Source organism: Gossypium hirsutum, chromosome D05, assembly GCF_007990345.1.
Source record: "Gossypium hirsutum isolate 1008001.06 chromosome D05, Gossypium_hirsutum_v2.1, whole genome shotgun sequence".
Taxonomy (NCBI): Eukaryota; Viridiplantae; Streptophyta; class Magnoliopsida; order Malvales; family Malvaceae; genus Gossypium; species Gossypium hirsutum.
The window spans coordinates 5,717,032-5,859,102 of NC_053441.1; the positions used below are offsets into that span (position 1 = coordinate 5,717,032).

Genomic DNA, 142,071 nt, shown 5'->3' on the forward strand with positions numbered 1-142,071 from the left:
GTAGGGGAGAGTGAGTGGATGTGGTAGGAGGGAGGGAGCGATTCCTGAGGGAGTGAAGGAGTTGGAAAAGGGAGTGACGAGCTCTGGAGAGGGGAGAGGCTAGGGTTTGGGAGGGAGAAGGGACAGGGATTTTGAAAGAAGAGGAGGTGAAACAAACGCCATCATTGCGATGCATTGCGGATGGGGATATGAAGAAATGAGTTCCTCAATACTCAAATGCTATCTATGAGAATGAATACTGCACACCGTGCAACAATTTTGGGGGTTGAGAAATTTGAGGTGTTATTGTTTTAGTTATAGAAGGGAGGAAAGGAACGACATTAACATTAGTTGCCTAGTACTGGTATAACACAAACTCTCATTGTGGTTGGGATTGTGGTTGGGCTAGGGTTTTTATGAAGCAATCAATCTAAACAGGTTTCGAGTAAAATTAGGATGAGCAGCTCATTGGCCCTTCCATTTCTGAGCCCCTCAGCTCCCAAATTTTTTACTCTCTTTCCCTTTTGTCGAGATTGGGTTTGCAATTCCATTGTGTTTAAATCATATTTAAATAGAATAAACTACACCAATTCCATTAAACTATTATGAAATTTTCATTTTGGTTATTTAGTTTCAAATTTCAGAATTTTTTTTTGTTTAAGTTACTAAACTATTTAAAAAAATTTATTTAAGTTGTTACTAGGCTATTTTTCTAAAATCCGCTTAGCGAATTTCAAATGACGATTCGACAATTAATACAGTAGATTAAAACATATCGATGAGTAAAAAAATATAATTTAGATCCAAGTTGATAAGATGGTCGCTGTCGAATATCAAATAAGAAAGTTATTTGAGTTTGGTTAACTGATTCATGTTGGTAAAAGGTGTTTCATGAAAACGAAAATTTGATTGTTAAAAGAGAAAACGAAAGAGAGCTTTTAATTGGTTTAGACAATACAAATAGAAAACATCATGCTGTAGAGACTTTAATAGTTAAGTGACTTAAATGAAAACTTTTAAAAAATTTAATGATCATTTTATAATTATTTTAAAATTTAAGAACCAAAATATAAATTTATTAATGATTTAATAATTTAAGACCCACTAGTTTAAGATAATAAACTACAAATTTTTAAATAATTCAGTAATTTAAATAAAAAATTTAAATATATGTTTTTAAGATTTTCAGTTAGCAGTGATTGACCATCCACTAGCTAACGTGGAGTACACACTACTGGGTGTAAGGCCAAGCCCAACGGTTGACGACCAAAGTCATCCAACTTGAAAATGGCCGATTATCATTGATTAACAAAACCTTGATATAGTAGCGAGCTGACTAGATTTTTTTCCTTTTTAAAGTAGGTGATGAGAAGGTATAATATAAGAAAGGAAAAAGGAAGAGTAGCGCAGCTTAGAAAGATAAAGGGGTCAGTAAACTTTGGGTTTGCCCTAAAAGATGACATATCCCATTCTGGAGCAATTCAAATAATGTGGCCATGCTCAGGATTATGTATTTTTAACATTATAGATTAAGATTTGAACCCTAATATTTAATATCAGCATAAGATTTTCTTTACTACTCACTCCGTTAGATTGTTGGTGGTTTAAGAAGAAGAAACTTCTCAATTTGGGACCATCTAATTTCTCTTTTTCTTTTTGAGGAGCCCCTACTGGACCATGGGAATAATTTTTAAAATAATATATATATGAAATTTCCCGTCGGTTTAAGAAAATAAATTTGATTTTCATTATAAAAATTCGAAATCATCTGAATTTATATATATAAATAATATATATTTATATTTGTATTTACAGATATGCTCGTCTGTCCGTATCAAAAAAGTTAGAGTCTTACCAACACACGCGACACTTCCATTATAGGTTTCTAAATAAAAAGGATTTAATTTTAAAAATTTTAATAAAAATGTTAGATAATTTAGTAAAATGTTAGATATTTGGTAAATCCATATAAATATCGGTAAAGTCTTAGATATTTCGGTAAATCCAAAATGTTAATTGCTTTGGTAAAATTTTAGATATTTTGGTAAATCCATATAAAAATTGGTAAATCAATACAAATATTGGTAAAGTCTTAGATATTTTGGTAAATCCAAAGAAATATTGACCAATTCAAATCATTAAAAATAAGGGTAAAGTAACAAAAATTTTGGTAATTGTTAAGACTTGTATAGGGTTAGAAAATTTGGAAATATTGGTAAAATCTTGGAAAATTTGGTGAAGTCTCGTAAATATTTGTAAATCTATAGAAATTTTGACAAATTGTTAGATATATTGGTAAATCCTTAGAAATATTAGTAAATTGTCAAATATTTTGGTAAGTCCTTAAAAATTTTGGTAAATGGTAAATCATTAGATATATTGGTAAATTGTTAGAAATATTGGAAAATCGTTAGATATATTGGTAAATCATTAGATACTTGGTAAATTATTAGATATTTTGGTAAAGTCGTAGAAATTTTGGTAATTGTTAAGACTTTGTATAAGGTTTAGAAAATTTGGAAATATTTTTAAGTCTTAGAAATTTTGATAAAGTAACATAAATATTGGTAAATCCATAAAAATTTTGGTAAATTGTTAGATATTTTGATAAAACATTACGAATTTTGGTAAATCATTAGATGTTTTGGTAAACCTTATAAATTTTGGTAATTTGTTCGATATATCAGTAAATCATTAGAATTTTTAGTAAACCATTAGATATATAGGTAAATTGTTAGATATTTTGGTAAATCCTTAGAGATATTGGTAAATTGATGGAAATATTTAGAAATATTGTTAATTTGTTAGATATTTTGATAAAGTGATAGAAATTTTGGTAATTGATAATACTTGGTATGGTGTTTAGAAAATTTTAAAATATTAGTAAAGTCACATAAATATCGATAAGTAGAAAATTTGGTAAACCGTTACATATATTAGCAAGTTCTTAAAAATATTGGTAAATGGTTAGAAATATTAGTAAATGGTTAGATATTTTGGTAAAGTTATAGAACTTTTGGTGGTTGTTAAAACTTGGTACATGGTTTTGAAATTTTGAAAATATTGGTGAAATCTTATAAATTTTGGTAAAGTTTTATAAATATTGGTAAAATGATAGATGTTTTGGTAAACATATAGATATTTTGATAAATCCTTAGAAATTATATTAGTGAAACGATATTTAAGTAAATCTTTAGAAATTTCGGTAAATCGTTAAATATTTTAGGGAATTCTTAGAAATTTTGTTAAAGTCATATAAATTTTGGTAATTGTTAAAGCTTGATATGTGGTTTAAAAAATTTGGAAATATTGGTAAAATGTTAATAAATTTGGTAAAGTCTCATGAATATTGAAAAAATGATAAAAAATTTAATAAATTGTTAGATATTTTGGTAAATCCTTAGAAATGTTGATAAACTATTAGATATATTGGTAAAACGATATAAATTTTGGTAAATCGTTAGGTATATTGATAAATAATTAGATATATTGGTAAATCCTTAAATATTTTGATAAAACCACAGAACTTTTGATAATTGTTAAGATTTTATTTAGGGTTTAGAAACTTTTGAAATATTTGTAAAATCATAAAAAAAATGGTTAACTCATAAATGTTGGTAAAATAATAGAAATTTTAATAGCTCGTTAAATAATTTGAAAGATCCTTAGAATTTTTAGTAAATTGTTAAATATATTGGTAAAACAATAAAAATATTAGCAATTGTTAAGACTTGATATGAGGTTTAGAAAACTTTGATATATTGATAATATCTTATAAATATGGGTACATTGATATTTTTGTTAAATCATTATATAATTTATTAATTTATAGTATAAAATTTCGAAATGCACAAGTTGTTAGTTATTTGGACCGCATTATGAATGTTGTATAAAGAAAATACAAATCCTCATTTCTTTGAATTTGACCACACTTTACTAACTTTACATGAAAAATATTTATTAAATTATATCATGTAATCCATATCTAAAAAGAAAAAAAATTGAAATAACTAAGATAAAAAATAGTAATAGTTAACATCCGTAATTAGACAATCGATTTACTAACAAAAGTGCACCATTCATATATACCTATCATCATCCCTTACAGTTGTAAACAACAATTTAAATGCTGCTAAACCCAATATTTTCATTATCGTCTTGTGCATCTCCGTTTGGTCTATCTTAATAAATTTTAAAAACCAAAATCAATGGTTTTTTGTCATCAAGTCATCAACAATGCCCATTCCCTCGTAATAAAATTAATATTGTAGAGAAATATTGAAAGGAATTAAGAGAGTGTCAAACAAATGACATAAATCAAACTTTCTATATGTTTAAAAACATCATAGCTGAAAGTTAAATGAACATGTTTAAATTTAAGAAGCAATTTACTTATGTTCCGCACCTTTTAATTTATTTACTTGAAATGAAAAGCTTTTTGTCAATTAGCCGTGTACGTGTCAATTCAAGATAAAAAAAAAAGTTGATTAATGTTATAACTAAAATGCATATTCTTATACAATTTATTGTGTTTGTTAGCATGAGAATGTGAAACAAGCAGCTTATACTCGAAGGGATAATGAAAATTAGAACAAAATAAAACTAAATAAAATAAAATTAGATGATGAAACAAATACTAATCCCCCAAATTGATTAAAAAAATACATTCATTTGAAAACAATTTCTCAACAACCAATTGGTATAAAAGAATGCGCCAAATGAACAAATAAAAAACATTAAAACACCAATAAATATATATGTAAAAATATTTATTAAAAAACCATACAAAAACATGTGTAAAAATCTTAATAATTCTAATTACAAGATTAAGAGGAAAAAACGGATAGTTTTAATATTGTTGAAAAATGGTGGTGGCGGTGGGGCCCGTAATGATGAATGGTGAGCTGAGAGTGGATGGGTTGACAATGATGAACGTCGGGATAGGAAGCGTCAGTGATGATAAATGGCAATTAGGGAGGGGAAAAATTATTATTTTTCCGTGATGGGAGTAGATGGGTTAGAAATGCTGAATGGCGAGATGGGAGTGGATAAATCAACGACGATGAACGGCAAAATCAGAGAGGTCAATGATGACGAACGACGACAGGGGAGAGAGGAACGACACAGGAGAAGGGAGGGCTTTTTTATTTATTTCCACAACATGACTTTTTATTTTTTTGGTTACTGATTTCCGGGTAATACCGGTTTCTTCATTTTCTCCTATTTTATTTATTTATTCACTTTCTGGATTTCTTTTACATATAATCTAACCGCTCTCACTTTTGGGAGCTTAGGCTAAGTTAATATTAATTTTTCTTCTCGTAGCTTATGCTAGAATTTCTGCAATACGTTTTTTTTATATGAATGTATAAATTGACTACATAAAATAATAATTACTAATTATTATGAGCTTATAACAAGAAATATTATAAGGCAATATTCATGCATTTGGTTTATTATGATGCAGGTTTTGACTTTTGACATTACAATTAAAAAGGGTGAAATTTATTAAATAAATAGTAAGCTGTTAATACCAGAAACAAAAAGTACGTTTTATCAAAGCCAGCCTGACGCATACAAGTTTCGAAGTGTTCGTTGGCTAAAATTATACTAAAATATTCTTTTTAACAGTAATAACAAATCAAATTATAAATATTTTACGAGTAACTTTGTCCTATACGAAAATCAAAGCATGTCCGATTCCATCATTTAACTCCCTCCATTTTGTTAATTATTTTATGTTAGAAGATTTAGGGTAGGTTGGGATTCAAAGGATTTTATCTTTTATTGGTAAATTATGATTGAGAGAGTCGAGAAATCTTAAAATCTTCATTTTGAATATTTCTTTCTTATGTTGAGAGTAATTATTGGAGTATCTTTATTGATAAGTTTAATGTGTTGTTATGATTATTTTATGACACATTTTTAGATATTATTTAGAGAGATTTTTTAATTACAAAATATTTAAATGAATGATTTATGATAAATAAAATCGATGTTAAATTGCATTTACCTTTTTGCGCTTCTTCTAAGATAAAACAAAAAGAGAAGAAATTGATCATGGGTAACAAAATGGGGAACTGGAACAGAGGAAAGAAAGCATAAATTTTTTGTTATTATAAAAAAAATTATTATGGGTTCAAATAATTAGTATAGGAAAGAAAATGTTTTAATGTTTAAAAAATGGAAAGTTTTAATTTAATATCGGCCTTAATTTATTTTTATTTAATGATTTAAAAAAATTAATGAATTTTACACTGGTGTAGAAATATATGTATATATAGCATAAAGATAGCGGTGATCCGTGGGTTAGTTAAGCAAGGTGGTGGGAAATGGCATATAAGACGTTAAGTTCAAATATTCATTTTCCTCCATTATATAAATTTGACTAAAAAAGACGAACAGAAACCCTCCCTCGAAAAGCCAAACTCTGCCACTTTCTCTTCTTTCTCCTGCGACCGTCCATTCCATTCCATTCTCCCTTCCCCTTCACTTCTCATTGGGAACAAAATTCCAATTCCTTCTCAAACCTTAGCAAATATAATCTACTTTCCATTCTAAAACCCTAATCATTTCCCCCCTCTTTTTTTTTACATAAAAAGAACTTTCACTTTTCATTTATCTTTTTCCCCAATCAAAACAAATACTCACCCTTAACCACCCTGTGAAAAGAGGTCTCTCTGAATTTTTTTTTTGTATATACATGTGTGTGCTTGTGTGTGCGTTTATTTTTTTTCTTCTTATGTCAGAACTACGAGTTTTAGTTGTTTGGCCTGTTTAAACTTCTGGATTTTTTTTAAAGGTTATCTTCTTTGTTTATTGATTCATATTCCGAGTTGACAGAAATTAATATTTTTGAAGTAAAAGTAATTCGTTTCAGCTTGAATCGTGAAATTCTCTTCTGGAATTGATTTGTATTCACGAAAGTTTATCTGTGGACTTCATGTTATTTATATATGGTCGATAATTTAGAACTTTAATTTCTAAGTAACTTTTATCGTGTTTGATTTGTACAAAGCCTCGGCGGCTTTTTTTATGTGCTTTGTTTTTGCTCCTATTTTTTTACTTCCCCTTGATTGCGTAATTATCTAATAATACCATTCAATTGTTTATTTTTATTGCTATCTGATATTTACAGTTGTTTTAAAGTAATGATTGAACCCTGATTTTGTTGTCTCTTTTTTAGTTCAATTTTATGCAACATCGAGCAGAAAAGTTTTTGCTCCTATCTTTCACTAAAATTTGTTTTAAGCTTCACAAATTGACCGTGAAATTATGCATTGGAAACCGTTTTATTACTGAAGAAGTCTAAACTGCGATGTATACACATATTTATATTTATGTTTTGCTTACCATGTTTTCACAGGAGCCATGAATATTAATGTTGGAGACAATAAAATGGAACTGAATGGGAGGGATGATCTTAAGAGGCCTTTGCTGGAGCCCTCAGATAGTGTTTGCGTAACTATACCTGAACCTGTTGATAAGCTGGAAAAGAAGAGAACAGTGATGTTCAAAATAGGGAATATCAAGTGTGCATCTTGTGTGACTTCCATAGAATCTGTGCTTGGAGAGATCAACGGTGTTGAGAGTGTATCAGTGTCACCGATTCATGGCCACGTGGCAATTGAGTATGTTCCAAAGCTCGTCAATGTAAGTTTTAAGAAATTGATTGAATCTTTATCCTTATAATGTGGAGAATGATTTATGGTCACTACTCACAATAGACTACTTTGGCAACTTGGTTATTCTAACTACCCATACTGCCACCATGATGGCACCATGGTCAAGCGTATAAAATTTATTCAGTGCAAGTGTAGTGCTAAATCTTTGGTTCTTAAACCATGTTTCTCTTATACGCTTCAACACTTTGTGGAGATCTTAATCTGTGGGTTTATCTTCATGAATTTAATTTGTCTTTTGGTATTTCTTTGTGGTTTTCCTCATAATTAGTTTATATCTTTCTATTGTTGGTAACTCAAAAGAACTTGTTTGTATTTTATTTTAGCCAAAATTAATTAAAGAGACAATAGAGGATGCTGGTTTCCCTGTTAAGGAGTTTTCAGAGCAACAGATAGCAGTCTGCCGGCTCAGGATTAAGGGAATGGCATGTACAAGTTGTTCCGAATCCCTTGAACGTGCTCTAAAGTTCCTTGATGGAGTTAAAAAGGCAGTTGTTGGTCTAGCTCTTGAAGAAGCTAAGGTTCACTTTGATCCCAATATTACTGATTCTGATCGCATCATTGAAGCAATAGAAGATGCTGGCTTTGGAGCTGATCTCATTAGTTCTGGAAATGAAGCAAACAAAGTACATTTGAAACTTGAAGGAGTGTCATCAGTGGAGGATATGAATACTATTAAGTCCTACCTTGAGTCAGCCATAGGTGTAAATCACGTCGAGATGGACTTGGAGGAAAAAAGGGCCACTGTCAACTATGACCCAGACTTTACTGGTCCAAGATCCATTATTGAAGCTGTACAAGAAGTTGCTCATGGATCATACAAGGCAAGCTTGTATATACCTCCTAGACAAAGAGAAACTGAGCAGCACCATGAAATTAATAACAATAGGAATCAGTTCCTTTTAAGCTGCCTGTTCTCAGTTCCTCTGTTCATATTCTCCATGGTGCTTCCAATGCTTCCTCCTTTTGGTGATTGGTTAGAGTACAAGATCTACAACATGTTTACTGTCGGATTGCTTCTGAGATGGGTTCTTTGCACACCAGTACAGTTCATTGTTGGCCGAAGGTAATGAGTTGGTAGTCATTTTCCATGTAGAATATTAGCTACTTTTATTTTTTTGGGGTCAAAGATTCAGCATTTCCATTCCTCAGGAGAGGCATATACTAATTGTGACCAGTTCTTGCAGCGTAACCATTCTGTCTTTTGATGTCTCTATCAGGTTTTATAAAGGATCATACCACGCATTGAGACTGAAATCTGCTAATATGGATGTTTTAGTAGCCATGGGCACCAATGCTGCATACTTTTACTCTGTTTATGTAGCAATTAAGTCTCTGAGCTCTGACACATTTAAAGGACAAGATTTTTTTGAGACAAGTGCAATGCTGATATCCTTTATTCTCTTAGGAAAATATTTAGAGGTGTTGGCTAAAGGGAAAACATCAGATGCTTTAGCCAAGCTGACAGACCTTGCTCCTGATAGTGCATGTTTGCTGATATTAGATGATGATGGAAATGTTGTCTCAGAGGTGGCAATCAGCACCCAACTAATACAAAGGAACGACATAATCAAGATCATTCCTGGCGAGAAAGTTCCTGTTGATGGCATTGTCATTGATGGTCAAAGCTATGTGAATGAGAGTATGATCACAGGGGAGGCACAACCTATTGCTAAAAAGCCTGGTGACAAGGTACTCTTTTCCTGCCTTTTTTATTTTGTTTGTTAAGGTATGCCTGACTTTATTAAATGTTGAATTCTTTTAATTCAATTGCTATGAGCAGGTTATTGGTGGAACTATGAATGAGAATGGATGTTTACTGGTCAAGGCTACTCATGTTGGGTCAGAGACTGCGCTTTCCCAAATTGTTCAGCTTGTTGAAGCTGCTCAGCTCGCCAGTGCACCTATTCAGAAAATTGCTGACCGGATTTCTCGGTTTTTTGTTCCTGCAGTAACTTCCTTTTTCCTTGCCCAAAATTTTGTTTGTACCATTTTTATTGCTATTTCTTAAAACTGATGGGTATAATTTCTTTTTCTTGATTTTTCTTTAGTTGAAAGGCTTCTTTGCTTCTTGTTAACTTTTTGAAATATTTAAAAACTTTCAAACTATTATCATTAATTTGGAATGTATCAAATAGCTCTAATCATCCATACCTCAGGTTGTCAGCTGGAGGTTGGATTCCCTGAACTCTATAACATGATTCTTTCTGTTTTTGGTTTAGATCTTTTTCACTATAATTGTAGACAATGGACTTGTTTGTTGGCTGGTTTATTCATTTGAACCTTTAATTGATCTTCTAGGTTAAGCCAAAGTTCTAAACCATATATTGTGCAGAAGTAAAAAAAACAAAATCAAAGAGAGAGAGACTGATTTATGGATGATCTTATTTATGATAACTTATTTTGTGTATGACGCACAGCTGCACTCATACTGCTTGCAAAGAGGCCAACATGGCAAAATGAATATGGCTGGAAACATCACTGATAAACAAAGAACATCTTTTTCTTACTTTCAACACAATTTTGCTTTTTTTCCGTGGAAAACAGATTATTTTTTATTGAATGACTATTGATAACTAATATTTCCTACTGCTTTTAATAGTTTAGGCTTACAAGTTGTGCTGTGTATGTGGTTTTTGTTTTACTTTGCACTTTCTCTTAATCTATTTGCATTAATGAAGAGTGTAGAACTTGAGCATCATGCTGGGCTTTATGTAACTAATTATTCCTTTTGTTACATAATGCATCTCTATGCAAATTTCTAACAGAATGTATCATTTTTTTTGGTCCAATATCAGATTGTTCTCACTGCATTTATCACTTGGTTGGGATGGCTGATCCCTGGGGTTATTGGTATTTACCCTAAACATTGGATCCCGAAAGGCATGGATAAATTTGAACTTGCACTCCAGTTTGGTATTTCAGTGTTGGTGGTTGCTTGCCCATGTGCTCTAGGACTAGCAACCCCTACAGCTGTCATGGTTGCCACAGGGAAGGGTGCTTCACTTGGTGTGCTGATTAAGGGTGGAAATGCCCTTGAGAAGGCACACAAGGTATAACCATTTTGTGTTTAGAAAAACCTAGAACAGGTTAAGGTTGAATTTGGGTTGATAACTTAGTATGTATGAGTTTACAATCATAATTGAGCATTATTAGCAACTTTCTCTGTCCTGAAAAATTTGTCGATTGATAATTATACTCGGTTCTCGGTTCGGAATTGTGTGAACAAAAAACACAACTCATTGCCATTATCAGATTTGCCGACCTTTTAGTTATAGTTTTAAGTAGTAGTCATTTTTGGAAGTTATCTACTATGGATTCATTCTAAAATAATTGTTTTTGCCTAGGAAAATAGCAACTTTTATCTATCAAACTGCATATCAACTAACATTTTATAAAAATGTGGATTTCTTTAAAAAGGGCATCACCCTTTGATTTTATATTTCATGGTTGTTGCTTGTAGTGGAAGGTCACTTCTTCATTTCAGATAACCAGAATATCAGCTTCGATACACTTTTGTCAGTGTCATTTATAATTTTATAACAATATAACAGATGTCTTGTTCAGAAGTGTTGTTTATTGCCTTACCTTTATGAGTCCTTTAACAACAAAACAATGCATTGGCCAATATATACACACAGTAATACAAGGTGAACCTAGGTCTCGGAAGTTGGATAGATTTAATGTAACGAGTTCCCTTGCAGATGACTGTTGCAACCTGAACTACCTGCTCTCTTTATCCTGTAGGTGAAAGCAATTGTGTTTGATAAGACGGGGACATTGACAGTTGGGAAACCTGAGGTTGTAAATGTTATGCTCTTTTCAAGCGTGTCAATGGAAGACTTCTGCGATGTTGCTATTGCTGCTGAGGTACATGCCTAGCTTTTTGTACTCTCCTGATTCTATTTAGTGAAGTTGCTAGGGAACAAATATAGAAAAGCTTCGTGAGAAATTTGGATAGCTCTAATTGTACAACTAGATCTGAATTTTGTTACTTTTGGTTTTTGGGGAGTGTAAATATTAAACCAAAGCTTATTTTGAAAGAAGATGCAATTCTATATATTAGATTTACCCAAAGTTGATATCCTTTTTTCCTTTTTAGAGCTATGGCATCTTGAATGGTGCAAAATGCCATTGAATGACTTAAGCTAGTTAACCCAAACTTTTATCTGTTTATTGCAATCGATTCAAACATCTGTTTTCATCTAATTGATTCCTCGATGACCGTTAACCATTTTCCATCCAATCAGAAATGGCTTCAGTTTATTGCAATAAAATAGTAGGGGTTTGGATGGTTTTCTTAATTTTAATTTTAGGGGCTTTTTTTACATTTAAGCCTTAAAATTTCAGGCAAATAGTCAACATCCAATAGCCAAAGCTTTCCTGGAGCATGCTAGAAAATTGCGTCAGAAGATAGAATCTAACAGGCAATCCAATAATCAACATGTCACAGAGGCAAAGGACTTTGAGGTGCACCCTGGCACTGGGGTGAGCGGAAAAGTTGGTGACAAAATGGTCTTAGTTGGGAACAAGAGGCTTATGCAGACTTATAATGTCACAGTTGGTCCTGAGATTGAGGGCTACATTTCAGAACATGAGCAACAGGCTCGAACATGTGTCTTAGTTTCCATTGATGGAAAAATTGCTGGAGCTTTTGCAGTAACTGATCCAGTGAAGCCGGAAGCTAAGAATGTCATATTGTATCTTCATTCAATGGGGATCTCAAGCATCATGGTAACTGGTGATAACTGGGCTACTGCAACTGCCATAGCCAAAGAGGTTGGAATAGAGAAGGTAATTGCCGAGATGGATCCAATAGGAAAAGCTGATAGGATCAAAGATTTGCAGGTAAGCTTCTTTTCTTTTTCCTTTCACTTTCCTTGTCTTTCTTTATTTTATGGCTTTATTCTCAAAAACGCATTATGAAAGGCTATTCATAGGGTGAAAAAGTTGTGAAATTCTGGTCGTTAGAAAGTGACAATTAGATTTATTATATGCCTATGAATAATAATTTGCTGAGGCATGGTGGTATTCTAGTAAATTTTCAATAAATAAATTGGATGAACGGTAGGGGTGAGAACGAGAGCTTGATATTCAGTACATAACATCTGATCATTATTTACCTTAAATATGGAACGCAGATGAGAGGTTTGACGGTTGCTATGGTGGGAGATGGAATAAATGACTCACCTGCTTTGGTGGCGGCGGATGTAGGCATGGCAATTGGTGCTGGTACTGATGTAGCCATAGAAGCAGCTGACATAGTTCTTATCAAAAGCAACTTGGAAGATGTAGTTACCGCAATAGATCTGTCGAGAAAGACCATTTCCCGCATTTGGCTTAACTATGTGTGGGCCCTTGGTTACAACATTCTGGGCGTGCCAGTTGCTGCTGGAATCTTATATCCCTTCACAGGAGTTAGGTTACCACCTTGGCTAGCTGGTGCATGCATGGCCGCCTCCTCTCTTAGTGTTGTTTGTTCTTCTCTGTTGTTGCAGTCTTATAGGAAGTCTTGGGTATTTCAAGATACAAAAAGAGGACATAGCCATTGCTCCAAATCCACATGATGGGACATTCTCCGGTATTTCCATATTCAACTGCATATTATCAGTTATTAACATGGAAATGTAGAAGGTCCTTCAATTACATTTCTTGTATAACTAAAATTGTCAAGTCTTGTCAGTCTGGGATTATTGGATGGGTCATTTCCAATGAAGTGATTGGCATACATACATGAAAAATTATGGAAATATAAAGGTCTATATATTGGATGGGCACTGTAGCTTTCTAATGTTTCAATAGTCACAAATGCATGTGGCGTTTCAAGTTCTAAGCATTTCATCCAATTTCGAGAACCATTGTAGATTTGTCTCTTCATCGGTAACACTTGTAAGTGTTTTAGCAAGTTAAGAAGAATGAGCTAAGAAAAAGAAACACAATTAAATTTTTTAGTAGATATGAAATTAAGTAGACATGTCGATGATGGGTCCCATCATAAAGCCATTCCCCCCCCCCCTAAATTCATCTTCCAGTGCTTGTTAGTTTTTTCCATTGAAGTTCATAATTAAAATTATATATATTTTAACAAAAAAGAAAAAATGGTTAAAATATATTGTTATTTCTTGTATATTTACAATTTGAGATTTAGTTGTTATACTTAAAAAGTTAAGAGTTAAGTCTTCTAACTTATTTTTTTTTAAATTCCAGTCAAATTATACCAATTGTAGGTATTTTTCATCAAAATTTGTCAATTTAGCATGTTAATTAAGTTGTCCTCGTGATAGGGCGTATGATTTATGTAAATTAAACAAGTAAACAAATTTTAGCGGAAACTATAAACGAAATTGATGATTGAATTGGGAAAATAATAAGAGAAGATGGACTAAATCTTAAATTCTGTAAAAGTATAGGACTGATATCATATTTCAACTAAATAAAATGTGCATACAATCTACCGTTATTGATATTTCTTCCTCAAATGGAAGACAACAGCTTTTGATTCCTAGTAAAGAAGCAAACAAAACAGCAGCATGTAAAAGTTAGGCTACTGGTATTGCTTTACTGGGTTAGGGCGGGTTCATCATTTTTTGGCGTGGGGGTATCTGCTAACATTACCTAATCTGTAATCACCCATATTTCAATCTAACATACAGAATATCTTATAAAAATAACATAATACAACAATTATCTACACAAATTACCTATCCTATAAAAATAACTCATGCAATTCATTTATTTATAATATATTAGATTTATTATTTATAAATATATATATTATGAAATATAAACTTACTTATTATATAAATAATCAAAATTTGCTATTTCAGTTCTATAAAAAATGGTTATTTAAACTGAAGTAATGTGGTTTTTCTTTTTCTTTTTTTCAATAATTTAAATATGTAAAATTTAATTTTAATTTATTACATAAATTCATTTAATAAAAAAAATATAATCAAGATCAGAATTTATATTCTTTAAACTCATCCTTTTATTTTATTTGAAAAAAGGATACATATTTGATGATAAATTAGAAGATAATTTTCAGGTGTATGAGTATCAATCAAAATCGAGTAATAATTTCATGTTCCTTCCCCATGCAATGGGAACTATCCATTCATAATATATACAATATATTATTCCTTGGATAAGTTTTTTATTCCTTTTCATTCTTTTCTAGGTTTTTTTTCCCCTAGGGAAACTGCTAGGTTTTCTGTGCCAATTACATAATTTATATGTGAGGTGTGATTGCTTTGAGGGATAACTGTTTTTCTGGTTTTATGGGCATGCTTTCATTTCGGCTTACATTCTGCTATTGCTCTTGTATTTTTAACTCCTCTTTCTTCTTCTTATAAACCCCCATTTCTGCCCTCTTTTACTTGTCTCCCTCTTTAATTTCTTTTCTTTCTTTTGCCTTCTTTATATCTCTTTCATTTTTTCTTTTGCTCGTTTCGTTGCATATTTTTTTTACAGGTCAGTCAGTACTATTTAGTCTTAAATACATCTTTTTATTTTTTTTATTTTTATGATTTCTATTGTGTATGTCTTTCAAAGAAAATGCAATTTTCAATGAAAGCTGTATATGATAATAATTCGTATTATTTAGATTTAATATATTTGTATATTCTTGTTTTTTTTTTCTTTTGTGTGTGTATGTTTTGAATTACTTTTTATACTATGTTTATATTGTGTAATCGTGAATAATATTACTGGACGTGATATTTTGGCAATTGGTTTGATTTGAACTGAATCATTGCAGACATGTTCTTTTTGGCGCCTTTGGTTCACGGTAACAGCTGACCTTAAACCAATCATTAGAAAGATCTTTTCTTTCTATGTCCCAATGAATCATTTTACTATATTACTAACATGAAATCTCACAGATTAAACATTGATCTCATCAAAAAGATTAACTTGATTTTCCTCCCCTCAAATCATTTCCTTACTAAATGTTTCTTCTCAACATAACCTACATTGGCATTGTGTAAAATTAGTCTTTGATACTAAGAGGGATCTTTTTGGTTAGATAGTGCAACCATGGAAAATGAAGCTTATTCACAAGAAAAGCCTCTACCTTATGATCTGGGGGACAAGTTTTCATTTGTTTCAATTTCAACTAGTTTTTATTCTCTTTCACTGTGTCAACATGGAACTTAAATGGGTTCTTGTTTATAATCGTATAGGGCCATATATCGTTGTCATCTTTTCCAAGTTTTGTTCTTTACCAACTCATTTTATTCATAATATTTGGGTTCCTGATTAGGTTGTTTATTGGAGAAATGATGGCTGATAGGCACCAACATCCTTCTGTCATGCTAAAGATTGCTGGACAACTCCATCTTGGTTCCAGCCTTTCTCAAGATGTTCGATATCGGTATGGAGGATTCCAAAGGCCTGCTGTACATCAGAAGCGTTTTGCATCTGCAAGTTGCAATGCAACACTACAGCATCCCATGACTCAGCTGGCATGCCACCCAGTAAGTTATAATCTCTCATTGTTTGGATCGAGTTCATCACCTGTATGTGCCCAGGCTCCATCAGAGAAAGGTATTTCCGGTTTTGTTATCGATTTCCTCATGGGTGGAGTTTCTGCTGCTGTGTCCAAAACTGCTGCTGCTCCTATTGAACGTGTCAAGCTCTTAATCCAAAACCAGGATGAGATGATTAGAGCCGGTCGCCTCTCCGAACCTTACACTGGTATTGGTAATTGCTTTAAAAGAACAATAGCAGATGAAGGCATGATGTCTTTGTGGAGAGGAAATACAGCTAATGTGATCCGTTATTTCCCGACTCAGGTTCTTAACGTCTTCACAGAAACCCCCTTATCTTCATTACAATTTAGAATTTAGATCTGCCTGCTCACTTACATTCTCTGATTCTGCGTTTACAGGCCTTGAACTTTGCCTTCAAGGATTACTTTAAAAAACTGTTCAACTTTAAGAAGGACCGTGATGGCTACTGGAAGTGGTTTGCTGGGAACTTAGCATCTGGTGGTGCAGCTGGTGCCTCTTCCCTTCTCTTTGTCTATTCCCTGGATTATGCTCGGACTCGTCTGGCTAACGATGCCAAAGCCGCAAAGACAGGAGGGGAGAGGCAATTCAATGGCTTGGTTGATGTATACACCAAGACTCTCAAATCAGATGGTATTGCTGGCCTCTACAGAGGTTTCAACATTTCATGTGTTGGTATCATTGTGTACCGAGGCCTGTACTTCGGAATGTATGATTCTCTAAAGCCGGTTATCCTTGTTGGAAAGTTGCAGGTTAGTAGAATTTTTTTGTCTCTCTTTTGCATCAAGTAACATTCGTACTAAAGGATTACACTCACACCTGCATTATCTTATATTTTGGATAATATCAGGATAGCTTCTTTGCTAGCTTTGCTCTTGGTTGGGTTATTACAAATGGAGCAGGTCTTGCCTCCTATCCCATCGACACTGTCCGCAGAAGAATGATGATGACATCGGGTGAAGCCGTGAAGTACAAGAGCTCGATGGATGCGTTCTCTCAAATTCTTAAGAAGGAGGGCTTTAAGTCACTGTTTAAGGGAGCTGGTGCCAACATCCTGCGTGCGGTTGCTGGTGCGGGTGTGCTTGCAGGCTATGATAAGCTCCAAATGATTGTTTTCGGAAAGAAGTATGGTTCTGGTGGGGCATAATCATATGGCAACTACAGATGGGTCATCAAATTCATTTGCAATGTTATTTATTACATTCCAGATTTTGCCTTGCTTACCGCAAATATTATTTTTATTCTCTTTTTGAATAACTTAGTTTAGAGAGGTTGTCTCGTGTCCTAGAAGAACATTAGTCCTCTCATGGGAGGAATATTTTTACCCTGATTGCAACCGTACACTATACTACTTTTTGAAATTATGTATTGTCCTTTATATCTTAGGAAATTCCAAGGATATATACTTAATTATTACTTTGTTTTTCATCTTTTTCTTTTAATCATTACCGTATAAATAGTTATAATCACAATCAATCGTTACACATACATACATACATACATAATTTAATATGTAAACTAACAATCTGTATGCTCTCAAACTATAGTTGTTTTATACTTTCAAACTAATATTCATTTCAAGTTGAAAGATAAACTTATTATTGCAGTTTCTTTTTACATTATCTGTCTAAATTTGAAGGGCTAGCAGACAGATTCAAGTTACTACTCTCCTTATATAATGTTCTTTGGTGTCTAAACTTTCCCAGGCTTGAAGTCTTACTAGGAATTATTTTAACATTCATTGTTTAAAAAGTGTGATTAAAATTATTTGTTCCTTTGCAAAATCTTATAAGTTTTCAAAATATTTACTCTGGTAAACAGTAAATATTAATTTTATTGAAATTTAGATTTATTTAATTTTTTTAATAGTACAAAAACTAAAATGATAGAAATTAATTTTATCCGGTCACCTGCGAGGTATTTTCTCCATTTTTATACGGGTGCCACAAATGTCTTGAACTGTGATAAAAACATCGACGGCTGCATGCTGTTAGGGAAGAGGTAATTGGTTGACTCCATTACAAGTTGGGTCTAACTGGATTTGACTTTAGATGTTGTGTTTCATGCAGAGTTGTTGGATTATCTATTCTTAACCAATGATCATTCTAATAATATGATGGGAAAAAGTTCGACAATTTTTCGAGGATGAGCAATGAGTAATGATAATCATTCTTTTCACCGTTGTGCTTATTGGGTTCATCACGGAGCATGCATGCATTTGAAATAATTGGGGGGAAACAATAACCAAAAACTATAATGTGGTTTTATTTTTTCAAAATTTCCATCATAACAGTTGGACAACATGTTGGACTGGTGGCTATAAACCAAGGTTGTTGATGTTGTGTTCAAAGAAAGGGAGACAAAGCATCCTAGAAGAAGCATGGCTCAGAGTAGTAATCAAGCTGTGCCTACATGTTGTTAAACTGTATCTATATACAGTGAAGGCAGGTGCAATGTATATGTTCATCAATATTTATGTCTAAGTTGTTTTGCATCTAAATTTGTCTTTCCGCAGTTTCTACAAACCCTGCAAAAATAGGCTCTTACTCTCTCAGTAGTCTTTATTCTGGTGCATGTTGGTGCAATCTTGCTGTACATATTGTTAGGACTTATCAAAATTGCCTTGCTGTATGCTTACAGCAGCTAAATTGAGTATATATCCGTCTACCATCTTCTTTATCTTGTTCGGATACTGGACACATTTTTGGACCCTATATAGGAAATAATGCACTGCAGTCCATCAATGGAATAAAGTGATGTTGGAAATGATTGAAAAGCCAAATTTCATTCCCCTGCTGACGCATAAAGCTGTTTAACATGACTAGGCCACTGGAAATAACTCAAGAGTTGAGGGATGCTTACTTTTTTTGCTGCAAGAAAAATGATAGAATTGACACTAATTTCCATCTTCCTGTTTATGTTTCCTTAAGAAAACTTCAAGCCTAGGCTACTAGGACTCTTCATTTCTTTCTAAAAGTATCCTTATTTGACACTCAGACTGAATGTAGATAATGTAAATGGAAGGAGATAAAAGAAATTCTAGATAAAGTTAACATGTGATTGATGGGTTTGGTGTTAGACTTTAGAGATTCGGTTTACACAAAGTGTAGAGACAAAAGGAATGTAGGAATATAATGATTCGCAGTCCTTGCTTGCAAGCTAGGTTTGGTTTGGTTTTATTTTGTTTTGTTTTGTTCTGTTGGGTTTTTCCATTCACACATACACTCCACTCTCTGTCTGACTCATAATTCATTGTTTGCTTTCTCTGCTATCTCTCTCTCCCACATGCCTTACAGCTTTTGCTTTGTGTATCATGGAATGACAGTGATTAACATCACCCTATTGGTTTTAGTAGATTGTATATAGTCCAACCTGCGAAAAAAGTTATTATTAGCATTATTGGACCAACAAAATTATTGGGATGCAGGCAGACTGCACCACACAACTTTTTTTCTCCCTTCTCTGGGTCTGCCTGCTTTATCATATGAATGAAGAACCTATGTTCCATTTGTTTCAACAGAATGGGGAAAGTTAACCACTTGTGTACATATATTTCTGAAGATGAGTAATAAATTTCTTTTCATGGAATGAACCAGGTTAAAAGGTCACGTTAGTTCATCTAACACCATTTAGCACGATTTCTTAGTTAGGTAATCAAACTCAACTTCTCCTTTTGTTTCATGTTTATTCTAAACTACCCGAGTCTATAAATGGTAATGTCAAATATTTTATGTCGAGTAAAAGAAATTTTAAGAACAAAGGAGGCAAGCCCCCCTGTTTGTCTCCAAAGATAAAGGATGAAAAACTTGTTAATTATAATTAATTTAGAATTCACAAGTTTTCTACCTTTCTCCATTGGGATACCAAATAAAGTCTTAAAAAGTATGAAACCAGACATTTATGAGCCAAGTATTTAACGTTTAACCACGTTACTTTCCCTAGTGCAGAAAACAAAACACCCATATGTTTCAAACTGGATTTTAGGGTATACCTTAAGCTACCCAAACTATCTCAATTTCATATTTTTACTCTTTCTTTATTAGTACATTACTTTCATTAAAAAGTCTTTTTTTTTTCTCTCTCTCAACTTTTTAGTAAGAAATGTCTATAAATTAATTAAAGGACATAAAGATGGAAAAAGAAGATAGAACTATATATGGTGAAGTGTTGAGTAAATGATAAAAATCATCTGTAAAAAAGAAAAAGAGAATCCTTATCTTTTGCAGCACATGGTAGGGAAGCTGATAATAATAATAATTAAGTAATTAATTAATTAATCTCCACTCCCTGCATTGCATGTCCTAGGAATAATTTTGATTGCTGAAATCTTGATTCACAAGTTTGGTTTGAATTCTTTTGTTTTGCTTGCAATTGCCGGCCAACAACAATGTAGGTCCCCGCCATTGAGTCTTGATTCATTTTATTCCTTTTATGTTGTTTTTTTAAATAATTAAAAAACTGTCTTTGGCTCTATTATTTGGTTATATTTATGCAAACATATTATATCCTAACTCTTATATGGGTAAAACTGTGAATGCCAACCAAGTTTAGTCTTAGTTAGCATCGATTTTTAATGTTTCATTTTTATTTTCTATAACAATTTTCATTTATAATAATAATAACCATAAAATATAAAATATACTATTTACTCAATTAGTTTTCTACAACAACCTTTTGTCGTAAAATTAATTCTGTTGCTAATGGAAATAAAATAAAAATACTAATTAAGATGTTATTTAAATAAAATGTTTAAATTTTATATATAAACATACTGATAATATTTTATTAAATAAAATTATATATGTTAATTCTATTATCTATATATCTGACTGTTTAATATTATTGGTATATTATAACTTTTTATTTTAAAATTTTTTAAAAATCAAATATGATTGAAATTCCGTGTTTCAAATATTGTTATAAATGTATAACAATCATTTCTCTATAATATTTAAAATTTTGAGGGACAAATAATATTATTATAAAAAAAAAGTTGATTACGTGGAATTTTACTGCAAGTCATCTATTCTGGGGTACAATTACTTTTTTTTCTTCTTGAATTAACTAGGATTATCATCAAAAGCAAGCTGTTTAAAGAAAAGGATTAAAAGGCAAAACATGTGTTATGAAATCCGAGAATACAAAAAAGTGTTTGTGGGGTCTATTTTGTAAATTGCACTGTAATAAATATTGGGATTTGCTTCCACGTATTTATAACATTAGGTTTCGGTGTTAATAACAGCATTTTTGGTTTTGTTTCAACATGCCAATTGTGACGAACCATTAAGTCTGAATTTATTAGCAAAGAAGTGAGTTTTTTTAATTATCAATATAATTATGACTTAAAAAACATGTTAACTGCGATCGTGTATGCACGTTAGACTTTGGTTATTCCTTCAATTTGATTCCTTAATTATTTTTTATTCCATTAGTATAACAGACTTTCCTAACTAAACTTTGATAAAGGGTTTGAAAAAATTCAAAGGTTGATGGAAGAGCTGACTGGTGAACAAATCTGTTGCCAGTTGTGCCTACTCACCATCCCTAACGATAATTTTTGTTTTAGGAAAATGTTAACCAGTGATTAGAGAGTTGTTAAGATGATATTTAAAGGATTAGAAATGCCCGTAACTCAAATGTTTAATTTTTTGTATAAAAGGTGTTTAAAGTAAAAATGGAAGATGTCTGCTCCATAGAATCTACAAAAGCGAATTATTTATTTTTGAAACTTTTTAAACCAGCTTCAACTATATTTTCGTTTGGTTGACCTTCTCACCTTTTCCCAATTGATCAGCTGCAGCTGCGGTTGGTTTCTTAGCATTTTCAAGAGGTTTCCCTTCTGTTAGAGAGTGCCCATTCTCCTCTAGTTGACCAACTTTATCAAACAAATTACACTAAAATAAAATTATTATGCACGTATTCTCGGATCTCATATCAAGTAAAATAGTGAACTTTATGTATCAAGCAACACCATGACAAACTCTTGGCAAGTTATTTCCGTCAAGTGCGAATAGAACTTTAGGTCTATTAGTTATTCGATTATCCTAAAATATCGTATAATCGATTTAGAAAGTCACATTTCCAACACTGCAAGGAGATAAAATATGACTCTATCGTCAATAAACTAATGATGCGAGGCCTCTATTATCTCCATATATAAGCCCAAACGCAACAATTTAAAGAGCACTTAGTGCCTTCTTCCCCAATCAATACTATTCTAACCTTTTAACTCTCTTCATCCTCGTTGAGAACAGTGACTCTTTGCCTTAATTTAGGGTAAATCATCCTATATTCCTACTTGTTGATTCTACTGTTAACAAAAAGAAAAAAAAATTGAAATTTCATATTTTTAAATTAACAAATAAATATTATTTTTTTTAAAATCAACCACCTTAAAATAATCTCTAATTTTTAAGTATTTTGAACATTTGGTTTTATATCTCAATTAGAGTGTTGATGATTTCGAAGAGTGTAACTCTGGATATTTGATAAAGAAAAACTTTGGACATTTTTAGATATTTGATCCGCATTTTTCGATTAAAATATTGCATACTTATTAGTAGAAATTTAGAACACATGGTCCTATATTTATTATCAAAATTCGTTATAATTTTTTAGTGGATGCAAATATTAGAATCCATAATTCAAAACTGATTTATTTTTGGAGATAAAATCAATAATCTAAATCTAAATTCATTTTCTGTTTTACTCATTAAATTCGAATTAATTGAATATTTGTTGGATAATATTATTTAATTTAAATTTGAAGTCACATAAAAATTCTCAAAATTTAAAATGACAATATGAATTTATTTATTTTTTATATTTATGTGAATTTAATTTTCTTTATAGTAAATGTGGGTAATGTGAATTTAAATTTAAAGATTAGAAAAAGGGTAGAGGCGATATTAAAATAGTATATAGTCTCATCCGATACCGCCAGACATGTTATCATTTCCCATCTAAGGGTCTGTTTGATTGGCAGTAAAATATTTTCCGTAAAATGATTTCTGGAAAGTGTTTTACTTTTCTGTAAAATGATTTACTGGAAAATATTTTCCGGTGTTTGATTGAATCTGTGTAAAATATTTTCTGCTGTTTGACAAATTTCCTGAAATTATTTTTCGGAAAAGTTGTTTTTTACATATATTAATATATATTAATAAATTTTTATATTTTAAATTATTTTTACATATATTGCAATGATTTATTTATAATAATACTCAATTATTAAGCTACAATATTGATCGTTATAAATTGAAAACAACTAATATCAAATAAATTATTTGTAATTGTGTTAAAAAACAAAAAAACAAGGATTGAATAATTATAAATTAGCTTCGAAATCACAATGAATACTAGAAATTAATAATATTATCCAAATGCATGATTAGTAGTACACCACCTATACTGAATAGATATGTGCAATATACTGAGTACCAATACATTAAGAATTAATATAAATTGAAAGCAGTTGAACAAATTTATATATATCAACTGAAAGCAAATTATTAGAATACGAAATGGCAATGTTCACATATTCTAAAGCTTCTATCAAGCTTTGGATGTGAGCTAATGGTTTCTTCAGCTGCAAAAACCCCAATCCTCCTGAGCTGAAGTTCCAAGATTTTCCTAGCTATCATGCTCTGCAGACATATATTAGCATGGTTATGGAAGTAAAGAACAGACACAGTGTGGTAAACAAGAATAATATGTAATTACATGCATGTGTGCATACACCTCTCCTTGAGTATGTATCTGTCTCAGAGAGAAAGATCTATATTGCAACTTAAACAACAAAAGAAACATAGATACGAAAAGATAGTCCTCATACATCAAATTCTAAACTTAAAAGAGTCATTGATTTACAATAAGCAATTTCAGATGTCAGAAACATCCATCTAGTATATATAATAATAGGTGGAATTCATTCTAGCACTTAAAATATTTCTTATGACATATCTTGTATTACTCATAGGCGTAACAACCATAGCACTCCTTGAATAAAGGTAACTCTTGAGGTTAAAATAGGAGAGTTGAAATTGCCACAGCAGGTAAGCATTAAGCATAAATTTGCTGCTACCCGAAAAGAAAATATTTGCTACATGTTTACCACTATAGACAAAGCCAAAATGTGAAATATATCTCCACTATAGACAAAATGTCTGCTTCATGTTCTAAAAGCACTTATCATCATCTACAGACCTGTTTTGCCATACAACAATGTATATCAATATACAATTTGCAGGAATTAGTACAATATATGTACAATATATGTACAATATATGAGAAAAAATGATCGTTTAAAACGAGAAATAAGCAAACCAATCCATGATTTGCAAAAGTAAATACTAATCAGCAAAGAGCAGTTACGAACCAACTACTATTGGTGATATGATAGCCAATGCACCGGGCTTTATCATCTCCCTCAAAGATGCCGATGCTACAATAGCAACATAGCGACCATAATCTGGTTCCTCCTTGTAGTCCTGCAGCCAGAATAATTGAATTCAACGTCACTTTCATTACTTCAATTGAAAAAAATGCACAACTTTAAACAACAGTAGATAGATGAAGTTCCTACTCTTGTGTTCAATCCTACTTCATTTGTCGAACCTCAGCAATTGAACAAAATAAAAAATAAAATACTAACAAATATGCAGAAACCCCTAACAATCAAAACTGAAATTAGAAAATAACTGAAATAAAAACTCAATCAAAGAAAAAAAAAGATCAAGAAAGTAGAAAACAGAAAACCCTAGAGCTTCCAATCAAGAATGTGAGTAGAAATCTACCTTCGATGAATCGCGAGAAGAGGTGACGAACAAGGCTGTAATTTTTTAGCAAGCTAATTAGATTGTTTAAAATTAGGGACACGATTAAACATATTAGGGAAGAAGATCTAGAAAACCTAAGACCAAAATCTATTCATGCAGAAGCATTTTGCTTGACACCTTTGCAACAAATTAACAAGATCCTTCAATATAAAACATAGAGAAGGAAAAACAGCAGAGAAAAGGAGGAAAGGCACACCTAAGAAAAAATCACGATCAACAAAAATAATAGACAGAGAAAAGAAGAACAGAACCTGTTGATAACCCAAGAAGAAGAAGCACACCGATGAGGAGGAGAGGCTGACGTTGATGGACGAAGAGGAAATGAGGAGGAAATGAAATGAGAAGGAAATGAGAGGTTGAAGTTGTGTTTTTCGGAAAATGTCTTACGGAAAAAAAATCTGTAAGACATTTTACGCAAAGAAGGGGAGATTTTCCCGTGTTTTGAAGTTGCTTTTCCAGAAAATCAATTCCTTTGGTCAATCAAACACATTAAAAGAGGGAAAATATTTTCCAGAAAATGAAATACTGCAATCAAACAGACCCTAAGTTTAACGGAGTTTGCGTGTTGTTGAAACTACTGCAGAAAGGCGCCCTCCCTTAGAATTATAAATGAAGCCACATACTACTGTTATTAATGAAAAAAGAACAAAAAAAAGAGAGACATAAGACACAAAGAAGGGAAGGGGAGAGAGAGAGAGAGTGTGTTGTTTGCTAAGCGGAGCTTAAATAAAAGCGATGAATGTCGGCTGCCTAGTTCTTTAATCTCTCCTCCTTATTTCTCGAAGGATCTCTTCTTTTAAAGATTTATTTATTCCATTTCTATATATATCAGTCTATCTAATTCTATCCTTATCCCTCTCTGGATCCATTCAGTCCATTTCTAACTCTATCGCGAGGAGATCTCGCATTTCCTTAGCTGGAGATCCGATAATCATAGAATGGATAGTTCGCTTTAAGTTTAGCTCTCATTTTCTTGTTTGGTTGCCCAGAAAGTTCAGTTCAGCATCAAAGCAACCGGAAAAGTAAGCTTTCTCAGTAGAAGATTTAATCATTTATCAGCTCTGGCTAAGCTTAAACTGTAATTTCATTCTCTTTCTTCCTCATTTTCTTGCTTTTTTCTCGGTTACCAAACGGAAACTTGATCATTTTGTTTTAAACATGTGTCATGTACTTGAACATTTGCTAATACGTTCCCCGTTTTCTTGCAGTAACCGAATCTCATTGTTTCAGTTAACTTGTTTTTCTAGACTCTTTATTTATTTTGATAATTCCTTCTGGAGATTCTTAAATTTTCTATGTAATTTACTCTTTACTCTTGTTTATGATTATATTCTTATGTGATTCTTCCTTTAACACTAAAATACCGAAATGCACTAGCAATTTGGTGAAAATTTTAGGAGATCAGGTTTTTCTATTTAGATTACTTTATTATCATTGTCTGTTTCTATTACTAATTACAAATTTTAATTGTCTAAATTTATGTACGTAGATTTATTGGATTTTGGAGGATGAGTTGGGATCCACATATGGAGGTTCAATACATCAACAGTAACTACCCTTATAATAGTGCTGGCAGCTTTATCGAATATTTTGAAGGTCTTACTTATCAACATGTCAATTTTATTTTCGACGGTGCTTCTCATGTCCAGGTACCGTTCATTATCAATAATTTTGTGTTTGTTTTTCAAAACATAACAATTTTGTTTTTGGATGTACTCAAGTGATTCCTTTAATGCCTTTGTGTTTTCAAGAATAATCAGATGAAAAATAGGCCGACTTTTTGGATGAGTTGATTGTAATTGATCCATTGATTAGATTATTGCAAATGAATTGTTGCTATTGGTCACAGCCAAAAATTGAACTTCTGTCTGCAGGAGAGTGTGTATCCATCCATGACTTCAAGCTTTTACAAGTTTGGCCCATCTGATTCTGGCAGTATTTCATATTATGATCATCGTAATGATCATAGTTATGAGGTGAATAACCATGACCTGTGCATTGATGAATATAGAAGGGCATCAGAGAATTCCTTGTCAGGGAGTAATGAACAGACTGCAGCAATGAATGTGGAATGGGAAAGAAACGCACATGCAACTTCGCTTGAAAACTCGGTAGATTGTAAGTTTCTCAATTCTGTGATTAAGGGAATGTTTTTTTTGGGTACAAGTTTAAGGGTATGTAACATAATGCTAAAATGGTTTATAATGATGCCTATAAGGTAACATTTATGTTTTTGAATTATGCTGAGAATTTATGTGCATGGCAAGATTTAACTTGCTTTCCTTCTCAAGATTGCTTTTTTCTAATCAGTGTTGTGTAATGTGGTGAAATATTTTTTTCCCCAGGTTTTTGAGCTTCTATGGTGGATTGGTCATTAATTAATTATCAAATTGTTTGCAACTTCGTGCTTTTTCTAAATTTTATGAATGGATTAGATGCTGTGTTTTCTATCAATCTAGTCTTGGCTCCCAGAATATTACCCAGCACCTCTGTTTTGATGGATTTTAAACTTTAGATCTTACTTGATTGAAGAGAAATTAAGGATTCAGCGAGCTTCATGATTAAGTTGTGTTTATACCCCGTTTGGTCCCCAAATAAAAGGCCCAGTTTAGCAGCTACAAAATTTTCAAAGCTATCCTGAGAATCTTTTGTCTTGATGATAGTTTTTTGGCTTTTTTCCAAGATCGACTTACTAGACTTGTTTGTCTTTCTTCCTTTCTTTTTTATCATGAAGTAAAATGCAATCTCTTTATCTGTATAACTGTTTCTGGTCATAAAGTTACCACCAAAACTGGTAATACAATGATAACTGAGACTTTTTAATTGCAGTACGAGTAGACTGGTTTTCTGGTTTCTCCACCTCCTGCAAAATGATTCTTCGGGTTCCTTTTTTCTTATTTTTTTCCTACCTGGAGGATTTTTTCAGTTCAGCTTCTACGTTTGATTGTGCTTATTCCTTCTAGCTCTTCTTGGTGTGAACCACTTAAATGCCAATACCACCACTAGAACACCATCGCTGTTGAGATCAAATCACCTGCAGCACTGAGAAACCACCACTAAGAGTAGACCTAGCCCTCTGTGTATCATTGTCGTGTCAGTGTATTGTCAAATGTCATAGTTGTGATTCTAAAGCAATGTATATTCTGATATGTTAATAATTTGTATTCTATAGATTTTGACATGCTTACGAGTTTGTGTTATTTTTTTCATATTGAGTTCTATGTTGTGTTTTAGTTTGTTTTTCTCTGTCATGCAATCATATTGTGTCCATGGTTGCCATGTCTAACTAAGAACTAGGTCCACTGCCAGTCAAGTGGTTAAGGTTTCATGTATTCTCAAGCAAATTCCTTGCCTTCATTCCCAACCAAGAGATAATTACTTTGCCCCATATAGCAGCACTGATCTTGACTGGGGTCTGATGTAGAAAAATTGAGTTGATTGGCTTGAATTTCTCAAGCTTCATCCATTTGGAATTTTAGCTCGTTTGCTAAATATTGCACCTTTAATTTTGAGCTTTTGTTGCAAACCTTGTGCAAATACCTCTAACTCTAAATTTGGAATGGCATGGCCCTTTTGCTAGCCTAGCTAACTTGTCACATCAGTAGACACTACTACTTATGAGTATGCTTTCCCGCTGATATGTGCAGAGTTGTTTAAGAAAATTGATTGACTAGTATAAAAGTTGTGTGGCTTACCTGAACTATGAGAAGCCTTGTTAACTTACACTTTCTAATTACGTAAATGAATCACTAATTCTCACCATCATTTGGTTGGTGGCACCTTATTCTTATAACGATAGCTATCTATGTTTTTTTGAAAAAGTTTCCTGATCCCAATGCTTTCTTTCACTTTTAGGTCCACGGAGACAACATAATGCTCATGATTACCAGGTCTCTCTCTCTCGCTGTTATTTTCTTTGTTGAATAGATGCGTGCAACTCGTTTCCCGTAGTATGAATTTTCATACCTATATATCTTAGTAGATTATTTGCATTAGCATTTAATATTAGTGACTTCAATCATCTCAGTTATGAAGCTGTATGTATGTCTAAGTGTGTCTCTAAGCTTTTCCAAGAATTAATACCGAGTTCTAGAGACTTAAATCGTACTATTTTTTCAGTTTCGTGATTCACAAAAGTTAAATGTTGCAAAACGTTGTTAAAATATGCAGGTTATTTGGCAAGATTGTGTTGATCCTGACAACATGACATATGAGGTTAGAAGAAATTCTCTATTTTTTTATCTTTTTCTAGCTTAATTAGGTGCATTATTTCTTTACTTTTCTCAGTAGGCTTTCAATTAACTCTTCATTTGTTGCACTTTTGAGTTTGAGTAAAAGAGAAAAACACAATGCAGTGCGTTTGTAGATTAAACCTTGTTTTCAGGACCTATGTAAAAGTAGGAGGTTAGGTCTGAAAGAATTACGTCTTCAGGTTGGGAAATGAAATGTTGTATTTGGCTGCTATGTCATTGAGACAGCTGTAAAACAAAATGGATCCAGAGGTCATTCTCCTGTTTTAGTTGCTTGGGTTGGTGGTCTCAAGAAAGGTGACAAATGTTTTGGGGTTGAGAACATTGAGGCCTTAGGGAGAGGGGGAGGTTGCTAGCATATTTACAAAAATGTTTTTAAAAATAAGAGGAAATAGAGAATGAAGTTTGTGAGTGGCTGCCACCAGCTCCACATAAAAGGGAAGAAAAAAAAAAAGAGGAGAGAAAACAGGAAGGGCTGTTGTTGGCTCTTCCCTGCCAAGAATGAATAAGTGAGGTGCAGAAGCTTTTAGAGAGAGACAGAGATGGAGCATTTATTTAGAAAGTACCGGTGCTCTGCTCTTAGTAGAGTACTGGTAACCAACATTAGTGAAGGAAAAACTTAGCTAGTATATGTTTATTGTTATAGGTGAAAATTAGCCCCCAAAAAAGTACTAGAATCACTTAGCATACTTTTAGTTCAATGAATTCTGTGTGAAGTTGTAATACGGTTTGCTTACTCAATTTTAAAAAAATTTATTTCACGGACAATATTTTCCCTAGTTATCCCACTGTGCTTCTGAGTAAAGAGTTTTATTCTCCTGAAAGGGCATAATTCTGATATTTAGAATTCCAATATTCTGGCATTATTTCAAAGTGCAGTTAGAGTTACTGCAGTAATCATGCAAGTTATTTATCTTTTAGGAAGAGAGTAATGGTCCGGTGACAAGTTTTTATAGCCAAACCTTTCCTTCCTAGTTTCATGTTTAGCACCCCAACAGGTGGGTAGGCAGGGTGGACCAACCGTCCCGTGACTCATGTTGCTTGTTTATAGACAACTAAGGAAGCTGTCTGGATGATGGAACTGGCTTATGATTCAGTGGTCTTGCTAGGGCCCAAGCATTATTTGGTCAAAACCTAATACGGAACAACTAATTTGGTTTAGATTGGTTTGGTTTAGTTTGAAAAGTTCAAAACCAAACCACAATTTTGGTTTGAGACCAAACCAAACCACAATTTTGGTTTCACTGTTTTTTCCTATTATTTAAAACCAATCCAAACCAAAATCTCTATTTGAAATAATAAATATAATGATATTATGTAGTTTTTTATGTTCTATTTATATATCTTTTTTTGTTATTAATAATTTTATCTTATAACATATAAGCTCTCTTTAATTTAAGGTTTTCCTATATGCTGACACTCAAAACTCTTTTGACATTTTTTTAAACCAGTACCCTCCAAGCTTCACCATTGATTCATGCTTGTTCATGAGTAATTGAGTATATAAACTTTCTTTAATTTACGACTTTTTGGTTCAAGTCTAATTTTCGTTGTATATAAACATTATTTATATCTGCTTTATTTTATATACTGGTCCTGTTCCATGGTCATCCTCTTTATTCATTATAGGTTCCTTACAATCTCATTTAAGTATTTTGATTTGCTTGTTTGATTTTTGTTATAATTTAGATTGATTTGAAATCAAAATTTCGGAAACCAAAATATTTTGGTTTGATGTGATTATTCCTTAAAACCAATCCAAACCAGTCCATACTCATCCTTAGACTTAGCTGAAATCGTTGCTTAATTTTAATAGGTTAAAACACAATAATTTAGCATTTGTGAATTGTTTCTTTATTTATTTTTATTAATCATTCATGATTACATTTATCTCTTTAGGAATTACTTGAGTTAGGGGAGAGTGTTGGAACACAAAGTCGGGGTCTCACCCAAGAACTTATTTCATTGCTACCTGTTTCAAAATACAAGTGCAGCTTATTCTCAAGGAAGAAATCAAGGAAAGAGAGGTACTGCTTATGTTTCATCTTTGCCTCGTTAAAATGTGATTTGCTTTTATCAGCTGCTGCTTTTGGTCTTCCACAGATTTTAAATTGAAATACTCAACAACCCTAGTTCATCTTGGCATAAGTTCTACTGGTTTGCAAGGTTATGTTTGTATTTATCATAAATATGTATCCAGATTAAATTTATGTTTGGTTTCCACGTTCCATGCCCGAGACCTCAGCTTTTTTTTTCTTTGGTGTTATAACTGTTGTGGGTTCTTGTAAAAGGCTCATATTGAACCTATACCAATTAGGATACTAGTAGTGATGAGCAGACTTCAGTAGGGGGATTTGATGTTTGAGTGGCCTTTTCTTCAAGGCATCCTCAGATGCCATTGTATAGAAACGTAGTAACATAAGAATGTCTAGGTAGGTTAACAAACTAAATTGTAACCTACTGGCCTTTGGGATTTTATGTCTCAAGTAAAATCTTTCGACTTTCTTCTTCTTAGTGGAAAAATCTATTTACTTAATAGGATTTTGATAAACTGAAATCTGTAATATATTGAAATTGTGATGGGCACACAGATACACATGTAGATGAATGGTTGGGCATTTCCATGCAGTAATAATATTTTATCAAACCCTCTTAGGATAACCTAGTAAAAGTTTCTGGCAGGTCAGTCTAAACTTTAAAGGAAAGATTGTCTTTGCCTCTTGGATCGATTAGCAGTTCAATGATAGAGTAGGAACATCGATCATGTACATAAATGTTTTTATAATTTTCAAAATCAATGCCAGGATTTTTTTTATTTTTATAATGGCTTGGTCTAATTAGTTGTGTGAATAATATGCATGCCCCGCACATTCTCCATATACATTGAGATTTGCAGCTTGTTTTAATATGGATTACCACTCCCCTCCTTTGGTCTCTTCTCTTTCTGTCGGTCAATATGGTGAATCTTATCATTATTATTATTTGGACCAGATGTGTAATTTGCCAGATGGAATATAAAAGAGGTGAGAGACAGATTACCCTACCTTGCAAGCATGTCTACCATGCTGGGTGTGGCACCAGATGGCTTAGCATCAACAAGGTAACGTACTTTCCCCCCCTCCCCCCCCCCTTTTTTCATGATTGGAATCATAAAACATTTCCCTCCCCCCTCCACAAAAAGTAAAAAAATAAAAAAATCAAGCGTTAAGAACATGGATCTTTATTCCATTTATTTAGGCAGCATTTTAGGAAGCTGCTAATTGAAGCTTTATTTCTTCAGGCTTGCCCTATATGTTATACGGAGGTGTTTGGCAATGGATCAAAACATTAAGGGACAATGACGATGAACATAAAGAAAATATTCGTATGCTATCAATATTTTTGGGTTGGATTTGGGTATTTACCCCTAATACGAAGATGTTCTATTTCGACCTTTTACTTTGTTTAACAGAAGAATAGTTGATTGACTTTTGCAATAATTGAAAGGGAGTATGGATATGGTAGAAGATGGATGTGTTAACTAGAAAAAGCCGGGGTGTATAAAGTCTTCGATAATGTTTGTCGTATTCAAATTATTGTCCATTTCCTATGCATTTTCCTCATTATCGCACACTTTTGAGAATGTGATTAATCTCAAATAGCAAAGAAGTTTTAGGGTGCTCTCAGCGGCAGGGAGAATAACCCTTGCTGAATGACTACTGAAGTTCGAATTTCTTTCTTAACTTTGGGGCTTCTGGTGTGGGATATATGGGAGAAGGGAGAGTACAATTTGTTAGTAACGTTGGGCTACTTTTTTTTATTTTTCTTTTAAGGATATTAGTATATTATAATTATAAAATTAAAGCTTCAATAATCACTCTTATTGTTGATCAATTCCAACAATAAATTAATCACAGTAGTTAGGGAACGAGAATGTGATGCCTAAATTAGCAATTTCGTGGAATCCCACATCTCTCTTTTTTTTGGTTCGAAGGATAATACATGGAATCTCACTTCTGAAATTGTTAATTATTGGCATTCACATGAAAATTGACCCAACACATTTGAAAAGAAAAGAAAAACAAAAAAATCTTCATTATTAAAAAAAAAAAATCCCCACAAAAAGGAAAGGGCGACTGTTTTATTTGAACTGAAGATTCTTTTATTCTGTCCTTGTAAAAGTTAAATTGGTCGGCCCGTCTTTTGATCCGGCTTGTTTAGAATCATTGATTAAGTCCACAAGAAAGACGGACAATCAGTTTGTTTTAATTTTCAATCTCAATTTTAACTTAGATATATGAGATTCGAATAGGAGCATGTTTGATTTTGATGTATTTATATTAATAATTTTAATTTATTTATAACTTCTATTTCTATCAAACTTTTAGTGCAAAAAAGGTTCCAACAATATTTACAAATTTCGATTAAAGTCTTAACCAAAAGCAAATTAAATGGAAATATCATAATTTTGTGCAACCACAAAATAGAATATTAATATTTTGTAATAAGATACGTTAATGTGGGAATATTATGTACATCATCAGTGAATAACAATATGATATTTTATATTAAGTAAAATGTGGTCATGACCAGTTTGTCTTAGTTTGAAGTATTAACGGCGGTGGTCTCTAAGTCACAGTAAATTGCATCTATATGGTAGGAAACTCTTTGAGCACGATGATATAAACTTAATACGTATGAGAGAGTTGAAATGCGATCTAGAAGTGTGACGGCAGGATAGTAAGATGTCACCAGGGCGACTGAATATTTGGCTATGGCCGCAACATAGGCGTTAGCTCAATCCTAGAGACAAAACTTCGAGAAATTGTTGATGGGCTAGAAACGACTTGGGAGAAGGGAGTGCATTGGCTGCTAATTAAGAGTGATAGTAAAACAACAGTAGACCTAATACTTGGAGCCGAAGTGATGGGATTGCCGAGATTGGCATTGGAGATTCGCAACTGGATGATAAGGAATTGGCAAGATGTAATGTTGAGAGATAAGTGTTGAGTAACTAGTCTATTGCTATCCGTTGAGCATTATAGTTCAACTTCTTTTTGTAACTAATAGAAAATCTTTACTTAAATATAAGTAAGTATTAATAGTAATTTTTATATATTTTTTCAAAGAAATCTCAAATCTTAGATTCAAATAATTATAATTGATTATGTTTAAATAAAATTATTCTTTATATTTTTTATTTAATGGTAATATGTTATGACTAATAATGTATGATATTTGCACACTAATGATGCATTAAATATTATCCATATTATTAGTTTATGTATTCTTAAAGATAGTTTAAGGGTTTAGTTTGTGGGGATAATGGTATATAAAATTAGCAGCGACCCAAATATGCTAAAAACTCTGGGTGTTCATATTTTCTTCGGTAAAAGTATTGGGATTAAAAAAAATTAAATTAACCCTTATATATTTTGTAACATGTAAATTAATTTTTTATTAGATTTTTTTCTATTAAATAATGATATGAAATATTATTTTTTATAGGCAAATTATAAATATGGTTATCCGACTATACCTTTTGTTCTATTTTAGATATCCAATTATTATTATTTTTTTTTGTATTTAGTCACTAAATTTTTTAAAATTTAATGTTTTAGTCACAGTAAATATTTTAGTCACACTAGATTTACGTAAAATTTTCTATTTAATGTTATACATCATCATTTAACGGAAAAAATTGAACGAAAAATTAATTTACTCGTTTTAAATGTATAATAACTAATCTATTTATTTTCTCAATAGAAAAAAAAAACAGAAATACAATTCGCCAAGAGCTTGTTATCTATTTTATTCTCTGGTACGCAAGATTATATATATCAGGTATACATTAAGTAGCAATATTTAAGGTAGCAGCATATGGTTACCAATGTTTCTTTGCATCAAACGCATTTTCTCCATCAAAACTTTCAACCACCAAACCCAACTGGTTGATTGCATAAAAACTTTGATCATACGGAGTTTGAATTTTAGAGTAAAATAACATATCCAAAAATAACTTAAATAGAAAACAAAACAGAAATTCAATCCCCTCTAGCCTCTAAATGAATTATAAGATGAGAAATTTGCCATTAATTACACCTTAAATAAAATAAGGGGAAAGAATAAAAGAAGATCCGACAAGTAGCTTAGACTAATTCGTTGGTTAAAAGCATACAATACCTAAATCCTTCATCTTTGAAGCATTAAAAGCGAGCAGGTAAGATATGAAAGGGTCAAATAAATAAATTTTAGTTCTACTAATGATTTATATTTACCGGCGACAGCCTGCATGTTGAGTTTAAACCATATTATTATACATGTACTGCAAAGTCATCATGTTGAGACCTCTTCTTTCAGCTTGAACGCGTTGGAGTTTTATTAATGACAATAACCCATTTTTATATTTACATACTTCCAGGGAAACAGCCAATCGTGATGGCAATTTGGAGTTTTATTATATTAAGGTCAGATGTTAGTGTATTGGAAAAACATTTATATCCAGCTTGCTATCTTGCCTATATTAAATTCATCAATGAGTATATAAGGGGGCTTTCTCTTCTCCATGGATATATGCCTTTTAACAGTTGATTGAGTAATTAGCTTCCTATTGCCAGGGAAATGGGGACTTCAGCACACCCACCGCCCCACTGGCCTCCACTCCTCTTTGCTTTCACATTTTGCCTTGTAGCAACAATTGCGGTTGCTTATCAACCTTACGAATATTCCTCTCCACCAAAGCACCCTGCCTACAAACATTATTCTCCTTACTATTACAATTCACCACCTCCTTACTACTACAAGTCTCCACCTCCACCATCTCCCTCACCACCTCCTCCTTACTATTACAAATCACCACCACCCCCTTCACCTAGTCCCCCACCACCATACTACTACAAGTCACCACCTCCACCGTCTCCCTCACCACCTCCTCCTTACTATTACAAATCACCACCACCCCTTCACCTAGTCCCCCACCACCATACTACTACAACTCACCACCTCCACCATCTCCTTCACCACCTCCTCCTTACTATTACAAGTCTCCACCCCCACCCTCACCTAGTCCCCCACCACCATACTACTACAAGTCACCACCTCCACCGTCTCCCTCACCACCTCCTCCTTACTATTACAAATCACCACCACCACCTTCACCTAGTCCCCCACCACCATACTACTACAAGTCACCACCTCCACCGTCTCCCTCACCACCTCCTCCTTACTATTACAAATCACCACCACCCCCTTCACCTAGTTCCCCACCACCATACTACTACAAGTCACCACCTCCACCGTCTCCCTCACCACCTCCTCCTTACTATTACAAATCACCACCACCCCTTCACCTAGTCCCCCACCACCATACTACTACAACTCACCACCTCCACCATCTCCCTCACCACCTCCTCCTTACTACTACAAATCACCATCACCACCTTCACCTAGTCCTCCACCACCATACTACTACAAGTCACCACCTCCACCATCTCCCTCACCACCTCCTCCTTACTACTACAAATCACCACCCCCACCTTCACCTAGTCCTCCACCACCCTACTACTACAAGTCTCCACCTTCACCATCTCCTAGTCCCCCACCACCATACTACTACAAATCACCACCCCCACCATCTCCTAGCCCTCCACCACCATATTACAACAGGTCCCCACCTCCACCATCTCCTAGTCCACCATCTGTTGAATATTGGCAATATCCCACATTAGGAAAAGATAGAAATGGAGGGGGTTTGGTTTGTTATATATAGAACCCCTCCCCCTTTGGTTGTATCATCCCAAAATCTTCTCCTTTGTAATATTTCTAGAGGAAATATTAATTTGGTAGTGTCCGAGGACGTAAGCTAAATTGGCCGAACCTCGTTAAAACTCTGGTATTTTATTTCTTATTTGTTTGCTTTTATTTAATAGCTTTATGTTGGTTATATTTATTTAGTTATTATTGCTATAAATATCTAAGTGAGTTCTGTCTAGTTGTTGGGTTTTAAGCGGGACCATTGTGACCCCTCCAATTTAACTGGGAATTTTCTTAGTATAATTGTTGGCATAATAATTATCTAAATATTTCTGATAATATTGTTATTAATATTATCGTCGCTTCCGCAACAATTGGTATCCGAGCCAAGGTTTTGTAGTATGCTCTGTGTTTGCAGCTTAGTCTGATCTTACACATCAGAAACATTTCCGAAAGCTTGTGGGTATTCCGCATTTGGTGGCTATTAAATAGAAGCTATGGCAAAAATGACAGAAGAAAAACCATCCATATCAACAACTTCCACCTCGTACATCTTGTCGAGGGTTGGAACTGCAAATACGAGATTTGTAGTGGAAATTTTTGATGGAACAGGTCATTTTGGCATGTGGCAAAGTGAGCTTCTAGATGCCCTCTTTCAACAGGGTCTAGATATTGCCATTGAGGAAGAAAAACCAGAAGGGGTTGATGATAAAGAATGGAAGACCATCAACCGATTGGCATGTGGTACAATTCGATCATGTCTTTCCAGAGAGCAGAAGTATACAGTTAGTAAAGAGACTTCTGCAAGTAAATTGTGGAAAGCATTGGAGGAGAAATTCTTGAAGAAGAACAGTCAAAATAAGTTGCATATGAAGAAAAGACTGTTTCGTTTCAATTATGTTCCTGGTACCACGATGAACGAGCACATTACCAATTTTAATCAGCTGGTGGCTGATTTGTTGAATTTGGATGTGACTTTTGAAGACGAAGACTTGGCGTTAATGTTGTTGGGATCGCTTCCTGAGGAGTTTGAGTACCTTGAAACTACTCTACTTCATGGAAAATCGGAAGTAACTTTCAATGAAGTAACTGCTGCATTGTATAGCTATGAACTACGCCGAAAGGATAAGTTGAAAGGTTCAGGTGAAGCAGCAGTGGAAGCATTGGTAACAAGAGGTCGTCAGCAAAGTCAGTCTAAGGGGAAGAGTAGAAAGTCCAAAGGTCGAGCTGTTGCCAAAGATGAATGTTCCTTTTGCAAAGAAAAAGGACATTGGAAGAAAGATTGTCCAAAATTGAAGAAAAAAGGGAAGACTCCGCAAGATGCAAATGTTGCAGAATGCAATAGTGAAGCAGAGTCAGACTTTTCTCTTAGTATGACATCTTCAACATCACATGCAGATGAGTGGATCATGGATTCTGGTTGTTCCTATCATATGTGTCCCATTTGGGAATGGTTTTTTGAATTTCAAAAACTAGATGGAGGGGTTGTTTACATGGGTAATGATAACACATGTAAAATAGCCGGGATAGGTTCAATTAAACTGAGGAGTCATGATGGATCTACTAGAATTTTGCGGGATGTACGATATGTCCCAAAGTTGAAGAAGAATCTCATCTCTTTGGGGTCGTTAGAATCTAAAGGCCTAGTTGTGACAATACGAGATGGAGTTCTTAAAGCAACTTCAGGAGCATTGGTGATGTTGAAAGGCATAAGAAAGAACAATCTGTATTACTACCAAGGTAGTACAGTGGTCGGGACAACAGCAGCAGCAATTACGAGTACCAAGAAGGACGCTGAGGCAACACAGCTGTGGCATATGCGTTTGGGCCATGCTGGTGAAAAATCCTTGCAAACTCTAGCCAAGCAAGGATTATTGAAAGGTACAAAGACTTGCAAACTTGAATTTTGCGAGCATTGTGTTCTGGGAAAACAACGAAGGGTGAAATTTGGCACTGGGATTCACAATACTAAAGGTATTCTGGATTATGTGCATTCTGATGTATGGGGACCGTCCAAGACTCCATCACTTGGAGGAAGACGTTATTTTGTCACCTTTATTGATGATTTTTCCAGACGAGTTTGGGTGTTTCCTATGAAGAACAAAGATGAGGTGCTTGAAGTTTTCCTTAAGTGGAAAACTAAAGTTGAAAATCAGACAGGAAGGAAGATTAAGGTTCTCCGATCAGACAACGGTGGAGAATATAAAAGCGATCCTTTCCTGAAGATATGCCAAGATTGTGGCATAGTAAGGCACTTCACCGTAGGTGGAACACCGCAACAGAATGGGGTGGCAGAGCGTATGAATCGAACGCTTGTGGAGAAAGTTCGATGTATGTTATCTAATGCTGGATTAGATAGAAAGTTTTGGACTGAGGCTGTGACGTACGCTCAACATCTCATCAATCATTTGCCATCATCTGCTATAAATGGCAAGACTCCTTTGGAGAAATGGTATGGAAAACCTGCTACTGATTATGACACCTTGCGCATTTTTGGTTCTATTGCATATTATCATGTGAAAGAATCAAAGTTAGATCCAAGAGCAAAGAAGGCTCTATTCATGGGCTTCAATGCTGGTGTTAAGGGATATCGTTTGTGGTGTCTAGAGGCAAAGAAGACGATAATCAGTAGGGATGTTACCTTTCATGAATCTGCCATGTTGAATAAGGTAAATCCAGAAGGAGTGAGTAGTACTTCGCAGCAGGTGGAGTGTACTCCGCAGCAGGTGGAGTTTGAGCAGAGTGTGGTAATTCCAGCAAAAGGTACCACTAGTGATTCTTCATTGGCAGATGCAGAGTCAGATGAGGAAGAGGTTTCTACCCAAGAACCTCAACAGCAATCAGAGCCAATTGCAGTCAGAAGGCAGAGACGAGAAATTCAGAAACCTGCTCGTTTCACTGACATGGTAGCTTATGCACTTCCAGTTGTTGATAATATTCCATCCACTTACACCGAAGCCATTCAGAGTTTAGAGAATAATAGATGGTTAGGTGCAATGGAAGAGGAAATGCAATCTCTAGAGAAAACAAGATGTGGAAGCTGGCACAACTACCAAAAGGGAAGAAGGCGATTGGTTGCAAAATTGAAGACACTATTGAAGTTTGTGTTATGAGAAGATGTTCGAAGATGTGGAATATCGCCAAGGTGGAGATTTGTTGAATATTGGCAATATCCCACATTAGGAAAAGATAGAAATGGAGGGGGTTTGGTTTGTTATATATAGAACCCCTCCCCCTTTGGTTGTATCATCCCAAAATCTTCTCCTTTGTAATATTTCTAGAGGAAATATTAATTTGGTAGTGTCCGAGGACGTAAGCTAAATTGGCCGAACCTCGTTAAAACTCTGGTATTTTATTTCTTATTTGTTTGCTTTTATTTAATAGCTTTATGTTGGTTATATTTATTTAGTTATTATTGCTCGTTTCACTGACATGGTAGCTTATGCACTTCCAGTTGTTGATAATATTCCATCCACTTACACCGAAGCCATTCAGAGTTTAGAGAATTATAGATGGTTAGGTGCAATGGAAGAGGAAATGCAATCTCTAGAGAAAAACAAGATGTGGAAGCTGGCACAACTACCAAAAGGGAAGAAGGCGATTGGTTGCAAAATTGAAGACACTATTGAAGTTGAAGCTGGCACAACTACCAAAAGGGAAGAAGGCAGAGACGAGAAATTCAGAAACCTGCTCGTTTCACTGACATGGTAGCTTATGCACTTCCAGTTGTTGATAATATTCCATCCACTTACACCGAAGCCATTCAGAGTTTAGAGAATAATAGATGGTTAGGTGCAATGGAAGAGGAAATGCAATCTCTAGAGAAAAACAAGATGTGGAAGCTGGCACAACTACCAAAAGGGAAGAAGGCGATTGGTTGCAAAATTGAAGACACTATTGAAGTTTGTGTTATGAGAAGATGTTCGAAGATGTGGAATATCGCCAAGGTGGAGATTTGTTGAATATTGGCAATATCCCACATTAGGAAAAGATAGAAATGGAGGGGGTTTGGTTTGTTATATATAGAACCCCTCCCCCTTTGGTTGTATCATCCCAAAATCTTCTCCTTTGTAATATTTCTAGAGGAAATATTAATTTGGTAGTGTCCGAGGACGTAAGCTAAATTGGCCGAACCTCGTTAAAACTCTGGTATTTTATTTCTTATTTGTTTGCTTTTATTTAATAGCTTTATGTTGGTTATATTTATTTAGTTATTATTGCTATAAATATCTAAGTGAGTTCTGTCTAGTTGTTGGGTTTTAAGCGGGACCATTGTGACCCCTCCAATTTAACTGGGAATTTTCTTAGTATAATTGTTGGCATAATAATTATCTAAATATTTCTGATAATATTGTTATTAATATTATCGTCGCTTCCGCAACACCATCACCGTACTACTACAAGTCACCACCACCCTCTTCACCTAGTCCCCCACCACCATACTACTACAAGTCACCGCCTCCACCATCTCCTAGTCCCCCACCACCATAATATTACAAGTCACCACCACCTCCATACTACTACAAATCTCCTCCTCCACCGTCTCCATCACCCCCTCCTCCTTACTACTACAAATCACCACCACCTCCTTCTCCATCACCCCCGCCACCTTACTATTATAAGTCACCTCCTCCACCACCTCCTTATCACTACTAGTCACCTCTCCTTGAGTGAAATTTCCACCTCATTATTAACCTACATCACCACAGTTTCAAAGGGCCACTAAGCTAAGTTAATATTTAATCTCTTTACACGGGTTGAAGATTTGACAAGGAAGAAGAATAATTGTGGAATTTCTTTGATAAGCTTCTTGACATGTTTTTCAGTATTCTTCATTTATATATGTAAATTGTGTTTGCTTTTTTTTTTTTTTAGCAAAAAGGGTCCAGTACTTGTTAAGATCCTTGATGAGTTATTTAATACTAATGTGCCTTTGTACTATTTCGTACCACTTCATATTTTATTATTATTACTGCCAAAGATTAAACTTCCCCTTTCTTCAAAATTATAAGAGAAATAAATGAAAGTTACTTAAACTATATTATAAGTACTCAAAGCCTTGAGGCACTCAAGGTACTAAGTTATGCCAACACATAATTTTAAAACTTGTACATTTAACTCAGTTAAATAATGACAAAAATATTTATAAAATAAATTATATTTTTTATAAAAAAAAAAGAAAATATACGAGTTTTTATAGTTTTTAAAATATACAATTTATCATTCAACCGAAGTCTCATTTAATAGTTATATTATCTTTTTTTATAAATACATTTATTACGTAATTTTATTTTTCAGCTACATCGTACGTATATCGTAATCTAATTTCAATTAACCAATTTTACCAAAAAAAATCTTTTTAATTTCAATTATAACAATATATAATTTAAACCATTAACACAATGGTACCATACTAATAAAATGTTGAAATTAATGTGAATTTTGGAAACCAGAAAATGATACATATGAGCTTTGGGGTGTGCAAGAAGAGATGCTGGTAGCAAAAAAAACTTTTCATTTTCAGGTGATTCGTTTTTAATCTTATTAAATGTAATTAGACAAATAATGATTGTTATTCTTCTGAGTGCATTTTATAATTACTTAACCTAGAGACTAGGTTAATAAATAGGTTGATGGTTTAGTAAATTTGGCTCCCCTTTCTACATGGGACACTCTGATGTTTTTGCTTCTTTTCTTTCTTTTTTTTCCCCTTCATTTGTAATTAAAAAAAATTTATTCTAATGGATCAATGATATTTTCGCAAAATATTTTAAAATAGTGTAGTTTAATATTTTCTAAAATATATATTTAAATTTACTTGCTTAAAAAGTTTATAGTATCAATGAAGTTTTTCAAAAAAATATTTTATTTTAATATTTTAATCAATATTAAAATTTAAGATACTTGTTAAATTCAACTTGCAGCAAAGTTTTTAGAACTTTACTCCTTTTTTACAAAAATATATATGTTTCTTTAAAAAAATATTGCAGAATTTATATATATTTTTAAAGAAATCTTATGTAAACACTCTTTAGTTACTGGAATATATTTTCTTTCAATAAAGTTATCTTTAAATTCTAACTTAGGCTTTCTCTTAACATTTGTTGGTAGTTAGGAAAGAAAGATTTTCAATTTTAGAGTTTACTAAATTATTAATAAACTTATGTTTTGATCACTTAATTTCAAGAGTTATAAAATAATTATTTAACTATTTGAAAGTTTTCATTTAGTCATTGGGTTATTAAGTTTTTTCTAAAACAGTCCGGATAGTGAGTTTATCGATGAGTAAAAGAATATATCTTAGATCTAAGTTGATTTGACGGTTAGTATCAGTGATAAAAAATTTGCAACATTTAATATTGTTTCAAGAAAAAAAGTTAAACTATAGAACGAGAAATGAAATGAGAGCATTCGATTCGTGCAAATGATCTATAACAGAAAAATTATACGCAGCAATTTTAATAACCTAATATCTTAAATAAAAATTTTTAAATAATTCAGTAATAATTTTATGATTTTTTAAAAATAAATAATTAAAATATATATTTAGTAAAGAACCTTATTTTTAATTAGTTCAAAACTTATAGTGGAAGGGAATGAAATTCATCTGCTCCTCAAAATGCAAGAGGTGAGAGGAAGAAGTAAATTATTTGGGCGGCTAATTTAATTAATTAACATGAGTCATGGAGGGATCTAATCTAAGTGAATCTAGGTTTTTACTCTGGTTTTATTTATGAGGTGCCCAACTACGCGCGCCTGCTTCGTCTCAATCCGAAGCTTCAGCTCATCCAATCTTCTCCCAGCACTTGCAGGCCATGAACCCAACGATCTTCTCAACGAGGTGCGCCTGCTGTCCTCACGCGGACAACTCCACCAAGCTCTCTCACTCTTTTACAATTCATCACCACAACTTCACTCTCTACAAACATATGCCACTCTCTTCCACGAATGCGCCCGCCATGGATACCTTCAACAAGGCCTTCGTTTGCATCATTTCATGCTTGCCCATTTCCCCAGCTGCACCTCTGACCTATTTGTCACTAACCATCTGATCAATATGTACTCTAAATGTGGCTATTTGCAATATGCTCACCAACTGTTCGACGCAATGCCTAAAAGGAATGTCGTTTCTTGGACAGCTCTTGTTTCAGGGTATGCACAATGTGGTCGGGGTGTGGAGAGTTTTCGTCTCTTTTCAGATATGTTAGCTGAGCGTGACTGTCGGCCGAATGACTTTGCATTTACTAGCGTCCTTAGTTCGTGTGATTACTTGTGTGGTAAGCAATTGCATGCACTGGTATTGAAGATGGGATTGGGTGCTTCTGTTTACGTAACAAATTCTCTTATTACTATGTATAGCAAGGGTTATAAGGTAGAGGAGGCTTGGACATTGTTTAAGAGTCTGAGCTGTTGGAGTCAAGTTTCTTGGAATTCAATGATTGCTGGGTTTCAATTAGCAAAGCTTGGGATGCACGCTATTGGCGTTTTTGTCAAAATGCATCACGAGGGCATTGGCTTTAATCGTGCCACACTGCTCAGTGTCTTCTCTTCATTATGTGTAAGCAACGGTATTGATATAAATTTGGGTCTTAAATTTTGTTTTCAGGTATATTGCCTGTGTGTTAAAACTGGGTTCATTTCTGAAGTTGAAGTGGCAACCGCGTTTATGAAAGCTTATTCGGAGCTTGGAGGCGATGTTTCTGAATTTTATCATCTCTTCCTGGAGACAAGTTGTCAAGATATAATTTTTTGGACTAGCATGATAACTGCATTAGCAGAACCTGACCCAGCTAAAGCTTTCTTCCTTTATCGACAATTGCTGCAAGAGGGCTTGACACCAGACTTGTATACTTTTTCCATTGTACTAAAAGCTTGTGCAGGCTTTGTAACTGAGCAGCATGCCTTGGCAATTCATTCACAAGTGATTAAAGCTGGCTTTGAGGATGAAACGGTGCTAAGAAATGCCTTGATCCATGCTTACGCAAGATGTGGCTCCATTGCTTTCTCTAAGAAAGTGTTTGAAGAAATGGGATGTCGTGATTTGGTTTCCTGGAACTCAATGCTTAAGGCCTATGGTTTGCATGGAAAAGCTAAGGAAGCACTGCAACTCTTTCCACAAATGGACCTCAAACCTGATACCGCTACCTTTGTTGCTCTTCTTTCAGCTTGCAGCCATTCTGGGATGGTGGGAGAGGGGCTCAGAATCTTTGACTCCATGTTCAAGGATCACGGTATCATTCCACAGTTAGACCACTACGCTTGCATGGTAGATATTCTTGGACGAGCTGGACGCATCGTCGAGGCGGAGGAGCTTATACGTAGAATGCCTATGGAGCCTGACTCTGTAGTTTGGAGTGCACTACTTGGGTCATGTAGGAAGCATGGTGAAACCCAGTTGGCTAAAACTGCTGTATCCAAACTGAAACAGATGGAGCCTGAAAATTCATTAGGATATGTACAAATGTCAAATATATACTCATCAGGTGGCAGATTCAACGAAGCGGGAACAATTAGAAAAGAAATGGATGGATCAGGAGTTAGAAAAGAGCCCGGACTAAGTTGGATCGAGGTTGGAAATCAGGTGCATGAGTTTGCCTCGGGAGGCAGACATCATCCTCAAAGGGAAGCCATATGCACCAAGCTCCAAGGACTGATTGGACAGTTAAAGGAGATTGGATATGTACCGGAAATAAGATTGGCCTTGCATGATATAGAGGAGGAGCACAAACAAGAGCAATTGTTCCACCATAGTGAGAAGATGGCTTTGGTTTTTGCAGTAATGAATGAAGGGAAGTTGCATGGTGGTGGGAATGTGATAAGAATAATGAAGAACATCCGAATTTGTATTGACTGCCATAACTTCATGAAGTTGGCATCAGGTTTCCTTCAAAAAGAGATCATTGTTAGGGATTCAAATCGTTTCCACCATTTTAAAGATAACATCTGTTCTTGTAATGATTATTGGTGACAAGCTAGCACTACTAAATTAATACACCTGGGCTAGCAAAGAATGAATTACTTCTGTATTTTTTTAATAAAAAAAATCAAAATTTTGCAAATTCTTCTACAGTTTCACCAAGGCAATTTTTTATTTCATTCTGGTCATTGTGTTTTCTGTAGTTTCAATGCTTTTTTTTTCAAACGTGTAAAATTTTAATTTATATTTTTAACAAAAAGTATTCTAATAACAAACACTCAAAAGCAGTACTTTTTTTTTGTTATGTTTCTCCCATTTAATCATCTTTATGATCTACTTCGTGGCCTTAAAGCATGACTCAGAGAAGGATTGTCATATTCATCTTCCTTGCCCCTCAAATGACGGGAATACATGGAAGCTGTTGAGCATTCACTTTGATGATAGCAATGAACCAGCAACGAGTACCAGTGAAGTAGTGCTATGAGTATACATAGATTTATTTTTATGGTTTCTTTTTTCGGGGGAGGGGGGGGGAGAGACAGTAAATTGGAAATACAAATGAGATAAAAGTTAAACGGCAAACTCCCCTTAATTTGCCAATAATTTATTAATTCACTAATCCACGTGTCAAAAAAACAGTGATGAGGCACATAAAGGGCCATAGCAGAGGAATTTTATTCCCTATTTTCCAAATCCTGGTAAATTATGGAGCAGGCATTAACAATATCTTGATCATCTGACACTCCACGGTATACACATTTTATGCTGAAATAACCGCATTTCACATTACACAACGAGAATGGAAGAGAAATGCAGGGGATTGATGGATGGCTACAAATCGTTACCAACATTTTAAGGTTGCTTATAATATAGCCATGCATGGATAAAGAGGTACATGTATATATCTGAAGTACTAGTTGACGTGAAAAGTCTTTCTAGACCTCTTCAACCCCAAAATGACAAGCAGCAATCCAAAATAATCGTAATTGTAAGTATTCTCAAGGAGTTCCAGTTTGTAATTGTTCCATGGAGGGAACCTATACCAAAAATCAGTGAGTAAGCTTCTTCTGGCCACTGCCTTGTAGTGTGTAAATGTGTCAAAGGAGAATTTCCCATGGTATTTTCCTATCCCACTTTCACCAATGCCCCCAAATGGAAGGGTGTCAGCTGCGAACTACATTTCATTCAAGTCACCATTGTTATTATTTAATGCTTGGTTTGATAACTTGAAACTTACTGTAAATGGCTACTAAATACCTGAATGATTGCATCATTAAAAACCACACTTCCAGATGATGTTTCAGATACCAATCTCTCCTTCAACACCTCATTTTTGGTGAAAGCATATAGTGCTAATGGTTTAGGCCTTGAATTGATAAAATCAATACTGTCTTCAATCTTATCCAACTGCCCAGAAAAAAGCCCTGATTTTTCAAGACAAGAAAAAGGGACCGCTCCCTGCAAACGTGTTTTAAGAGTACATCAAAGTTTCTTACCGTGATTATTGGAAGCAATGGACCAAAGATCTCTTCTGTCATCATTGCTGATTCTAGTGGGGGATCCACTAATATTGTTGGCTCAATGAACCTGCATGGATTTCATATTAACACGGTCAGAAGCGAAAGAAACATGGGATTATCCATCATTCATGCTCATGCCCCTAGTGAAAGAACCATGAACTTGTATCTTAAACCAGATATATCAATAATTCAAGCTTTAGAAAAGAGAGTGAGCGAGTGAGTTACAAGCTGCCTTCATCCATTGAACCGCCATAGACAATACAGTCTTTAACCTTTTGATCAGTTAAAAGGTCTTTCAGTCTCAAGAAATGATGTTTGTTAATTATCCTCGAAATACTGTGTGATTCTCTAGGGTTATCTCCATACATTTTCTTGATCATGGCCTTCATCAGTTCCACCTGCAAAGACGGTTAATCTGTATGTTATTACTATTTACCATATAAGAGGTAAAAAGCATAGTATACATGATGAAAAAGAGAGATTCAAGTTGGACATACCACGGTAGATGAAAATGGCTTTTCCACTAATAGATAGTCAATTGATATACATGCTTGACCCGCACAAGATCCATATTTTGCCCCAATGATTCGATTTATAGCCACCTTGATGGAACAATACACATCTTAAATGAGCAAACTTGGAGATATATATATATTGTCAAAAGTTGCAACTATCAAGCAATTAAAAGTCCGAAGTAATTTTAGTAAAAGAAATACAACCTCCTTGTCCCAAGACCAGGAAAGGGAATCAAGAATAGCAGGGCATTTCCCACCCAGCTCTAGAGTAACTGGCGTTAGATTCTTTGCTGCTTCTGACACTATTATCCGTCCCACTTTTGTACTTCCTACCATTAATTTTACACTTTTAATATTCCAAAACAAAATAATAAGCTAAACTAAGGTAGAAGAATAACATTGTTTAATGGAAGTTCATAAACAAGATTCCCAGTTTTAAATTACATTTTCTATTAACATTTTGTTATCAAACTCGTTCCTATTATACCTGCAGTGTAGTGCCCCTTTTCTTTTGCTACCATTAATGTTGTTAACGAAAATTGAAATGGATCCTTAACAAATAATTATCCAAGTGAAGCGACTGATATACATTGATATATACCTGTGAAGAAAATCTTGTCCCATTTGTGTTGAAGCAGTTGTTGACCAACAGCAGGGCCACCCTCAATGACCTTGATAGCTTGAGTATCAAGGTAATTGGGGAGGGTATTAGCAAGAAGAGAAGAACTTGCAGCGGCCAACTCTGATGGTTTTATAACCACAGCATTTCCTGCAGCTATGGCTCCTATCAAAGGCTCCAAGGATAATCCTATTTTACATTACAATTTGGAGATTGTTAGGCTCTTCCAGAGTCCCATAACGAATATATAATATAATAACACAGAAATCTCATTTGGGTTTGAGCTTTTCAATATTCATGTGAAAAAGGAAATTATGAAAAGAAATACTAACCCATGGGAAAGTTCCAAGAAGAGATAACGAGGATAAGGCCAAGAGGCTCAGGAACCAATTCAGCATATGAAAGCAGTGCAATTGAAGGAAGTTTAGCCTGTGATTGCCACAACAGTATAAATTCAAAGTTAAAAAAAAACTACTTGTCAACTTGGTTAGTCATGGAATCAGCATTTAAATAATGTTTCAGAATCCAACTTCTACTTTCTAAATAAAAACAACAACAATTGCATTCTTGCAGACTTGCAGTTGTTGCTATAGTAGGTTCTATTTTATTGTTCATTTACTGTTGACGTACGGCTACTTTCAGTGTGTTGGCACTTGGTGTACGTTTCACCTACAGAGAGCAGTACACTGCTCAGGACAGCTTACACAACATGCAACTATCAAACACTGACACAATTTGACTAATTCCGCATGTTTTTTTTAATAATTAAGTAAAATGTTTTGATAACGTTAATTTTAAATGTGGCAATTAACTTGAAAATATTTAAAGCCATAATAACTTCTCGAAGAGTTAGCTTTTCATTAGACCAAAAACAAGAATATTTTGGCATCATTCCCATGGGTTTTGATTCCATAAGTGAAGCAGTGAAAATATATAATTTTCGTTTGCTGTTTTTTTTTTTAATTTACTCTTTAAATATATATATTTTAAAAATTCTTGTATAAGTTTTAGTAAAATATTTTTTTCTCAAAAAAATTGCCAATTATACTAAGAAAAAGGGAAAACAAAACTAGTAACACTTGTTGCTCTTAAAAGAACTACAGCATAATATAATTAATAATAATAATAATAGTCATGGAGGGAGTGTACCAAATTCTAGTTATTATGAAACCCTCTAAAAATTTGTGTCATCTGCAAATTGAATTATGATAAAAAGAAATTAAGTTTAATTCTTTTAATAATTTTAAAACTCAATATTTACAAAAAAAATGTAATTTTAAAACTAAATATGTACAAAAATTCATTTATGTGTACTTTATAAAATGTTTTTTTTTACTTTAATAAATCAATCATTTTGACTTTTATAAAATCTACAAAAATTTATGGGTAAACAATTAAAATAGTCACTTTTGTTTACCTCAGGTTATATTTTAGTCACTTATGTTTAAAATGTTATATTTTAGTCACTTACGTTAATGTGTTGTAACATTTTAGTTATTGAATCGTTAATTGCCGTTAACTGTGTAACAGCAAGTTGATTTGACACGTTAAATCATCATTTCAAATAAAAATTTTAGGTTTTAATTATACAATTGGTCCCCCATATTTTATCGTTTTGAGCAATTTAATTTTTTTCTTTATTTTTCTTTCTCTTCTGCTTCTTCCTCTGTTTTCCTCTCTTCTCCATCTATTTTAATGTAGTTTTTATATGATTTTCATTTGTTAAAACTAAAGGAGAAGAAGAAAAAGAAAATAAAAAAATAAATTGTTCAAAAAAATAAAAGTATAGGGACTAATTTTAACAAATAGAAAACATAGAAAAACTAAATTAAAAGAGACATAGAAGGAAGGAAAACAAAGGGAGAAGCAGAAGAGAATGGAAAATAAAGAAAAAAAATTAAAATACTCAAAACGAAGAAATATTGAGACCACTTGTATATTTAACTTAAAATTTTTGTTTGAAAAGATGATTTTAACGTGGCTCATCAGCTTACCATTACACCATTAACGGACGAATGACTAAAATGTTACAACACGTTAACGTAAGTGACTAAAACATAATATTTCAAAAATAAATAACTAAAATGCAAAGCAAAAGTGATTATTTTAATAGTTTACCAAAATTTATTTACGTATATTTTGGTACTCATGTAAGAATTAATGTGTCAAATAATTACTTGGGAAAAGAAAAGAGTTTACCTAATGCAAGAAATAATAAAATCATGGGTAAAGTTAATATAATTAAGGATGATGATTACCTCTTTGCTTGCCATCCATGTTTTCAAATCCTTCAATGCAAGATTCAGTGATTTCTTTATAAGTCCTACCTGCAAAACATTGGAATTTTCAACAAGTAAAAGGAGACAAAAATAATACTTCAACATTCTACCTACCCTACATCTAAGAAGAAAAAAGAAATTCGCCATACCTCATCACGAAATGCTTCAACATAATTCTTCCCTAAATCCAGGTTTAAAGCCCTGAAAATTTCCACCTCTTTTTCCTCAACAAAAGATAGCAAGCCTTTGAGCTGAGCCCTCCTCCATGTTACATGTTTGGTGTTTCCCTTCCTATAACACTCCCTCATATCCATAATCTCCTTCCCCAAATCTTTCTCCATGCTTTTTATCTTACGCTGCCTGCATACTTCATTTCTACTGACAACCTATAACTATATATACATGTGTTTGTATGCAGCTGTGGGCGTTGTGGCCTTGCCCATTTGAGTGGGGACTTTCTTAAAAAGCCAGCTGGCGTCTCTCAGTCATTTTAGCCTACTTAATTTTCTCACCCACTCACCATAATGATGTGGGCTTGCATTCGGTATACATTACTTCCCAACTCTCCTTCAACCATTTCAGTTTAAATTTTAATTTTTTTTTAATACAGATTTTTAAATCACAGATTGGACTGAACGTCAGTTCAAATACGGTTTGGTTGAAACTCTAACCATAAAAATCCCAAGCTACATTATTAATATATTTTGATCAAAATATTTTCTTTTTCAGTTTGTAGGTTTTTTAAGAGTGAAGACTTTGGAGTTAATGCTGTTCACTTTCTATTTTCCTTCTCCTTTAAAAGAGGTACAGCCCTTTCAATTTCATTCTTTTAAATGCTGCTGGTATGGGTTGGATTAATTATTTATTTCTTAATTAAATTATAATATAAAAATTTAAAAGTTATAATTTGAAATTTAATTTTTTTTTACTTTTATTTTCTTTCTAACTTACCAAAAAAGAAAGAAAGAAAAACAAAAATGTGACCTTCAGTCCTCTATAAATTTATTACCAGCGACTAGAAACCTTTGATCTTTCTTCTTCTTTTTTTTTAACAATAATAATGCACTTGAGAATTCTATATAAAACAAAACCTAGTCTATGATCAATTCTTTTTCACTCGTTCTCCAACCTACTCTTTTAGCTTTTAGAGGTTCGTTAAATTAGTCTAATTATGTATGATAACAAAGAAATTCTCCTATTTAATCCACTTTGTGTTTTCTTTCTATGGGAAGGACAGTTGTCAAATCACCCTGGTTGCTTCCATGAATTTTTATCAGCTTACAAAAAAAGAGAAGGGCAAAATATAAAATAGGTACCTGAACTTGTCCCCTTCTCCTAAATTGGTATCCGATTTTTTTGTAAACTAAATTTATGCTTTTTTATAACACTGTTAAGTTTAAGACATGTGACAGGATAGGATTGTAACACGTGACATTAATGACATCATGATGATGACATAATTTAAAAAATATATTAAAAATCAAAGAAAAGAACAAGGAAAGAAGGTTGACCAGCGGTGGCCCTCCATCATCAATCATCATTTTCTCCCTCCCTCAACCGAAACTAATCCTCCAATAACCAACCATCTCGGCACCACCATAGTAACACCCTCCATCACCTCACCACTAGGGCACCACCGTCATTGCCCCATTCATCACCTCTACTCGACATTTGAAATTTATGAAGAGTACAGAAACTTATGCTATATTAAAAGAAAATATGTATTTCTATAATTTTAGAACGTTGTTGTGAAGATCATTAAGATAGATTAAATTATTGGAGATGTGGAATCATGTTTGAAGAATTGGGGAGCAAACTGCAATTAGGTTGTTATAAATGAAATATTGAATTAACATTATAAACAGAAGCAACGCTAAATAAATAAAATCATAACAGTGGAGGGACCTATAAAAGTTATGGAAGGACTAATATATATTGAAAAAGACTCTCATTATTGGATTCACCGATCACCATACCCTGTTTATACAAATAAAATATTTTAATTTTTATTTACAACATGCATGACAACCACTCAAATGTCAGTAAATATATATTAAAAAAGTACAGTTACAATGTTTTGCAGCAGAGCAAGAATAGCAGACGATTAGAGGACATTGAGCCTTTGGTGTCCTCAATCGAAACGAAATCGGTTCATTGGACTACGTTGTACGGTCCAATAATAGTACAACGTGTGACAAATAAGTCACCTCAATAATATTACGTAAATATTAAGTAGGATACTTGAAATTTTCAAAAAATCATAAAATTAAAATTAAAATTGTAAAAGCTATATAAAAGCTGTTTCTTTTAATTCCAAAAAGATAAGATATTATTTTTGAATTTCTAAAATTTCTTTATAATTTCTAAAATATGTAAAATTGAAATATATATATATATAATATAATATAAACGTTAATTTTATTTTTTTGGAAAATTTTTATAAATTTTCATGTTATATTTAAAATATAAAAAAGTATAAAATTCAAAAAATAATCTGCATTCTTTACCATTTATATTTTTTTCTAAAAAACAATCATTTTTTGAACTTTCTAAAATTTTATAATTTTATATATTACTTTTATAATTTAAAATTTATTAAAATTACATAAAACTAAAAATAAATATCATAATATTAAAATTCTAATAAAATAAAATAAAAGTATATAGAATTAAAATTTGAAAAATATTTATAATATATAAAAATTATATAATCCCAAAAACAAATTATAAGTATTATTTTGACCTTTCTAAAAGGTTTTATAATTTTAATTTAGTTTAATTTTCCTAAAAAACTATTTTTGAATTATTTTATATTTTGAAATTTCAATTTGGTTTTTACTTCTTAAAAATCATTTCATTTAATAATGATGTCATAGTGTTAAAGTGGTATTTTTGTATTTTTATTAGACACTATTTTGCCACCCAACATTGAGTAAAGCAATTAACCAAAAAGGTGAACGTGTTTCATTAAGCACAATTTTAAATACCAAACTAGAACATAAAATGAAAAAAGAAAAGGAAAGAAGAAGAACTACTTTGGTTTATAAAAATAAAATTGTTTTGCCTAAAAATACAGATTGTACAATAATTTTAAAAGTTAGACATATTTTGGAATTCCAAATTCATAAGTTAGTGTTGATGTGACCTTATCCGGTTTGAAATAACGTGACAATAAGTTGTAAACATCAGACTGATTTAGACATTAGAGATATGATGGGGTAAATTAATTGTCTTTCTTTCTTTCCTTCCAACGAACACGACTGAAACCTAAATCCAAGTGCCTGTTTTTGGCTAACGCTTAACGTAACGTTACTGCGTTGTCATTCCCACAAAATTCAAATACAAGTCATGATAACTAAATTTTTTATTTTAAGAAAGGAACATTGTTATTCATAATACATTCAATGATTTTGTTTTATTCATGTTATTAAATTAGAATTATTTGATAGTTTTTTACGCACATTTAATTACCTAATTAATTAAAGATGCAAAATTAATTATTTTTTATTTTCTTATCTATAAATTTTAACATGAATATAAAGTGTAATTCAATATTTATAGAACTTTGTTTATTAAAAAAATGCTCTAATAACAAAAGTAATATTATAAATTGTTGACTGAGTTTTAGTTCAATTGGTATTAATATTATTGGACAAAGGTTTGAGCATGTTAAATCGTGTTTATCTTTTTATTTAAGAGTTGGTGAGATGAGTTATGCCTAATTGTGGACATTATCTCAGAAAAATAATTATTATCGCTTATTTTTTTAATAAAATTTATAACATTTATTTAAGACGAAGCATTTAAAATAAAAATAAAAACACGAAACTTATTTTTGTTTCGAGCTAATTAGATGCAGACTTTAAATCGAATTCATTGACTAACATATTTAAAAATATTTAATAATTTTAAAAGAAAAACAAGCACACATCTTAAATCAACCCATGTGAAGTGTGATTCAACCTATATAGTTATATCACTTACAATTAATATAAATATTATTATTTTTAACTTTTCTCCTAGCTGGGCAGATATGGACTCCAAATTAACTTGCCAGAAATTGTTAGTCAGTTATACTTTAGTTAAAAAAATTTAAGTAAATGATTTTGAAATATTTAAATAATTTTTTATATCCTAAGAAAATAAAGTTAGAGTTGAAAGCAAATTATTTAGGTAAATATAAGATAAATTGAGATATTAACAAAAAAAAAACACAAAAGTTTAATACATTAAAGAAACCCTCAAACTACTTAAACAAATCATTATTATGTCACTAGTTCCTACCCATTTATGTCACTGTTTTCTTCTTCTTCTTCTTCTTTTTAGTTTTTTTTATGGATTTACAATATAATAATTTTACAATAATGTAAATGTAAAATTCATAATCGAACCCACAAAAAATATAGGATTATTTTGTAGACAGATAATAAAATTTAAAAATTTTACAAATATAATTAACAAACTCACAAGTTTCAACCTTAAATGTAGCATAATACAAGCTGGAATTATTTTTGGACTTAAATAAAGTTTGTGAGCTGTTTTTTTTAATGAAAAATCAATATAAGAAAACTACTTAGAAAAACATCCAAGCCTTTTTGGAGGCATTTTAAAAAATTGAGTACCACCATTATTACCAACAGAAATTTTAACTAGACTATCAGCCTCTTTGTTATGGTCTCTGAAGACATGCTCAATCAACCAATACTCCAATTTAGCTAATAGTAAGTTGATTCTTTTAACCAAAGCAGAATTCGACACCTTTGGAGCACTCCTCTGAATAGCTTGTACCACCTCTTAATTGTCTGATAAGATAAACACTTTGTCAAAGCCCCTATCCATAACAATCATCAAGCCTTCCAAATTTCCCCACAATTCAGCATTTAAAATTGAACAAATGCCTGAAAACTGGTTAAACCCAAGAATCCATCTACTGTATGTGTCACAAAGAATTCCCCTAATCGTAGCTAAATCGGAATCCTCTTTTACTGCCCCATCAAAATTTAGTTGAATCAAATTCCCGAACATAGGTAGAACTGGTATTGGAACTTGCCAGTTGGAAACATTTACCTTAAGTGAAGAGGTATATTGTTTATGTAACACCTAACCCGAATCCATCGCCAAAACAGGGTTACGGAGCATTACCAAAGTTTACAAATCAAACAGACCGAAAATGTAAACATTTCATATCATATAGTGTTCATATCAATAATCAATCAAAATCATACATATTGTCCCTTATAAGAGCCCTCAGGGCCCAAAATACGCGTTAGAAATAAGTCGGGACTAGATTAGATACTCAAAGAATTTTTCGAAAAATATTAAAAATTTTCAAAGCTGTAGGGGACATATGGCTGTATGACTTACACGGCCAAGAGACACGCCCGTGTCTTAGACCGTGTGGACATTCAAATTAGGTACACACGGCCATGTACCAGCCCGTGCTCGTGTCTGTGTAAGTATACTGACTTGGGTCACACGGCCAAGCCATATGCCCGTGTGCTAAGTCCTGTGAGCATATTGACTTGCGCAAATTAAAAGATACAGGGGACACATGGCCGTGTGTGACACACGACTAAGGCACACGCCCATGTCTCTGCCCGTGTGGACAAAAATAGGTCATTTCCCAAGCCACATTTCTCACTCAATTTGACATCAACCTAACTCAATATTTTTGCACATCAACAAGCCATAACAAGGCATTCAAATCAAGCTAAAATCAAGTCTTAAGCATGTATTATCACAACATACAACCAATATGCCCTTAGGCACTTCAATTGACAACTTAAAAACATGTCAACCAAATATCCAAATTTACCTAGATAACCAAATACATATATGCATATCCAAACCATATTTTATTTTCTTTCATTCTACCATATCAAACACATATCAAATATGGTAAGGCCATATTGGATAGTGTGAAATAGCTCCAACCAGCTTCCAACCAGAACGAGCTTCCGAATTACTATAAAATATGGAAAACAACACAGAGTAAGCATTTAAGCTTAGTAAGTTTGTATAACATGAAATTTAACTTACCATATATCCTAAACATAGTATATCTCAACCAATTTGGCCAAAAGCCTAAACACATGATTACCAACATATTAGCCATGAAAATCACATATAAAATCCAACACACATGGTTGAATTCATCAAATAACCACAACTCATGTTTTCCATATAAATACCAATAATAGTTCATATCAAACTCATATAATCTCGTAACAGAATTGTGCCTATTGAACCATTTAGAATATCGTTGGATACACGGTAGTACACACAAGGTGTATTGAACTGTAATCCATTAATTCATATACGTGTATGCTCATACGAGCTGTAAACAATAAGCTCTTCCGAGTTGAATAACGGGAAGCTCATGCGAGCTAAATAATGGGAATCTCATGCGAGCTAAGTATGGGGAAGCTCATAAGAGCTGAAATCAGTGACCCTAATGACATGTTATTTGCATCCTACGGATTCCCAAGGTTCAAACGGGGCTCGAAAATTATCGAATATACAACCGGCATTTATTCATGGCAATTATACAATTCACAAACAAAAATTCAATTTAACACGTATAAATGTACAATTTAGTTACACGAACTTACCTCGACGAATTTACGTAGATACGAAGGTAACTAATTCGATATTTTTCCTTTGCCTCGATCTAACTCCGTACTAGGTCTAACCGGATCTATATGAATGAATTTAACTCAATTCAATATAATTCATATTCAATTTAGTCCAACACACTTTTTTGCAAAATTACTATTTCCCCTATACTTTTAATTTATTGTAATTTAGTCCCTAGGCTCAGAAAATGAAATTCATGCAATTTAATCCTTACTCAAGCCTAATTAATTTTTATACATATTAATAGTAGCCACATAATTCACAATTTCACAATTCTACCATAAATTTATCATCTTTTCACTTTAATCCCTAATTGATAATTTCATCAAAATTCTCTTTACAAAAGTTGTTTATCTAACAACAACCTTTCATTTTCTATCATAAAACTTCAAAATTCAAGTATACTCATCCATGGCAAAACCCTAATACTTTAACGATTTGCAAATTAATCCCTGAGCTAGCTAGATTAAGCTACTACAACCTCGAAAACATAGAAATCATCAAAAACGGGACAAAGATTCATACCTAAGTGAGCAAAATAAGCTTGCTAATATTTCAAGCTTCCATGGCTAGGTTTCTTCCTTTTTTCTTTTATTTTTGATGGAAGATGATAATAGTTTATTTTATTTTATTTTATTTAATATCACTTTAATCACTAATTTTTAAAATTACCCTTAATATTTCATTGAATTTCTAATGATGACTATTCATACTTATCCACTAAGCATTTTAATGGGTTAATTACTATATAAGGACCTTCAATTTAAAATTCTATAACTATTTAATACTTTTAGCTATTAGAACTCAACCTTTGCACTTAATGCAATTTAAACATTTTCATCAAATTAGGTATGTAAACAGTAAAATTTCTTAACGAAATTTTTATACGGTATTTCTATCATACTGCAGACCATATAATAATAAAATTATTTTTTCTGAATTCGGATTTATGGTCTAGAAACCACAGTTTCGATTTCACTGAAAACGGGCTGTTACAATTTAGCCTAATTGTAAGAAACTTTAATCGAATCTTTAATATTCCATGTAATTCCTTGGAAAAAAATAAGTTCCGGTTCTTCCAAATACGCCAAGCTACCATTCTAAAGAAACAATACCAATCTACTCTATCCAGTTGCAAATTAAGATTATTCTGAAGATTATTAGTAATCTACTAATGCAAATTACCTGAGAAGAAAGAATTAAGTTTGACTGCTGGTACAATCTGTGTCCATGTATCCTTAGCTGCAGGACAATCGCGAATGACATGTAGATATCTTCATATTCATTACCACAGAGACAAAAAGAACTATCTATCCCAATCTCCATTTTCATACGCTCTGAATTAGGAAGAAGATGTTGTTTGAGAATAAGCCAAATAAAATATCTAACCCTCTGAGGGCCTTGAAACTTTCAAGGGAAGTGCCAAATGCCATTATTAGGATTCCATGGCTTTTCCCTAATTTTCCAATATGCGCTTTTGATTTAAAACGATTCGTTTGAGGACCCGACCCAAATGATCCTATATGGTCTGACTTCTAGTTGAAGTGGAGGAATACCAATAATGTGCCTAACCACATCCTCCACCACCCATAAACGACATAAATCAATATTCTAAGAACAATCCTCCATAACCATTTCACTAAGAAACTTTTCCTTCTCTATATTCGAATAAAATGGGATATGATTTACCAAAGGACCATAATTCGAAATCTAAGGATCATGCCAACAATTGATCAATTTACCATCATAAACAGACCATATAAGATTCACTCTAACAAGTGGCAAGACTAAAGGCTTCTCCAAAGAAAATAGCATCACCCATGAGTTAAGGACCCAGGTAATCCATTAGGGACTTTATACTTCGACTTGAGAACTAAAACCTATAAAGCATTTGAGTTGGATACAACATTGAACCTAAGCTTCATCAAGAAAGACATTCTGATCTTCCAAGCACCTAAAACCAAGCTATAACACCCATATCTCATATTCGTCGCTGAATTAGGGTTACGGAGCATTACCATCCAAATCAGAACAATTAACTTCAAAACAGATTAATAATATCATTTAATAATAATAACCTAAAACTCATTGCAAGCCTAACAAACATATGCACTTGGGCCTAAAATCCAGCATCCAAGGCCCTAAAAATAGTTCAGAATCAATTCGAAACTAATTTAAAATAATTCAAAAAATTTAGTTTTTCATTAAATAAATGTTAGGAAAAAAGTAAAGTATTCGGCTTTTCATACCTAATAACCTAAAAGCCATGAAAGCAATAAACCCTAAGGTACCAAGCCTATAACACCCCTATACTTGGTTCGACCCAAGGAACCTGATATAGGAATATTACATTTGGTGAAAAAATGATTTTGGCTAAACACTAACAAATTTGAACATTAGAAATAAAAGTTTTCACTAAATTAATTCAATATTATCATTCTCAATGTTCAGGGACATTACAAGATTTTCTACTATGCCTGAAAATGTTTAAAAATATAATTTTTGCACAAAACAAGGGTAAAGTATTGATACTTTTCCTTCATTATCGATACTGTAACAGCCCAATTTTGACCCTAATTAGACAGAGTGGTTTCGGGACCATAAATCCGAGTCAAAAAAATATTTTTATAATGTTTTTAATGTCTATTGCAGTTTAAGTTATATGTGTGAAAATTTCGTGTGAAAATTTGATAGTTTGAAGGCTCAATTTGATAAAATGGACTTAATCGCGTAAAATAAAAGTTTAGAGGTTAAAATTTTAAAAGTACTCAAATGAGGTTGTCTTTTAAAATGGAAGGAGTTGAATAGTAATTAGTCCATAAACTAGTTAGTGGGTGGCATATTACATTACTAACCTTTGTATATATGTTTTATAAATTAATAATAATAAGGTTAATTTGGTCAATTAACAAATTAAGGTTTATAATTAAAATAAAGTCAAAATTTGTGTCATTCATCTTCTCCAAAGCCGAAACTAAGCTAAGAAGAACTCAACCATGGCCTTTAGGGTTTCGAAAATTGCTTGGTTTAATTGAGTTTTACCATTGATGAATGCTTGAGCTTTTGTTAGTTGTTGATGAAATATGAAAGATAGGTGAAAGATTAATATGTTTTGTATTTGAATTTTTGGTGAAATTGAATATTTAGAGTTAAATTGTGAAATTAAATTTTTGAGGGACTAAAATGTGAAATAGATGAAATGTGAGGACTTGTATGAACAATAAGTACAATCGGCCTTTGTATGGTGTGAACAAATTTTGTGTATATTGTGTTTTATCCAATAGGGACTAAATCGTAAAAAGTGTAAACGTTAGGGGTAGAATGGTAATTTATCCATTTATGTGTTTTTGGATTAAATTGAATGTAATTATATTTAAACTAGCTTATTTTGAATATAATTAGATCAAGAACCGAAGAAATCGGAGTTGGATCGGGAAAAAACTAAAGTTGTCGATTAATCGTTTGGTTTCGACTTTTCACCTTCCGATGTAAGTCTACTAGCTACTAAATGGAACTAAATTAGTATCATGTGTATGAATCTATATTGAATTATTGTTGATTTATAATCAAGTATACTTTGGTTGAATAGACTTGAAATATGGATAGTATTTGTGTGTAAGCAATATTCGGCTATAAGGATTTATGTTTATATAAGTTTTGAAATGAAGAATAGTACATAGATATATGTATATACATTGTTTAAATATTTCAATATATATATTTATATGTTTATGACTTATTTGGAAATAGTTTGTGATATGGGGATTATAAATGCAAAATAAGTTTCGAAAATAAGTATATGTACAATTATGTATAATTTTTAAGTTTGATTAAAGGTATGTATATTGTATATGCATAAGAAATTTCGAATGGGTGTTTCTATATGAATTGATGCATATATGTTTACATTCGAATAGGTATTTAATATAATTCAATGTTAAGTGTTAAGTATATATTTAAATATATACATATATGGATAGCATCAAACGTATACTTATATATATATGTTTAGTTAGGTTCGAATAAGTGTATTTAGGTATGTAAAGTTTTGTATTAAATTTAGTTAAGTACTAATGTATATGAATATATGTGTGCGCATACAATTTACAAATGCTTGAATTGAATTGAAGATAAGATTTTATAAACTCTCTTATGTTTGAATATGATCTTTTACAATTATGTGATTACTTCAAAGAATTACTTGAGGAGTATTTCGTATATGTGAAATTGAAATTTTCAGGTTTAAAACCTAGCAGGCTTAAGGCCGGTGAAATTATTCGGACTTTATGTCTAGCAGGCTTTGTGCTTGTGAAATAATTCGGACTTTAAGTCTAGCAGGCTAATTGCCGGTGAATTGAATCAGGTTTAAAAAAAAAAACCTAGCAGGCTAGTTGCCTATGAATATGTCTAAAATGTGTAAGTAGTACAGACTCAAGTATTTGAAGGAGTTTGCACTTTTATTTAACCTAAGTAATTGACAAATTTATGTATATACCTATGCACTTATTAAATGTAATTGAAAGGTACATGTTAATATATGTGTTTTTGGCATAAGAAATTGAAGAAATATACTTATGCGCATATGGGAACATAAATATGTTTGGTTATGTATTTGCAAGTAATTGTTAATCAATAAAGTATTCGGTTATTTATGTTTAAGTATGAGTTAGGTTAAAATCTATGATTAATATACAAATATGCGTGATGGGTTATGAAATGTGATTAATATATTCATATTTATATTTGAGTATATGTACAGGGTAAGTATACATATACCTTTAGTTATATGTTTATGATAAATACCTGTACCTATTCAATCTTTATATTTGTTAAGCATATGAATATATATATGCATTTCGTATATATATAATTATTAGTTTTTATGAGTCCAGTGATTTGTAATTTGACAAGTAAAGATGTGTTCTGTTATATTAGATTGATATTTAAATGTATATGTATAAATACATATGTATATTCGATTTTAATAGTTATTGAATATATACGTATATAAATAAGCATTTGGTTATACACAGTTGATGTGTATGTATGTTTGATTCTAAGTATTACATAATAGGATATGTGAAGGTTGCAATGTATATTTATGGAATCAGGAAATTATTTAATATTTATGTAATATTTAATTATTATATTTTTGGGTATGCTATAGACTTACTAAGCTATAACAGCTTACTTTATTTGTTTATGTCTTTCTGTTTTATAGTTTAAAAAAATCAAGCTTCAAGCTCGGGGACTGTCAGCAAGTTCATCACCCTATCTGTTGTTTCGGTATTTAAAATGTTTAAATTCTAACTATGGCATATACAGACTAGATAAATGAGTTGTGGGTCGTATTTTGTAATAGAGTAAGTGATTATAATATATATATGTATATATATATATGAAAATGGTTTATTTCCTTATGGATTTGCTAGTTTGTAATGTCTTTACTAGTTGGATTATAATGTCTTTGTTTATTAAAAATGGTTAGAAGAGAAGTTTAACATTTTACATATTTAATATTAGACTAAGTTTATTATATTTAAATAATATATATAATGTATATGTATTGATTTTGAGATGGTTGTGTTTTGTTCAGTAATGCCTCGTAACCCTAATTCGGCGACGGATACAGGTTAGGGGTGTTACAGATACCAATCTAAAAACCAATACCAAAAGTGAATTATGTTTTGGAATCTTTCAAAACCAAGCTCTAAGTATCGATTCTTTACCCTTAGGTATCGATATCACTTGGAAAATTTACTAAAAACCCCCTGCACTAATTTCAAGCCATTTCAAAGTATAAAATCAATTCAAAATAATCTCAAATCAACCTTATTTAACATATATTCAATTAATTATGCATGTATGCATTTAGATTTTTATAATTCAATGCAAATATCACCAAAGTTCTTCTTTAGACCCTAAAATAAGTAAAGTTTTAATAACTTATATTTTAGTCCTTACTACTTGAACACACTTGATTTTCCTAAGTACATGCCATTCTATTCCAAATTATTAAACATACCCTCTTGGCACTTGGAGATGCGATGAGATGGATGTCCGCTACCTCAACTACGACTCTTCAAAATCACTTTACCTACACGTTGAAAATAAACGCATTAAGTCAGTGAAGACTTAGTAAGTACCCATGATATTTAAATTCTATTAAATTTCTTAATTTCCAATATCTAATTTCTTTATTTATTTATCATATTACATCCCAATTACTTATTATCACATTCATTTGTAACCTTTTTACTTATTTCACAATTTAGTCCTTAAATCCTCAAATCAATCTATAAAACTTACTATTCTTTTAATACATGTATCATGTTTCATCATTTAGTGTAAATTTTCATAATTCCCTCACTATTCTTTCACAATTTTTTTTTTACATATTTAACTTACTAGCCATTGTCTTTCTTATACTTCCTCAAATACATTCAATTTATGTAATGACCCAAAATTCACAAGCACCGAAAAAGTACATTATCGGGCCTCCGTCTTAGTAAATTGAGTTCGAAAATAATTATTAGAAATATTTATTAGACTAGTTGTGTGTTTAATTAGGTATTAATTGGGTGAATTTAGTTTAATTAAGAGAAATTAAGAAAAAAAGACTAAATTGATCTAGGGGTAAAAGTTGAATTATAGATTAATAAAAAAAAAGGATTAAAATGGCAAGTAAGCCATTAATAAGAAATGGGACGGTAAAGTGATAAAAATCTTAGATTTTTATGCTTTATATATATTATTTTATTATATATTATATATTATATTATATTATATTGTATTGTGTTATATTATATAAGTAAAAAAAAAAGATGACAAATGTATGGTAAATATTGAAGACATGTGTAATAGTAATAATTACATGGGTACACTTGTAATAAAAATAAATATGTGTTTAATTAATAAGTAAAAGATTTTTTTAATATATTATTAGTTAAAATAAAAGATATAAAGTAAAAGAAAGAAAGAAACAAAGAAGAAAAGAAACAGAATAGCTAGAAAAGAAGCAGGGAAAGAGACGAAAGGGGAAGAAAAGGGGAAAGAAAAATAAAAGGGAAAACTAAGGATTTAAAGCTTCAAGTTAATTGGTAAGCTAAATTTAGCCCTTTCCTCTTCATTTTGATATTTTAAAAGCTTTAAAACAAAATTTTGTTGAAGTTAAGTGGAGGTTATGGAAGTTCATAGGTTTTTGAACATGATTCATTTTGAACAAGTTGTTAAATTAGGGGTTTAGTTGATAGAATTTTTAGTTAGAATAGATAAAAAGATTGATTTGTGAACTAAGTTGTAAGTTTTACATAATTGAGATTAAGTTATAAAAAGCCTTAAATTAGGGTTTATGTTGAATAAATGATGGAATTGAGGGTTTATTTGATAGAGTTTCTAGTTAGAGTTGATAAAAGGATTAAATTGTGAACTAAACTATAAGTTTTGAATTTTAGGGATTAAATTGAGGAAAATTCGAAATTAGTGAAAAATGCTGAAAAATTAGTAGATAAATTTGGATTTAGAAGGAATTTGAATAGAAATAGAGTGTGACTTAAGTTAGAAAAATAAGTAAGCTTAGTTAGAATTAAATTGGGAATAAGTAGGAATTGAATAAAAATTTTATTATTATTATTATTGTTAATATAATAATTATTATTTTAATGATTATAATTAAAAGTGAAAATAATTATTATTTTCGTAGCTAACAAGGAAAACGAGGCATCGGCATCTAAAGGAAAAGAAAAGATCGTTGAGGAGTAAACGCGTATTCCGGGTTTGTATTACTATAACTTAATCTATTTAATAAATGCTATATTGAAATTGTATTCATGAGACATTTAAAGGAAGGTAAGTATTAACATTTGAAATTAAGTAAGAATATGTGTATATTGAATTATATGTGAATTGAAATAATAGATGTTTTGTATTGATTGAATATTTGAAATTGTTGTGGAAATGAATTCGAAATAGGAAAAGTAAAATAATACCCTATTAACTTATCGGACTAGATTGGATACAAATGGCATGCCATAGGATTTGTGATGTGATGAGGAGATTTGTAGTTCGGCCGAGAAGATGACTATGTTATTAAATGCTTCGGTTTATCCGAAGAGGCATTAAATGCCTTATTGGTGTGTTTGGGAGGTTATGATATTCTGGTGTGTTATGGAGGATTTAAATTATTTCGGGTGTGTTTAGGTTGGATATTTTGGTGTGTTTGGGTGGAATCCGCGTATCTGTCAGAGTCCGAGCCTTGTTAATAGGGTAAATAATTGAAATGGAAATTTGAAAATGAGATTAGTTGATTTGACACTATTGAAAAATATGACAAAGAATGTATGATATAAATTATGAATTGATTTAGTATGTAAATATTTAAATATATAAATTTCAGATTTATGGAATGATATATGAATATTTATATTTAGTTTAAAGTGATTTTTTTTAAAGACTATGGTCAATATTTGAAATTTTATTATTATTAAATAGTTTAATTTATAGTAATACCACTGATTATAAAATACTCAGCGTACGGTTGTTTCCGTGCGCAGGTTGAAAAGGGGTTAGTGTCTCGGTTCAGCATCCAGGACAATCCCGACTCCGACATAAAGATTTTGGTGATGTTTTCTTCCTTTAAGAGAAAGTGGCATGTACATAGGATTTATAATAGTTATTTTGGCATGTTATATAGTTTTGTTGTAAAGTAAGATATTATGTGTTTTGATGATTATATTGGAAAAATGGTATAAGTTTTTTTTAGCATTGGTATCAAGTTGAAATGGCTTAGTTAGTTTTATGTGTTAATTAGAAATGATAATAGGATTTTATTTACTTAAGTTGTTATGTCTATATGTCAAGTAGGATTAAGTATATAAATGCCTTGGTTGAAATACTGAAATTGGGTTGGTTATGCTTGAAATTTTGCAGGGGGTTTAATGTAAAAATAAGTCGAAATGCTGCCGATTGGTTATGCTTGAAATTTTGCAGGGGGTTTAATGTAAAAATAAGTCGAAATGCTGCCGAAATTTTTTTTAAAAAAATGAATGAAATCAATTAGTACAAATTTATAACAATTTATGAAGTATTTTAATATGTTGGTTATTTATTTAGAATTATTTGTAAATTGTTTGATATGTCTGGTAATGCCTCGTAACCCTGTTCCGGCGACGGTTTGGGGTTAAGGGGTGTTATAATTTACTTATATATTCATTTTACTGATTCAATATTTCGAACATTAATCGGAGATAAACCTTTACCTTGTAACGAAAATTATTTATCTTTTTAGCAGAGGCCCAGTAAACTAAACAAAACACTTAGGATATACAGAACTGATACAGAGGTGCATTATTATGCACTATTGAACAGAGAGCACTAAAGCGCTATACAGAGAGCACTAATGTGCTAATAATCGGAGAGCATGCTAAGGTCCCTTAATGGCATGCCACTAATATCCTAATAGTTCTAATCTCATCTACTTGGGCAAATTATATCATGCACACATATCACTTTTACACTTTCGCATAATGCTTTTACATACTTTACAATTTAATCCTTGTAACAATAATCCATATACTTATATCTTCAATATCTTTAATACATGAAATATATTTCTAAATTCAATCTTCATCCATAACTCACTAATAATCCTTATCCATATCTTGGAATTTAGTCATTAGCACAAAATTTCGTGTTGCTATATATTTTACTTTTAATATCACATATAATTTAATTCAATACTTATTAATATTCCAAAATTTACTACAACATCAATTTTTCACATTTTAAGTGTTATACACTTAACTTTTCTATTTCTAATATAAATTTTTCCAAATTTATAATTTAACCCTTAATTTCCAAAACTTAGGAAATAATTGTAGTTTGGGTTACAAAATTTACATATTCTTTTATTTTTCATTATTTGATTTATTATCAATATTTCCTTGTAAACTTTTTATAACTTTCCAATTTAGTAACTTTTTTTAAAAAAAGTCTTTATTCAATATTAAACAATTTTTCTTTCACAACTCACTTAATTCACATAATTAATTTCATTATCTCATTTTCCACATCAAATTTCTATGTATTGCACTTGTATTATTTCTACCACATGTATTTCTCAAGTCTTTCAATTTAGTCCTTGTTTCCATAAAATTTCACATTTTCCCATGATTTCTGTAACACCCATAACCCGAATCCGTCACCGAAACAGGGTTACGGAGCATTACCAGAGTTTACGATTTAAATACGGTCATTTTTCAACTTTTCAAAATTTTTCTTAGAAGTAGGGGACACATGCCCCTCTCTTTGCTCGTGTGAATGGAAATAGGTCATTATTAAACAAAATACTTATACATGCCACTATATCCAAAATCCAATCATTCGAACATACCGATATAACCAATGGATAGTGTGATATATCTTCGACAAGCTTCCAACCCAATCGAGCTTCCGATAATCTATAGGGTAAATAAAAACAAATACGTAAGCAATAAATACTTAGTAAGCTCGTGTAGTCTTTAATCATACTAGTTCATTTAAAATATATAAAATCTATACATATCAAGGGTAATCCAATATTGATATCACAATACTCATGAAACTATATTCATCAACTCACAAGGTGATTAATTCCACAATATCACTTAAACATATTATCCCAAGCTTAGTAGGATTTTAAATAACTCTAATATTTCATAATTTCTTTTGTCAAATACAATATAATCAATAACATACTTCCTTCAGATCGATATCAATAATAATCTATAAATCTTTCAATTCAAACACATAAGTCTCTTACCATTTCTTACTGAATCAAAAAACAGCTTACAAATATGAGTGCATCGTTCTTTTTGTGCCATAATACAACTACGGTCTTACACATGCATTGCCATGGCCCTGCAATGATCTTACATTTGTAGTGCCATAACCCAGTTATGGTCTTATCCGTCAATTCATCATTTGCCACAGAACGATTGTACTCAATCTCTCGTTCAATCTAAACTGAGTATTAAATTGGATAATATATTTGGCTTTTAATAGTTAATATCATATACTATCACATTGAGCCATTATTTATCTCGTGAATATTTAGTTCATGTTTTCATTTCACATTTTCATATTCAATTTACATTTTCAAATTATATTCCACAATCACGTTTTTTCAATAGCTCAACTGTTTCATTTCGTTCGATTTAACTTTTCATTTAATTATCCTATTAACAGACTTGGGCTTTGGTGGATACGTGAATTCCAACCAAACACACCAGTACGGTACATTGTGCCTAAAACGGTACATAGTACCTGATCAGTAATTAGTAATGGTAGCAGTAACAGTAACAATAATAGTAATAGTATTCAACACACAAAGTGCTAAATCTGTAACAGCAACGGTAACAGTATTCGACACACAAAGTGTCAAATCAGTAACAGTAACAGTAGTCGGCACATAAGTGCCTGATCAGTAATCAGTAACGGTAGCAGTAACAGTAACAGTATTTAACACACAATGTGTTGAATCTGTAACAGTAACAATAATAGTATTTGACACACAAAGTGCCGAATCGGTACCAGTAACAGTAGTCGACACATAGTGCCTGCTCAATAATCAGTAACGGTAGCAATAAAAGTAACAGTAAAAATAACAGTATTCAACACACAAAGTGTTGAATCTGTAACAATAATGGTAACAGTATTCGACACACAAAGTGCCAAATCGGTAACAATAATAGTAGTCGGCACATAAGTGCCTAATCAGTAAGCCGGCAAAAACTCGTACTCTTCCATATCCTATGGCATGCCAATTATATCCGACTAGCCCGACTAGTTAATAGGCTATTTAATTCATTTTCAGTACAATTTCCATCTTAGTTCAGTATCAATTATAATTCTTTATTTCAATCAGTTTCTCAGTATTGCAGTAATTTATTACTTCAGTAAATTCACAGTTCAATACAGTACACATAACAATATTCAATAACTTCACAATTGAACTCAGTACTCAAAACAATATTCAGTATTCCATAATTCAGTTCAGTATCACTCTCAATTTCAATACCAAATCATAAATTTATCATTTTACTAAACACTTACCTTAAAATACTTACCACACATAATTAGTAAATTAAACACATAATAATAAAGTTTGAATAATAGTGATACAAACACATATACATATATATTATTCATCACCAACTAACATTCACTTTAATCAAAATTGTATAGAATATAGTTCATACGAACTTACCAGGTTGATTTGCAGAAATACTAAGATACAGGGGCATTTTGGTAATTTTCTATTTCCCTCGATTTTCTACCCGATCTTGATCTAGTTTAATATTTCATTCAATTTATTAACTTAAATAATAATAAAAAATCATTTCATGCAATTTGGTCATTTTTGACATTTTTACAAAATTACCCTAAAATTTTACTTTTATTCAATTTAGTCCCTGAACCTATAACATGTAAATTAGCTATTTTAAAATATACTCATATTAGCTGAATATTCACATATATTTCTCCTCCTCCTCCACTCCATTCAACATCCTTGATATATACATAATACCACTATTTACTTGTTTACTCATAACAAGTTGTTCATTTGAGTCATAGTCACTAAATTAATTATATCTTAAGTTACAGAACTCCGAATTTAGATACGCAAATTTTATCTAAAACTAGACTCACATATATTCTTACCATAAAATTTTATATTTTTTATTTATCCAATAAGTACATTTTTTTCTTTAAATTCATCCCTATTTTGCTGTCTAACAGTTTTGACCCTTCTTCACTAAAAATTAATTATCTCATCATACGAGATTCGGATGATGTTCCTATTTTTTTCTATTAAAAATATACTCATTAAGGATTTTAAGCATGTAAATTTCAATCCCTAATTACTTTTATCCAATTTTTTATGATTTTCCAAAGTCAGAATAGGAGAACCCAAATTCATTCTAACCCTGTCTCACAAAATTTATTATATCTCATGATTTACAATTCCATTACTTACATCGTTTATTCTACGAGAAACTAGACTCAATAAGATTTAACTCAATATTTTTTTCATCCTATAATTAAATTTCTACAATTTTTGGTGAATTTTCAAATTTAGACTACTGCTGCTATCTCAAAACTGTTTTAATGTAAAATGTTGATAGCTAAATTTATAACACCTTCCTTTCCTTTCTCTTCAATATTTTCCATCACTTCCTCTTATTTCCCTTTACTAACATAACAAGAATATAGAACCTTATATAATGAAACTCTACATTAACATTAATTTCCTACTTTTTCAATAATATCAAACTCAAAAGTATATTGAAATCTTGATGTTCTTACCTTGTGCTATTGATTTCAATCTTTAACTGGACTTTCTCTCTTCTCCAGCTTATATTTCTTGAATCTAACTTGATATTATAGCTCCCCATAGTCTTCTTATCAATTTTCTCTCTTGGTGGGTATGGAAATTTCTTTGATTTCTAAGTGAATATGGTAAATTTTTTGTGGGAGGACCAAATTGTAAAGAAAAGAAAGTTTCTTTCTTTCTTTTCTTCTTTTCTTTTCTCTTCATACGTTAAATGCATGGGAAGAAGATAATTCTTCATCTTCCTTTTCTTATATATATATACTAAATAAATTAATAATAAAATAATAAAATATCATTTAAAAATCAAATTAAAATATTAATAAACTAATATTTATTTAGTTAATTAATCTAAAATATCACCAACATCATCATTTCCTTCTAGATTTCTCTCTCCTTCTAATTGACCATTTTTCCTTTTATGATATTTTAAAATTCCATCCTTGAGTTATCACTCAATTTGGTAAAATTATGATTTAGTCCCTCATAATTCTTCACTTATTCAATTTGGTCCTAATTCATCCATTTTCCTTAGTTTTTAAATCATTTCACCCTTAAAATATTTGCACTATTGATCCTTCAACTTTTTCATATTTACACTTTAACTCCTCAAATTTTAAGTATTTACTCTTGGGCAACAAAACTGTTCTCACTTTTACGAATTAGTCCTTTCTTGCATTAATATGTCATAATATACTTCTCAATGTTGACATAAATCAAAAATTCCCTTTTTGTCACTTTATTTCTTTATTTTACTATATCAAGGATACTATCTTAATTTCTTATTATAGAAATTTTCGGGGTATTACAATTTCAATTATCTAATACTTTGTATATTTTTCACTAACACGTAACCCAACTATTACACTTTTATTATAATTTCCTACTTCACATGGTAAATTATTTCACACTATTTTTATTTTATTTACTTAATTACCACTTAGTTTACAAAGATCACATTTTAACCTTTAAATAACAATTACCTCTTTTCTATCAAAATCTCTTGTTTTTCTCTTCTCCTACCACTTGATTCACTTACTCAACTTCTCTCTTCATCAACATGTCAAAAACACAACATTTCCTCATGAGAAATATTTACTTTAACACCATTTTTATACTTTTCTATCACTACTAAACTTAAAAATAACATAAAACCTTAACAACCATACCTTATTCTCTTGAAACCAAACTTTAACTTGACTCTCTCTCTCCTCCAACTTCTATTTTCTTGAATCTAACTTGATATTCTAGCTCCCCATAGTCTCCTTATTATTTTTCTCTCTTGGTGACTATGGAAATTCTTTTAATTTCTAAGTGAAAATGGTGGATTTTTTGTGAAAGGACCAAATTGTAAAGAATTTTTTTCTTTCTTCTTCTTCTAACATTGAGAACATGGAAAGACGAAGAGAATTCTTCATCTTTCTTTCCTTATATACTAAGTAAAATAATAAGAAAATATAATTAAATGTTAAATCAAAATATTAATAAACTAATATTTATTTAATTAATCTAAAATATCACCAACATCGTCACTACTCTTCAAAATATCTTTCTTGCTAGATGACCATTTTGTCCCTCATGATCTTTCAAAATTCCTACATTGAATCATCGCTCATTTTAGTAAAATTATTATTTAACCCCTCATCATTTTTTCACTTATTCATTTTGGTCCTAATTCATCCATTTTCCTTAGTTTCTAGATCCTTTCACCCTTAAAATATTTGCACTATTGGTCCTTCAAAATTTTCATATTTACACTTTAACCCCTCAAATTTTAAGTATTTACTTTTGGACCATAAAACTTTTCTCACTTTTACGATTTAGTCATTTCTTGAATTAATACATCACAATATACTTCCTAACCAAATTTTGTTGACACAACTCAAAATTTACCTTTTTATCAATTTATTTTTTTTACTGTATCAAAGATAATATCTCACTTTCTTTCTGTAACAACTTTCAGAGTATTACAAAGCCAGCAATAAATGAGAAAATAATAATGATAATAGTAGAGTTCACAAGGTGGTGGTTTGTAGTAATGTGAAAGAGGCGGCTCATCAATTTCATTATCCAAACCAAGAAGTTGGAAAATTATTTTTCACATTTGATTTGAAATGACACATTTGATTTGAAATGACTAAAAGAAGCACCTCTCCTCTCTTCAAAGTGGATGTGTCCTTGCCTCTCCCTTTTCATCTTAACTATTTTTTTTTAAATACTGAAACAAAGCTTGAATTTATAAAATTAAAAACACATTAATTTATTGTGCAATTATATATAATTTTGATTTCATTTAATTCTCACAAAATATTAACATAATTATTGATATAACATTATTTTATATTTGTATTATATACAAAAATCATTATATTTATCTAATATAAAAATAATTTGATGTCCTTATTTTTCTTCAATTATATATTTAAACCATAAACCATAATCAATATCTCATGTGTACCATGGTACCAAAAATCAAAATTAATGTATCCTAATCTAGAAATTAGGTTGCCAACTTTCTGCTCCATCATTACTCCTCTGTGCCTTTGTTTCATAAATTCGTAAACAACAGGACCCAGCTTCCAGTGAATTGCTCTGTCACTAATGCCAAATAAGCCCACATGACCTGTCCTTGTCCGCCTCCAATAAAAACTCAAGCTGTGAGCTTTGTTACCTTATTTTTCTAAGTTAATCGCCTCTTTTGGTAGTAAATTTTTATTTTTTTCAAATTTGAACCCACCATTATCTACACTTCGTTTCCAAATTATGGCAACAAGGCTTGCTCCATAAATTACTTAATAGCAGTGATATACAACAATATGGGTGAAATAAGTTTAATTGACGGAGCTAATCCATAAAAAGAGCTCTCCATGAAGAAAATATGGACGAAACATAAACCCCCACCTACACCACAGTCCATTAATTTTTCCCAGCATCAGGAGGCCACATATGTAACCTCAAGTAGATGCAACCAAATTATCAACTAAAACTCTGCTCATTGCATGCTCTGCAGTTGCATGTTCCCTTTTATCTGAGACAGAAATTCAGGAACCAATCGAGCTTGGGAAGAGTTCAGTGTAGTCATTGACAACAGATACTTATGCAAGAGTTCCTGGTTTTGTCATGACCTTAACTGGTTTCCCAAGTTCTGATTTATCTTCCATTCTTGCAATCTCAAGAGCCTTGGCACAAACGGGAAATCCCCGATCATCCCAGGACTCCAATATCACACCAGAACCTAAGCAGGTTTGTCTCTCATAGAAGGCTGCAAACTGCCCAGCGGCAAGACCTTGATCATCCTCAGATAACTGGGCAACCGCAATATCGTCATTGCCATCTTCACCATGCTCCATTTTAAAATTGCAGTTATAAAAGCCAGGACCATGTCTGACCTGAAGAGTTCAGACTAGTTAAGCTAAAATTGAACCATTATACTAACAGTAAAAATATTTCCACAATTATGTTATTTCAAGACTGTCAATGAATAAAAGATTGTTTTACCTTGCATTGGAGCTGATCAATATGGTTAGGAGGTGACCCACTAAACCACTTCAAAGAGCCAACACGAAACACACGCCTTCTTTTGTCCAACGAGAAATAATTTCTTGACACAAATACAACATTATTTTTTACATCCTTCTGAACAACATACCTGAGGGAAACATAATAGATACGGTTGGAAACAAGATCAAAATTTAGGAAGAAATGGAATTTTCAAGTGCCTAAGATCTTAAAAATATTGGAAAGAAAATTACAACAACGTCTATCAACAAATAGTCAAAGAATAGTGATAAGTGAAGGTTTTTCTAGAATCCTATGCTCAACGTGAGCCCCATTACATAATACCATCTTATTTTCAGTTTCCTACTTTAAATCCATATTCGAGCAGACCTAACCCTGTTTCATGATCTTATCATATGATGGGATCTCAAGTTGATAAAGCTGAGGTTGCATATTTACTTAATAGAAGCGTCTCTGTTTCAGCCAACTTGTGTTGGGATGCCCAAACAATTCGGCAGAGGAATATATTGAGTATTGATGCTAGCAAATTGAACCAACCATCAACATATGCATCTTTAAGATGTATGCAATTAATGTTATATACAATTTATCATACAAGCTTGATTTAAAAGAATCCTTCCTTGAAACTCCAAAGTATAACAAAGGAGAAAGCAGTATTAAGCATGGGATGCTAAAGCTATTCTTCCACAAATTTGAAACAATAATTTTCATGACCCAGGATAATATGACAATGACTTACTGATAGGAAAGGTCAATAGTTATATAGCATACCAAGGTCCCCCAGGGAGACGTAGGCCTTGGCGTTGACCAATTGTGTAGAACCAAAACCCTCTATGTTTCCCAAGGAAATCTCCTGTCTCGGCTTCTAATATGATTCCTTCCATCTCCCCAATATGCCTTGCAACAAAATCACTGAACCTTATCTATAACAAACCACCATATCTAATCAGCAAAATATTTCATATATTACTAAGAACTGTTTGGCCAATTCCAGTTATGTGCATAAAAGACCACTAGAATATTTTCTAAATTTTCCTCAATTATCTCATGTAAAGTATTTGCTTCTTCATGAATCTGTTGAAGGGCTGCCCGAAATTTGGGAGGACTTGGGCAAAAATATTAAGCCCGAAAAAATGGGGTCAAACAAAAAAAAGTAGGCCAGTTTAAATTACAGCTCAAGCTCAAGCTTCAATATTCAAAGCCCAACCCAGCCTGGCCCATTTTGATATTTCTTTTATATATCATGCAATTTACATCAAATCAAATTAAATATACTATAACATAAATATTAAATAGTATGTTTAAGTTGTTTATGTTTAAAAAATTTATAAAAGAAAGAAATATATAAGGGTAGTAAATATATATAATTACTAAACATTAAATAACATAATTATATTTAAAAATAATAATAATATGGAAGGGCCTAAACAGGCTTGAGTTAGCCATTTACAAATATGGGCAGGCTGGGGCAACGTTTGAGGCCCATATTTCAAGTTGGGCCAAGTTTGGACAACTGTGTATGGTACTGATATCATGCATAGGCCTGGCCCGACCTGACCCATGAACACCTCTAAGCAGAACTTAGGGGGAAACATGTGTTAGCTTTCCTACAAAGTACCAAATTATTATCAAAAGGGTGTAAATAACTTCAATTATATATTTCAATGAAAGATATTAAAATGCATGCAAATGTGGTTTGAAACAGGTGCTAACATTATATACCTTCCCAAGAAAGCAAATTCCTTGTGAATCCTTCCTACCTTTGTTAGGCAAGTCAAATTTAGCAGCTAGTTGGCGAACTTCATCCTGTAGATAATATGGCCGTATACAGAAGAAAATCAGAACTAAAATGCAACACAAGAACCTTGCTTAAGCATAAGTAAGACCAGGAAAGTTAGGAAGCAAAAAGGAAACAACAAGAACACAGCAGGCGCCACCTTAAGTGAGAAACAGAGGGGAAAGTGAAAATAGCATCCCAGTTGACCAAATTGCGATCAATCTAGTGCAACTCACCTTTGAGAGACATCCAAGTGGGAAAATAAGTTGTTTGAGCTGGAACTGTGAGAGATGCGAAAGGAAGTATGTTTGATCCTTGACCTGCAAAGTTAACATTATAGATCTCAGAAAAAGCCTTTTGTAGTAACGGAACAAATCATTATACCAAATTTGTATTAACAGAATATTATATTGTTGTAATTAAAAAAACATGAATTTGCTTTGCATCTTTTACTGGTACAACAATATATATATGATTCATATGTACCAAAGGAACTAATATTCCAGTAAATCACTTCTCACATGAAAATTAAAAATGTAAAATATTTTCCTATCATGAATTTGAAGAATTGACTAATAGTTTCCATTAGGAAGTGCAAAGTTCTGATTATATCCAAAGCACGATATAGAACATTAAAACAAATGGTAGAAAACATGTTTACAATGTAATTTGTCCAGAAAATGTTTAAGCATGGTATGAAACTCAGGTTTTCTATATCAAAGCAAATTCAACTTATTATCTATCATATGGTTGCCAGATACATCCCCAATAAGCAAAGACGAAACATTTATACAAACCACTTGTTGAGCATCCAGTTTATATTAGTCTAACAAGCCACTATCAAGACAGCCATCAGAATTGAAAAGAACAATTGCATAAGTACCATGTCCTGTGATAGTTCTAAGATAGAAGCCTTATTGCTTTGATCAGCAGATGGGTGAACAACATTGGCATAGTGCCCAGAAGCAATATAGTCATAATCCATATTGTAGATAGCGTCCATGAATGCACCTGAAAGCCACTATTAACATAAATGCAAAATGAACATAGCATAGATATAACTGTCACTACTACCAATTTACCGAACCCAAAAAGGAGAACAAAACACATCCAAACACCTTCTACATTAATAAATCAAAATTTCAGATGGAGTCCATACCGAATTTTATTCTTGTATTGCAAAGAACATCTGGATTTGGAGTACGGCCACATCGATAATCCTCAATAATGTAGGAAACCTGAAAGAGAGGTAACTTTTATGATAAATTGGGGCAATCAATAATTACTAAATTAAGTATAAATTTATGATTATATTGTATTTTGATAATATATTTTTATATGTTCTGATATTTTAGTGGTTTTTCTTGGGGTTTTTTTTTTCTTTTGAAATTTTTGAAAATTTAAATTTAGGGTGTTATTGATAAGTAGACTTGTAGTCCATTTTATTATATTTTAGTAAAGACAAGTTGAAAATCCAACTCAAAAGGTTAAATACGTACCACATTGTTCCAATATTCATCAGTCAAATGCACAACTTGTAAAGAAACATCAACCTGAAAACCAACATGATACTAACATTCAGTTTAAGTATTCATGCTCCAATACCATGTTAGCAAAAAGCTTTTCCACAAAATTAGTGTAGACAGGCACCGGTCATGCAAGAGATTTAAATGACAGTAAAGCAGATGAAAGTGGAAGATATTTAACATATGAACAATGAGGTGAGAATAATACCAAAAAAATTTGCAAAATCATTTAGAATATAAATAAAACTCAACTAGAAAATCTACATGTCCAAAGATTTTTGAATAGTTACATTTTATCCAACTCAGCCGTTCCACCTTCAACCAAGATAGATTTTTTCAAAAATAGAAAAGAACAATGATAAGAACTATTCTTAAAAGAAAATAACCTGATCACAAACAGCCCTTGCATACTTCAAATCTTCTTCCCAGGGGCATTCTGTCCAGTAGTTCTCAAAGTCTTCCTACACAAAACCAAGCATCAGGTCGAGTCTTTTAGTTTCTAGTGGAGAGAAAAAAACCTTCAAAAAGGACCTCAACTTGCATCCATAAGCTTCCAATGCATTTTCCAAAACAAGCTACTAACATATCTTGACACTTAGCATGCTTTAAAGTTAAGTCCAAAAGTAAGCTACAGAAATTTTATCATGCCATTGTTGAACTTCTACTTATTTTTGTTGATTGATGATTCAAGAGACCAACACTCCTGTCAACTGTGAGGATTCATTCTTTTATTAAGTGATATCTGGTCAGTTCAATTATGAAGGATATCTTCTTTCTTTCTTTCTTTTTCCCCAAAAACTAAAAGGTCACTCTTTTCAACTGACAATATCATGCTATGATCTCTATCCGAAATTCAACAAATCAGGCAATGTGATGAAATTGCATATATGAATGTATAGATGCATACTCCATAAAGATCGTGTACCAATATTTCCACTATTTTGATTAAATTGTATCCACTACTTATATCAGTTAAAGATCATCATATAATCCAAATAAATAAGCTCATGTTACCATCAAACAGTAAGAACAAACTTTCAAAAACAAAATTTGAATCATAAGGCAATCCTCAGGCTACCTCCATAATGCCACATCCCATATGACAAAGTAAGTTGTAGACTCTATATACTAGGAAGTCCTGATTAAGTTTTCTATTAAACCTTCTTTTAATAGTTACATATGAAGTCGACAACCTTATACTCCTTTAATAACAATGCTCACAGAATTTTTTTTTTCTTTTTAAAAACAATCGTAATTTTGATAATAGAAAATCAATTAAGTACCGTTCCAAAGGACAACTTTTCACCTAGACCCAATATTGACAAACAAACATAAATAAATTTATCAGCTTGTTTATACACTTGTTTTTTTTCAATGCAGAACAAAGTCAGCCACCAACAGTCCAAATTATGATCACTAACAGCGCTAAACCCTAAACATAAAAATGAAGAAAAGTGTGAAAGGGGGTTACTTGGAACCAAATTTTGAGGTAGAAAGGAGTGCAGGAGTGACCAGCGGCATGAAGGAGACGAAGAGCGACACTGCTATCGACACCGCCGCTAAGCAGAACGGCCACTTTAAGGCGTTTATCAGGCATACAGCAGGAGAGATGGCGAGGGTCGAGTATAACGTTATTGAAAGTTGCAGCAGTGTTAAGTGGAGAAACAGGTTTAGGAGGAAGAGAATAAGATGTTGGGAGAGTTTGAGGAAGTGAAGCAGTGGAAGAAGACGAGGTCGGTTTTGGGAAGTGGTAGTGAAGGAAATGAGAGGAAGGAAGCGAGACTATTGGCGTTAGCCTGGGTTTCAGTCTCAGCAATTTGGGTGAAACGATGAATTTCGCCATGTTTGGGGGGGTAAGGAAAGAGGAAGATGGGGTTTTATGTTTTTTTCAAAATTTTGGAATGAAAGATTTAATTTTGGAAAATGAAAATATAAGATCTAAATTTCAAGTTCACAAAGAATAAAATCTCAAAATGGAGATGTAAAATTTTAATCACCAGGCGAGATAATGGTTTCCCCTGGCGCCAAAATGCACCACGTGTACATGATACAATAACAATAATTAACTTTTAGTTAAAAAATAAATACAGAGCAATAGGATTCAACGAAATTATCAAATGTTATGATATTAGCTATTAAAATTAATAATTTCAGAAAATAACTGGAGCAATTTGAGAATTTAAACAAAATTAATTTTAACTCATTCACAAATAATGAATGAAACTAATAACTTTCCACATAAAATAAATGTTGTAAGGGTTTTAGAGGTTCCTTAAATTACTCTAGCTATGTACGATAACAAAGAAACTCTCCCATTTAATCCACTATTCTGTTTTCTTTCTATAAGAACAACAGTTGTCAATTCACCTTAGTTCATTCCATGAATTTTTAGCGGCTTACAAAATATAAAATAGGTATCTCAACTTCTACACTTCTCCCAATTTGGTATATAAAGTTTTTCTTGTCCCAGATTGGTATTCAAATTTTTTTTCCATCGCAAATAAATTTAAGACATGTGGCAATATAGGATTGTGACATGCGACATAATGATATCATGATGATGTTATAATTTAAAATATATATTAAAATACAAAATAAAAATCTAAAAAATATATTAATAATGTCCTCTCTTTATATTCCTCCAATGGTCTTCGTTCTCCTTTTGTCTCCTGCTCCGGTTCCTATTCCTGTTCTCGTTCACAGTTTGCTTTTATTCCAGTTCAATGCGATTACAACAATAATAAAAACACTACACCGCATCTCGCTATTGACAATCAGAGTTCCAATCACCGTCCGAACTGATTCTTCAACGAGAACAAGGAGAAAAAGCTAATCACCCGTGGCCCTCTATCATCAATCATCATTTTCTCCCCCTCTCAACTGAAATTGAGCCTCCAATAATCAACCATCTCGGTACCATCATAGCAACACCCTCCATCACCTCACCACTCAAGCACCACCATCATTGCCCCACTCATTGTAACACTCATAACCCTTATCCGTCGCCGGAACAGGGTTACGAAGCATTACTGGACTATACGGAATAAAAACGAACATTTTATATCATTTAATAAATATATCATAAACCAATCATAAAATACTCATATTGTCCCTTATATGAGCCCTCAAGGCCTAATATATACCTTAGAAGTGAATCGGGACTAAACCGAATACTCTAGAAATTTTTCGAAAAATGTCAAAAATTTTCTTAGGAGTAGGGGACACTCACCCGTGTGGCCAGCTGTGTGGCTCACACGGCCAGAAGACATGCCCATGTCTTAGGCTGTGTGGGTATTCGATGTAAGGCATACGGCCGTGTCCCAGCCTATGTCCATACCCGTGTAACTCTCTGACTTGTGTTACACGGCCAAGCCACATGCCTGTGTGCTAGGCCGTGTGAAAAACCTGGGCATTCTGTTTTGAAATTTTAAGATGTAGGGGACACACGGCCAGATTACACGCCCATGTGCCAGGCCGTGTATCACACACAGCTGAGACACACGCCCGTGTCTCTACCCGTGTGGACGAAAACAAGCCATTTTAATGCCACTTTTCTCACCCATTTTGACATCAACCTATACACAACATTTCAATACTTCAATATATCTCAATCAAGCAATCAACACAAGCTAAAAACATGTTTTAAACATAACATAACATCACAAATACTTAATTAACTATTATACTTACTTGTTTAACCCATTTCATGGATTTATTAAATCTACTACTAATTACAAACTTACCAACATTTATCATTTACAACCACAATTCAACTATTTCATTGCCAAACCAACCCTATACATGCCATATAAACCAAAATTTACGTTGCAAAAACTACTGGATTAAACTAGATAGTGTGGCTTGATGTGTTGATTCGATTCCCTCGACCTCACAACAATCTACAAAGACATTAAACACAACGAGTAAGCTTAATGAAGGTTAGTAAGTTCGATGGTTTTTAAACATAAATCTTACCAAACATTGAAAATATTACAATCAAATCAAGTAAGTAAATCATTCGAAATTAGATTTCCTGCCAACCACAACTTTAATTTATGAATTCACATCAATACTATCAATAACTTTAAATATTCTTATATTAATCTCTTATGTCACTTCCATCCCTTACCAAATCAGAGTACAACTTACGGATGTGAGTACATCGTATTCAGAAGCCCGAAGGCTGCACTAAAGCACATAAGTGCTAATCAGGACCCCGTACGGGTTAAGCTGAGCTCATAGGAACTGAACGAAAACCCATTAGGGTTAAACAAAAACTCATATGAGTTGAGAGAAACTCATAAGAGCTAAATGAAAAGTAAACACGAAAGCTCGCAACAAATGCTAAACCTCGGTTTACTTAGACAATTTGCCGTCAATTCATCATTTACATTACTGTCGATTCATCCTTTACATTTTCCGTCAATTCCTCATTTACATTTTTCGTCAATTCATCCTTTACATTTCCGTCAATTCATCCTTTCCCAATAATGATAGTACTCAATCTTGCGTTTCATATCAGATTTAAGCATTCAATTTAATTTTTTTATTTTAACAATAATTTTATTTTCCACAAATGATATGAATAAATACATACTACCATTCATCAATTTAAATTAAGGTTTAACCATATGAACTTACCTGAGTTAAATGGTGGAATTTGTAGTAACTCAGGGACTATTCTGTTATTTTCCTTTTTTCACGTTTATCTACAGGCTCTTGATCTAAAATGTAAAATTATTCATTCATCATCAGCATACATTTCAGTTTCAGTCTACTTCACAATTTGTACCCATCAATTTTCAAAATTACACAATTACTCTAACTTTTTACAATTTTTGCAAATTAGTCCCTCACCAGTTAGCCTATCAAATGAGCTAATTTTTCCCAATTGACAATTTATCTAAATATTCTAAATTATCACACAGCCTTTGATAAACCAAATTTAATACCAAACCCTAATATTTAATCTTTTTCACAATTTGGTCCTAAAATAAATTTCTATTGAAATTACTTGATAAAATGATCATATAACAAAATTAAAATTCTAAATCCATGTTAATTCATCACAAACTTCCAGCACTCATCAATGGTAACTTTCAAAATTACCCATGAAATCAAAAGCTACTGAAATAGATAGTTGGACCTAATTGTAAAATCTTAAAAACATAAAAATTTCAAAAAAAAAGACAAGAATTAAGCTCACTTGAAATAAAAATATGAAAAACCAGCTTTAGAAGCTCACCTATGGCTGTTTTTGGCTGAATATTGATGAAGAAATGTCTAGGTTTTCAATTTAGTCTTTGTTTTAATTTTTTATCCTAATTCCCAAATGACCATTTTGCCCCTAAGTCATCAAATTTCAAGATTTTTCTCTGCACGTGCGTTTCAGCCTTCTAATAAATGTTTAATTTCCTCTTTGATCCTCCCTTATTCACCACTTAAGTTATTTAGTCACTATTTCTTTAATTAGTAAGTTTTGCACATTTTTCAATTTAGTTCTTTTTATTTAATTAACTATCAAAACGTTAAAATTTTCTAATGAAACTTTAATACTAACTTAATGACACTCTATAAATATTTATAAAAATATTTATGGCTCGATTTATAAAATCGAGGTCTTGATACCCCATTTTCAAAACCAATTTACCTAATAAATTCTTCTAAAACACCAATCACTAATTCAAAAGTCTTCCTAAAATCGCATTTAACTCATAAATACTAAATAATAAAATTTTCGAACTCACTCATTGGATTTAACGGTCTCAAACCACTATTTCCAACACCACTGAAAATTGGGCTATTACACTCTTCACCTCTACTCAACATCCCAAACCCAACCAAACTAAATAACCCAAAATCAATAACAAAAAAAAAGAAAAAGAAAAAAAGAGAAGCAAACATAGAAAGGAAAGTCAAAGGATTGTATTTTCTTTTTTTAGCACGATGGCCCTCAACGTTACATTTTTGAGCTAAATTGTTTGTTTTTCAACGAAAAATGTTGATTGAACCGTTAAAATTTATCAGTACTAATGTGACAATTTGACATGGACAAATTTTAAATGATGTAGCAAAAACAACATAGTTTTAAAACATAAAATAATTATATTTATGCCCTATATTTTAAATGAAAAAAAAGCATTTAAAATAACAAAAAAGGAAATAAGTTTTTAAAAGAAAATTGAACATCGACATTCTTTTGTCTCAATTGATGAATTTTGCTGCACATGGTCTCTCACCATGAAGCTGCCAATTTGGGGAAAGTTTATTCCAATTTTCGTTTCTGATAAAAAGGTATCGCAAGGATAATCAAAACTCTGTCAAAGAAAGTTAGTGGGATCAATACCATTTCGGTCCTTCAATATGAAATTTCCAAACCCTAGGAGTTGTGCAGGATTTTAATTCTGCTTTGGGTTCTAATTTTACTAAAACCTTATCGTGTCAAAATCCATTTTTGTGCATTTGATTCTTCGAGACTGGTGGTTTGGCTGCTTCATGGTGGGAGACCATGTGCAGCAAAACTCATGAATTGAAGCAAAAGAACGCGATCTTCATTTTTTTGTTATTTTTAATTATTTTTTTTCATTTCAAATTTAGGTTATAATTATTTTATGTTTCAAAACTACATCGTTTTTTCCATATCATTTAAAATTTGTTCATGTCAATTTGTCACATTTAAATTTTAACAGATCACTCAACATTTTTCATTTAAAAACAAACAATTTGATCCAAAACTTAAAGACCAAAATACCAAAAGTTGTAAATGTGAGGGTCACTTTTGACATGCCAAAAGTAAATTTTGCACATTTATTTATTTTTATACATTTCCTTGTATTTGCAAGGTAAAAGAAAACAAAAAAAAGGTTAGATTTTTATTCTCATAATCACTTATCTGGTCTTTTTAATTTTATAAAAAATATCATTTTAGTTTTTTATTTAGTTTTTGGTATTTTTTAGTCCTTAAATTTATATTTTTATCAAGTCAACCTTAAAATGGATGGAAAAATTAATGCTTATTAACTTTACTGACATGTCATCTATGTGGATGACAGATCAGTATTTAGTTAATTTTAAAAAAATTTAAAATTTAAAAATCATTTTTAAAAAGTATAAAAAAGGTATTTTTTTTAAATTTTTAAAATTTAATTAAATGCTAAAGTACTGTCTATATGACAAATTTACATTTACGTCACCTCAGCAAAATTAACAAATGTTAACTTTTCTAACTATTTTGAGTTGAAAAGAAAACTTAAAAATTACTAAAAGAAGAGAACAATTAAATGGAAAAGTAAAATGGCTTTTTTTTAATAAAATTGAAAGATGAAATAATTAATTATACTTTTTTAATATTTTAATAACTAAATCTTATAATATTCATTTTGATTGAAGGATCAAGAATATTCTCAAAAAAAAAAAAAGTTGAGTAAATATTAAGACATCTAGAACCTCTAACGACTCCCAAAACTGTCAACACTTCCACCTCTACCTCCCTCCTCATCTTATTTTTCTTTAGCAAAATGTTTTTTATTTAATATATCTTCCTCAGGTTTTGATGATTAATATTGTAAAGAAATAATGATTACGTCTACTCGAATCAAATGGCTCAAACCGCAACAGTATTTTTGGTGGGAGATCAATTGCTTGCACATCATTGTCATGGAATTGACTCTAATTTTAACTAAAGGAATTTGTCACCTCAAGTAGGGAACATGTTCTCCACGTGACTTGCCCAATCTAGCGTACGTATTTCGGTGGCGACCCTACCCTTGGCTCGTGGAATCCATGCACGCTCCTCCCTCTTTCGCTTCTCTCAATTTTTCGTCAGTTTCTATATAAATGGATAAGTCTCGCAATTTCCCTACAAAAAGTCAAATCTATAACCCAATGCAACTGAATCTTTCCATTATTCTAAGTGAAAACATTAAATTAAATAGTTGATAGGTATTGCTTCTCATTCCTTTAGTTATTCCCAATTTGCTCCTTTAAGTTAATTATTTAATCTTAATTTATAATTTATTAAGAATTGTAAACACGCGTAGACTCGTGTAACTTAAACATAAATAGAAGAAGTAATATATACTATTAAGTGCTAATGAAAGATGGTCATCAATTTTTTAAACAAATGAATGAACGTTGAGGGTAGTTTGTATATATACACATGTAACGATTATTTCAGTTCGTCAAGAAAGTTCCAAGAAATTATACCAATCCAAGATGTGTGCATTAGCTCCTTTTCCGACCCCAAACTGGCCCTTAGTTAATCCCATTGGCTACGAACACAACTATATGATGTATGAAGGCGGCAGTGAATGTTTAGAGTCATTCCTTCAATTTCCTCCACCACCACAAGAAGGAATTCCACTTGAATCTCTATCTCCTGCATCTAATTTCACCCAAACCAGTAATTCTGACCCCTGCATAGTTAAGAAACTCAACCACAATGCAAGCGAACGGGACCGGCGGAAGAAGGTTAACAATATGTATTCATCCCTCCGTTCATTGCTGCCGGTAGCTGATCAAACGGTACTAATTAATTTATGTTCAATATGGTACTTATGAGTTATTTGTTTCATCCTTCATAATATCAATATGCAAACTCATTTAATATATTTGTTGGTTCAGAAGAAGTTAAGCTTTCCAGCCACAGTTTCACATGCACTGAAATATATACCAGAGCTGCAACAGCAAGTGGAGAGATTGGTTCAGAAAAAAGAAGAGCTTTTGATAAGGATATCTGAGCAGGGTGGTGTTAAACCTAGTGAAGAAAACGAAGAAGAGCGAAAAAGAAACAACAGGAAGCAGGGAAGGTGTTTAAGTGGAGTTGGTGTTTCCATAAATAGGTTAAGTGATGGTGAAGTTGCAATCCAAATATCAATGCGGGAAGTTGACAAGAGAAATGGACTATTATCTGAGATGTTGCAGTACTTAGAGCAACAAGGATTCCTCCTATTAAATGTTTCTTCTTTCGAGTCATTTGGAGGTGTCGTCTTCTACAATATTCACCTTCAGGTACTAATATCTACAACTTGGATTATATTTATATATATATATGTTGACCAAATACACAGGCGTACAAGAGTTGTTACCATTTCTGCTTTGGATTGTGCAGATGGAATTGGAAACAAGTAGGAAAATGGGATCAGAGGAAGCTTTGAGTGAGAAGATTTTGGCACTGTGTTATAATAGGGAAGAGCTGGGACTCTAAAATCTAATAGTCTTGGTTTATAGGATCAATTTCAAAATGTAAAGAGTTACTTTAGTAATAATATAAAGGGCATGAATGATCGATGTTGTCCCTGAAATCCAATTTTCTCCGACTGGGTTTAATGCTTTCTGTAATTTTATGGGCATGAAATCCATTTTTCCACTTGATTAATTCGATGTCCACGGAAACTGATGGACTGCTAATATACATATATTATTCAGTGATTGATCCAATTTATTTATGTTTGTATTTGAAAATATTTAAAAATGGATCTATTATTCATGATATTTGATTTATTTACAGGTTAAACAAAGTTCAAAAATAAATATTAATTCAACAATTATGTAGTTAAACAATTTCAAACTTAGTTTACCGTATGTTTTAATAGATTTGTTTTTGTTTGGATATTAAAATTGAATGGAAATTATGGAAATAAATCTCCAATTTTATCTTTTTATGTAACCATAAATAATAATTAAATTATAAAAAAAACTACTCATAGTACATGGAAATATTTTGGTTTAAAACCTCGAATAAATGATTGTTAATCTCTAGAAAACAGAAACCTAATCATCTCTTTATCCCATATTTTTGTTTTATTAATGTCATGAGTAAATATTCCAGGTTCATTTTTGATAGTATTTTATGATAATATAGTCTTAAAAATAAAATCTTTAAAGTTTCTTTTGCTTTAACAAATTCCAAACATATTGTTAAAGATGGAATAAGCCAGAATCTTCCCTTTCTTTCTATTTTTCTGACAGTTTCTTTCACAAATCACAATAGATTTTTGGCAGACAAGTGAGCGGAAGTGGTGATAATAAGAGTCTGCTAGGTTTTCCTTAAAAGCGGTACCAATATACTACTTTTATTTTTTAGTGTTTTTCAATTGCTTTTCTTAGTTTTGCTTTCAACACGTTTTGAAAGAAATTGGTTTTGAGAACTGAATTTGGAAGAATTTTTTTTGGGACATCTAGCATTGTAATTAGCAGAAGTTTAACATTCACGCCTAGAATGTTATTATTTGTGCGTCATTGGTACTTTTTTGGTACCGACAATTTAGTAATTCATGACCATTAATGTATGCGAGAATTGATGATTTTGAATGCCATTTTTGTTTTAATCTTCTTTATTTTTATCAGATGTCTTTTCTTATTTGTACTTAACTGTGGTTGTTTAGTAGGTTGTGTTGTCATTTTAGTTTATTATTGATGTTTTGAATCAATGAAATTGCTATTCCTCAAAAAAAAAAAAAGAAAAAGATAGGAGGTGTTTGTAAATATTAAAATTCTAACACTAAACTTATTAAATAACAAATCAATTAGGGTAAAACTTTGAGTTTATAAGTGTTTACTAGTTTTTTGTTTTAAGAAAATAATAAAATATTGGCATATTATGTAGTAACGGTTGTGTAAAAAAAAATTAGTTTGATCTAAAATTGAAAATTTATAAAGTTATAAAGGTAAGGTGCGTTTCGTAGAAACTATATCTTACAAATAGTTTATTTCTTCTCCATTGTGCAAATAAATCAAGATGCATTAATCCCATGATACAATGTTTTTATCTAGGATTAAAACAATATGGCTGCACTTAAATTGATGAACTAAATTCTTTTCTCAATTTCTTCTGATCATTGTGTTGTCTATATATAGAGTATTAATAAAATGCCTCTATGTCTCTTTGAAAAGACACAAATTTTCCTTTAAAAAGGTTTATGAATAATTTTATCCATTAAAATATAAACACCTCTATTTAATTTGATGTCATATTTTTTATTTTTTTTTCGTATTATATATATTTTATATTAGATATAAAATGTAAAATATATATAGTTTGGAGAAGAAGAACAGGGTAATCCCTCCATACAATATATAAACTACCCATGCAATCTAGACCATTCTTCGGCCATAAGAAGGACAACAGCATTCATTCTAAAAATTCCCTCATCCAAGACTAATGGTTCCAAACTTGTGGTAAGAGCCCATTTATTAAACTCTGTGGCACCCCACATGAGTTGGGTGGGATATGGTAGGCCTTTATTGTTTTTTGAGTATGGATCATAATGTGGGCTTCTTTTGGGCTCGTTCCCCTTTAACCTTTTTTTTTTGTCTAAGCATCAATTATTATTATTATTTTACTATGATATAATGATAAATTTATCTCTCCTCAATCTTTCATGAAATATCAAATTTGACCTTTAACCTTTCAAAGAGAGTAGAATTGTTGTTTTTTTAACAAATATATTGACTAAAATATTAAATTTTTAAACATGGTAACTTGGCGATCCACTTCATGTTACTTTCTTGAATTTTTAAAAAAAATTTATTTTAATTTTAAATTATGTTATTTTAAAAATATTTTTTTATAATTTTAAAGTATTTGTTGACGTGATATAGAAGATAAATAGTGTCAATATGAAGTACACATAAATTTTCACGCCAACATTGTTAAAAAATAATGTTTTAGACAACATTTAAAAAAAAGTGATTTCACTCTTTTTAAAAGATTGAGGGTTAAATTTAGTTAAAAAAGAATAAAGATCAAATTGACAAAAAAATGTAAACATTGAGGGTTAAATTTATCATTATGTCTTATATTATTGTTAAACATATTTAATCACAAATCTGTACTATATATTCAACCTGACAACATTTCAATAGAGAAGTATCTTAATTTACAAAGTAAATTGTATTATTAAGTCTATTCTTATCATTTTATATCTTTTATACAGAAAATAAAAAACATATACATAATTCAAATTTAAATGGTTGTAACCATCGATGTGAATGAAGAGACATCAACATTAAAGCATAGTAATACCACCAAATTAACATATTAAGTTGTTTTATAAAGAAATAATAAATATGCATTAACATCTATCTCAAGGAATGGTGAAAAACTGATTTATTATTGTAAATATACGTTCCTGCTCTGTTTACCACCTCAAATCCTCAACGGCGTGATATTTTGTCTTTTGTTTTCTTAAATTTGAGAAATGGGGAGCTCTTCAAAAATAAAATTCAAGCGTCCATTTGATCATCCAAGACTCACTACTCAAAAAAGGCTGAGGAGTCAAATGGATGGAAGCTTACGAATTCCATTCGACATGTTTGACATGCAGAAGGAGGACCCGTACGCAGCATTAGCAACTTCAGTGCGTAGGGAGTTGGAAACCTTGCTTCCTTTACCTCATAAACGTTGCATCTTCCAAGTCCCCGACCGGCTTCGCCGGTTGAATGATAAGGCCTATACGCCTCGAGTAATTTCGATCGGTCCCCTTCACCATGGTCAGCAAATTTTCAAGCCAATGGAACAGTACAAAAGAAGGTTTCTAAGAGATTTTCTTGTACGAACCAGGGTTAGTGTTAAGGATTGTGTTATGACTTATGATTGTTACAGACAGAGAAGCCAAATTGCGTGATTGCTTTGCCCAAATTATTGAGCTCTCCAGTGATGACTTTGTGAAAATGGTCTTGTTTGATGCAATCTTCATTGTTGAACTCTTGTTTAGGTACAATTTTGGTGAACTTTGGAATGATCATATACTTGGCTGCCCTCGGATGATACACGATATTCAGCTAGATTTGTGCATGATTGAGGATCAGGTCCCCTTTTTCATTCTCGAAGATTTGTTTAATCTGGCCATGGAATCTGCGTTTTACTGTGACGAATTTTCCATAAAAAACATGGTCCTCAAATTTGGGATATGGGCATGGGGACCTTATGTCAGAGAGGAAAATTTGCAACAAGATTTCTCTCAAGTTGAACATGTTGTGGACTTGCTATGGCTTTGTTTTCAACCCACATCCTTTTCTTTCAAAACTGAAATAGAAAACTTCAAGATTCCCAGTGCAATGGAGCTCCAACAAGCAGGAGTCAAACTTCGACCAGGGTCGAGTAAAAACTTGTTCGACATAAGATTCGACAATGGGGTTTTGGAAATTCCGCAGTTGCTTGTAATGGACCGAACCAAAGTTATATTCAGAAATCTCATGGCGTACGAGCAACATTACTGTTCCAGAAACTATGTAACCGACTATGTGACAATGATCAGTTTCCTTGTCAAGTCTCCGAGGGATGCACAACTGCTTATTAAAAATGGAATCATTGAAAATTGTTTGAAGGATAGTGAAGAAGTTTCGACCCTTTTTAAGGGCCTTGTTGAAGAGGTTCGAATCAGTAGGAAAAACTTTGAGCTTGCTGGTGTGGTTGAAGATATGAAGGCATACTGTAAATCTCGATGGCATAGGTGGAATGCGACCTTGAAACAAGATTACTTCAACTCTCCGTGGCGCAGCCTGTCTATTATAGCAGCTACTCTTCTCCTACTACTAACTCTTGTACAAACCATTTGTGCGGTTATTCAAGTCATCTAGACTAGCTTATTTGTTATTCCCTTTCAATTCAGACGTTTTAAAGTACTCAAATTACACAAAATCAAAAAAATGAGAAGAGGTTACTTTCTGAAACTTAATTGCATCCAACAAATTTGAGTTTAATACAACATCTGCAATCCATGTGTCTATTTTCTGCCAAAGGAAAAAAGGTTAAATCACATTGAGCAATCACAGCTTCAATTCCTTCCATTAGAACCATCTGAAATGATGGGTAATGTTTATATACATGAGTGACTAGTCATTGGTACCATATTGACTTAATGATTCTACAGAAAGGATGCCTAATTCTAATAAAAGAGAAGAAAGAAAAGGAGAAAAGAAAATCAGATAGAATCGGGTCCCTCAGCCAATCTTCTCAGTGTTTGTATCATCAGAAGGCCAAACCACAGTCTCGATGAGGCGCTCCCGCATCAGTTCCAAGTTCTCATCCGAGATCTCTTTGTATATTTGAGCATGATCACATTTCTATACCAACAAAACAGACATTTGTTCAACTGTTTAATTTTCTGCATCCAATGTTATACTAGGAAAATTTTCATTACCTTAATCCATTTCCCATACAAATGAAGTCTTGTTATCATCACTCTTTCAGCAAGCTCTTGCCTCTCCTGTCATTGCCAAATATGAATACCCTTATTTCTTTCCTTTTTTCTTTTAAGAATACTTTGCGTCAAATTCAAAATTCTACATTAGGTTAGCTGGTTGATATTGTACATGGTATATAATTCAAGTTCTGATACTAAGAAGAATCAAGAAAATTTTCTTGACCTCCAAGTTTTGGTGAAACATAAAACATAAAGCAGAGAACACTATTTAAAATCACCTTGCCAAGGATGCGTAAGAAACGCTTGCCTTCACTGGGCTTATTTGCTGCTACAAACCTGCCAAAACCACAACAATTTAATTCCACAGCTTTCTATACGTCCACTTTCTGTTAATATTGTCCCCTACCTGATGATATACTTTTGGAAAATGATTCAATAAACAGACAAGTACGAGGTTTCGAGCCGGATTCGTTTCCAATTTAAAGGGCTTAGAATCATGTTCAAACCCCCATAAGATTATTCAAACTCCCCTGTTAGTAGTTCACAATATGGGGTACTTTTCTTAATTTCTCTTTATATATTTGGTATACCATGCCCTTGTGCTCATGTCCAAATGTGTACAATTACAGAACATAGGTGTTGAACACAAGTAGTAAAGAAAAATGAATAATCCGGATACTATAGGTTATTTCTTATAGTATAGATGGGGCAAAAACATAAAGCAACAGGGAAATCAGAAACAGAACAAACAAAAATATATTTGTATAAAACAGTGGCCACCAGATATGCTACTTACTGATAGAACCATGTATATTGTGGTGGATTCATCTCATAGAGCTGATTAAGAACAGTCCTCACTGCTTTGTATGTGAAATAGTTGAGCAATTGCTGCAAATAGAAAAAAAAAAATAGTCACCTATTTTAATACAACTTAAATTATCACAAGGGCTTACTTGGGTTTGTTGATTGCCTAAAAGATAGCTCCAAACATCTGCCTATTTAATACATCTTAATTACCGTTTTAACATCCGAAAAAGTATCTTCATATTGCCCTCCTAAATTGTCGACCACCACAAGCTTCCGGTCCTTACGCTGCTTCCTTAAATTCTTACTCATGATGCCTGGAATCACCTTGGAAGACAACCTCGAATCATGCCATGAATCTACAAAAGAACTGCTTAACTCCAAACACCCAGGCCTTGCCATCGCATGCTTTCTTTTCATTGAATGCCTCCTTTGCATCCCCAACTCCGCACCGGTTTTGAGGTTCATGTTGGTGGATGGCAATGCATCCAAGCACAAACATGGACCAGTTTGAGAGTCCATAACTGATGAACCCACCATTGATAAAGCCCCCACCATCTTTTTTTTCTTGCTGGCCTGAGCTTAAACGAACAACAGTTGACAACTTGGCTCAAAAAGTTTTTGCTCTCGTTTTTATTTGTATGAACTGGAAACCCAAGAGAACAAAGGATACCAACTAAACAGAATTAAAGAGTATGGTATGGTATAGTTGGTATCCAAGAAAATGGGGTTTGAAGATGGGAAGTCAAAGATTCATGTACAGGAAGAGATGAAAAAGGAAATAGTGGGGCAAAGGGTACGTGTGAAGAATGTGGCGTATTTGCAAGGGCAGGTGAAAGCTTAACCAAACGTAGATTTTGAGGTCCAAAATTGTCCAAGCCAATATGGTTGGGAAAAAAATAAAACCAAAAAGGCTTTTAAAGAGGCAAAATCAAAGATAGGTTGCATGGGTTTGATTATTCGTGAAGTCCAACAGGGAAGCACCACCTGGACGGTTGCCTAAATTTGGTGGCTCTCTTTGTTCTTTGCCATATGTTTGAATCTAATCTAGTTGCGGGGTGTCTGTCTAAACGTGTTAAATTCATCAAGCACAGTTTTCTTTCTTTTTTTTCAACTTAATGTTTCAAATTTAAACATTTCAATTACTTCAAAACCGCAAAAACAGTATTCAAATTTGACACCATAGCTTGTTAACCACTTTTAGTCACCTTATTTGTCTTATCTGGACTACTCTATTCAAATAGATCCACTTTCTTACAATTTTAATTTATTCTGTTCAATTTATTTAGATTTTATTTTATTTTTTTTATATTTTAAACATTAAACAAAATGTACATTTATTATTGTATTAACACGTCATGCAATTTTTTATTTTTAAGTCAAGGAAGTTTTGGCATTATTTGGTTAAAGTGGGGGGTTTTGGATCTACGTTTGGTACGGGTTCAAATCGTATTATCCCTATTCTCTACCCTTAATGTTGTCTAAAAAAAACTTTAAAAAACCTTTTTTAATTTTAAAAGGACTAAACTTATAATTTCACCATTTTAGGGTCTAAGTGTAGAATCTGAACTTGGAATAATAATTTTTTATTCAAATTCCGCTTATTTACACCTCTACTCTCTACTCTATTTGTAATTAGTTAATCCAATTTATTTAGTTATGTTAAATCAAGAAAGAATAACAATATATTCCACGAAAATCATTAACTCCAGTAACAGAGTGGAATAAATCATAAGGTTGGAACATTTCTGGACTTTAAAAATATTAAAATTTCTGCGAAACTAGTAATAAAATATATAGTAGAGTGTGAGTTGTATAAAAAATTGTATTCGAGTCCTCCATCTGCCAAAGGGAAGAAAAGGAGAATTTCTGAGAAGCAACGTGGAATTTAGGAAAGGATTGGGGTGGGAGCAGGGAAGGGTCAAATATTGGAATGGAGTAGCCAGCCGTATGAGGTGTTAGGCCTTCGGAGAGTTGAATGGATGAAGCCTTGGGAGATGGGCAAGGAAAAATCAAATTTCAGGATCCAATACAAATGAAATCGACAAGAGACTGATTTGAGGGTGGTGTTTTGGGAGCTCACGGTAATTGGGCTTGGAGTTTTTGCGGATAAGGCGGGGTTTGTTTATCTTCTATTATCTGGATTTTGGTTGATGGATTCTTATCAGAAATCTTTAATGGTAGTTGAGTCGAGAATGGTTTGATTTCCATTCATTACTGAAAATAAAAAACGTGTTACAAAGTATGGAATTGGGAATGATGATTATTACATACAAGAGTTCTTGTTGTAGCGGGGTAAAACTTTTTTTTTTCATTCAACCGTCCCTATTTAAATTAGTTAAAATGAATAAATTAATAATAACTTAAATATATTATAAATATTAAAAATTAATAAAAAATTTGTTTTAAATAGTGAATGAAGCTGATGTTTGACACTTAGATAATACGGGTTTAAAAAACCAAAGATAAATTAAAATATAATGAAAAATCTAAAAACTTTTTGTTAAAAAGGCTTATGGTTTATTCAGATATTTAACCAATTTACTTATTTTTTTAATAATTCAAAACGATTCTAAATATCTCTAGTTGTTCATATTGATTAAAGAGGATCAGCCAAAGAAAGCTGGAGATGTTGTATATATTTGAGAAATAAAATATTATTTAGCTTTCAAAAGAAATCAATTTTTTTGAAAGCAAAATTCATTAGTTCATTTCATGAATGAGATCATACAATTCGGGGAAAAAACAACAAAAATTCGTTGTAGGTAGTGAAAGATAAATTCCATCAACACAACAAAGGCTTCAACCTCAAAATCAATAGAATATTATGGCATATTGACAATTGCCTTTGTCACAACTCAAGTATGACATATCTAGAGTGATTACACGTGTCACATCCCGGGAGTGAGCAAGGCCTCATCAAGTCTAGAACGAGCCGAGCATGAAAAAAATCAAGTTACAAGGTTCTTGGAGTGCCTTGGAAGACTCTAGAAGTCTAAAGAAAGGATCAGGTCCATGTAGTGTAATACCCCGAAATTTTTTACAATAAGATATTATCTTTGATATAGTAAGGAAATAAAGTGACAAAAAGGAGAATTTTGAGTTATGACAACATTGAGAAGTATATTATGACATATTAATTAAAGAAAGGATTAAATTCTAAAAGTGAGAAAAAATTTTGTTATCCAAGAGTAAATACTCAAAAATTTAAGGGGTTAAAGTGTAAATATGAAAAAGTTGAAGGACCAATAGTGTAAATATTTTAAGGGTGGAATAATCTAGAAACTAAGGAAAATGGATGAATTGGGGCCAAATTGAATAGATGAAGAATTATGAGGGACTAAATCGTAATTTTACCAAATTAAGTGATGACTCAAGGATGAAATTTTAAAAGATCTAAAGGGCAAAATGGTAAATTAGAAGAAAGAGAAATCTAGAAAATAATGATGATGTTGGAGATATTTTGGATTAAATAAATAAATATTAGTTTATTAATATTTTAATTTAATTTTTAAATGACATTTTATCATTTTATTACTATTTTATTTAGTATATATATACGTGGAAGAAAAGATGAAGAATCATCTTCCTTTCCCATCCATTTCACGTTAAAAGAGAAGAGAAGAAAGAAAGTTTTACTTTCTTTACAATTTGGTCCTTCCACAAAAAAATTACCATTTTCACCTAGAAATCAAAAGACTTTCCATAGCTACCAAGAGAAAAAAAATGTTAAGGAGACTATGGGGAGCTAGAATATCAAGTTAGATTCGAGAAATCGAAGCTGGAGGAGAGAGAAAATCAAGTTAAAGATTGAAATCAATACAGCAAGGTAAGAATATCAAGGTTTCAATATATTTTTAAGTTTGATGTTATTGAAAAAGTATAAAATTGATGTTAATGTAGGGTTTTATTATATAAGGTTCTATGTTCTTGATATGTTAGTGAAGGGAAACAAAAGGAATTGATAGAAAATATTGTAGAGAAAGGAAAGGAAGGTGTTATAAATTTGATTATCAACATCTTGCACTAAAACAGTTTTGGACAGCAGCAGTAGGTTAAATTTGAAAAATCACCATAGATCATGGAAATTGAATTAGAGGATGAAAAAAAAGATTTAATTTAAGCTTATTGAGTCTAGTTTCTCATAGAAGAAATAGTGTAAGTAATGGAATTTTAAATCATGAGATATAATGAATTTTTTTAGATAAGGTCAGAATAAATTTGGGTTCCCCTGTTCTGACTTGGAAAAATCATTAAAAATTGTATAAAAATAATTATGGGTTATAATTTATATATTTAAAATCCTTAATGAGTCTATTTTCAATAAAAATAAACAGGGACATCATCCAAATTCTATAAAAAGAGATAATTAATTTTTAGTGAAGAGGGGTCGGAATTGTCGAACAGTGAAACAGGGGAAACTTTAAAGAATAAACTGTACTTATTGGCTAAATAAAAAATTCTGAAAATTTTATGGTAAGAAGATATGTGAGTCTAGTTTTAGGTAAAATTAATGGATATTAATTTGGAGCTTTGTAGCTCGAGATATAAATAAATTAGTGACTCAGACTCAGACAGACAACTTGAATTTACATACAGGAAAATAGTGATAGTATGGATAATGTTGTTTAAATCTATTATACACATTAAGGATGTGGAATGGAGAGGAGGAGGAGGAAAATTAGGAAATATATGAATGATTTGTGTATAATTGGTCATATGCTTGATTATAATTGATAAACGATGAAATATAAATGATGCTTATATTTGTGCATTATTGGTCATGGTCTAAGCTCATGTGTGAAGATAAAGTTTCATAGAATGTGTGTATGGTATATTCGGTATATGATTTAGCATGAAGTACTGTCATGAATGGTTTATGAATTAACACATGTTGGTAAGGGTGATACATGAATAAATGTTGTGTTGATCCATGCTTATAATGTTTATGCTATATGTGTATTTGGCTAACATATTTGGCGTACATGCTTAGGCTTTGGCCAAGTAGTGGTTGAAATGGTAACATATTTATTTGTGATCATGTAATCTCTAGTGAAATGGTTTATCATGTGGTTAGTTCCAAAAAGAGTTATGTTTAAATACACTAGCTTGCGACTATGGTTGAATGATATGTTTATATCTTGTGTGATGTGCATAGGAAACGAGTGTGGAAAGATAATGAAATAGTAAGTTCATATGGCTGAAATTTAATGATTACATGTTAATTTCATGAATTATATAATGTATGATGAGATATATTTGTTAATGAATTGAGAATAAAATAACAATATGAAAACTGAATAAATTATCAAATTGAGCGGAACGTCGGATTTGAGCACTTCCGATCAGTGACAAGTGATAAGTGGTAGTTTTAGCTACACTTATCTGATCAGTGACAAGTGATAAGTGGTAGCTTTAGCTACACTTATCTGATCAGTGATAAGTGATAAATGTGATCCGTGTAAGACCATGGTAGGACTATGGCTTCAAAAAGTGATAAGTGATCATACGCAAGACCATAGTTATACTATGGCAAAGTGGAAGTGAAGTACTCAATTTTCCGTAACCATTCCCTAATTTGATTAAGGATAGTAAGTGACAAATTGGCCCAAAAGAATTATAGTAAATGGATAAGTGGTAGTGAATTTATACCAGGATGATGAGTTGAATTGATGTTGTTATATAAGCTAAAGTGATATTTTCATTGCAAAAATTGAGAATTTCATAAATGTGTTAATGAATGGTATAATCAATAAACGTTGAGTTAAATGATAAATACGTATTAGTATTGAACTTAATGATTTGAATTGTGAACATGAAAAATTTGTGAATTGAATGAAATGAAAATGAAGCATTGAAGTATTAAGACTTGTGAATTGCATGAATATGTATCGGGTCTCGTAGGTCCTATTTATTATGAATATAATATTTTGAGGATATATTATGAAGAATTATAAAATCATGTTAATAATTTGAAAGTTTTAATTTAGATGAAGTTTTATAACACGGTTAAATACGTTTACAAGTGTATGTGTTCTGATAATGCCTCGTACTCTATTCTGGTGTCGAATACGGGCAAGGGGTGTTACATGTAGAATATTTTGGAAGTTCTAGAATACTCCAACATTATATAACATTTAATGAGTTAGGTGATAAGGGTTTAAAATTAGACCTTAACAGTCAATCAGGATTAATTGTAACTGTTAGATTGTTTGGGGCTTGCCTATATAAGGAGAGACTCCCCTCCCTCATTTGTATCCAAGCTAACTTATTTAAGTAATAGAGACACTTCCACATTCTCCCAACTCTCTCTTGCATTCTTCTCTTGTGCTATATAAGTTCCCTTGTTTACTTGCTTAGGTTAAATATGCCAAGCCTCTCTCGAGTGATTATCGAAGGCTGACCTAGTGATACGGAATTGGAGCGAAGGAAGCAGAAGAATGATCGAATTCAAGTTGTTCAACTCGAAAAAAAAGAGATTTGGATGTGACCTGAAAGGAAAAAACCAAATAAATTTAGAAAATAACAAAGGAAATAACAAAAATAATAAAATTAAAAAATAATAAAAGATAAATATTCAAAATAATAACTAAATAGAGAAAAGATAGATTAAAGTAAAGTGGAAGATCGAACGATAAACCGATGGATAAGATGGATAGAAAGATAAATGTCCAATTGAACCCTTTGAGATGTAAATCTCAACAAACTCAATTAATGGCTCTAATCAACCTTCCAAGAAATAATCATTGGCAAATTGAAAGGTGAAGAATGAATTCCCACGACTCATTGAAGAAAATTAAGAAGAAAATTATTCTAAAAATCACAAAAAAGAAATCTTACACAAAGAAACAAACTCCCAGAGTTAAAAACTTTATTAATGAAAACAACTTGTCTCCTTTTAAGTATATTAGAAGTGGTTGTAAACTAAACTTTTTTGTTGACATAAAACTCCTAAATAGCTTAAAATACTTAATAATAATTTAAAATTTAAAATTTAAAATAATAAAATAATAAAAGCTGATAAATACAATATTGAGCTCATATATAATAAAAATTAAGCTTAAAACCCGAACCCAATATGATTTAAACTTGAATTAAAAGCTCAAAACTCGTAATTCTCATCATAATCCCGTCCAAAAATTATGCTCGCACAGTCTTCACTAAAATGATCATAACTTGAGCTCCCAAACTCGAAATCGAGTGATTCAAAGTGCGTTTTGAAGTTAAGAGATAGATCTTCGAACGCCATGAGACATCTCAACCCAGAAATGCCTGGATCCCATCCAAAAAGTCATCACAAGTCTATTAATTTCTCAAACTTAAAAATTGGCAGCTTCAGTGAATGAAATTTAATAAATTTCACCCCATCCGTGCATGTATCACCTAGGCTTATGGGTGAGAAATCCAAGTCTAAGGCCGCACATGACTAAAGCTAAAGTCTTCGCACATGGCAAGTGGTATCAAAGTTTGCATTTCTAGCATCGCGGTGGTGAGTGACAATGGTTAATAAGATTAAGAAGACGGGCAAGCAATAGGACAACGTGGTTAAGAATCGAGATACTGTGAAGGGCTAGAAGGTTTTGTCGATGGACTTTGTGAATACTGTAGAGACCCGGATGGCTAAGGTCCAGTTTGTTGTGAGCGATGTCCTTATGAGGGTGGAGGACATCTAATATTCCCTTAAAAAGATTAAGTCTGAGATGATTGCGTCTCGAGACAGGTTAAATGAACAAGTCATGGAGGAGTTTAATGGGGCTATAAGAGAGGCCTTGGGTGAGCTTGTCCAGAAGAATGAAACCTTTGAGGTGTTGGTGGAGTTGATGCAAGGCAAGATCAAGAAGCTCAATAGTGAGCTTTCGAGCATCAAGGTAGCCAAGGATGATGGTGTGCTAATATGGTCAAATTATTGAGATGTGTCGAAGCCAAAGGAGTTTAAAGGCACAAGGGATGTCAAAGATGTGGACAACTTCCTTTGGAGTGTCGACCAGTACTTCCGTGTGACCAGAATTGAGAAAGATGCTCTTAAGGTAAGCCCTACTTCGATGTACTTAACTGACATTGCCTTGCTTTGGTGGCATCATAATAGTGACTATACATGGCATAGGGGCGAGAGTATTCATACTTGGGCGGCCTTCTGGAGGGAGTTTAGGCTACAATTCTACTCCAGGTATGCCAACGAAGAGGCCCGATCGAAGCTTAGGCGGCTTACCCAACGCTGGACAGTGCACGACTATGTGTGTGAGTTTGTTGAGTTGATGCTTCAAATATCAAATATGGGCGAGAGTGAGACCCTGTAATGACCCAAAATTCACGGGCATCGGAAAAGTATAATATCGGGCATCCGTCTTAGTAAATTGAGTTCGAAAATAGTTATTAGAAATATTTACGAGGCTAGTTGTGTGTTTAAATAGGTTTTGGATAGGTGAATTTAGTTTAATTATGAGTAATTAGCAAAAAGGATTAAATTGAATAAAGAGTGAAAGCATAATTATAGATTAAAAGAAATCATAAGGGACCAAATAGGTAATTAAGCCTATTTTATTACATGAGGCGGCAAATGTGCATAAAAATCTTAGATTTTTATGACAATTAATTATAAAATATTAAATATATTATTACTATTATTATTAAATAAATTAAAATAAAGACATGATAAAGTAATGCATGTGTAATTAAAGTATGTATATATTTGTAGTTTATAGATTTAATTTGCTTATTAATTAGTATAAGATATTTATTATTTATTATTAGTTATTAGTTATTATTAAATTAAAAGATATTTAATAATTAAATAATTAGTATAAGATTTTTGGGTAATAATGAATTATGATTTTGCCAAGTGTGTGGTAAAAATAAAATACAAGTGTATTACATTTATTTATTTACTTGAAAATTAAGTAAAAGATAATTGTTAATTTAAATAAGAATATTATGAGATTTTTATTTGATAAATTAGTTAGATTGAGACAAGTGTATGGTGATGAATTAATGCAAGAGTACTAATAAAATACATACATTTGTAATACTTATAATTAATTAATATAATATAAAGTAAATGAAATAAAAAGAAATAAAAACAAAGCAAAAGAAAGGAAAGAAACAGAATAGAAGAGACGAAACAGGGGAGAAACAAGAAAAAGAAGAAAAAGGGGAAAATAGGGTTTTTGAAGCTTGAAATTTAAATTGGTAAGTCAAATTAGCCCTTTTCTCTTAATTCTAATGTTTTAAAAGCTTTAAAATAAAGTTTTGATGGAATTAAGTTGATATTTTGTAAGTTCATAGGTTTTCAAGTATAGTTTATGTTGAACAAAAGAGATGAATTAGGGATTAAATTGAATGAATTTTAAGTTAGAATTGAAAAAGGGATTAAATTGTAAAAGAAACTATAAGTTTTATGTTTTAGGGACTAAATTTAGAGAAATTCGAAATTTGCAAAATATGCTGAAATTTTTATAGTTAAATTTTAGTTTGGATGAAATTTGAATAGAAATAGAGTGTGAATTGAATTAGGAAAGTAAGTGAATTTAGTTAGGATTAAATTGACAATTAGGAAGAAATTGAATAGAAATTCAATTATTTATTATAATTAGTGCTGTAATTAATATTACAAATTATTATTATTTTCGTAGCTAACAAAGAACCCGAGGCATCGGCGTCAAAAGGAAAGAAGAAAGTTATCGAGGACTAAAACATGAGAATAACGGTTTGTATTACTATAATTCAAGTTATTTATTATTAAATGCTAAATTTTAATTTATGTGTCTAGTAAATGAAATGTGAGGTAAGTATTAGTATTATTATTAGTATTATTATTAGTATTATTATTATTATTAAGATGAGTGGGAATTAATTTGAATAGTTGATATGAATTAATATTTGAATTGTTTGTTGATTGAAAGTGGGAAGTGAATTTAAATCGAATAGTGACCGATATTAAATTGAATGGAAATGTATTGAGTTGTGAAAATATGTGAATTGCGGATTAATTATTGATTGAAAGGTGGAAAAATGATTGAATTGAAAATGTGAGAAATTGTAATTGAATTGAGAATATATGTGATTTAAATACCCTATTAACTAGTCGGGTTGAGTCGGATATAGTTGGCATGCCATAGGATTGGAAGAGTTCAGGGATACTTCGACCTCGAGTCGATGAGACACTGGGTGTCACTATATTTCTTCAGATAGATTCGATGAGGTACTGGGTACCAACTTTCTTCGGCTCTGCCGATGAGACACTGGGTGTCAATTATTGCTTCGAACTATCCGATGAGGCACTGGGTGCCATACTGGTGTGTTTGGTTGGATTCGTGTATCCGCCAAAGTCCGAGTTTCGTTAATAGGGTAATTAATGAAATGATAAACCGAACGAGTTGATCGAACGAGCTACTAAAATGAAATGAAAAAGTTGAATTGTGAATTGAAATGTGAAATGAGATTGAGAAATGAACCTAAGGTTCATGAAATGTTTAAATTTAAATTGTGGATGTGTGATATTAGTTGATGATTTGTTATTATTGAAATGTGGAATTTGAATTTAAATTGTATATACGATTTATGCATTACATGTACATTATTGTTATAATTTGAATTATGGTAATACCACTGAGTATGAATTACTCAGCGTACGGTTGTTTCCGTGCGCAGGTCGATAGAAGTCAAAGATCCCGGTTCAGCATCCAGATTAATCCCGGCTTCGGCAAAACTTGGTGATGTATTTTTCCTTTGGTAAAGGTGGCATGTACATAGATTGTGTATAAAGGTTATTATGTTTTAATATATAATATGGTTAAAAATGTTAGTATTAAAAGTTTATAGATTTTAATGAAAGAAGTCTATCTATTTTATCTAATTAGTACATTGTTAAATTTTAAATTGATATTGTGTAGATTGAATTTGATTAGAAGTATTTAGAATAGAAAATGTGAATGTGGAATGAATTGGTTGAATTGGTGATATTTGGGAATTGTATGGTTTTAATTTGCAGGGGGTTTTATGTAAAAATAAGCAGAAATGCTGCCGAAATTTTTATAAAAAAAATGAAGTCATTTGGTAAACAAACTAATAAATTTTATGAATTATTTTAATATATTGGTTATTTATTTAAGAATTGTTGTAAATCGTTCGACACGTCCGGTAATGGAGTGTGTAACACCCCTAACCCATATCCATCACTAGAATAGGGTTATAGGGCATTACCGTAGTTTACAAATTAATTTATAAACATTTCATTATTTCATCAAGCATTCATATTTATAACCAATCAAAATCAAAACATTAATGAGCTAACGTTGACCAATTTAACTTATTCATGCCATTATAACCAAAATCAAATCATCCAAAATTATTGATAGAACCAATGGATAGTATGATATATCTCCGACAAGCTTCCAATCCAATCGAGCTTCCGATAATCATTTCAATGCATCTAATAATTATATATATTACCAATAATAATTCAATTCCAATAATAAAATGCATATTTATATAATATTCATCACCAAATAACATTCACTTTAATTAAAATTATACAAAATATAGTTCATACGAACTTACCAGGCTAAATTGCAGAAATACCAAAATTTAGGGACATTTTGGTAATTTTCTATTTTCCTCGATTTCCACCCAATCTTGATCTAATTTAATATTTCATTCAATTTATTAATTTAAATAATAAAACAATTCATTTCATGCAATTTGGTCACTTTTGACATTTTTACAAATTTACCCTTAAAATTTTACTTTTATTCAATTTAGTTCCTGAACCTAAAACATGCAAATTAGCCATTTTTAATGAAAACTCATGCTAGTTGAATAATCATATGTTTTCCTCCTCCTCCTCTCCATTCCACATCCTTAAATGTATATAACATGCTTATATGTAACATTATCTATAATTTCATTATTTACTTATTTGTTCATTCAAAGCTGTCCACTTGAGTCATAATCACGAAATTATTTATATCTTGAGCTACGTAACTCTAAATTGAGATCCGTTAATTTTATATAAAACTAGACTCACATATATTATTACTATAAAATTTTTAGAATTTTTGGTTTAACCAATAAGTACATTTTAATCTTTAAATACATTCATATTCTGTTGTTTGATAGTTTTGACCCTTCTTCACTAAAAATTAATTATCTCTTTGTACAGGATTCGGATAATGTTACCGTCTATTTCTATTGAAAATAGATTCATTCAATATTTTAAACATATAAATTTAAGCCCCTAATAATTTTATCCAATTTTTTTTATGATTTTCCAAAGTCAGAACAGGGGAACCCAAAATCATTCTGACCTTATCTCACAAAATTTATTATAACTCATGATTTACAATTCCATTGTTTACACCGTTTCTTTTATGAGAAACTAGACTCAATAAGATTTAATTTCGTATTTTTTCATCCTCTAATTCAATTTATACGATTTATGGTGATTTTTCAAATTTAACCTACCGCTGCTATTCAAAATTGTTTTAGTGCAAGATGTTGATAATCAAATTTATAACACCCTCCTTTCCGTTCTTTACAATATTTTCTATCAATTCCTCTTGTTTTCCTTCACTAAAATATCAAGAACATATAACTTTATATATTAAAACCCTACATTAACATCAATTTCATACTTTTTCAATAATATCAAGCTAAAAAATATATTGAAATCTTGATATTCTTATCTTGCTCTATTGATTTCAATCTTTAACTTGATTTTCTCTCTCCTCTAGCCTCTATTTCTTGAATCTAACTTGGTATTCTAGCTCCCCATGATATCCTTATCAATTTTCTCTCTTGGTGGCTATGGAAATTTCTTTGATTTCTAAGTGAAAATGGTGAATTTTTAGTGAGAGGACCAAATTGTAAAGAAAGCAAAACTTTCTTTCTTCTCTTTTCTTCTAACGTGAAATGCATGGGAAAGGAAGATGATTCTTCATCTTTTCTTCCACTTATATATATACTAAATAAAATAGTAATAAAATGATAAAATGTCATTTAAAAATTAAATTAAAATATTAATAAACTAATATTATTTATTTATTTAATCTAAAATATCTCCAACATCATCATTATTTTCTAGATTTCTCTTTCTTCTAATTTACCATTTTTCCCTTTAGATCTTTTAAAATTCCATCCTTGAGTCATCACTTAATTTGGTAAAATTACGATTTAGTCCCTCATAATTCTTCATCTATTCAATTTGGTCCCAATTCATCCATTTTCCTTAGTTTCTAGATTATTGCACCCTTAAAATATTTACACTATTGGTCCTTTAGCTTTTTCATATTTACACTTTAACCCCTTAAATTTTGAGTATTTACTCTTGGGTAACAAATTTTTTCTCACTTTTACAATTTAATCCTTTCTTTAATTAATATGTCATAATATACTTCCCAATGTTGTCATAACTCAAAATTCTCCTTTTTGTCACTTTATTTCCTTACTATATCAAAGATAATATCTTACTGTAAAAATTTTCGGGGTATTACATTTCTCTCTTCCTTAAAATAAATTTCGTCCTCGAAATTTCCTTGTTTTACTATATCAAGAATACCTACTCTCTTACTGTAATAATTTTCGGGGTCACATATCAATTTAGACTTTTTAAATAAATAAAGTGCTCAAACGTCGAAATTTTCAAACGAAATTTTTACGAAATCATTTCGTGAAATTGTAGACCATAAAAATAAAATTTTCCTCGTCGAATTTGTGGTCCCGAAACTACTGTTCTGACTAGACCCAAAAAATCGGGCTGTTATAGAGTCCCTAGTCAAGTATCCCAAGGAATGAATGAAGTCCCCCAAGAGTCGTGGTAGAGAAAAAGGTGGGGGAGTCGATAACGACCATTCGTTGGATGAGGAGACAAGGCGTGCAAAACCCTAGCGAGATAAGGTGAGACCTGAGGCAACCGTGAAAGAGGTGGACGAGAGAAAGCCACTCAGTTGCTTCTTATGTGAAGGTCCTCATAAGGTGCGAGATTGTCCCACCAAAGCCAAGTTATCCGCGACCTATAAATTGTTAAGGTGACTATAAATAAAATTTTAATAAATAAATACAAAATTATTAATTTTAAAAAATAATATGGGCAAACCTAAAATGGGCTTGGGCTAGCCATTTACAAATGAGGACGGGCTTGAATAAAAATTTATGCTCATATTTCGGGTCGGGCCAGGTTTGGGTAAGTATAGAGTGTGTTAATATCATTCATAAGCTCGATTTAGGCTTGATCCGAACTCGATCTGACCCAACCCATGAACACTTCTATTGTAAAGCATGGTTATAACAATTTATTAATAATTAATTATTTTATTTTACGTAAAAAAAACTTGTGATTTTTATTAAAAATCATGTTGGTACCCCTCATTTTTTAAATTAAATATGGTCGCCTCTATTAGTAAAACCAAACTGGCACAAAAATAATTTGAAAAAAAAATTACTTTTTTTTTTCCCTTCTTTGGTACTCATTGGGGCAGCGGTCACACCCTGCCCAAAGTTTCTCCAAATCAAATATTAACACCCCAACCTTCACAGCTCTCTGAAAAATCTGTCTTCTATCTATTTATCTTTTCTCTCTAGGATTTTGATTACATCTTCGTTTAACTTAGCTTCTTTCTTTTAATTAGATTTTCAATCCTTTCCTTTCCTACAAAACGTTAACAACAAACAGGTTTTTCTTTGGGCGGTTTCATGCTAATTTGATTGGCTTTTCTTTTGTTCTTTTTTACACATTCAATGGCACCCAGCAGCAGAAGAGGCAAAACAACAAGAAACGCAAGCAAGCCCAGAAGAAGTAAATACAGGAAGAAGCTCGTAAAGCCGAGCATCAATATTCAAACGTCCACATCAGCAACGTTGGACGATTCGGCTTCCAAGATTGATGATGGATTTGCATTGGATCATAATATTGAAGGAGATGATGATGTCTCTACCACAAGTCCATGCTCTACACCAAAGGCTCAAAGGTATCGAATACCGGAAATCCATACATGCCCTCCAGCACCAAAGAAGCGAAGATCAGTTCCCTCAAATTGCTCCTTACAAAGAACTCCTCCTATTGCTTTCTTTGCTTCTCCAGATTTAGAGCTCTTCTTCTTCTTTGCATTTAGAGATATTTCAGTCTGATGATAAGTGCTTTCCATAAATAAATATAAATATAATTCAAGAGTTTTGTTATAGTGTGAGAAGTTACTGTTTTGAGTGAAGAAGAAGAAGAAGAAGAAGGTGGTAGCCATTGCCTAGTATTTTTGGTGCTAATTAATTAATTTTAATAAGTTGAGTTTCAAATTTGTAGGGTACAGTAATCACAAATTTAGCTTTAATTCCTACTTTCTTTTTCAAAAGCGATATTGATGACTTTTGAAATTTAGGATTGCAATCTGAAGTTTGAAAGTGTGATTTTTGTTTGTTAAATGAGAAAGTGAAAGAATATATACTTCTTCCTGTCTTGTGTGCTTTCTTTTCTTATTATTGTTCATGATATTAACTTACAGATCAATAGAGCAAGTTTGTTATGAGTAAACTAATATCTGGGAAGCAAATAATATTTGGGTAACCAATACTTGAAGATATATTCCTAAAAAATATATTAATATCCGGTGATTAATGGGTTAAATTGTGATGACTGGCACTGGCTGAGCCTGAGAGATATACTGTTTAAAAGAATATTCCCTTGAGATCATGACTTGAAGAACATAAAATGGATGAAGTCGGCTGCTCAACATCCCAAAATAAAGCTTTTCTTTTTCTGTTCCTGAGGAGAATCCTATGAAGAGATTCTTGCGCCTTTCACTGCAAAATCCCAACATTTTTTTTCCCTTCAGTTTCATGCCATTTAAATAATTGGAGTTTTATTAATAAAGAAAATCCCACTCCCAACTTAACTTCACTTTTTTTGATTTAATTACTTTAAAATTTTTGTTTTCTATTCCAACCTTAGTTGACTTTCATATTTAATCTTGTATCTGCATTTTTTTCTCAAATCCTGAGAGTTTGAATGGTGATCTAAACTCTTTCAATCAACTCAGTGACATGAAATACGAAAATGCTAAAATCGGTATGTTTATTTAGTTACTAGAATTTGAAAATTAAATAAACAAATTACACAATTAATTCATTTTGCACTAAAACTAAAAAGTTTATTATATTAACACCATCATTACATATTTTTATTATTTGACAAAAATATATACTAAAATTGAGTGACTAATATCAAAATTGAATGGTGAATTAAAATGATATAGTATGAAACAATAGTGACCATATTACATACTTTTTCTTTTCGATGTCCAAAATAAAAATTCATGAAAATTGGGTCATCAACGGTATACTTTATTAAAAAAATCAATTAAAATTTTAATTTGTTAATTAATGAAAATATGAAAATTTAATATATCATATGGAATTTTCTTTTCCTGGCTTTATAATTAAAATTTCATATCTAACTTCTGTTTTTTTCCCTTTGCTTACAAAAAACCCCGAAAAGTTTTTAAAATTTTGCTTTAAGTTTTAAGTTTCAAATAATTAATTATTGATAATTTATTAAATAAAAACATATAATTAATGAATGCATAATTTCCATAATCTTTTTTTTTTTGAATTTACGTGATATATTGTTATAGTATATATATTTTTTTTATTTAATTAATTTATTCACAAAGATCAGATATTAATGTTAACATATATATATTGTTAGAATGAGTTTACGACTACATGATTTAATGATATAAACTTATTTGTATAAAAAAAATAAAATTATGACCTATTGAGTTTTAGTGTGGTTAATATTGGTGTTGTTGTTAGGGCAAGAGAACGTTTGTTAAAGTATGTACAAGCGTATTTATTGTTCTATTTAAAGGTTAGAGAAAAATTATAAAATAAAAATAAGAATAAAATTATGAAACAAAATAGTTTATTTAAGGAGTAATTTAACTTTTGAAATAAAAAAAATCATTTACTAGTTTTATTTAAAATTTCCATCATGTGCAATTATTTAACCACTTTTTTTTGCTTTTTTTTTTAATTTCATTCACCTTTGTGGGCAATGCCATGGTATAAATATATATTTTTTCATTTATCTATCATTTTAGTTAAAATCATTGGTACATAAATATAATTTTTTTTAGAAGCTTTAATATATATACTAATATTAAACTTTTTATTGAATTAGTGTTATGAAGTAATACTACATTAGTTTAAGGAAATTACTTAAATTATGGCCACAACAATAAAATAATAGAGAGGATATTTAAGATTTAATGTTTTCTTTTTGAACAATTTTATTATAGATTTTGATTATCTTTTTTTTTACACAATGCCTCAGATCATAGATGGGAGGATGATGCGCTTCAACGCACTCGAACCCACATCCTCCTACATTGACAATAATATCCATACTAATCTAGCTAAAACTCAATCGACTTTAAGACTTAATGTTTAATAAATAAGAAATTGCAAAAACATAACCCACTAATTTAAAAACTAATTTTATACTTTTATATTAATCTTATTTTATTTTAAAATATAATTATTTTTAATTAAACGTTTACTTTAACCCTTCAATAATAAAATATGAAATACTACAATTAATGTTCTATCATACTTAATTAAGTTAAGCCCCCTTTCTTTTGTTGCAATTTATAAATAAATACATACACAATTTGTAGGAAGAAAATATACATGTACACTACATAAAAAATTTGAACTAAGTTTAATGTTACGAGTCAAGTGACATTAATTTAATTAGTGAAAGAACAATAATACTAAGAATACTAAATGTAATACCCCACATTCGACCTAATCATCAGATCCGAATGTATAATGTCACATTATGTTGTGGAAACAATTGAAGCTAACTTACTTCTTTTATCATATCATTTAAAGCATAATATTATTCATATTAAAACAATCATTCATTTTAATCACATTCTTACTTTCATACCGTATAATATTTTAATTCATCGACTTACAGGGTGATACTAAGTCAATTTAAGAGTTGAGACTCGAATCCAAACTCAATTATCAAGTTTCAATGTTGTGTCTCGAGACAGGAAACTTCTTGTCTCGAGATAAGTTTCCATTTATTTTAGGTATTTTTGTTTCAAAATTAAACTGTCTCAAGACTGGGTCTTAAGACCAACCTCCCTTTTTTTTTTTTTAGCTTCGATGTTTGAATGTCTCGAGGCTTGGAGCAAGACAACTAGTTTAGTTTTGAAGTTTATTTGTCTACAATTAGTTATCTAACAAGGCATAAATTGAAATCGAATTATGAAAGCACAAATTGGTTTTTTATCCGTCGCTTGCTCTCTCCTTGGCCCTCGACGTTCTGACAAGTGATAACCCGTTTCTTTTAATTATCATTATATTTTTAAAATGAAAAATAATTTTTTCCATTCATATGGCTATTACAAATTCTAATATATATATGATGATGATGAAGAAAAGGGATATAGATGGTTGCTTTCAACTTTCAATCATGGGATGAGATCTCTTTCCCTTTTTTAATTGTTTATAAAGTGTAATGTCGTAGTTCATTGCTTGTTGGTTATAAATCTTATGACCACACATATGGGGTCATGAATCTGTCGTGGCTTGTAATATGTTTCTCCATAATTTTACGCAGATGAAAAAGTACTAACATACAATGTCAGAAAAAGCATATAGGTCCGATAAAATGTAATAAAAAAAATACATAATAAAAATGGTTTTTATATATTAAAATTATATTAATATATAATTATAATGCTAAAAGTAATCATTAAATATGTTTGCGTTGATACAAGTCACCAATAAAGAGGAGAGGTTGGTAGAGAGGAGTGTCAGTTCATTTGTGATAGGCAAAGAACTCGTGTATGGAGAAGAAATTATTAGGGATGTTATATAGGATTTTTAGGAGAGGAGTTGATCCTTGGTCCCTCATACACTCGGGTTTATATAGAGGCCACCTCTTGTCCTGTAGTGCCATGTGCCTGACAGTACAATGTCTTGATGGTTGTTTTCATTGGTCGGATGGCAAGGTTGCTCTAGGTCAATTATCGCCATGGAGCGTGCTATGTAGTCTTACTATGACATGCTCATCTTTGGGATTGTACACAATTGTTATGTCTCGATGGTCCCTAGAAGGAGTGCGTAAATTTAGAATTTAATCTTCGAATTTTTATTTCTAAGAATCTAGTCCTTCTATTTTTTAAAATTTTAAAATTCAGTTCCAAGTGTTAACATTATTAAATTTAGTTTAGTTACAACGCTACTTTTTTAGTTACATTACTATTAAGTGGATATTTGCTATTTTAAAATACCACACAAAAAAAATTTAATCAAAAGATAATAATATTAACAATTGGACTTAAATTTTGAAATCTAAAATAGAAAAAGTTAAATTGCTGAAAATTTATAACATATTTTAATAAAAAAATCTAAAATAAATCCATGAAGACTTTTTGCGCTAGTTTGTTTGAAAATAAAAAATGTAGAGACAAAATAAAATGGTACATTGTGTGGGTATAATGAGAGGAAAAGTGTGGAAGAGGACCTCGGAATGAGGGATATTAATGATATAAAATGAACAGTTGATCCAATTAATTTAGGTGCATATGGATGGGTGGATGTCACTTCTCCTTTTTCATTCCAGTCATGAAATCGTTTAGCATCAGCTTTGCCTACTTTTGTAGAATCCGAGGTTGCCCCACAAATTAGTACCCTAATTAAAAGTAGGTTTATTAGTAATATTTTAAATTTTTTACTTATTTTTATTTAATTGATTATCTGTTTAAAAATGTTAAAAAGGTTATTAGTTGAGTAATACTTTTTTACCCATTTCTTTCTATTTATTCTCTATTTTTTAAAGTTGATGATTACATAGAAATTTCATTACAGTAACTTTAATTACGTTAAACTTTTTTTTTACTGTTACACATTTTCATGCGTTTTATATTTTTTAATTTTCAAAATTTTCTCTCTAGTAATTGTGTTTATTGATTATATAAACAGGGGTAAAACTGACATTTTCACTTATAATTTACTTTTGATTTATTTGTACTGTGTTGTGGTTGGCATTATTAAATGAAAATGTTGCTACAAGTTATTTATTACTTATTATGTCTTAATTTTTTTTATTCCATTTGTTATGATTGTTTAATTGGCGTTTGTTGGTTTTAATTAGATTTATTTATTTATTTATTCATTCCTTTTAAAAAAAATCTTTTTTATTGTTTTTTATTTACATATCAATCACTAAACTTTCAATAAAAGCATGAAAATATTATGTTAATATGTTATAACAATATCTTTTTTTATCAATTTTTTTCAAAGAAAAAAGTATTTAGTTTGTGGTACAATTGGTATTTAAATTACAATATTTCTTTAATTTAATTATCACTTATTTTATCTTAAAATTTTATTACAATTTGTTATGATTGTTTAATTCACATATTTTATTTTTTTAATAAATTTTTTCAAAAAATTATAGTTGTTTCAGTTTTTTTTATTTCCATAATAGTTACTAAATATATTTGTATAATTTTTTAAAAAATTATTAAATGGGGATAATTTTTTTATAATATTTTTAGAAAATTTAAGTAACTATAAATTTTATAAATTTATTATTACATGTTTAATTTGATTAAATTTATTTGGAATAATACTATACATTATAATTAATTGAACTATTTAAAAATTACTAAAATTTAAAAAATTTAAATTATTATAAGATGCTTTGTTTGAAGTATCTCATATAAAATGTAAAATACAGAAAGTCAATCTTATATTTTGTGCTTATTGATTTTGATCGTATTTATACGGATGTATTAAATATAATTGTAAAATGTTATTGTTAGTACTTTAAAAAAGAAAAAAAAAACTTTATAAGAATATCATGATATTATATTAAAAAAAATTAAGATATTAAAATTCTTAGAATGCTAAAATAGTTATTTTATTTTAAACATAATTAAATCAATTTATTTTAATTTTATTCATGGCGCAGAATAATTCCTAATTAATTAATACTAATGATTGTATTGTTGGAATTAATCAATTAGATATTAACTGGAATATTAGTGTGAAAAAAAAGAATTGAATCGACTTTTTAAGTAAATCTATCATCTCCCTATCTTCCTCTGAGTTGTCTCTAATAGTACCCATCAATAGAGTAAGGAATTCAAAGGCGAAAACTCATGCCAAGTCAATTTCCTACAAATGCTCATTTTTAGTATAATGCGAATCGATCTCATTGTGTGAATCATCCTAATTTAGCATCTCTCCGCCACCAATATATATATCTTAATTATTATAATAATATTGAAATAATCCAATATCATATTGTTAACATAATATTAGGTCTAAATCAATGAGCAATAGGAAAAAACATATGTATGTGGATCTTGAAAATTTCAGCTGCATTCGTACATAATATGATTCATAAATTATTTATTTATTTTGGGTTTGTTCGAGGGGTGTACTTAATAGGGAATCCTAGGTGTTGCTAAAAAGAGAACATGTGAAAAGGTTAAAAATGAAACAAGTGCTGAGTTGAGGCCATTAGAATCTGAAGGGGGCGTGGTGGTGGCCTGAGCTTTAGCTAGATAATTATGATCCTGTTGGGCTTAAAGATGATTTACTAACTGCTCAAAAAGTTTTTAACTTATTACCATTGCTCTTCATTTTATTACTTTTTCTTTGTTTTTGCATGGACATGATTGATGGAGAAACGGAAGACAAGAAAAGAAAAAAGCAATTCAACAAGAAGGATGAAAAGCCATATTATTAATGTTTCTTTTTAACAAAAGAGGTCACAATTTGGTAATAAAAAATTGATATTAAAATTTCAATATTTTAGATATTGTTTTTTTTTTAAATTATTACATGAATCAATTAAGTTCAATTTATATACGTCTTTTATCTTTTGCTTTTGCATTTTTTAACATTAAATTACTTTTGGTGTATATATAAATAAGAAACACGTGGGGTTCAGCAAAATCAACTGGATTTTTTTTTATAAAAAAAGCTGGTTAAGAATTATTGAATTAAGAGTGAACTAATGATGACACAAATTACTTATTAGGATATGTAATATGTATATAAGATGATAAACCCTTTTGGTTATAAGAGAAATTGCATTTGATATTTCCTTTTCCAAAATACATGCATGTGATGTGAAGGATATTCTTTTGGGAAATAAATAAATTATAGAGTCGATCGAATACCCTGAAAAGGCTTAAACTTTAAAGGCAGTATATACGTATCCCAAGACTTTGAAGGTAACGGCTAATCTCTCAGCATCTTCTTTTTCAATGTGCTTTAGCTAGTACTACTAAAGGATCAACAATGGAAAAAGCTACCCCTGCATGCATGCATGCATGTCATTTGTCAAGCACCAGATTGCTTTCCACTAATGTTAATTTATTACTTGATCACCCCTCACTTATGCTGCGGGCTGAATATCTACAAGCTTTACAATATTCAAATTCGATAAAAGGTATCTAAGAGTTGATAGTTGTTTAAGTATGGTCAACTATGTAGTATCCCAAATCTGTGAAAAATCAAATATAAACAAATATTCAAATCCGAATTACCAGCTTTGGATCATTGTATTGTTATAACAAACGAAAGGAAAAGTTAAGTTGGAAGCCAAATTCATTGTCAGAGGAAAAGATTGATTCTTCTGGAAAAATATGTCGCAGCTTTTATCTAACTTTGCTTTGGCCATTGTGTTGTATTGTATCCAAAGCAAAGCAAAGCAAAGCAAGTCGCCCATAATCTGTCAAAATATTTTAGAAAAGCAAATGCTTTGGCTTTTTAGACTGCAGCAGGAGTTCCAGTACTACTGCACTTCTATGATTTCTTAAAGTGAAACTCTCCATGTAACCTTTACATTCAAGTGGACATTTTTTTTTAATTATTCATTTTCCATTGATTTATTCATTTAGTTTATAGAAAAGATCACTAACTCTTAATTGATAATGATTGAGGGGAGAATAATCTCGCAGTTGTATATGCTAAGGTTACCTTTTTCTCACGAGGTGTTTCTTTTTTCTTTTTTGGAACATTACAGATTTGAACAAGGAAAGTCATTGTCAAGACTTAAACATTGAATTGGAATGTAAGTACAAAGCTCTCAATCACTTGCTCCTTTGAGGTATCATTTTTTGAAAGGATAAAATTTTGAGAATGGATTTACTTTCGAAATAGATAATACCTAATTGCAAGTGCGTTTTAATAATCTTTGTGCAAACAATGATGCCTTTTGTTTAAGGGCAAAATTGATGCCAATAAGCGAATAATACCTCATTTCAAGTGCAGTTTGGCAATCTTCATATAAATAATAACGCCAAATGTCCAAGGACAAAACAGTGAAGACAATCTTCACATTCGGAGCAAACAATGCCTTATCGTGTTAGGAGTATAAAGAAGGCCTTAGCCATATGTTAGTTTGTTATACTCAAATTGTTATGCAATTGCTGAATTGTTAGCAGCAGTTAACTCATACAACATTTATATAAATAATTGTAATTGTACAGATTAAAAAATAATCAATTCAATTCCTTAGTTCAATTTCTGAATTACATTTTCGTATTACTAGATATTTTATAGCATGGTATCAGTCGCCTAATCTTTGGAGACCTGCCATATTGTGCTCTCATGGCTACCACCGCTTCCATCGATTCAACCACTGCTCCTCCATGCTGCTCGATGTTCACCAACACTTAGTTGGTTCAGTCTTTTCCTCGCCACGACACTGTGAAGCTCAATAATAACAATTTCGTGCAGTGGCGATAGCACATTCATTTAATTACAGACGGTTATAATTTGACTGGGTTTCTAGACGGCACATTACCTGCTTCGCTGAGGTTCGTGCAGTCATCGGACGGTTCTTTGATGGAAAATCCGGAAGCCTCGTCTTATGTTCAACAGGATAAGTTGCTTACCTCTTGGCTTTCTTCTACTATTGGCTCATCTATTTTGTCTAGTTTCACAGATGCGAAGATGGCGAATGACGTCTGGACCACCGCTACTCGCCTTTTTGTCGCCGTTTCTGGCACGAAGCTCTCCCAAATCCGTCATGATCTTCACTCAATAAAGAAAGGCGCGATGTTGATCAAGGAGTACATCACGAAGATCCAGAACACATGCGCCTTGATAGATGCGGTCGGATCTCAGATTTCTAAACAGAGAAGGTCGAAATTGTGCTTGTCGAGCTACCGTCGGAGTTTGACACAGTGCTCACTCTTGCGTTCTTCTTATCCGAACCTCTACCATTGCAACGCTTGGTTGATGTCTTGTTGGAGTTTGAGAGTAGGCAGATCTGTGTGGTTCAAGAGGCATCATTACATGCACACTTGGTGGAGGCCACCCCGTCACCAATGGTGGTTGATTTCACGCGCGACGGTCGTCCGCCTGCTAGTCGTGAGAGAGGCTTTAGATCTTGAGTTTAGTGCCAAATATATGGCCGGTTTAGACACTTGACTCAATGGTGTTACTACCGTTTCAACTGTGATTATGGTGGTCTGGCGTTGGGGGCGAGAGCTTCGTCTTCGTCTGGTTTTGTTGACCATGGTTTAGGTGCGCCGGAGGTGTATGGCTCTGGTACACCATATGCTGCTATGTCTGCTCCGATGACGATTCTCGGTGCTGGTCTTCTGTTGATAGCGCATCAGTCGAACTTTCCCAATGGATGGTGGTGTGGTTCTTTCTTTACTGCGGCTCACTCTTTTTTGTAAACTAGGGTTCCTTAACCTTTTGCGCCTTACGAAGATGGAGCTTGTTATGCACTTGGGATTTCTGTTGGGCCTGGCGCTAGACCATATGAAACTTCAGCTGGCCATGGCGCTAGACCGTATAGGCCATCAGGGTGGCTTTGTCCTTCTTTTGGTCCTTATCATCAGGTTGGACCAAATTCAGTAGGCCATCAATTTGGCCCAACTTCAGTAGGCCCTGGGAGCTATTTCAATAATGTTGGACCGTCCAATAGGTTCGCCCCACATCAGTCAGTTTTGAACTGTTTTCAATTTGCGGGGACTATTGGTCATGGTCCAGATATTTTACTTGTCGGTGGTGATGAGTCTAGGCCGGATTATGGGTCATGCATTCCATGAAGGACAAAACCACGTGCTCGTATTTTTCCTGCTTCGGTGCCGCCGTGTGTTGGGTTGCCCAATGTTCCCGACTTTTACACGTCTAATGTCTCGAATTCCAATGGATCCAATGTTAATGCAACTAATTTTGGGTCTAATTTTGATGATGATTCCTATATTCTTATACCTGTAGGGATGTCATCTTGGTATCCAGATTCAGGGGCTACGCATCACGTCTGTCGAGAGGCCTCTACTTTGAATGAATCAACATCGTACTCAGGTATATCTCCTCTTCTCATGGGTAATAGGACTCTCACCAAAATTTTGAGTATTGGTAATTCTATTTTGCCCACGAAGAACAAATTATCACTTGTCTAATGTTCTATGTGTGCCGACTATACGGAAGAATCTTCTGTATATTTCCTAGTTTGCTACTAAAAATAATATATTTTTTGAATTTCATCCGTCTTACTGTGTTATTAAGAACATCAAGACTCAGGAAATTTTACTACGGGGCCACATTCGTAATGGTCTCTACCAATTCTCCCCGATTACTTCTGTTTACACTGCAATGGCTTCTCCTGCCTCAGATACTGAGCTTTTGTGATAGCCCGAAATAGGGCCTAATTGGAATAGTGGTTTCGTAACCACAAATACGAAGTGAAATATTTTAATTTTATAAATTTTTATTAGTTACTGATTGATTGAAATATTGTGTGAAAATATGGATAGGAAATTTTAATGATTTAGTGCCTAATTGAATTTTTAGGACTAAATTGAGAAAAATGCAAAGTGTGTCTAATTAGTGATTAAATGACTTAATTGAATTATTGCATGAAATTGGAAGTATTTATGTGGCAATTAGACCATAAATTAGTGATATGGACACAAAAGGGTAATTCTAGAAAAATATCTAAGTAATGGGTCAAGGGCATTTTTGTCAAAAGTGAATAAAAGACAAAATAAAGTGAAAATAAGTGTCCATCTTCTTCAAAATCAGACGTTTGCTGCCAAAAAATTTCATGTCACCATAGCTAGGGTTCTTGAACTTCCTAAGCTCAATTGTAAGTGATTTCTTGCTTATTGAAGCTTGAATTTCATGTTTCTACTATTTAATTTAAATGAAATTAAAGTTTAAAAATTGACCCATTCATGATATAATTGTAAATTGATTAGTGATGTTAGATAATTAATGTTTGAAGTGTTAATTACAAGTTTTACTAGATGAATTTTGATGAAAATGTTGAAAAAGGGCTAAATTGTGAAAGATGGTAAAGTGTGCATAAAGTTGTGATTTTGTGAAATTGAGGGCTGTTATGAGCATGAAATATGATTTAGTGAAGTTTGAAATTTAAAAATTTAGTGAATTTTATTTTTACAAGCTTTGAGACAAAAGTGGAATTTTTGAAAAGTTATGGGGGAAAATGTAAATTTGCCAAAATATTGTGTATGAATTGTATTTGAATGGAATATTCATAAAATGTATTAAATTGTGTTAATATAGATCAAGAAAGAAGAAATAGTGGAAGTGATCGGGGAAAAGAGAAAGTTATCGACTAAATTACAAAATAGTCGTTTTGCATCCGAGGTAAGTTATGTGTAAATAATAGTAATATATTTTATAAATTGTGAATTTTATTTGATATGTGAATCAATATTGAATGTGGAAGGAAAATTGTTCATGAATTATTCAAGTGATAAAGTGTTTAAAATAGAGTGTTAAGTGTAAATTCCCGGTTGAACTTCGGAATAGAAGTGGATAGAAGTGACATGTCACTAGAGACCAGTGTTACAGTGTTACAGTGAGTCCCGGGTGCTGGGTGATCTAGCATGTGTTGCAGACACCTGACAGCTTGTGTGAGCAGACCAGTGGACATTTCTAGTGTTATTGATCAGTGGTAGCTTCGGCTACGTTTCAGTGGTAGCTTCGGCTACATAACAGTGGTAGCTTCGGCTACATTTCAGTGGTAGCTTCGGCTACATTTCAGTGTGGCACTATTGTGCTAAATCTCTACGTATCTGTGTATATTCCGAGTGTTCAACGGGATTAATAATGAGTTAAAATGAATATGAAATGAAGTGTGTATGCAGGTACAAATGAAAGAATGAGCATATGTGATAAATGTCAAGTGTGAAAATGTATATGCAAGTGAATTGGTAAGATTGTGCATGTGTAAGTGATTGAAATTGCTAAGAAATGTTTTGATTAGTTATATATTAAAAGTGTTAATTATTAAATGAGTACCTGTTGTTTACATGTAACTTACTAAGCTATTTGTAGCTTACACATTTTCTCATTTCCTTTGTTTTATAGTGATTTGAACTTGATCAAATTGGGGATCGTCAGAGCTCATATCACACTATCATAATCATCTCGGTATTATGTGATTAGCTATTGAAATGGTTAGTAAAGATTATGTTTTGGTATTATGTATGTGTAAATGGTAGCTAATACAAAGAAGCAGTTTCTTTGACAGCAGCAGTGACGTGAATGTGAAAAATCACCATAAATAGTAGAAATGTAATTTGAGAGTGAATTATATATGGAATTAAAACCTATCAAGTCTATTTTTATATGAAAGAAACGGTGTAGTCAAAGGAATTCTGTATTTTGAGATATTTGAATTTTAGTGAGACAGGGTCAGAATGGTTTTTGAAGTCCCCTGTTCTGACTTTGGAAAATCGTTATAAATTGTACAGAAATAATTATGGGTCATAATTTATATGTATAGATTTATTAGTGAGTCTATTTTCAAAAGAAACAAACGATAACCTTATATGAATTCTGTGCAATGAGATAATTTATTTTTAGTGCCAAGAGGTCAGACCTGTCGAGCTGTGAAACAGGGGATACTTTAATGAATAAACTGTACTAATTGGATAAGTAAAAAATTCTAAAAATTTTATGGTTAGTAGGAATATGAGTCTAGTTTCAGGGAAAATTTACGAATTTAAATTTCGAGTCTCGTAACTCAAGTTATAATTAAATTAGTGACAGTCACGCAGGTGGACAGTTTTGTTGTGAACAGTGAATTTAATTTTAAAAGCAAATTTTTATGCTCCGAATTGGTAAGTTAAATTGGATGACATCTCGCATTCGATTCCGGTGACGGTCTCGGGTAAGGAGTGTTACAGCTTCTATCTTCTCCTAACAACTGTAATACTTTTACTTTGTGGCACCGAAGACTTGGTCACCCATCTTCTCCTGTGGTTAAGTCTATTTTAGATAAATGTCAGATTGTATTAAATAACTCTAGTCTTACCAATGTTTGTATTGCCTGCCAGAAAGGGAAATTTCATAAGTTTCCATTCTCTCACTCTACTACTGAATATAATAAACCGTTTGTTTTGGTTGTCTCCGATTTATGGGGACTTGCATCTGTTGATTCTGGTTATCACTGATATTATGTGTCATTTATTAACATGTGCACTCGCTATACTTGGCTCTATATTGTTCAGCGTAAGTCTCAAGTTGTGGATTGCTTTATTCAATTTCAACGATTGGTTAAAAATTAATTTGGGCGAGATATTAAACAGTTTCAGAGTGATTGGGGCGAAGAGTTTCGTGCGTTCAAATCTATCTTGGCAAAACATAGAATCATTCATCGGCTTTTCTGTCCGCATACATCTGAACAGAATGGTGTGACAAAACGTAAACATCGACACATTGTTGATATGGGACTTACCTTGTTAGCTCAGGCAAATCTTCCTATGAGTTTTTGGGGCTATGCATTTTGTTGTGCAGTTCATCTTATTAATCGCCTTCCCACCTCTGTTCTGAAGTGACAGTCTCCTTTTTTAGTTCTTCATGGCAAAGATCCCATGTATAATCATTTACGAGTATTTAAATGTTGTTGCTTTCTATATTTGTGGTCTTTTCAGACTCATAAGCTGAATTTTCGGTATCAATCATGTACCTTTTTGGGGTATAGCTCTCAACATAAGGAGTATCAATGTCTTACTCCAGATGGAATGGTTATTTTATTTCGCCACATTGTGTTTGATGAAAATTGTTTCTTGTTTCCTAAGTCTGTTGCTGACTTCTCCTCTTCAAGTTTATGTGTCTCTACTTATGTACCTATTATTGATAGTCGATCCCCTGAATCTTCACAACTTGAGTCAGCCTCGCCACCTGTTTTGGCTTTGTCTTCAACCCCGTCTATTTCAGTTCCCTCTCCAGTTGACTCAGGATCTTTACCTCCGAGCACCGCTCTTTAGCCATCCTCTATCTTTTCTAATCCTCCACCTGTTCCTTCTTGCTTGAGTAACACACATTCCATGATTACTCATTCGAAAGTTGGAATTTTCAAACCAAAAGCATTCTCTATTAAAGCTTCTACTTATGAATCCCACACAATTGATGAGGCGTTTGCCAGTAAGGATTAGCGTCAGGCCGCTTAAGCTAAATATGATGCTCTTCTTCACAATTCTACTTGGGAGCTCATTTCCTTACCACCTGGTAGGAAGATTATTGGCTGTAAGTGGCTATTTAAGGTTAAAAAAATCTTGATGGGACTGTTACTCGTCGTAAGGCCCAATTAGTAGCAAAAGGCTGTTCTTAGGTTCCCAGATGTGATTTCAAGGAGACATTTAGCCCTGTGGTCAAACCTGCTACTATCCGAATCATATTATTTGTTGCTGTCTCTAAAGGTTGGCAACTTCATCAAGTTAATGTTAATAATGTTTTTTTTAAATGGAGATTTCACTAATGAGGTGTTTATGCAGCAGTTCTAGGATATGTTCAATATGGTCCCCATGGTGAGCACTTTGTGTCTCGTCTGACTGAAGATTTATATGTTCTACGTCAAGCTCAACGTGCCTGGTTCGATAAACTGAAATGCTTCCTTTTCTCTGCTGGGTTTGTCTTATCTAAATATGATGTCTCTTTATTTGTTCGTGTTACATCTGTCTCCACTTTGTATGTCTTGGTTTATGTGGATGATATTATTATTGGAAGTCTGTCAGATAACATTGATGGTTTTGTTCAACAATTATATAGTGAATTTTCGCTTAAAGACATGGGTGATCTCCATTACTTTCTCGGAATTGAAGTTACATGGTCCTCCACTAGATGTCTCTATTTATGTCAACGCAAGTACATTCTAGAAATCCTTGACAAAGTGGCTTAGTTAATGTAAAAATTGTTCACACACCTATGATTAGTTCTTCGGTGTTATCAAAGGATGAAGGAGATTGTCTAAGTAATCCCACTGAATATAGGAGTCTTACCGGTGCTTTACAATATATAGTCTTAACTCGACTTGATATTGCCTACACCGTGAATCGAGTTTGTCAATTCATGCATGCTCCAACTACTATGCATCTGGTTGCATTAAAACAAATTTTACGTTATTTACATGGCACTATTGATTTTGGGCTAGTTTTTCGTCCCTCTAATACACTGTCATTGGTGGGATATGCCAATGTCAACGAGGGGTTAGATTTTGATGATCGTCGGTAACGACAGGGTATTGTGTGTATTTTGGACATATACCAGTCTCGTAGTCATCCAAAAAACAACAAGTAGTGTCTCGATCTACGGCTGAGGCTAAGTACTGGAGTTTGGCTGTCGCTACCAGTGATGTTACTTGGTGAATCTCGTTGTTACAAGAACTACATTTGTGTTCTGTTGATCTACCCACTATTTGGTGTGACAATTTGAGTGCCGTCGCTGTTGCAGCTAATCCTGTTCTTCACTCTAAATTCAAACATGTTGAGCTTGATCTCTTCTTTTTTCGTCAAAAAGTTGCAAATGGATCACCTGTTGTTGGCGAAGTTTCGGCTTGTGATCAGGTGGCTGACATATTCACCAAACCCCTATCTGTTTCGTGCTTTGTGCGTTTTCGCAATTATCTTCAAATTTTACTTGTGGAGAAGTTGGGAGAATGTTAGGAGTATAAGGAAGGCATTAGCCATTTGTTAGCCTATTAGTCTGTTATACTCAAATTGTTATGCAGTTGCTGAATTGTTAGCAGCAATTAACTCATACAACACTTATATAAATAATTGTAATTGTACATAGTAAAAAATAATCAATTCAATTCCTCAGTTCAATTTCTGAATTACTTTTCAGTATTACTAGATATTTTAGCATATCGCAAGTGTAGTCCAATAATCCTTTCCACTATGGATCCATTCATCCCTTGGGGGCAGAGGGGAAGTTTCGTCAATCAGAATCTGTTGACCTATTTAGCCGTCAAGGGGGAGACGGAATGAGTTGGGGAAATGTTTTCACATCAATTAACTAAATATTAGAATATGGGGGTACATATAGTAAATGCCACCTTTCCCTAACAATGCACATTTTATTAAAAGGCAAAATTGTGAGAACAATTTTCATCTCATGGGTGCTGCAAAAGTCCTCGTACAAACAAGAATTGAGATTTAGTGACCAACTCTCATTCTTTAAAACTAGACTCATTGTTTGTAAAAATCCATTTTGAGCTTAATATTTTTATTTTAATCTTTTCAAATAATGAACTAACCTTCAAATTAGGGAAATAATACTACCTTAAGATAAGTTTATTCTCTCTGGTATTTCCTATTTAGAACATGGTTGAAGTTTGTGATTGTTTCTCTTAACAATATCATCTCTAAAGTTATATTTAAGAATATAATATACTTTATCATTGCACCTAACGTTTGATTGAATATTTAATAACTCTGGATATCGTAATCTAACTCGGATGAGAATTCATTAGTAATATTTGGATAGCAAAGAAAGTCAAAAATAAGAAGAATTAAGCACACTACACCCCATTTGTAATACTATTAATATTCAATACTAAAACTTTTTATTTTATTCATGCAACGCAGGAGCAAAGTCTGAACAAAAAATCGAATAAATCTAACTATTCATGTAAATTAAATAAATTGAATCAACCTAGGGAGAAAAACCGAATAAACCGAAGCAAAAATTTAGTATATTGAACAAAATAAACTAATTAAATTGAACATGAAAACTGATTAAATCGAAAAAATTTGGCTTTTTTGGTTGAGTTCACTTTAGTTTAGAATTTTTTTGCACACCCTTGTTGGAAGGGGCCCCGACCCCCTAAAAATAAAAAATTTCATTTTTACCCTTTAATTTTTAAAAGATTTTAATTTAGTGAAAGGTAAAATTATATTTTGGCCCCTTCAAAATGATAAATTTTTAATTTAATCCTTTAAAAATTATAAATATATAAATTATTAAAATTGTGAAATTACATTTTAGTTCTCACGAGAATATACAATTTAATTCCAGTTTCCAAGAAAAATATTTGAGCTTTAGTCATGTTTTATGGCGGAAAACTATGAAATTTTCTTAATTGCACCTGCGCGCAATACTTAAGACATGTAGAAAACAAAGTATTTAACATGAGTTTCTTTATTGCATATTCTCTTGTTTGTTTCTTTTATGTCCATCTTCTTCTGATCAAGAGAAAAGAAATACTTTCTCTTCTTTTCCTTCATCTGAAATTCCTTCATTTTTCTTTTCCTTTCGTAAGACATCCTTTGATAAAAGAATTAACTCTTCTTCACACCTCTCGATTAGAGTATCTTCAACATTATCTTTCAGATACTGAAGGAAACGAGGGCCGAACTTTTAGTGATCAACAATTTTTTTTATTAGAAAAAAAAAAACATTGGGCCACAGATACCCTTTGTTGAACAGATTCTTGCGGGATAATAAAGTAGAAATTTGTCTGTAAATTGAAAAAGTCGAAAGATATCATAAAAGAAATGACAAAGAAGAAAACAGAAAAACATGCAAAGAGGATAAACACTCTCAATATGTTCTCCTTAATTTTTACTTATTAGGAAATTTTGCCATTGTCTTCTGCAGCTACGTAATTTCTGATCTTTATGATTGCCTGTTCTTCGGGTCTTATTTATAGGTTAACCTAGTTTATTAATATTTTAAATATTATACTCTCATATTTAAGTTCCATTTTAGAAAAATAAAAAAAGGCATGACTTACCTATGCCTCTTTTTTTCTTTTCTTTAACCATGCTCTGTATTTTGTGGAATACAAATAGAATGTTGGATGTATAAATCTGCTATACAGTGTATGTAGTACCCTAGTACAGCATCTTTAGTTATCAAAGGAATAAAGTAGAAAATAATCTTTAACAATGCCTTTTTTTTTCTCTCTCTCTCTCTCTAACATTAAATAATATCCATTCCTTTGCAAATATTGTTTTCCTTTAATCTTTAAGGAGCAAAGTTTATGAATGTTCTCTTTAGTATTTACTCCTACTGTGTATATTCTCTTCTTCTTTTTTTATATCCTCTACCCTATCTGAATAAGGAAAATTAAAGGAACTACTTTCTCTTCTTTTCCTTGTTCCTCCATTTTTTTTTCTTTTCTGATATTCTGGCCTTTGGAATGCATTCAAAGATGGAAAAGCATCGATTCTATTGCCTCCCATGTATATTAGGTGGATATCTTTCTAATAATGTTCACAGTTTCTTTAATTAAGATCATAAATTTTATACATGTTCCCTTTGGTCCACCATTGCCCTTTGTTGAATGTTCTTTAATAAGAGATAAAGCAGTATATATATATTAATTGCTCAAGTATTGACATATTTTATTTTCGAAAACAGTGATGAAACATACTATTAACTTTTGGAGGTATAATTAAAATTTTTAAAAATTCTAATGGTTTAATGAGAATTTCCCCAAAAAGTTCAAGAGTTCGATTTTTTTTTTAATTTTAATAACATTAATAAAAAAATTCAAAAATTTTAAGAGATTAAATAAAACTTATCACAAAAATATCACCAAATTGTTTTAACAGTAAGAAAGGAAAAAGAAATTAAATATTAAATATATTGATGCATCATTTTCATGAAAAAGATTTAGTATGAAAAGGTAGAAGAATTAATTAAAGGAACTCATGTGGGTATATCCAGAAATATCCCACCATGGAATTTATTTTGTTTGATCAAAAGCTTGGTTCATTTCTTACATGATATTCTGGATTATGTCAAGCATTGCATATTCTCGTCATTCACCAACACTACTTTCTTTTTTTCTTTAGTTTTTTTCTATTTTTTATTTTACCTTTGTTTTGTCACGTCTGCAACTAGGAAGGAGAGAATTGTTGGGATTAGTTGATGAAGAGGAATCATTTCCAACTCATATGAATATATATATATATCTTTATCAATCTAAGAGAAAGAAGAAATGAATGCTCTCTTTTTATATCAGAAATTTATGTTGCTGCCCTGTGGTCCACTTATATCACCCTTTATTCTCCTTGTTGGACTTTCTATTTGTTGATATTTATTATATATTTTGTGTAGAATTTCTCAAATGCTTGCATCCTCTCGGTAAATAACATGCTCCTCGCCACATTTCTTGCTCTAAAACCCTCCCATAAAAAAAAAATCCCAAAGACTTGAATTTCAATCTCCTGCTTGCTATTCTCTCAATTAAAAGTTTTTATTTATTTCTTGATATATAAATTGTTTTGAATTTTAATTTAATTAATCAGTATTCCTTAAGCTTTTATCCTCAAGTGCTAGCTATTTTCACTTGATCGTTAATGTCGATTAGGGTCTCTGTGTATGAGGCCTCTGTTTATTTTGCTTTCTAATTTTTAACTTTGAGTTTTTGATTGCTTTCTTGGATTGTATCTTTCAAGTTCTAATTTCAGTAAAGTAATTGACTTTTCATAAAAAAAATTAATCACTTCTTTTTTTTATGGCCTGGATCACAAGTACAAGCAATGGCGAATCTAGAGGGGTTGGCAGTAGCCTCTCCCTTTTATTTTTTAAAAAATTTAAATTAGTAAAGTTAAAATTACACTTTGACTTCTTTTAAAAATGATAAAATTTTAATTCAATCTTTTAAAAATTGTTAGTAAAAATTAAAATTTAATTCCGTCACTCTAAAAAAATTTTCTGACTTCACCCGTAAGAGGGTGGGTCTTATAAATATATATGACAATGGTTGGTGAGAGTGTTAGAATTATTTGATAAAAAACTATAATTGCTCTGGACGTAGTAGAGGAAGGCTCAAACCCAATAAATCCATATCCAGTCCTTCAGTTATGGTCCTACTGGACTGGTTAATTTCCAACATCTGTCACTAGCTTGGAAATGAAACAACAACAATGACCCATTAAGTTGTAGAAAGCCCAACAAACTTCGCACCTAAACCCCCAATTTCTTTAATCTTTCCGTTTGCTCAACCCATTTAATTTTTGCTAAACCTTGGTTTTCTTTTACAAAACAGGTTGTAATGATAAAATATAGTACTTCACCGGTTGTATAAATTTAATTTGTTACAAGGTTTAAATATTTGGAAGAAATTTTACAAATTAAAAAATAATTATATAAAAAAATTCAATATGAATATTGTTATATTTGTAAAAATTTATAAATAGTTTTAATAAAACAAATTTTAAAAATATTTGTTATAATTAAATAAAAATAAATTTTAAAACTTAAGTTTTTATCTTTTAATAGGACCATGTATATTAAATCAAATAAAATTAAAATGAAGTTAGAAAAAGGAATTTGATCTATTAAAATTCCCTATTGAAATTGCACAGGAATTTTTAAATTCTCTAAAATATTTACCTAAACAATTTTATTTTTAGAAAACTCAAATTCCTCTTATGACTTTCTCATCGAAACAGATCGTTTAAGTTTTTAATTAAAATGGATAAATTATATCATCAGTCATTAAATTATGAGTAAATTTTTGTTTTAATTATTAAATTATTTAAAAGTTTTCGTTTAAGTCGTTGACTTATTAAAATTAGTGCTATATGATTTTCTCTTTTCACACTTCTTGCACCAATCGAAAGCTCTCTTTTCCCTTCTCTTCTCCAGATCAGTGTTTTTTTTTATAAAACAACTTTGGACATTACAAATTTGTAAATTAAAATTCAAATAACTTTTTTCTCCAATTTTTGACACTAACTATCAGGTCAACTTGGATCTAAAGTATGTTCTTTTACTTGTCAATAAGTATCGATCTATCATACTGATAATTAAATCGTCGATTGGAGCTCGCTGACAAAACTTTAAAAAAAACTTAATAATCTAACAACTTAATTAAAAAAATTTTAATATTTCAACAAGTTATAAAATTTTTTGAATAATCCATTAACTAAATTGTGCATTTTTTTATCAAGCGGTGAAAACAAAAAGTTACCTATAATTTGATCAGCAATTTTAGCTAAAAATTATTATTAGAAAAAGCTAAGCGAATTGAATTGAAAGACCAAAATAACCCTTAGAAACTTTTATCCTCAAAAATCATACCGGTGGCAATGCTTTCATCACCAAACATAAAAAGAAAATGGTTACTCCCCATTATTTGTTGCTTCACAGCAAGCATCCATCACCATTTCCTCCGCTCACCCTTTCCAAAGCCAAATATTACCTTATCTCTCAATTGACTGAACTTAACAATCAACATGGAGGGAATCTCAACGTTAATTTTAATCCCAAGAAAAAAGTAAACTCACCATCGTCTGTTCATGCAGTGGAGAAAGATAGAGAGCAGTATGAAGTAGACCCAGAGAAGGCCAAAGAAGCCCTCCAAAAGCTTGACCAGCAGCTGCAAACTCTCTCTAATAAACCAGTCAGCACTCCTAAGATCAGAGGTAACTAATATTTCCCTCTCTTTTTATCTTTATAATCTTCAACACTCTGTTGTCCTATTGCTTCTATTTTGGCAAAATTAAGGAGATTTCTGTTTGTTCCCCCCTTAAATTTTTAATTAAAATCATGGATGCAGTTTGGGCTTTAGAGTAAATATTCTTTTACCAAATGTTTCTGTCCTGGAACAAGTCATTTCTCCCAAAGAAATCAAGAGAATAGTTTGATTAGTAGAGTTCAGCAGGAAATAAGTGGTGGCATCCACTTGAGTTTTGTTCAATTTATTCATTCAACCTCTCTTAGCGATGATATAATAAGAAGGCATCTAGCTGCATCTGGTCTCTTCAGTTAAAAAGGCATCCGCCTGGGTTTAGTCCAATTTATTTGACTGAACAGTAGCTGTACTTATCTATCCGAGCCTGCCAAAGCATATATACAAAGGCATTCCATGTAGCCCTCTATTCTTATTGCAAATGGCCAATTTAATTTCTTTAAACTGTCTTGATCCTACCCATATTCTAGTAGGATTTGTCAGCAAGAAAAATCTCATTTAAAATGATTGCACTATTAGGACATAAACCCGTTTCTTCTTGTTAAATAGCGCACTTCGGGTGAGTGACACAGGTAGAATCAAGTTATTCTAAATTTAACATATACATGAAGGTTCATACATTTATACCCATGTTCGAATTTACTAGCTTGTTAACCAAGGCTGTTGAGGAAGTGTAGTGACATGTTTCCTTTTAACTGATTTGCAGCTTCAGATGTAAAGCTTACAAGGGACGAAATGGTAGAAGATAGCCCAGAAATTTCAGGGTCTTTCCTAACATCTTTAACTACTGCTCTTCTTATTTTCACAATCTTCTACAATGTGTTGTTTTATTTTGTGATAAAGCCATCCATAGATGGACCAGACTCACCTCCTCCCCAACCTACCACCAGCTTCACTGAGCCAAGAGTTTTGCAGTAGTTCTCCACTCCTTCCACCATTAACACCACCACTTCTGTCTAAGTTAATGTTGGTTAGAGTTTTAAGAGCAATTTTTCTTATACATGTAATTGGAACATGAAGCATGTTTTCGCCCATATCTCTTGAAACACAGAAATGCAAAGCAAAAGAAATATGTGAAACTTTGAATCCTCCAAGTTTCCTTTATATTTCAAACGTACATCGTGAGATGCATGAAAGGAAAACTAAAATGCCATTGTACGAACCTTTATTATTATTGTTTAAAAATTACAAGTAAACTGAAAATTACTCAATTGGTTATTATTAAATTCATCTCTACTTCATGTGGTGACAAATGACTTGAGATGCTTAATTCCTTGCTTCAAAGGATACTTTTTTTCATATCCTTAGATTAAAAAAAAAACCATATTTTTCTTTTAATAAAGTACTGTGACTCAATGTCATGTCGTAAAAAAATAATCAATATAAAAAAATAAATCTTAAATAGTTACGATAGAGATTAGTCCTTTTCACTGTAACAACACGTGGTAATAATTTTTTTATTAATTGCATGAAGCTTATTATAAGAGAAACCATGAATGGGATCGGCCTAGAACTAGAAGGTGAGGCCCATTGCAGTGGCAATGGCTACGAGGTTCCTTCCTTCCTTGTTAAATATAGCAAACGCAAAGACAGCAATTGAAAACGCAACTGTCAGTGACAAAGGAAGAATTAACGATCTGCAATTCCCACCCACAAAACAGACAACAATTCCCCCTTCCCCAAAAATAAACAATAAAAATTATGAGCACCGGCGAAGGAAAAACCGTCTGCGTAACTGGAGCCTCAGGTTACATCGCTTCATGCCTTGTTAAGCACCTTCTCCTTCGTGGTTACACTGTCAAAGCCTCTGTTCGTGACCCAAGTCTGTTCTTTTTCTTTTCATGATCTCGCATCTTCATCCTTTGTTCATCTTCTTTCTCGGATTTCACTCGCTTTGTTTCATTTCATTTTGTTTTATTTCTGATTTTTTTCATGTTAATTCTAGTATGCTTGTGATTTGCACTCGTGCATGCAAAACAAGAAACTGCCATATCTCTGACATTGTAACATTCTTATGTGCTCTGATTGAATATTTTAATGAGGATAAGATTTTTTTGTTATGTTAGTTCTCTTTTTTTTTTGGCAACCCACCCTTTTCCAATATTCTCTCCTACCAACCATGCATAGTAAAAGAAATTATATACGAGCATCTGCTGTTTATAGGGACACAACTTCTTGTTTCTATCATATTGTATTGTTTGTTTAGATGCATAATCTTTTGCATTAACTCTTTGTTGTTCTTATAAGTGTTACCTTGACGTTTCCTAAATTATTTCAATCATAGTAATTAGTTATTATTCATGAATAGGTGATCCAAGAAAGACACAACACTTACTTGCACTTGAGGGTGCTGAGGAAAGGCTCAAGTTGTTTAAAGCAAACTTATTGGAAGAAGGTTCCTTTGATTCTGGTGTTGAAGGTTGTGATGGTGTTTTTCACACAGCATCTCCCTTTTATCATGATGTCACTGACCCACAGGTTGATGTTGAATTCTTTACCTATATGATCAACCCTTTAGTTTCCACTGTATGCAATATATTATTTTCTAATACAACAGGATGAAAGTTGCCTATTTTGTCAAGCATTGTTTCATTGATAAAATCTAATTACTTTCTTAAGGCTCTCTGTTTTTGGTAAATGAACTCCATTGTAGCAGTTGCCTTCTTTGTTTTTTGAAAATTTCATTTCCTCCTTTCAAAAAAAAAATCACTTCCTTTCTTTTTGGATCATTTAAAATGTTCTTGCATGGTTTTGATTTCTTTTTGGATCATTTAAAATGTTCTTGCATGGTTTTGATGATGACAACAAGTCATCAGTTTTGATCGCAGAGTCTATTATTGAAGAGGTTTTTGTAGGTTAAGTAGCAAAATAATTTCTGTTGGAAGAGCATTTCACAATTAAATTTCTTATAACATTATCCATTAGTGGCCAGGATCTTAATCATATGAAAACTAAGTGGTGCTTTGTTTTCAAAAATAATGGGGAAGAATTTGAACCATTTGGCTTTTGCATTACTTACAAGTAAAGAAGTAGGCTGATATTTACTCTGTGACTTGCAGTATGCTATTGGAGGGAAACATTCCCCATAATTTAAAGGTTTAAGAGGATTTGCTATGAGACTTATGACATACACACTAGATGATCATGGTGGTCAGTGATGAGTGGTGACCTCTTTCAAGTTTTTAAGTTTGTATATAGTATTTTAAGAGTATAGTAACTTATTTTTGAGAGCACTAGTCCACCCAACCTTTTTTTTTCTTGGCTGTGCTATAACTTCTCTCTCATTGGTTAGTAAATTTTTAGCTCTTCATTGCCCTTCTCAGGCAGAATTACTTGATCCTGCTGTGAAGGGAACACTGAATGTTCTGAACTCATGTGCTAATACACCTGCTGTCAAACGAGTTGTCTTGACGTCTTCTATAGCTGCAGTCACATACAATGGGAAACCTCGAACTCCAGATGTTGTGGTTGATGAAAGTTGGTTTACCGATCCTGAGTACTGTAAGAATTTGAAGGTGAGTATATATACTATACGTCTGGTAGTATATTGAGATTTGTGTTGTGTTTTATATGGAACTTCAACCTATTACACTGAAATTACTAAGGAAAAATTAAAATTAAAAATAAGAAAAAGAAAAGGATTTATATTGGAAACACATTGCAAGCTAAGTAATAGGCTACTTCTATCTTAGGATCTAAAATTTGACTTGTAGATTGGCTGAATAACTGGTGTAAACTGTGAGTCTTTTTTAATTGTAACAAGCTAATCCGTGACTATCTTGTCCTTTTAGTATGTTGAGGATACTGATCACACTTTTCAGAACAAATTCTGCATGGTTGCATGAACTGGCTAGTTGTTGGCTTGTTGCTGAAATCATTACTCTGCATTCAATTTCCTTGTTTGCACACTACACGATTTGTCATGCTACAACCTAATATTTTAATATATATCGCTCAAGGTTTTTTCTTTTTCAATTTTATAAGAGGATATTATTGCTGAATGTCATCTTTTAAGTTAATCAATGTTTATCTAATATTTTTCTTTGTTCAGCTCTGGTATGTAGTCTCAAAAACCATTGCTGAAGATTCTGCCTGGAAATTTGCAAAAGAGAAGGGTCTTGACATGGTTGTCGTAAACCCAGCGATGGTGATCGGTCCTCTTTTACAGCCAACACTTAACACAAGTGCTGCAGCAGTTTTAAGCTTAATTAAAGGTAATTTTTGCCACTCTACTATTTACCTTCACAGCTTTTTGCATTACATTTAATTTGGTGATATATATTCTTAATGGTTGAGAATTTTATTTTTTTTAAATACCATCATTCTTCAAGGGCCTTTACACTTACACTTAACCTTGTACGTCTCTTATAGGTATTAGTAATACCTTCCAATATATAAATGTCTATCGATTTCTATTAACTCGATTAAAAGGCCTTGTAATTAATTCTTCAAGCGTAAAATTTGTGTATAAGTACTGCTTAATAAAAAATGGCAAGATCTTACATCCCGTAAGTCCGGTTATTATAACCATGTTAGGTTATAATTCTTTAAGAAAATTGTAGCTTGTTGACATAACAGCGGCTCTTGCATTGCATGCCTTCTAAGAAGAAAGTAGGAACAGATGGTGAGAAGAGGGGAAGTCCGTGGTTTGCAAAGTGGATAAGCAATGCAGTAGTTTTAGGAATTTCTTTCGTCAAACTTGGTTATTAATCTCATGTTGATCCTGTGTTGTTTGGGCAGGAGCACAAACATTTCCAAATGCAACATTCGGTTGGGTTAATGTAAAAGACGTTGCAAATGCACACATCCAGGCATTTGAGATTCCATCAGCTAGTGGAAGGTACTGTTTAGTGGAGAGAGTTGCACATTGCTCGGAAGTTGTGAAGATGTTAAGTGAGCTCTATCCTTCTTTCCAGCTTCCAGAAAAGTGAGTTCTTTGACTCACCACCATGTGCTTCTCTAGTCTATCTATATACAGCACTTCCCTTGGTTTTCAAGCCAAAAGTTTTTATTCTAAACTCTTTTTCCAGTATTTTAAATTATAATCAAATCTTCCACTCTATGAAGAATATATATTATAGGTTATCATTAAATTCTCAATGGATTGGGATTATATTATAATACTGAAGCAGAGTGCGGTTTTGATAAAATAATGGCAGATGTGCAGATGACAAGCCTTATGTGCCTACATATCAGGTGTCAAAGGAAAAAGCAAAAACATTGGGTATAGAGTTCACTCCTTTGGATGTGAGTCTCAAGGAAACAGTAGAAAGCTTGAAGGAAAAGGGATTTGTCAGTTTTGAGTCTTAGGCCTGCATCCCCTCCCTCCGTAACAAATAAATTGGTGAATAAATTTTCATTTGTTTATAATTTCTTCTCACTTTTCTTGAGAATGGGATATATATAATTTATTGGCCCTCTTGCAGTTGGCTTCTGGTTATAATTGTTTCAGACATTGGATTAGGAAAAACTGATGATGAATTTAATAGTGAAAACTGTGTTTGACTTAATTTCTAATTTTAATATCAGCTGCTGTAATTATTTTATGAAGTAATCACTCTCGAATGGCCTCTTTGTCCAATTAGCAAGCAGGTACCTTTCCAAAGGATAGTAAGGTTCATGACGATGAGAAAAACCTATTCATGATCTAGAATAAATTTTTGGTAATTTAGGTAGATTCAGTTCATATTATTATTAAATTGTGAAAATTAAGATCATCAGTCATTTACAATACCATATCGAGCTTGGTAAATAAATCACCATATAAAAATTTACAAGTGATATGAAATGCTATTTTGATAAATTTTGCATGTAAAATACCTCTATTTATTTCATAACAGCCATGAACACGTACTCCTTTAACTACAATTTTCGTTATGGTCAGCTGTGTAGGAGGACTAATACAATGTTCCTCTAAACAATATAAGATCATAAAAACTTTACAGCCATTTCTTTTTTTGAAATTTGCTTTTCCCTTTCCTACGATAACTCTGAAACATATATGACAGCAATATATATACAATATAATATAATATAAGTTAAGATTCCAACTAGAAATGCGGAACTTAAATTTGGATTATGTCCTGTAATTCCCGAGGGCCATCGAACGACTGTGTTTTTCTCAGGTTCCAATGGAGGCCGTCTTGGATGCTGGATAAGAAATCACTTGTAGAATCAACTTGACATGCTGTAGGAACAGGACATGGTGCCATACTGCACAAAAGAGCATCCCCAGCAGCTAACTGTTTTCTGTCCTTACCATCAAATGATGCCCAAGCTGGACTTCTGCTATTAAATGGCACCACTATTCGCAATGTGACATGCTCAGGCAATATCAGGGGTCGAAACGATAATGAATGCGGACATATGGGTGTGAACAAGATACCGGGGACCTGCAATTTTAGGATGGTACATCAGCAACACGTATTTTTAGTTATATGATCATGATTATATTCTGAAAATAAACATAGAAACTAATGGCATTAAAAAAGTATAATGAGACAAAGATCTAGGACAAAATCCAGAGTGCTACGTAACCAAATGTGCATTAAGAAGATCTAAGCAGAAAAAAAGAACATTATGTATCATTTGTCAAAGAAAATGAATAAACCGAGATCAAGATTCCAATGTTAAGTAGCAACAGATTTCTTTTATCCTCTCAATGACACTATCCTGTCTTAAACCATTCGTTACACCCTTACAAACCTCAATTTGTTGCTTCATCTCGGTGAAAATATATGGAATTCTTCAAATTAACATGATGGATAATGAGATTTACAGCACGTCTGAACCCTATCTTATACTTCACATGCATCATCCATGATATGAAACAGACCACATCATGGTCTTATTTTACATAGGATAATTCCATTACACTCCCTCCCTACCTAAAATTTATTGGGCAGGGGAATACCAATGAGATCATGAAAAAGAAGTTATTTTACAGCTGATGTTTACTTTTTCTTACCACCATTGTTATTAGTGGAATTTGGCAACCTGTAAAGAATACTTAGATTCTATGGAAATGAATATCTAACTACCAAGAAAATTCATCACATTGTCCTTACGTATCTACTGTATAAATAGACAAAACAGAACAGCAAAGTACTGGAAACACTTATCTTTTGTTTAAATATAATATTATCTTTAGTCAAACCAATCTCAAGCAAGAAGCAAGGAATACTTCCAAATTTTTAGTCATCAAAATTCCGACATGTTATTATTTCCATAAAGCATGATATTTTCAAATTTAACGGTAATTATGATGATTATCAGAATGTACCTGTGGGTGGACCATTGATCCTCCAGCTGCCAGAGAATATGCAGTGCTACCAGATGTCGTTGACAAAATTAAACCATCTCCTTGCACGCATGTGACAAAGGAATTGTCACAATAGCATTCCAGATTTGTGAGGTATGATGATATTCCACGGTCTATTGTAACCTCATTCAGAACAAGAATAGGTTCTTCTGTTTCGTACTCATTTTTAGCTGCATCTCTAATAACACGACAAAGCAAGCGGTGTCGTAAGGTTATACTGACAGGTCCCCTCAGGACAGAATCAAGGCATTCCTTAAAATGTTCACTATCTACAGCAAAGTCAAAGAATTTTCCTTTTGTTCTGATATACGAGTTAACAAGTATTCTCAACTACAAAAAAAAAAAAAAAATTGTTCAAATTAACCACTTTTAATAATCATTTAATTAATCTTTCATTAAAGAAGTACTTCATGAAGTGGAAGGATACGAAACGGAGTCATAAAGCCCAAAGACCCTAAAGAAAATGGAACAATTGGAGGAACAGGTCCTTTGAACATTGATGCTGCCTGTAAAGAACAATTAGGTGATGATTGCTAAGCATGAAAAAATCCAAAATAAATAAGAAAAAAAACCAACATAACTAGTTCAGAAGAAACTCAAATGGAACCAGATTTACTTGTACAGGTGAGTTCTGCTCCAATGATTATAGTCATGTTAAAGAAACCGAGTCCATATAAAATCTGATGGTACAGAGCTTTGAGAAACTATCCAGGGAAGGACTCAGAATTGATGTTCAGTGTGGCAAATTTTTAATTTCACAAAAACAACAAAAAACAAACTAAATAAATATCTAATAATTTCATAAAAACGAAAACAAAAATCATTTTAGAAAATTTATTAACTTCCACTTTTACTAATGGATTTGGGCTTTTAACTATGTCTTCCCCATGTTTTTGTAGGTTCCAAGGGGCATTCACTGCAAGATGGCATACTGCAGGCTTCAAAATCCAGATATAGTGGACAAACATTTTAACGAAATTTAAAATCCTTCATAAAGATATAGTAGAATAAAACTAAATGTAAATGCCATTTCTTCCAACATTACACCAATCGAAGTGATAATTTTATATTCTCAAAGGTTGGTCATTTCATTTAAAAATATGGGTTCAGTCAAACTTAAATAACTTACCCATAAAACAGTTCCATCACCACCAAGGGTTATGACAAGATCAACTTTTGTGTGTAGGAGCAAAATTTCCTGGTCTAAAGAGCAACAAAATAAATGGTTAAATAAGAAATCAGAATATAATCTAGAAGTAAAAAATAGTTACATGACAAGTACATCAAGCCAATTGACTGCAGAGAATGTATAGAACCATCAGCTACAAATACCAACAAGCACTAAATTAGAAAAAAGAAAAAAAGAAAAAGAATCTTGGTTTCTTTATTAAATTGAAAGGTAGGTTTCTCAAAAGCTAGCAATTGTAAACTTATACCTAATCCTAGAAAAGGTTGCTTGCAAAGATTCAAAGATGCTAGTGGATAGGACTTCTTGGCAAAAGGAAGCAAAGGAGAAGACATAGGTGCCTTGAGCAAAGACAGAACCTTCATAAATAAGTATGTTCATATTTTCTGTCCCTTATATTTAATCTCAAATTCATTTGTTCAAAATTTTTATTTTTATATATAATTATTAAATTGTTATTTTCCCACTCAAATTTATCCAATTCTATGTTAAGAAAGAATCTGGAATGAATCCAATTTTCCCCATCTTTGATTCCTTATCTATATTTGAGGTTTGCAAACACAAGTAGAGAATCGATGTCTTGGCTGTCTAACAACATGAACCTGGAAACATGTATTTTAAAATTTATATAAAAGCAAATAAAAAGAACCACCAAGCAGTAGAGAGTTGAACATCAACACTTAAAAGCTTCTAGACAGGCAGCATCAGAGATATAATAAGCCGAGATATTTAATTCATTGTGAAATGGGTATTAGTATAACCATAACTACTTCCATAAGCAGAATAAATGACTAACTACTTACCATCTTTCCATGTTTGAACATAGTTGAAGTCAGACGATTCTGTCAGAAGTTCAGCTCTCACACGTGGTTCAACATAAATGTTTAACTTTTTCTTTTCTTTCAACCATCTGGATGAAAGGTTTAGAGTGAGATTAAAAAAATATGCAATAGAAGAAAATTTCTTTTGCCCTTTTAAGGAATATTTACATGCAACATTGTAAAGACAATATACAATATAAAGTCAAAGAAGTTAATGCAAGTCCAGAGAACTAGAAATGCCAAAAAATTACAAAAAGTTGAACACCCTCAGAATAATTAATCAGAACAATGCCCTGATTTTGGAAACTTTATCTTAAACATCAGCCGACCTAAACACCACCTTGCAGCCAATCAGGGTAGTCAAGGGGCAGTGCCATCTAGCATAAGTACCAAACAACCAGGGGCGAAGCCAGGGGTGTTACAGGGGCCATAGCCCAGTTTACCTTTAGAAATTTAATTATATTACCTTTTTGTGGTGAAAATACATTATTCAAATCCCCATCCCCCACTCAAATGAAATTTTAACTTGGTCCTCTTACAAGAGTTTCTTTTTATTGGCTAATGAAAAAAGGACAAAAGTATAGCATAAGTGACAAGTTTTGTAATTTATTAATACTTTTAGACTTAATAATTGCAGTTAAATTAAGAATTTACCTTTTTTTTAATTAGTCAAATAATTTCTTTCTGTACTAATAAATACTGTTCAAAAAATTTTCAATGTTAATTGTGTATGGAACTTCTTGTTAATTTTTCATCATCATCTTTTAGTTTTTTTTTTTTTCAATAAATCTTCATAATTTCTTCTTGAATTTTTAAAAGAACTTTGTAATTTTATCAAGGTCTTTATGTACACACAAAGTAGATTGAAATTTGTTTATCTTTTACTAGTTAAAGAAGTATATAGTATAATTTTGTTTCATTTTGAGTATAATATATATTTTTACACTTACTGTTTTAATTCAACCCTCAAAACAGAAATCCTAGCTTTGCCCTGCATGCGACCTTAAAGAAAAATGGTTCACAATAAAGCTATATCTAATTAAGGAGGTTTGTTCATAAGTTCTTGTTGGATATGGAAGTGAGAGTCTGAATAAATTTATTTCTTGAATAAAGATGATAGAAATTTAAGCAAGTATCCTATAACTTACAACAAATATTTCAAAGAAACTAAAACTGTTTTAGCTTTAAAAGTAGTAAATCCCTCTAAGACCACATCAACATTCAACAATGGCTCCTAAATCACAAGATACAGCATCACATAAATAAGAAAGAAAGGTCCCAGCGATAAACCATAGGACATGGATGAATCATACAGATGAGGCATGGAGAAGAGGAATGAAGTAGTGCATTAAAAGGCGCTTATATTATGACCAAAAAGCAGGAGAAAGTTCTTTGTTTTTTTTTCCCTGGGATAATTAGCCTTAAAGTAAGTGAAACACATTAAAATATGCATTATTTTGTAAGTCTCGAAGAGTTTTGCAGAGATTGGCAAAGGGAAAAAGACTTAAGCGATTTGCATGAAACTTGCACTCAGAATTTCACAATGTAAAGGTAATTATCATTCTCAATATCCGCACCTGACCATTTGTGCACAAAGAATTCGAACAGAAACTGAATTTGGTTTTGTCAAAATAAGCACAGTCTGCGGGTCAGATTCCCACTTCAGAGAAATCTGGAAAGAAAAAGGGTTTACTAGATGACAGATAGGAGGCACATAATAAACAAACAATATCCAAACTAAATTTTAAGGGAAGATACTAAGGGGAAAAAAAGGGAAAATATTAGTCCATGATAGAAAGTGTGTTGCTTATAAATTTGCAGCAAAAAAAGCTCCCTAACTGGATAGATGAAGGCATACCTGTTTACTGCTGCGTTCTGCTGTCGTAATGTTCCCTTTTTCAAAAGAGACAATGTCATGTTTGTGCTGATCACCATTCTCACCCTTGCACCACCATGAAAGTTTAAATGATGCCTGTCGCACCAAACATAGTTTTGAATTATGCGGTCTGAGCATTTATGCTAAAAATGATTTCACATTGGTGAATTGGATAACCTCTCCTCCTTAGACTTGAAATTATGTATTTGCTTACCCATGGGAAAAAATATGAAAAAGCTGAATCCTAAAATATACAAAACATTAAAGGAAAGCCTAGATAATGTTGTTGTCCAAACCAAACAAATAACATAACAAACATCCAGAAAGAGGAAAGATTTAAGAAAAAGATAAAAAAAAGGACAGATGCCAAGTGAACAAGGAAATAGAAAAGGTATACTAAGCTAGAAGGTTATTGGTTCAAAATAGAAGGATAATAACAAACCAGACCTTTCTCATCATCTTACTTCGATCTACATTGGAACTTGAGTCTGATCCTCTGTCACGAAGAACCTCATGGGAGCAAATCCCATGCTTCATACAGCATTCATCAAAAATCTTGTCCAGTTCATTCTGCTGCATCAATTGTTTGTCTGAGTTCTTTACTCTCCCGCAATCAATATTACCATTTTGCTCGGCAATTTGAGCTACCATAAAAGAGTAAAATGCATTAACATGAGACTTCAAAGCAATATAGAGAGGTCAATACACACAAAAGCGTCAGTGTAATAGAGATCATTACTGTGAAGTACAGGAACATAAAATTTAGAGGTCTTCAAAGGAAGTAAAATAAAAAGCATAAAAAAGAAACTTGGGAAACAAAGAAAGCAGCTTTAAAATTTTGCCCACCATCATAATTCGTCCTCAATATTTGAGCTAGAGACACTCAGAAGCAGACTCTTAACATCTCAATAGCAGTAGTGTACAAACAAGATCCTTTATCAAGGATTATATGGAAGACAAATTCCCCTCCCCCATATTTGAACTCTTTTGAGAAGTCCAACATTTGTCCCTCCTGCCTAAACTGCTAGAAGATTTCTGATAAAAGAAACCAACTTTATTTAAGAAGAACCACCTAAAGAAACTGATCATTGGCATATTTGGACATTGCCTTTTTATTCAAAAGAAGATGTCCAAATATTTAGAAGAAAGAAAAATTATTCACTAAAAAACAGAAAGGAAAACTAAAGGAAACAATGTCCAAATACTTGGAAAATGATTAAAAAAAAGAGGGTGTTCTCCTGTGAGAATTTTGGGCAATGCCCTAATTTCATCATTCTGAATATTGAGGGCATTGCCTTCGTTTCATTTAACATATCTGCTACATCAGCAATACATACATATAACAACAGGGAGAACTCCCTTTTTTTATCATTTTTCCCTGAGTCAGTCTATAAATAATCATCCTCATCCACTGTTATGTTTCCATAACATCATTTCTAAGGACATTAGAAACAGAGAACTTCATGCAATAGAAAACCTTCTAGAGCTCACAAGTCCATCTAAGTGTGTTCAAGTAACTAGGGCAGCCAGCT

General features: G+C 32.0%; 16 protein-coding genes and 1 long non-coding RNA gene across 26 annotated transcripts in view; 11 read left to right on the plus strand and 6 right to left on the minus strand.

Moving 5' to 3' along the window:
• LOC107906722 (outer envelope protein 80, chloroplastic) overlaps positions 1-522 on the minus strand; it is a 6,706-nt gene extending 6,184 nt beyond the window's left edge. The window contains exon 1 of one of the 2 annotated variants that reach the window (XR_001686750.2): positions 1-507. This exon is cut by the window's left edge and continues 401 nt beyond it. Coding sequence is in view for 1 of the 2 variants with exons in the window: in XM_016833807.2 (XP_016689296.1) it covers positions 1-175 (175 nt within the window). In the remaining variant the exon portion in view is untranslated. The other variant, XM_016833807.2, reaches the window with a different exon arrangement.
• A 5,768-nt stretch (positions 523-6,290) lies between these two features.
• LOC121217620 (copper-transporting ATPase HMA4) lies at positions 6,291-13,438 on the plus strand. 2 transcript variants are annotated; one of them, XM_041093323.1, is made up of 9 exons: positions 6,291-6,781; positions 7,346-7,632; positions 7,988-8,727; positions 8,882-9,353; positions 9,445-9,612; positions 10,460-10,714; positions 11,409-11,531; positions 12,012-12,509; positions 12,803-13,438. In XM_041093323.1, the coding sequence occupies exons 2-9, from the start codon at positions 7,351-7,353 to the stop codon at positions 13,226-13,228; spliced, it is 2,964 nt and encodes a 987-aa protein (XP_040949257.1). In that variant the 5' UTR covers positions 6,291-6,781; positions 7,346-7,350; the 3' UTR covers positions 13,229-13,438. The 2 variants fall into 2 exon arrangements, with proteins under 2 accessions (XP_040949257.1, XP_040949258.1); XM_041093324.1 differs by having other exon boundaries at positions 6,291-6,653.
• A 1,370-nt stretch (positions 13,439-14,808) lies between these two features.
• LOC107959311 (ADP,ATP carrier protein 1, mitochondrial) lies at positions 14,809-17,596 on the plus strand. Its single transcript, XM_016895335.2, has 4 exons — positions 14,809-15,131; positions 15,922-16,453; positions 16,549-16,920; positions 17,019-17,596. Exons 2-4 carry the CDS (start codon positions 15,938-15,940, stop codon positions 17,313-17,315), a joined length of 1,185 nt encoding a protein of 394 aa, XP_016750824.2. The 5' UTR covers positions 14,809-15,131; positions 15,922-15,937; the 3' UTR covers positions 17,316-17,596.
• A 5,906-nt stretch (positions 17,597-23,502) lies between these two features.
• Positions 23,503-25,606, minus strand: LOC107913088 (uncharacterized). 4 transcript variants are annotated; one of them, XM_041093325.1, is made up of 5 exons: positions 25,257-25,606; positions 24,964-24,998; positions 24,546-24,657; positions 24,282-24,373; positions 23,503-23,814 (listed from the first exon to the last, which is right to left on the minus strand). In XM_041093325.1, exons 1-4 carry the CDS (start codon positions 25,412-25,414, stop codon positions 24,346-24,348), a joined length of 333 nt encoding a protein of 110 aa, XP_040949259.1. In that variant the 5' UTR covers positions 25,415-25,606; the 3' UTR covers positions 23,503-23,814; positions 24,282-24,345. The 4 variants fall into 4 exon arrangements, 2 of the variants coding, with proteins under 2 accessions (XP_040949259.1, XP_040949260.1); XR_005913777.1 differs by lacking the exon at positions 24,964-24,998 and having other exon boundaries at positions 25,257-25,590; XM_041093326.1 differs by lacking the exon at positions 24,282-24,373 and having other exon boundaries at positions 25,257-25,581.
• A 24-nt stretch (positions 25,607-25,630) lies between these two features.
• Positions 25,631-32,844, plus strand: LOC107959309 (E3 ubiquitin-protein ligase BIG BROTHER). Of its 2 annotated transcripts, none has more exons than XM_016895334.2 (8): positions 25,631-26,083; positions 26,495-26,654; positions 26,880-27,123; positions 28,861-28,895; positions 29,176-29,220; positions 31,155-31,282; positions 32,247-32,355; positions 32,536-32,844. In XM_016895334.2, the coding sequence occupies exons 2-8, from the start codon at positions 26,514-26,516 to the stop codon at positions 32,584-32,586; spliced, it is 753 nt and encodes a 250-aa protein (XP_016750823.2). In that variant the 5' UTR covers positions 25,631-26,083; positions 26,495-26,513; the 3' UTR covers positions 32,587-32,844. The 2 variants fall into 2 exon arrangements, with proteins under 2 accessions (XP_016750823.2, XP_016750822.2); XM_016895333.2 differs by having other exon boundaries at positions 25,631-26,027.
• A 3,011-nt stretch (positions 32,845-35,855) lies between these two features.
• LOC121216731 (extensin-2) lies at positions 35,856-41,642 on the plus strand. Its single transcript, XM_041092131.1, has 4 exons — positions 35,856-36,148; positions 36,205-36,531; positions 36,588-36,933; positions 41,487-41,642. The coding sequence occupies exons 1-4, from the start codon at positions 35,856-35,858 to the stop codon at positions 41,640-41,642; spliced, it is 1,122 nt and encodes a 373-aa protein (XP_040948065.1).
• Positions 41,643-43,557: 1,915 nt separating this feature from the next.
• On the plus strand, positions 43,558-46,045 carry LOC121203576 (pentatricopeptide repeat-containing protein At1g71420). Of its 3 annotated transcripts, none has more exons than XM_041093329.1 (2): positions 43,558-44,263; positions 44,593-46,045. In XM_041093329.1, exons 1-2 carry the CDS (start codon positions 44,216-44,218, stop codon positions 45,952-45,954), a joined length of 1,410 nt encoding a protein of 469 aa, XP_040949263.1. In that variant the 5' UTR covers positions 43,558-44,215; the 3' UTR covers positions 45,955-46,045. The 3 variants fall into 3 exon arrangements, with proteins under 3 accessions (XP_040949263.1, XP_040949261.1, XP_040949262.1); XM_041093328.1 differs by having other exon boundaries at positions 44,125-44,263; positions 44,346-46,045; XM_041093327.1 differs by having other exon boundaries at positions 43,579-46,045.
• A 422-nt stretch (positions 46,046-46,467) lies between these two features.
• Positions 46,468-51,262, minus strand: LOC121217621 (aldehyde dehydrogenase family 3 member F1). The gene is made up of 10 exons (XM_041093330.1): positions 50,986-51,262; positions 50,816-50,884; positions 48,890-48,986; positions 48,540-48,746; positions 48,143-48,267; positions 47,921-48,025; positions 47,649-47,821; positions 47,400-47,490; positions 47,161-47,310; positions 46,468-47,077 (listed from the first exon to the last, which is right to left on the minus strand). Exons 1-10 carry the CDS (start codon positions 51,175-51,177, stop codon positions 46,817-46,819), a joined length of 1,470 nt encoding a protein of 489 aa, XP_040949264.1. The 5' UTR covers positions 51,178-51,262; the 3' UTR covers positions 46,468-46,816.
• Positions 51,263-65,174: 13,912 nt separating this feature from the next.
• LOC121217622 (uncharacterized) lies at positions 65,175-66,365 on the plus strand. Its single transcript, XR_005913778.1, has 2 exons — positions 65,175-65,246; positions 66,025-66,365. It is a non-coding gene; the product is annotated as an uncharacterized lncRNA (long non-coding RNA).
• A 7,237-nt stretch (positions 66,366-73,602) lies between these two features.
• Positions 73,603-79,620, minus strand: LOC107906693 (tRNA-specific 2-thiouridylase MnmA). The gene is made up of 10 exons (XM_041093331.1): positions 79,135-79,620; positions 78,050-78,124; positions 77,637-77,690; positions 77,297-77,375; positions 77,021-77,148; positions 76,374-76,457; positions 76,083-76,166; positions 75,132-75,283; positions 74,340-74,490; positions 73,603-74,230 (listed from the first exon to the last, which is right to left on the minus strand). Exons 1-10 carry the CDS (start codon positions 79,504-79,506, stop codon positions 73,937-73,939), a joined length of 1,473 nt encoding a protein of 490 aa, XP_040949265.1. The 5' UTR covers positions 79,507-79,620; the 3' UTR covers positions 73,603-73,936.
• Positions 79,621-85,740: 6,120 nt separating this feature from the next.
• LOC107903258 (transcription factor ORG2) lies at positions 85,741-86,965 on the plus strand. Of its 2 annotated transcripts, none has more exons than XM_041093332.1 (3): positions 85,741-86,186; positions 86,289-86,672; positions 86,773-86,965. In XM_041093332.1, the coding sequence occupies exons 1-3, from the start codon at positions 85,878-85,880 to the stop codon at positions 86,866-86,868; spliced, it is 789 nt and encodes a 262-aa protein (XP_040949266.1). In that variant the 5' UTR covers positions 85,741-85,877; the 3' UTR covers positions 86,869-86,965. The 2 variants fall into 2 exon arrangements, with proteins under 2 accessions (XP_040949266.1, XP_016684780.1); XM_016829291.2 differs by having other exon boundaries at positions 85,753-86,186; positions 86,286-86,672.
• A 2,690-nt stretch (positions 86,966-89,655) lies between these two features.
• Positions 89,656-91,287, plus strand: LOC107906695 (UPF0481 protein At3g47200). The gene has a single exon (XM_041093333.1). It carries the CDS (start codon positions 90,255-90,257, stop codon positions 91,242-91,244), a length of 990 nt encoding a protein of 329 aa, XP_040949267.1. The 5' UTR covers positions 89,656-90,254; the 3' UTR covers positions 91,245-91,287.
• A 138-nt stretch (positions 91,288-91,425) lies between these two features.
• LOC107906694 (chaperonin-like RbcX protein 2, chloroplastic) lies at positions 91,426-93,499 on the minus strand. The gene is made up of 5 exons (XM_016833768.2): positions 92,828-93,499; positions 92,607-92,698; positions 92,089-92,146; positions 91,808-91,873; positions 91,426-91,730 (listed from the first exon to the last, which is right to left on the minus strand). Exons 1-5 carry the CDS (start codon positions 93,170-93,172, stop codon positions 91,608-91,610), a joined length of 684 nt encoding a protein of 227 aa, XP_016689257.1. The 5' UTR covers positions 93,173-93,499; the 3' UTR covers positions 91,426-91,607.
• A 13,845-nt stretch (positions 93,500-107,344) lies between these two features.
• Positions 107,345-107,734, plus strand: LOC107902784 (cyclin-dependent protein kinase inhibitor SMR9). Its single transcript, XM_016828905.1, has one exon. The coding sequence runs from the start codon at positions 107,345-107,347 to the stop codon at positions 107,732-107,734; it is 390 nt and encodes a 129-aa protein (XP_016684394.1).
• A 21,207-nt stretch (positions 107,735-128,941) lies between these two features.
• Positions 128,942-130,421, plus strand: LOC107906696 (uncharacterized). The gene is made up of 2 exons (XM_016833769.2): positions 128,942-129,288; positions 130,042-130,421. The coding sequence occupies exons 1-2, from the start codon at positions 128,982-128,984 to the stop codon at positions 130,251-130,253; spliced, it is 519 nt and encodes a 172-aa protein (XP_016689258.1). The 5' UTR covers positions 128,942-128,981; the 3' UTR covers positions 130,254-130,421.
• Positions 130,422-130,841: 420 nt separating this feature from the next.
• Positions 130,842-134,845, plus strand: LOC107906697 (phenylacetaldehyde reductase). The gene is made up of 6 exons (XM_016833770.2): positions 130,842-131,157; positions 131,644-131,813; positions 132,659-132,850; positions 133,387-133,549; positions 134,076-134,262; positions 134,495-134,845. The coding sequence occupies exons 1-6, from the start codon at positions 131,037-131,039 to the stop codon at positions 134,643-134,645; spliced, it is 984 nt and encodes a 327-aa protein (XP_016689259.1). The 5' UTR covers positions 130,842-131,036; the 3' UTR covers positions 134,646-134,845.
• Positions 134,846-135,138: 293 nt separating this feature from the next.
• The window catches only part of LOC107906698 (NAD(H) kinase 1), a 12,025-nt gene continuing 5,092 nt past the window's right edge, over positions 135,139-142,071 (minus strand). The window contains exons 4-11 of the mRNA XM_016833771.2: positions 140,987-141,183; positions 140,522-140,635; positions 140,241-140,335; positions 138,646-138,752; positions 137,786-137,859; positions 137,084-137,162; positions 136,618-136,925; positions 135,139-135,727 (exon numbers count right to left, since the gene is read on the minus strand). Of these exons, the coding sequence (XP_016689260.1) occupies positions 135,401-135,727; positions 136,618-136,925; positions 137,084-137,162; positions 137,786-137,859; positions 138,646-138,752; positions 140,241-140,335; positions 140,522-140,635; positions 140,987-141,183 (1,301 nt within the window). The 3' untranslated portion in view covers positions 135,139-135,400. The remainder of the gene's footprint in view (positions 135,728-136,617; positions 136,926-137,083; positions 137,163-137,785; positions 137,860-138,645; positions 138,753-140,240; positions 140,336-140,521; positions 140,636-140,986; positions 141,184-142,071) is intronic.

Excerpts from the sequence above, each read along its gene's own strand:
- LOC121203576 (XM_041093327.1), top strand. The coding sequence starts at position 43,720 with ATGAGGTGCCCAACTACGCGCGCCTGCTTCGTCTCAATCCGAAGCTTC.
- LOC107959309 (XM_016895334.2), top strand. The coding sequence starts at position 26,514 with ATGAGTTGGGATCCACATATGGAGGTTCAATACATCAACAGTAACTAC. Across the intron at positions 26,655-26,879 it reads ACGGTGCTTCTCATGTCCAG|GAGAGTGTGTATCCATCCAT; the intron begins GTACCGTTCATT and ends TTCTGTCTGCAG. Across the intron at positions 31,283-32,246 it reads AAGAAATCAAGGAAAGAGAG|ATGTGTAATTTGCCAGATGG; the intron begins GTACTGCTTATG and ends TATTTGGACCAG.
- LOC107906696 (XM_016833769.2), top strand. The coding sequence starts at position 128,982 with ATGGTTACTCCCCATTATTTGTTGCTTCACAGCAAGCATCCATCACCA. Across the intron at positions 129,289-130,041 it reads CAGCACTCCTAAGATCAGAG|CTTCAGATGTAAAGCTTACA; the intron begins GTAACTAATATT and ends ACTGATTTGCAG.
- LOC121217621 (XM_041093330.1), bottom strand. The coding sequence starts at position 51,177 with ATGGAGAAAGATTTGGGGAAGGAGATTATGGATATGAGGGAGTGTTAT. Across the intron at positions 48,987-50,815 it reads CATGGATGGCAAGCAAAGAG|GCTAAACTTCCTTCAATTGC; the intron begins GTAATCATCATC and ends TGGCAATCACAG. Across the intron at positions 48,268-48,539 it reads GGACAAGATTTTCTTCACAG|GAAGTACAAAAGTGGGACGG; the intron begins GTATATATCAAT and ends AATTAATGGTAG.
- LOC121217620 (XM_041093323.1), top strand. The coding sequence starts at position 7,351 with ATGAATATTAATGTTGGAGACAATAAAATGGAACTGAATGGGAGGGAT. Across the intron at positions 8,728-8,881 it reads CAGTTCATTGTTGGCCGAAG|GTTTTATAAAGGATCATACC; the intron begins GTAATGAGTTGG and ends TGTCTCTATCAG. Across the intron at positions 10,715-11,408 it reads CCCTTGAGAAGGCACACAAG|GTGAAAGCAATTGTGTTTGA; the intron begins GTATAACCATTT and ends TTTATCCTGTAG.
- LOC107906694 (XM_016833768.2), bottom strand. The coding sequence starts at position 93,172 with ATGGTGGGGGCTTTATCAATGGTGGGTTCATCAGTTATGGACTCTCAA. Across the intron at positions 92,147-92,606 it reads CAATATACATGGTTCTATCA|GTTTGTAGCAGCAAATAAGC; the intron begins GTAAGTAGCATA and ends TGGTTTTGGCAG. Across the intron at positions 91,731-91,807 it reads TGTATGGGAAATGGATTAAG|AAATGTGATCATGCTCAAAT; the intron begins GTAATGAAAATT and ends TTGTTGGTATAG.
- LOC107906695 (XM_041093333.1), top strand. The coding sequence starts at position 90,255 with ATGATTGTTACAGACAGAGAAGCCAAATTGCGTGATTGCTTTGCCCAA.
- LOC107903258 (XM_016829291.2), top strand. The coding sequence starts at position 85,878 with ATGTGTGCATTAGCTCCTTTTCCGACCCCAAACTGGCCCTTAGTTAAT. Across the intron at positions 86,187-86,285 it reads TGCCGGTAGCTGATCAAACG|AAGAAGTTAAGCTTTCCAGC; the intron begins GTACTAATTAAT and ends TTGTTGGTTCAG. Across the intron at positions 86,673-86,772 it reads TCTACAATATTCACCTTCAG|ATGGAATTGGAAACAAGTAG; the intron begins GTACTAATATCT and ends TGGATTGTGCAG.
- LOC121216731 (XM_041092131.1), top strand. The coding sequence starts at position 35,856 with ATGGGGACTTCAGCACACCCACCGCCCCACTGGCCTCCACTCCTCTTT. Across the intron at positions 36,532-36,587 it reads TACAAGTCACCACCTCCACC|TCCCCCACCACCATACTACT; the intron begins GTCTCCCTCACC and ends CCCTTCACCTAG. Across the intron at positions 36,934-41,486 it reads CATCTCCTAGTCCACCATCT|TCACCACCACCTCCATACTA; the intron begins GTTGAATATTGG and ends TAATATTACAAG.
- LOC107959311 (XM_016895335.2), top strand. The coding sequence starts at position 15,938 with ATGATGGCTGATAGGCACCAACATCCTTCTGTCATGCTAAAGATTGCT. Across the intron at positions 16,454-16,548 it reads TCCGTTATTTCCCGACTCAG|GCCTTGAACTTTGCCTTCAA; the intron begins GTTCTTAACGTC and ends CTGCGTTTACAG. Across the intron at positions 16,921-17,018 it reads TCCTTGTTGGAAAGTTGCAG|GATAGCTTCTTTGCTAGCTT; the intron begins GTTAGTAGAATT and ends GGATAATATCAG.
- LOC107902784 (XM_016828905.1), top strand. The coding sequence starts at position 107,345 with ATGGCACCCAGCAGCAGAAGAGGCAAAACAACAAGAAACGCAAGCAAG.
- LOC107913088 (XM_041093325.1), bottom strand. The coding sequence starts at position 25,414 with ATGTCTTACAGATTTTTTTTCCGTAAGACATTTTCCGAAAAACACAAC. Across the intron at positions 24,999-25,256 it reads TCTTCTTGGGTTATCAACAG|CCTTGTTCGTCACCTCTTCT; the intron begins GTTCTGTTCTTC and ends AAAAAATTACAG. Across the intron at positions 24,374-24,545 it reads CATATCACCAATAGTAGTTG|GTCTGTAGATGATGATAAGT; the intron begins GTTCGTAACTGC and ends ATGGCAAAACAG.
- LOC107906697 (XM_016833770.2), top strand. The coding sequence starts at position 131,037 with ATGAGCACCGGCGAAGGAAAAACCGTCTGCGTAACTGGAGCCTCAGGT. Across the intron at positions 131,158-131,643 it reads AGCCTCTGTTCGTGACCCAA|GTGATCCAAGAAAGACACAA; the intron begins GTCTGTTCTTTT and ends ATTCATGAATAG. Across the intron at positions 134,263-134,494 it reads TCTTTCCAGCTTCCAGAAAA|ATGTGCAGATGACAAGCCTT; the intron begins GTGAGTTCTTTG and ends AAATAATGGCAG.
- LOC107906693 (XM_041093331.1), bottom strand. The coding sequence starts at position 79,506 with ATGGCGAAATTCATCGTTTCACCCAAATTGCTGAGACTGAAACCCAGG. Across the intron at positions 77,691-78,049 it reads CAAGGGCTGTTTGTGATCAG|GTTGATGTTTCTTTACAAGT; the intron begins GTTATTTTCTTT and ends GTTGGTTTTCAG. Across the intron at positions 76,458-77,020 it reads TAGAACTATCACAGGACATG|GTCAAGGATCAAACATACTT; the intron begins GTACTTATGCAA and ends TTAACTTTGCAG.